This window comes from Pararge aegeria, chromosome 19 (assembly GCF_905163445.1).
Source record: "Pararge aegeria chromosome 19, ilParAegt1.1, whole genome shotgun sequence".
In the NCBI taxonomy this organism is placed as follows: Eukaryota; Metazoa; Arthropoda; class Insecta; order Lepidoptera; family Nymphalidae; genus Pararge; species Pararge aegeria.
In genome coordinates this window covers 456269-580383 of record NC_053198.1, presented here as the reverse complement: position 1 = coordinate 580383, position 124115 = coordinate 456269, and the positions used below count along the sequence as shown (strand labels likewise).

The window sequence follows — 124115 nt, the reverse complement described above, 5'->3', positions numbered from 1 at the left end:
CAGGTCTTGGTCTCCTCTCGAAATGAGATCGGATTAGACTGCAGTCCGCCACGTTGTTAAGAGCATATTGTCACGTTATCGAGAACTCTCAGGCAAGCAGGTTTCCTCACGATATTTTAAAATTGTATTTGTAGGAAATCGGCGGTTTCCTTTTCACACACATGTGATAAAAATGTTTGAAACCCATCAACACGATTTGGATCAGCGTAATGGATATTTACCCCACATCCTCTCTACCATACAGAGAAGACTTGTTCCCTTCCTAGGAATGTTAATAGCGAAATGAGAATTTAGGTTGGCTATGTTTTAAAAATTCTACTATGGGACGTCAAATCACCATGCATCTGGAAGAATAAAAAAGTTTAGTTTGTAACTTACCTAAGAATTTACTACCAACATGTCAATATAAAAAGCGTTGCTAGTAGACTTCACTTTTCAGAGTTTTGTGTGATTTATCGTGGTTGAAAGCAGTTAAATCTTATTAATCTTTTTCTAAAGGTAATGGAAAACGTCGTGAAGAAACTCACATGCCTGGGAGTTCTTCATTACGTTCTTAAAGGCTTAGTCTATCAACCGCACTCAGCTAAAACATTGATGTTGGAAAAGAGCAACTGCTGAATTTCTTGCCTCGGTAGAATGTGCCTTCCGAATCGGTGAAAGAGGCACTAACAACAGACAGACTTGAAGTTTCAAAAGTGCTTATAAAATGGATCCCCTTGAATTTAAGAGTAAACTTGTGAACTATCCAGACCGGTAATAGATTTTTAATGATGATGTCAGATATCCTAAACAACGTTAATTTGCTAATTCCAGCCCCACTCGGGTGTTAGTGAAGATTAATTCAAAACCCTTATTTTTATACCAGCATACCATCAGAGAGCGGAAGAGGGGCAAACCGCATCGTTTAACACTGTTGTCTTGTGCGGCCAGTGCGTCCGAAAGATTAATGTATGCCCATTAGTTCCGGGAACTTACCCCGCAATACTAGCATTAAACTGTCTGCGAATTTATATGTAACTAGCCGTTTCCTCCACTTTGCCCGGCTCAAATTCCGGTAAAAACTTATAATAGAATCTCAACTTGTTTTGAAGAAACTTAGCGAATTAAGATACCTTACGTTGTCGAATGCCAGGCACCTTAACAGAGATTTTGGAAAAGAGAAACTATGCAAAGTTTCGAGCTGCCTTCTTAACATCAAGCAGAATTTACTTTTCTAACCGGCGGTAGTGTCATTGACTTCTGTTTCATAAGGGCCTATAAAATATGCCTACTTTACCTATCTTTAGTTTGTTTTAGTTATTTATGTACATGTTTATGTAGAAAACGCAAACAATAAACTCGAGCTTTGGAGTTTTGATTAATTACAATTTTATTTATTTATTATTTATGTACCAAAAATTTTGATTACTTTTTTACCGTCACTCTCGGTAATTTGATCTAATAATATTCTTTATTACTGCTACTTAGACCCAATTTCTTTTCTTTCTTTTCATATACTACTTATTTTGGAAGGATGGAGTTTATTATAAGCTAGGCTAATCCAAAATTAGGAAATTTTGGATTTTAGAGCTTTTGAATTTAAGAGTTTGCTTTAACAAGGAATTATTTTATTTAAAGACCAGAAGTAAAGGCTGTAAATGTTGTTTCTTGTATTTTCACAGGTTCGTAAATATAATGTTTAACCGTATAATTATTGTAATTAGTAGAAAACTTTGTAAATAAATCATTTATTTACAGAATCGCAACCTCGTCTTTAGTTTTTACCCATTGAAAGGAATATTATAATCATTATTATAAAACAAAAACATACAAAATACGAAAAACCAAATATTGAAATATTGGTTTAATATAACTGCCATACCCTCTTACAAGTTGTCTTAAAATATTTTTAAACTTGATACTTTGCGAAAAACATAGTCAAAGTCAAAAATATCTTACACTTACTAGGACAGATGGCACTTTATGATGCGCACTTTACAAAAGAAATATGTACACGAAATTGAAATAACAAAATTAGTCAACTTAAAACTAAAGTTACTAGGGTTCCAAACGCGTCCTGGTCTAACAATAAGCTCACAACAACAACGGGTGGATCACATACCAAGGAAGTCAGTTGTAAAGTACAACTTAAATAATTTAACTCAACATTATTCATCAGCATGCTCAGCTTCCCACTGTATATCCCACTGATGGGCACAGAACTCCTCCATCATAGCAAGCTAAAGAAACAAGCAAGGACTAAAACAAGGCAAACGCTAAACATTCTGCGTGATGCAACATTTTCCCGTTAGGGAAATATTTTAGATTTCCGCGAAATTTATTCGATTTCATTTAAATAATTACCCGTTTGCAGTGAGTTACTGCCGTGGAGATTATTTGATACAGCCCTTTTCTTGGAGCTGGTCTTATAGGCGCCGTCACAAACATTTCGCATTTTAAACCAACTAAGAATATTTGTTTAAAATCTGTGTTGGAAAGCATGTGTCGTGTGGTTACGACAGATCAGAATATGGTTTCACTACCTCCTCCTCTTCCAGCGTGTGTGGTAAGAGGCTAAGGGAATATAATGGAGTGCGGGCAGCAGTTTCATCTGTCCTACTACTACCAATAAGAACCCTATTGTTAGGAGCTATAATAGTCTAGCAGTAGTTACGTTTTCGGGCATTCTGTATTTTTTACATTAATAAATATTTGGATTTTGGTACATTTATCAATTTGTTTATCAAATAAAAAGGCTATAATTTTTTTTGTTATAACTGGAATCTTATGAAACGACAAATGTAAGATTTCCACAGAGTTAAAAAATTGGACACAATCAGATAGATATTTAATATGAGGTATCGTCAGATTGTGCATGTTGTTAAAGTCTCGCTCAATTTAAAGCTTCACAACTTTTTATTTAGGATAGGAACTAAACTTCATAAGATTTGTAAATATGGTGTTGTTAGATTTGACCTTATTTATATAGCCCTGAGAGTGCCATGTTATTTGTTAGGTCTAGAATATTTTACAGTGTGAGGCATTTATGGGATAGGTAAATATAGATAAGAGTAGGTTCGGGATAGGTATATAATTTGTCCTCGAGCAACGTTCATTAGATACAGCTTCAGATGTTGGTGCGAATGGTGGTGAAGCCGTGAACCATTGTATTTTGAAATCAATGAAATATGTTCACCATGTTTATTTCCGCCGCTAATCAGCATTGTTGCAATACTGTAGTCCGGTCTGAATGGCGTGGGTGTCGGTGTAATTACAGGCATGTGATCCTTAACAACTACTTCCGAAGTTGATAGATACAGAAGGGGTACACTTTGTAGGTCGCATTCCTTGCATGCTCTGCGAAGTGCTACTCATCTCCGCTGTCTGTGGGCTAAATGCTCGGTCCGTCAATCATTATGACTATAAAAAATCAAATCACTGTCAATTTATAATAATCCTTTGGCAAGTAGGTACCACAAGTGTCGAGAAAAATAGTCCATTTGCACACTATTCTAAACTTTTTGGAAAGAGCGTTACCAAACTTAGTTTAACCGTAACCATGTTCGAAAGTTTGTATCCGCAGCTACGAGAACGATGTGCAGCGTAGCCGGTGTGGACTGACTCAGCAGAGCACGCGCTAGTTCAGCAGATAAGCGACATTTGTCAGCTGCCAACACCCAGCGAGCGATCGAACTTTGTGCGCGAGTTCGCACAGGTTTCGAAAGCCGGATTACAAAGCCCCACTTGTATTTACCTACTTACACTTTCTCGTATATCACTGCTTTTAATCTTATACTTATACTTGTACTTGCAATATATATAGCTGAAGAGTTTGTTTGTTTGTTTACTTGAACGCCGATTTCCGATTTTAAAAATTCTTTCAGTGTTGGATAGCGCATTTATTGGGAACGGCAATAGGCTGTGTACGATTAAGCTAATACGAAAAGAAGCATAGCGCTATTGAAGAATGTTTCAAAATCGGTTTTTTTTCTTTTGAGAACTTTTTGTTGCGTACGCTGTGTGTAAGGTTAAAGTTGGTAAATCATGTATGACAAAGTTATTCACCTTTAAAAGTTAAGCACACAGAGCAAAATCACGGGTGAAAAAACGTTTACGCTAAACAAAAAATCGCTAAACCAATTGGAACCTCATTGTTTGTTTTGCAGTTAAGGAATAAATTAAGCTGGACAGGAGTGAAAAGTCTTTTGTTATCGAAATTTATTACATCTTTTAAATAAATCGGTTTTTATATTTTATATTATTAAAACCTAGACGGGAAACCCGCCCTATATTATAATGCTTATGGAATTATACAATAGAAGAAACAGTAGCTTATTAATGACCCACTGGCCAAGTTGATTGATACAGAACTCCTCTTTTATAGAAGCGAGCATACCCACAGCGGTTGTAAGTTATTCAAAGTAAGGTCATTTAAATACAGAAAATAAAAATTCTGTACGCGTGTTTTATTCGCTTAATTTAACAGGTTTCAATAAAATTCACAATTGAAACTGGGGTTGAAAGACTATAATTATAGTATAATTTAGTTTATTTTGTGAATTGAAATTAAAATCTGCTTTTGAATTGATAGATTTTTTTCATTGTAAATTACAAACAAATTTTGTTATGTATGTACCATTAAAAAACCGTGGTTTTTTAATTTATTTATCTGTATATTATAAGTGTATTTACTCCTGTGTATGTTATTCATAAATTATTCAAAAAAAAAAGAACAAAATTCATTTATTTCAAGTAGGCCTAATATAAGCAGTTTTCGTTCGTTCGTTACGTCTGTTTCTAGAGACTTTACCACCGGTTTGGAAGGCAGATTCTACCGAAAAGAAGCCGGTAAGAAACTAAGCAGTTGCTCTTTTCCAACATAATTTTACAATTTATCAATTTCTCTATCTTGTGTGAGATGAAAGCGGAGCGGCTTGCTTCCAGGCAAACTTGTCATCTGTAATCTTAGCACCCATAACACAAGCTATGCTTACCTTGGGGCTAGATGGCGATGTGCGTACTATCGTAATAGAGACGAAGATGAAAGAATGAAAAAAATACGCGAACGAATTCGGGAGCAATTCTAGTACATAATTAAAACACGAACTTCAGTTCAGCGTCCAATATTCAAAATGTGGGTTTTAATAAAGATTATTTTTAGGTCAAAATCCTGGAATACACGCTTACAGACACCAGGGTAGTGTGAAATAGGTAAGCTACAAAATTTCCCGGCTGCAAAATGGAAAGCTGGTGTTTAAATATTCTTTAAAAATCACGATGCAAAATGTTTCCGCGCACGTATATTATATACGGAGCAATTTGTCGGCGCGAAGGCGCGTCCCCCGGCACAAAAGGAAGCGAATGTCACGAAAGTGGAAAACTGAGGAAAATGGGGTGAAACTTGAAAAAGCGACGGAAAAATTATCTCCGCATACAGTCGTAATGCATTGTGAGAGAAATAATTTACGGGTTACGCTTCGTATGCACGCCCATGCATGCTCGACGATTCATGCTTCACCTTTCTACCATTGGACCTAGAGACACCGAAAGAGGACAATCTAGTTGTTGTAAAACGTCACCGTAAACGAAGCGATTTGCTTCCCTTTTTTATTTTTCCGAATTCTCTTTGAGTTTCAGTTTCTTCTGAAAACAATAAATAAAAGTTTAAGGCAGTGTATGGAAACCGAATCTTATATAGGTACTACAAGTATATCTTTGCAAGTATGTAGAAAATGTAAAACGTTTTTGGTGAATAAGAGCAAGTTTCAAGCTCGCTTATGACCGTAGAGTTTGTAATCCCTACAAAAGTTCTGTTCACCATTGGATATAGATCCTTCGATATGAATATAAAGCCATAGTTTGTAAAGCATGTGTCGACGTTTATAGCAGGCTTTATAGAGTTTTGCTGGTTTTTCACGTGAGTAATATGACATCTGATTGATGGCGCAGAACGAGATTTGGTAGCGCCATTTATCTTCATCGCGTGAAACTGACAATTTTATTAGTTTTAATGTATCACTACACATATAAAGTCAACGCTATGATGCCCTATGTGTGAAAGCGCCAATCTCTAAAGTATAATATAAAGTATAGTCTCTAAAGTTTGTTTTTTGGCTGATTTCTAAAAGAAACAAGCTCGTCAATCTGACATGAATTTTTGATATTTCATATACGTATTTAGTGTCAAATGGGATCTTCACAAAACTTTGTTCAGTTCTAATTAAAACGAATAATATCTATAGGACACGTGCATTTTTCCGAGATAATTTTCCGGGTCCCTAAGCTCTCTGTCTATTCAACGAGTCAAGCTATTTCACCTGATACCCACGTTGAGGGAGTTGTGACAAAATATCTAATCTGCCATTAAATGCGGTGTTCATCTTGGGTCGATTTTTATCAAACTTAGCTAAGGAAACTCTCGACGAATTCACTTTTCAAACAAAAAAAAACCAAACTAAAACAGGTTTATCCTGTACCACAGACAGACACACAAGACATATGGAGATAGATATTCCAAAATTCTAATCCCTTTTATTTTATTGTCAGTTAAAGAACAACAAAAATCCCAAGACTGAGTCGCGTTCGGAAATTCTGATAAAGAAATAAATGTTACTCAACTTAAACGTAGAACATGAAAAATAGATTAACTAGGAAAGCTTAAATAAATACAGCAATAAAACATCGTATTAGCTGCAGGGGCAGCGTGTGGCGCGAATCAATTGTGAGTATTACGGACTGAAATGGCGAAGTTTTATTTCCCCGGGCAGCAGAGTGCAGGTGGACTCTCGAAGGCAACGCTTGCACGCTCCTAATAGAATTCCTAAGTGGCGCTGAATGATCCGACGCTTAGACGTTATGGTGAGCTCTTTATTTGCGACAATTTTTTTTAACGTTCTTTATAACGCGGAGTTACATAAAGTTGTGAATACCTAGGTAGGTTTTATTCAACCAGATCCTGGCCTGAAAATTAAGTGCAGAACCTCAGAATCCGTGATCAACCATGCTTAAATGCTACCTCGACAAAAGACAAAAGACACTTAGACAACTAGACAAAAGAGCCTCTTAGAGGTTTAAATTCAAACTAGCACCTGTTTGGTAGCTCTACCAAGTATTAGCTGTTAGCTTTAGACTCAGTGGATTCTCGCGCCACGAAAATGACTGGCTTCACAAAAACTTCAAGCAAAACTACAAAGTTTGCAGCTATGATGCAAAATTTTTTTTCATGCTATAACAGGTACCGAACAATCAAGTTTCCTCGACGTCATTCTACCACATAACAGCCAGACACCATGAACGGTGATTTTAAGATTAGGAATGTGGTTGATATTCAGCCAAAACGCACGCAAGATTTGGAACTCTCCCGGCATATTATATTTGTTTTCTGCCATGTAGGTACATAACTACATTAAACCAAAAAAAAAACTGCAAGTAAATGTATCTAACTCGATAGTTACAATTTTTGTGTTTTAAAATTTAATAAGATCACCGGTAAAAAAAAATGTTGAATATATTCGTATCGTTGTATTATTTCTTATCATCATCATATCAACCCATTACCGGACCACTACAGGGCTCGGTTCTCCTCCCACAATGAGAAGGGTTTAGGCCGCAGTCCACCACGCTGGCCCAGTGCGGATTGGTGGACTATTCTTATTACTAAAAGACTTATTGCGATGAAACTCGATCACCCACATTACCGATACACGATATTCCCAAGGAATCCAAACTTATGGGTGAAACCGCGGGACGCAGCTAATAGGCTAGGCTATAAGTATATCGAAGTATATCTGGTGACGAAGCCGTAAATATATTACCTACAAAGCTTTTACAAATAACCTAAAAAGCACATACAAATTAATATAGATATTTCCTCATGAAAGTAATCTGTACAACATGAGTCGGCAAATGTGAGTCCTAACATATACTGCTACTGCATATTTAATCCCGAACGCATCCAATAAAAATATGTTAACAAGCAATTTATCGGCGCAGTCTAATCAATCTAACCGTAACATATCCTATATACGCACGGGCAGTCAGAGAATCAGCCCGGGCTTATATCGGACACAGAACAACACCCACTATTAGCAGTACGTATTGCGATGCGAGTGGCCAGGCTAGGCCAGGGGGGTACGAGGTACAGCCCCCCCCCCCCCCCCCTTCATCAAAGCTAAAGCCCACCCTCAATAGATATTTAAGAATTTAAATTTGTAAAGTACATTTTTACTGTTTAATAGACGGGTGAACTCACGTCAATTTTCTTCGAAGATTGCCCGACAAGTTTCGAACCCATCCAGGGCTCTTAGACTTGAGCTTGTTCGCGCGACGCTGCACTACATACATTGGGCACTACATACACAGGTACTAATCGCGCAAACTTCAACGAAAGTTCACGTGAGTTCAGCCGTCTATTAAACCTCAATAGGTAATCAATCTTACAACTAGCAATATACGACGTAGATGCTGAATAGTCTAAATAGTCTAGTTTGTTTTTGTTATCGTTTGCTTTATCCACTAAAAGTTAATTCTTGACAGCAATCTTACCTAGTTGTAGGTGATAATGCACATGCCCAAGTCTGCTACTGTGCGGTATCGTACCCGAACCGTAAATCGCTTGGCGACATAGCTTGGTAGGAAGGGAAATCACGGCTCGAGAGAATGATTTTGTCTTGTGAAAGACACCAGACAAAATTTTTCTGGAATATTTGTAGTTTCTAGTCAAGGAAGGTAAACAACAAAAGAAAAACTACGACATAATTCGATTTGAAACAAAATTAAGTCCTCTCACCCACGCGCCTTCGAGACAAGCCAACAACAAACCCACCTCTGCTGTTAATCTTTAACGCCCTCATAATACCAAGACCCACTCTACAATGAATTACTGGCTGCGACCCTGTGTACCGCAATCGCGATTCAAATATAAATTGCGGCCGATTCATCTGCTAGGGATTTAATAAAAAATTGAATACTGGTTTATTGTCGGTATTGCGACTGTTTAGCTGGACATGCTATATTTTTTGTAGTAATTAGCCTTAGATCAACCACGACAATTTTTTTATTCATCATAATTGAGAAGGTAAAAATATTTATTCACTTAAGGAAATGCCTACTAAGTATGCTTAAACCGCTTTGTTGGAAAAAAAATATAATCTTTATTACCCGGCTAAATTAAATATGGTCCATCTTCATACATATAACTTGCAGTGAGGTGCAAACTAAACTTAATCGGGTCATCATAAATAAAGCACACGTGTCTAATTTCTGGGATTATGAGTCTTATATAAATTCAATAAGGTTCTCGTTACAAGCAAGTGTAATGAAAATGAAATTTATCAAACTAGATGCATAATCTACTATTTTCGAAGGTTAACAAACTTTGTTAACATAACGCTTTTCATCAACAAAAAATTCAGACTTATCATCAGCATATAAGTTGCAGGAAAGAGGGAATTTTAAGGCATAAATCCAATGAGCTGCTCCAACGCAAGTTGGTTGGCTTTAAAAGATAGCACATGTTAGTGATGAGAACGGGGAGCGACGATTTAAAATGCTTTCTAAAATTTCCAAATTCCGGGCTGCTACTGAAAATTAATTGAAGTAGATATAAATCAGTGTTCGTAAGTTTAGCGCCCTTGGCGTACCTACCTTATATTTTTCATGAAGATATTAAAATATAGTGATAGATACGTGCTTACGTAACGTTATTTCATTTTTTTTCTTGCCCGACGCGCTTTGTGTTTATATCCTCTTTGCCGACGCGGACGATGCGTTTTAGGTAAGTAGAAGTTTACCTAATATGAGTTTGTTGCAGAGGTTTGTTGTGTCGCTACAAATAACTTGTACTACTACTGTAACTTGTACCAACTTCTTCGTATTACGCTTGTTTTACACGAAATTACTGACCTGTACTAAAGCGGTAGTGCACTCCCAATTTCTAAAACTACGATCAAATCAATGGTCGACTAACAGTTGTCAAGTTGACAAGCGATCAACACGATCAAGCATAGAATGAATAAGTTGTAGTGGCGACAACTGTCCGTGTGTACCCTGGTCGTCGCCTTTTTATGATACTGACCTTTGTTGCATACCTAAGAAGCTCCTCGGCAAGGATCACAAAATAACCTTTTATGATTTATTGGCTGCCCATGTGTTTTTATCTACGATACAGCTCTCCATCGGTCGGTTAGTGACTCTGTGATCTTTTACGCAACGAACTATTCGTTGGGTTAGAAATGGCACCCTGGCGACTGGCAACATACGCTGTTTGAAGACTTTTCAGTTTTCTTAGTCTGGGATTTTGAATGAAAAGATAACACATGACAGTATCAACGATTCACAGGCTAATTTGTTTTGGAAACTGGGCGAGGGTTCACGCAATACCTAATGAAACAAGCACACACCGAAAGTTCGTAGTTACTTTGTCTAACATAGATATACTTAGGATACGACGAGTATTGAAGCTCGGAACTTTGAATGGGACACGAAGTTCGGCCGACCATTGGCGAAGCGGATCAAAGCGCTGTTCACAGCACCTGACACCCGTATCCTATCAGCTTACACCGACTAACTTTCTGTCTGTCTATCTAACCCACTACCTACGTAATTAGGGAGGTAATAAGTTTTCGGGATACATCTAATTAACTTTATAATAACGATCGGTACATTTCAGTTAGATTCACGTGAAAACTACTGAACGGATTCAAATAAAAGTGGGTATAGTTGTAGTTGATATTCCGGGTCAACATATAGGCTACTTTTTATCCCGATAAACAATAAGTTTTGTGATGTTAGCATCATAATCATCGTGGCGTTAGCTTCTCGATTGACTTATACGCAGAAGAAGTCACGGGGATCCGCTAGTCTAAAATATGACAATTGGTTATTTATATGTAAACGCAAAAATGTTTTAAAGTCAGAACTTTAAACTTTGGTCAATTTTGGTCCCTAATCTTTATCGTAATAAAAATAATTTAATTTAATTCAGTATTTCACAATCCTAATTACTTATTTAAAGTTTTTAAGATACAATTCATTGTTTAATAGTAGAAAACCTTAAAGTTCTTGCGTATCCATAACTCTATAATAATTATAAAGGGGAAAGGTTTTTATGTTTGCTCCTTTTTTTTTGTAGGTACCATAGGCTCCGATGATACTGTACCTATTTTAGCCATTTCTTCGCCAAAAGAAAGCTAAACTATTACGAAGTAATATATCTATAATTATTTTTTTTTAATATTGGAGATCCTTAAGAAAATTGCAATAATGTAACCCAACGCTGAGAAAACTATTGATACCTATAACCATTAGACAATAGAGTCCGCGTTGTAATATATATCTAACTATCGTAGTCGCAGCTTTTGTGTTATAAAATTTTATTAGATCGCTGGTAGAAATAAAGGTGAACTACATTAGTATCGCTTATTCAAGCTCGTTCAAAGAAATGTTTTTATCATCAAGGGTATTTGTAAAGCAAAAAAATATTTTTTTAATTTATTCCAATCGTACGTATTTCATTTAGAAGTTATCGCGAGTTTAAAAATTTACTTAATAAGAGAATTGAAAAATTTGCTTTCAAAAACTTTTGAAAGTTACTAACTACTTATATTTTGTTTACAAAAATACACAATTTAAAAATATAAATTGAACTCAACCTAAATTGAATACCACGATTCTCTCAAATAAACGGTTTCTACGGGATGCTTCAAAAACAAATACAAACGCAGACGAAGACTAGTTAAGTATATAATTATAGTTTCTGCATGCTACGTTTTTCAAAGATCATCAAAAAGAGATGAAGTAGAAAATAAAAAAGTTCCTCTAAAATTACCAATTCAAGATGAAATCCATGATGCAATCAAATCAATCAAGTTACAATAAATACATACTGTATTATATAATCAAGTCAATCTGCCTGTAACGACTCTACCGAAAGTAACAAAAAAATTACTACCTATATGTTTTATACTTATTTTACTACAAGTTAGCCCCTGATTACAATCTCTAAAGTCGCTATAAAAATAAACATAACCCTCGAATTAATACCCTCCTTTCGAAGTGTGTCGAGAGATAAAAGCAATTTCAACTACTCGGTAAAACAAACACGAGACAGTAGGTAGCAAATTTTCTAAACAAGTTTACCTAGTCTACTTAAAACTACTTAGGAGTGGAATATAGAGATGCACGGCCGAAGTTGCCGTGTGGACGGAATAATACTTACAGTACTACAAATGTTGTAGTTTTATGTTCAATTTTATGTACTGGCGTGGATATACGTATCCAGTAAAATGATGCAAACACGGATTCTATAAAAAGTAAAACTATAATTTCGTGCTAAAAACCACGAAAATATAGTATTGGTATAAAAACGGAGTTTTTAATTGGTTCTCCATCAAGTAGTTACGTGTTAATATAAAATCTCGTAAATATAATAATAACAGTTTCTTTACTAGCTTACCGATATTGTATACATAGATTGGCGCAGGTATGGTTGTCAAATTCAAATTGCAATAAACTTCTAAAAGGACGAGGTTATCATACAGACTTATTTATTTTTGGCGTAACTAATACCACTATTAACCGTTTGACTTTTTAAATGTTGTCGCGCCTGAAAGTGGCAATTAGTTAGAGCAATTAATGTGTTGACTCTAAGCCTCCTACCCGACCAGCGAAAATTCAGAATTTATAAATTCCTAAATAGCCCCTTCCGGGAATCGAACCCGGAACTTCCATCTTATAACAGCACTCACTGCTGCGCCAGAGAGTTCTTTAAAAACTCTTACGATTGTGTGTCTGCAATAAAGCTAAAACTATATAACATAAAACCTGCAACTTTCAATCATTGCGCTATGAAACAGGCATCCTGGAAAACTACAATACTGATAAAAAATTCATTATCAGTATCAAAATCACGTCACGCGTGGCTCTTTCCATAATGGCTGCCCAAGATATTATGATTCGCTTAATAATTACCGCCCACTATAGATTATTCTCCTATACGATTAGACTTAAATAGCTAAAGTCTCATCACACTAAGGATTCAAGGTAGGTCCCGTCCCAGTTTTGTACCGGCAGTGTTCGAAATAGGCTAACCTAATAGATTTAACAAAGAATAAGTATTGCATATTATTCGCCATATTTTCAATATCTAGTGCTAGTGGGTGCGACGCGTTACCTATATTAATGTTTTAAAGTTATACTTCTTTGGCGCGTTAGAGAAAAATTATGAGTATTTTTTTACGATGCGCATGTTAGGAAATAGGGAATTACAGCACTTTATGTATGATAAACGCGAATCACGATGAATACATAATATATATTAGGGAGGGTAGAGGTAAGGAGAGTCATCTTATATGGGAGAAAAGTTGAAAAAGTGTCCAGTTGTTGCGCTAAATAACAGTTCAAAAATCCTCCACAATGGCGCTGGTGGATGCACAGGGTATGGTATGAATGTAGCAATCGTAGATGAATTGAAGTATGCCGAGTTAAAAAATTTAATGTCATTATCGACTAAAGTAGTTAATTATTAAGAATTTCAACAACTTACGTTGTACAAAATATTGTGGTAAATATAACCTTACTTCCTTGTATCTCCATACTTCCTTGTTTATTTTTCAAGCCTACTCTAACAATATTTATATTTGGCGCTTCTTTTAAGAGTTACCCTGATGCAAATGTGGCGCCATCCTAATTTAATACATTTTGACGACACTTTTTCATATACACAGATGACTCTCCTTACCTCTACCCTCCATAATATATATCAACAAACCATAGGTTGTGTACACATTGAGAGAATATTCATAGTGTCTTGGAAATAGAATAATGGCCTTTACTAGACTATCAAAGAAAATTACATAATCTATGGCAGAGATACAAGTTTTGACAAGTTCGATTGGCGGGAAAAAAAGTTAGCACGTATTTGAATTAATTCATTAAAAAAAGGAGATTAAGTAAAGTTTGGTAATAGAACGTTATAAATTAGGAATAGATGATTTATAATAATTTATAAAAGAGCAAAAATAGAGTTTCTTGCCAGTGGTCTTCTCTGCAGAAGACAGCATTCCGAACTGGTAGTAAAGTCTTTTCAAGTCAACAAGTAATATGAATTATAGAGAAGCTTTATATACTTTATTAGAGTTGGTCCAGTTGTTTAATATTACTCCTTGGGGAGACAAAGTTATAGAGAATAGACCCACAACACTGCTCAAATGCAAGTTGGTGGGCTTTAATGATATCTTTTATATAATTATTTTTTATTAATTAATGACATAAATGCTTACTGCTAAGATATTATAGTATACTTGTTATTTCGCTTCAATAACACTATTAATTAATGAAAGATCTAAATGCCATCTTGAACTTTGCTAGTGAAGTTAGCTATAAGGTTTGACAGTGTACACTTTGAATTGTCCAAGTTTGCGGGCTCATTCTGGTGAATTAATCTATTTAATTGTACAAAAATCTCAAATTTTAATGTTGAGTGAAACTTGGTTGGCCAAATTTAATTATGTTAATTATTTGCATTTCTTTATATTATAGTTTTTTTTTTTTAGGTATTTAAATAAACTTAATTGCATAAGGCGAAAGAAAAAAAAATTAATAGATTTTATCTTTTTACACCAAAGTACAACTTTTAACGCATAATAACACACGTTTTTTTATGAGTATCATTTAATTAAACGATTTTTAACAAATAGTTTAATTAAATGATATATATGTTTAAGCTTGTTTGTCCAAACAACTGGCTTTTGCCGGCGTTCTTCGTCCGACATTATTACAGTCATTAGTCAACTAACTGTATGCATAAAACTAAGTTGATTGGTTAACATTAGTAAGGATTTCTAGTCAAATTTCAAAAAAATCTAAAGGTTATATAGCGTAAACAATATTTGTAATTTTTATTTGTGAATATTTTATACTTTACCTGATCTCCTCATATCTAGTTATTACATTTAAAATCTCGGTAATGCATGCCATGGTAAACGATAGATTACATGGACATATGAAAAGATTAGGTTTCCTATACAGTAACAAAATTATATGCATATAATAATGATATTGCCTGTAACGTTAAATTACTAAGATATCCAAAAAAAAATGAGGCAAGTGTGAAAATATTTATTTAAAGAAACATTTTGGAACAGCTTAACAGTAATAATTATAATGATTGTAAAATATGTGTTCTGTTCATCTCGTCGGGTTGACTGTCCGCTGTACCGAAGACATGCCGTCCACGAACCGCGTGCGGAACAGTACGTTGGCGTTGTTGAACATGCCGTCCTTGAGAGACACTATGATGAACTGGGACAAAAGTTTGTTATTAAGATTTGGGAACAAACAGTCATTTATATCGTTTTAGGAGTGAGAAAATTTGGTAGTTTTAAGCTATTTTCTAATTGACTCGCATGTTAGCTCCCACTGTACAGACCAGACAAAATGATCTGCACGTAGTTGATTTTCCATGGTCTGGTACAAGGAGTTTTTATGTCTCTTTTTGAATGTGTAATGTTATACTGATTGCGCGAGTACTGAAGTAGAGCCATAAGCCTGTCAGGTTTTTTTATTCCACTACAATTCCAATACACCTAATGTAGCGGGGCTAGCCTGCTGGGGCGTGGCGGTGACGGGGTACCTGCGAGTGGCGGAAGTGCTCCTTCAGCATCTGGCCGATGTTCTGCGTGTGCGCCAGGTCCAGCGCCGCGTCCACCTCGTCCAGGATGTACAGCGGCGCGGGCTTGAACAGCAGCATGGCCAGCACCAGCGACAGCGCCACCAGCGAGCGCTGCCCGCCCGACAGCTCGCCCAGCGACTCCTTCCACGTGTGGTTGAAGCCGATCTTCACCTGCGGACAGGTGCAGCACGCCACAAGTTAGCCCGCATTTGTACAACGTCATAAAAGTTGTTCACGCACGCACACAATAATCCACTCTCACACTCATTTACGCACTCACACACATACGGTCACACACAAACACACAACCAGACACATTTCTTTTTAGCCTGCAAAAGAGTGAGCGTGCGATATGGGCAGTGGGCAGGTATTTTCTGCGTAAAAGCGATGGTCGATGGGGCGGGCACGCACGCACGCACGCACGCACGTGTTAGGAAATAGGGAATTACAGCACTTTATCTATGATAAACACGATGATTATATTAAATATATCAACAAATCATAGTTTGTATACTCATTGATAATGTATTGAAAATAGAATAATGGACTTTAGTAGACTAACAAATAAAAGTATAGGATCTATGGCGGGAGACGCGAGTTTGACAAGTTAGATTGGCGGCAAAGAAAAAGTTAGGACGGATTTAAAGTAATGAATTGAAAAAAGGAGATTAAGTAAAGTATTGTGGATAGAACGTTACAAATTGGGTTGAGATGATTTATAATGGAAACGATACACTTAACGAAATCTTGTTGTGGCGAAACAAGTCGTATGTACTGGTGATGGAGTCGTTAAAAGTGGTTGGTACTATGGTTGTACCTGATGTTGCATCAGATAAGTATATCTCATCCCTTGGTTTATTTAGGTATCATATATGGAGCCCTAGCATAACTTTATACCGACAGTTTATGTAGCAGAGGTTGCTCTATACAAACAACTTGTTCCAAAAGTCTTGATGTTATAAGTGATAATAGTAGTTATGTTTGACCTGTCTTAAAATATGTCTTGTATCAAAGGGCCTAGCGTTATTACATATGACGTTGTAATGATGATGTTGTAATTGTGTTTATAAGTTGTTTTAATTGATTGAATAAAAGAGCAACGGTAGAGTTTCTTGCCAGTGGTCTTCTCTGCCGAAGACAGCATTCCGAACTGGTAGTAGAGTCATTTGAAGGTAACAAGTAATATGAATTATAGAGAAGCTTAATATACAGTATTAGAGTCAGTCCAGTTGTTTTATTTCACTCCTTGGGAAGTCAGGTTTATAGAGTACAGACCCACAACACTGCTCTAAAGCAGGTTGGTGGGCTTTAATGATGTCTTTTATAAAATGAATACTTTAATATAAGAAACTAGGTATTTAGCTTCAATAATACTGTTAATTAATGAAAGATCTAAGTGCCATCCTGAACATTGTGGGTATTGAAGTGAATATCTGAATACCTTGGCCTTCCATTTTTTATATTTTTTTAGCATCAGAAGTGGGATCCTATTCATGTCCAATTTATGCCTTTCTCTAATGCAGATTTACTTTTTTTAGAACCATCCCGTCAAATGTGGACATAGTAAAGAGTTTGATGTTTTTAATGATGCCTCAACTTTTTGCTGCTATGTGCTGAAACAGAAACACTCTGGAGACAAAGCACCATGCTTGTTGAAATTCTATATAAGGATATGTGGTCCGGAGAACCAATTGATGTGATATTTTAATTTTTTATTTTTGTTGTTTCTACTTTGCAAAGATAGTACTTATTATTTGAAACTGGCCTAGTGGCTCTTTTTTACTTGGAGTCAAAAATAGATTTGATTTATATTTGTTTTGTTTGTTATAAACCAACTAGTCAAGTTAGCCAAACAGAATGTGTGATAAGTTTGATTAATTTGAATTATCAAGTTTTATTTAATTAATCAGGTTAGCCAAATGGAATTTGTGCTAAGTTTTATTTTATTAGACTGTCCAGGTTAAAATAATTTAACTGGTCAGGTTAGCCGAACGGAATGTGTAATAGATTTTTCTTTTGATTCTTATTTATTACATACAAGATTTCAAGTTTATATTGAGCAACTAGTCAGGTTAGCCGAGCTGTTAACTTTTATTTAGAAACTTTTCTATGTACTTCGAGATCGAAGTACTTGTCAGGAAAGCCGAGATAGGAGAGATTATGTTAATTATTCAGAACATATAAAAGATTACACATAAAACAAAACAAAAAAAAAAACAAAAAAAAAAAAAATTTTGTTGGTAGAATAGAATAGAATATGATTATGTATCAGAACAATACATATAGGGAAAATTACTACTGAATAGCTAAATGAAATAGTTTAGTGTCTATGTTGGATTGTGCGAAGAAAATAATTGGGAGTCAGCTTAAATGTTATGGGTTAGGTTAATAATCTTTCAGTATGATGGTTAGAGAAGTTCTTAAAATTATCTAAGAATAAATACAAATATAAACTAAATTAATGTTGCTGCTGCAAAGGAAAATATATTAGTTGCATTATAAATAATTATATTATACTTAGGTCTACAGTTGTTTAAATTTTCAATTTCTATTTGAAATTTTAATAGTCCTTGTATAATAAATGATTCTGTTAAACGGGTGATTTTATTGATGTTTAGATTGAAATAATTTTTGAATAATAGAAATAACAATTAAACATAAACCTTGGCTTTTTTGATGATATGATAAAAAAAAGAGGTAAACCCTCCATAATAGAAATAATTCCATCTTAGCGTTTTTATATTAATTTATTTATATTTATCTTATATATTACTTGACTTGACAGTGGAAAAAATATGAATATCACCAGTGGGTGATGATGTTATTGATATCACTTGAGAGTGATGATGTTGTTGATATCACCAGTGGGTGATGATGTTATTGATATCACTTGAGAGTGATGATGTTGTTGATATCACCAGTGGGTGTTGGTGTTTTGGTATATATTGGTTTGACTATTAGACTGTACCGATTGCATCTGTGACTAAATGAGACTAACAATGTTAATGACAGAATTGATGGGAAATACAATTACCTGTGTGGATATTTTGATAAAGTTGGACTAGAGGCAAAAGGATAAATTGTTTGAGATTTATATTGAGATGGAAATATTTGGATTGTGATTGTACATGTTAAAATGTACAAGATAAATGAAAATGAGTATTTTTGATTTACATTGTTGAAAATTAATCATTTTACTTTATTAGAAGTATTATATTGTTGTAATATGTTAAATAGTGTGGAATTTTAATGAAATTTTTTTTTGGTCTCTTTCACTTTAATTATAAAATGTTTTGATTATGCCTATCTTTTGATAGAATATTGTTTACAGTTTATTGATAAAAGTGTATACAGAATGTAACTGATTTGATGATATTTGTGCTTATATACCATTTGAACTAACGTTATAGAGGTGTACATAAGATTATGTACTTGTTAGGATATTGTATGTACCTAAGGACTATATACAAATGATATGATACAAAACATATACCTAAAAAAGAATAACCCTATGTACTTCGAGAACGAAGTACTTGTCAGAATGGCCGTGTTAGGAAATAGGGAATTACAGCACTTTATCTATGATAAACACGATGATTATATTAAATATATCAACAAATCATAGTTTGTATACTCATTGATAATGTATTGAAAATAGAATAATGGACTTTAGTAGACTGTCAAATAAAAGTATAGGATCTATGGCGGGAGACGCGAGTTTGACAAGTTAGATTGGCGGCAAAGAAAAAGTTAGGACGGATTTAAAGTAATGAATTGAAAAAAGGAGATTAAGTAAAGTATTGTGGATAGAACGTTACAAATTGGGTTGAGATGATTTATAATGGAAACGATACACTTAACGAAATCTTGTTGTGGCGAAACAAGTCGTATGTACTGGTGATGGAGTCGTTAAAAGTGGTTGGTACTATGGTTGTACCTGATGTTGCATCAGATAAGTATATCTCATCCCTTGGTTTATTTAGGTATCATATATGGAGCCCTAGCATAACTTTATACCGACAGTTTATGTAGCAGAGGTTGCTCTATACAAACAACTTGTTCCAAAAGTCTTGATGTTATAAGTGATAATAGTAGTTATGTTTGACCTGTCTTAAAATATGTCTTGTATCAAAGGGCCTAGCGTTATTACATATGACGTTGTAATGATGATGTTGTAATTGTGTTTATAAGTTGTTTTAATTGATTGAATAAAAGAGCAACGGTAGAGTTTCTTGCCAGTGGTCTTCTCTGCCGAAGACAGCATTCCGAACTGGTAGTAGAGTCATTTGAAGGTAACAAGTAATATGAATTATAGAGAAGCTTAATATACAGTATTAGAGTCAGTCCAGTTGTTTTATTTCACTCCTTGGGAAGTCAGGTTTATAGAGTACAGACCCACAACACTGCTCTAAAGCAGGTTGGTGGGCTTTAATGATGTCTTTTATAAAATGAATACTTTAATATAAGAAACTAGGTATTTAGCTTCAATAATACTGTTAATTAATGAAAGATCTAAGTGCCATCCTGAACATTGTGGGTATTGAAGTGAATATCTGAATACCTTGGCCTTCCATTCTTTATATTTTTTTAGCACACGCACACGAAGTCCCACAGCGAGCGCCGTCTCACCTCCAAGCCGTCCAGCACGCTCTGGCCCGGCGGCGGGCGCAGCTCGGCCTGCGCGCCCGGCAGCAGGGAGCTGAAGATGGAGCCGAAGTCGCGCGTGACCTGGTCGCAGGCCGCGGCCAGCGTGCGCCGCTTCTTCTCGTCCAGCTCGGCCATGACCTGCACCAGCTTGGCGCGGTCCTGCTCCACGATCCGCTTCTTGCGCATGACGTCCTGGAACTGCTCCTCCTCCTTGCCCAGCAGCGTGTGCGCGCGCGCGTTGAGGCCGCGCGCCAGCTTGTCGCGCCGCTCGCGCAGCTGCGCCACGCGCGGGCCCGCCAGGTGCGCCTGCTTGCCGCTGAAGTCGTAGGCGCCGCCCAGCAGCCCGAAGTACTGCCGCTCCGCCGCGATCCACGCGTGCTCGCTCTCCAGGCTCCGGATCTGCATCGCAGTTGTTGACCCGTTACTTCGCCGAATTCAATGACATACGAGGAACATTAAGGGATACACATAAAATTGTGAGGGTAATGGTATTCATTTAAAGAGGTGTTCTGAGTGGAAATTGAAAACTATAGAAAAGTAAGATTCTGATTTAAAAAATATGTGTCCTATTACAGGCACTTATGAAGCCTGTACATATGTGTGAAATATGTACATATAAGTTTACATTATTGTGAGTTGATGGTGATATCAACATTCGTTAACATATGACAGCCCACAACAAACTTTTTTTTCTTTAATCATTGTTGCCTGCATGTGTTGTGTGAGCATTAATGGACAAAAATAGAACACGTTACCCGCTTCTCACAGTCGCCGGCCTCTATCTGAAGCTCCTTGATGGTGTAGTCCAGCTCCTTGATCTTCAGCTCCAACTCGGCGCTGCCCTTGGCCAGCTGCTCCTTCTGCTGCACGAGCCGCGCGATGTCGCAGTTGCGGCTGGCGATTTCCGCCTTTTGCTGCCGGATCTTTGCTTGAAGCTCCTTCACTGCAGCCTGCAATTTTTATTGCCATTTTAATCCCCGACGCAGAAACGACCTTGGTGTGTAACTTTGACGTGTGCGTGCGTATGGGTGCGTGTACGTACGTGCGATCGTCTGTTTGTGTGAGTTTCTGAACCGAACTCTTTTGATTTCAATTTGGTTTGGGAAAAGTAGCCGGGAAAGTTCTTAGCTATGTTTAGCTATGTTTTACAACTCTTTCATGAAACAATTTATTTGGGTTAAGCTTTTTGCATACTATTTTTATAATTTAGTGTCGGCTCTTTCTAATTTAAAATTTAATTTTTTGTATTTAAATTCAAATCCTTGTTTTGCCCGAATAAAAGATCAAATACTTATTTTTTTACTTTCTACGTAAAATACACATCAATAATTGTGGGATTCTATAGGCTCTGTATGCTTGTCATTTGCATCAGTACAAGGTACAATACGCGTACGCAAACCGCCAATTTAGGTAAGCTGGCGTTGCGTTAGAAATTCGCTAGTTGTTTGATTTATAAAAGGCGACCGGTGTCGTGAAACCTCATTTGTATAATATTCAATTGTTGGTACTTTTGATACCTTTTTTTTGGTTTGTCTCTTAAGCAGATTCAACGCTTGTTTTGTAATTCTCGGTTTTTTGGAGACTAGGGTTGTATCGTATCGAACATTTTAAGGATCTCACGGTAGCATTATTGTGCTCCTCCTTAGCTGCTTGCAGGGCTGTCTGCAACTCCACTAAACTGTCCTTGGTCTCCTGCAGTTGTCTCGCGCTGGACTCGACCGCTTTCTCCAACTCCTCCACCTCCAAGCGCAGTGTTTCAAACTCTTGTTCCCTCTGCTTCCAGGAATTGCTGTGGTGTTCCGCGTCTTTTTTCGCTTTCTTCAATGCCTCTTCCGCCTTTTTGAACTCTCTGTGGTTATAAATTACAGATTCGGTTCGATGATTATAGACTCAAAACAACAACTTTAAACATGGGACTGCTAAAACCAATCGTCTCGATATAGGTATGCTACTTGATAATTCAGAAAGTATAATGCAATGTAAAAATAGTATTTGATATGATTTTTAAAATATAACAACGATCTGTTATGTCACATAAATAAGCTATTCTTGACTCGCTCAGATCACTTGAGCCTATTCTTTCGACAGATTCGACAGGTGTGGTCTTTAAGCTTTTAAATCAACTGAATTTAATGATTCAAGATCAAAAAGGATGTTTGTATAGGAGCAGGAGCCACCGGGATGGCATGAACGGGTAAGAAGCGGCGGTTCGTACGCACCGCTCGCGATGCCCCTTGATGTCCTTGACCTTGGCCTCCAGGTCGCGCGCGCGCGCCGCCGTGTCGGCCTGCGTGCGGCGGTCGGCCGCCTCGGCCGCCGCCAGCTGCGCCACGCGCCGGTTGAGCGCCTCCACCTCCTGCAGCAGCTGCGCGTGCGGCGTGCTGGCCGCGCGCTCGCGCACCACGCGCAGCGCGTGCTCGCTCATCTCCAGCCTGCGCACGCGCCGGTCATGTAGCACTGAGCAACCATACGCAGGGCATGCTTGCACTGTCCTACACTGTATCCTATTTGTTAAGCCTCGAGTGTCTGTGATTACATCGGTGGTAGAAATGAGCGTTGCCGTATTTCTCTGGCCCAGCTCTGTTACAAAAAGCTCTACTAAATATAAGCAGCATGGAATATTTCATAAGCCTTTTTATACTATACCATTATCAATTATTCTCAAAGGAAATACGGTTACTTATAAATTTCAAGCAAATCTCTATCATTTATCATACAAACAGTTTAGAACGCTTATAATACATAATAGTTATCGATATGGACGCAGACAGTGATTAGAGACGACTTTGACACCTGATCTAATGCTCAGGTTCAAGAAACACGTACTCGAACAACTCGTCATGATGGGAAACGTTATGAACAACGTTGCCGGAAGGAGAAAATTGATCGCAGAAAGAGTTTTGACTAAGTAACACCCCAGAATAACGCTGGAACCGCGACTGTAGCTAAGTCTTACTTCGCCTCTGAATAGGCAGAAGCATACAAAGCTGTAATCGCTAACCTGCACTACTCGAAGAGGCAATTCAAATATAATCACGGGCCGGTGAGCACAGAGGACGCCGCACATTGCCTCAGTCGCGGGAAGAGTCGCGGGAAGGGACGTACTTCTGCTGCAGCGCGGAGTAGGCGTCGGCGGCGTGCTGCGTGGCGGCCAGCTCGGCGGAGCAGTGCGCCAGCCGCGCCTCCGCCGCGCGCACCTCGCCCTCCAGCGCGCGCAGCTCCGCCAGCTGCACCAGCACCGAGCCGCCCTGCGGACCCGCGCCCGGTGATTTTATTACATCTTTCAATTTGAGTTTTGTTCATTTATCCGATTTTCATCTACAGTTGATAAGGCAGGAATGATGTCGATGTTCATTTTAATTTCCAACCATTATATATATTATATGTAGACGTCCTACATCCCGACCAAATAAAATAAATTAAAAAATTGGTTGTCTGTAAAGTCGGCTTACGGACGATAGTTGAACGTGACAACGTCGTAAGAAAATACTGATGAAAATGGTTGCATTTTACAAAAGAAAATTTTAATTTTATTTGTTTGATAGATATTATCGTTCCTATAAACAATTCACACATTCACTTTTCACTGCACTTCATCCTTGCCGAAAACATGTTAATGTATTATTGTATAGAAGCCGTCCACGCGGACGCATCGCTCACTCCAGTAGGAGAGAGACAGATGTCGAACGCGGAGGCCGACTGTGTCTCTCTGTCGCTCGTTCCGCGCTCTCGCTTGCACTTCAAGCCTTGAATGGAACGCCTCAGAGTGAGGTAACGCCGCATTCGTCATGTTCGTGCGTGCAGCCGGCTCCATCGAATTATAAGACGTTGTCACGTCAAAAAAAACATGCTATAGCTCGATTATACAATTCACAAGTTACTTAATTTTCATATGTAAAGAAATATTATCTTATATAATGAATACTAATAATGCACGGAGCTATATGTATATATACTGAGTCCTAGGCATGTTAGAAATCCCAAACGTTAAACGATTGAGATTTCTAACATGCCTAGAAAAGTCCTATTATAGTATAAAGGGCTACGTAATCGATAAAAAAGATTAAATGTAAATTATTGCTCTAACCAGGTTGCTCTTCTAATAATTTTAAATAACATTGTGAGATGGTGATAACAAATAAAAAACACCCGGCTAAGTTTGTTGTGGGCTTCTTCTTAGACCGGGACGCGTTTGGAACCCTCGTAGCTTTTAAGTTTACGAATGTGGTTTTCGCCATCATCTCACTACCGTGTAATTCTAATGTACGCATCAAAAGTGCCACCTATGGGCCTACTTGAATAAAGATATTTTTGACTTTGACTAACATGTAATAATGCCATGCCATTGTGTGGCTGATTGCAGTGAAATTGCACAATTCAAATTGACTACACTACACCTACTCACAACCTGGCAAGAAAGACATTATTATAATCCATAGGTCATGGGAGCGCACCTTGTGGCGGGCGCCGCCGGACAGCACGCCCGAGGGGTCGAACACGTCGCCGTCCAGCGTGACGCAGCGGCAGCGCACGGCCGGGTGGTAGGTGACGCGCTTGGCCACGTCCAGGTCGCTGCACACCAGCGCGCCGCCGAAGATGTACTGCATGGCGGGCCGCAGCGCCTCCGGGAACGTCACCAGCTCCAGCGCCGGCCGCACCTTGTCCGCGCCGCCCGCCTGCGGGTCGGACGCACGCATACGTACCGAGCTATCGTCACTTCAAGCTGTTGACGTCCACTGCTGAACACAGATGCTTTTCGCGCTCTAAACCCCACGATTCTGGGCCACTCGTAACCAGCGGCTCCCCGCGATTCGTTCGATGTCATCCGTCCACCTGGTTGGGGTCGACCAACGCTGCGTTTACCGGTGCGGGGTTGCACTTCCCGCACCTTAAGACCCCACGTTCATCGGTTCTCCGAGCTATATGCCCCGGATCTCATTTCTGATTTGATCACGTAGAGATAGTTCTGAGCTTGGGTGTGAATTTCTCTTACTTAATAGTTTAATATTGAATGAATGAATGAATATTCGTAAAATATAAATAAAAAATTAACTAAAAGTATACAATTTGGCGGCCTTATCGCTACATAGCGCTCTCTTCCAGGCAACCAATGGCGTTAAACACAGTTCAAGAAGAGAGGTAGGTGGTGCATTTAAATAAATAATATATATACCTATATAATATATACATATAATAAATTTACAATAAAATATATAGATACTGATATAATAAATATCAATAATACACAAGTATATACAGATTCAGACAAAAAAATGATCTTTAATAAGTTTTTTTAAAAATGGTAATAGACTGTGCCTCTGGGATTTCAAGAGGCAAGGTATTCCAAAGCTTAACAGCCTGAATAGTGAAAGATCGGTGGAAGAAAGAGGAAATCGGTGAAAAAATGATGTATATTTACTGTGATAACAAAAAAAAAATACCTGGCTAAGTTTGTTGTGGGCTAAATAATGGAGATAAGAGTTCTGGGACTTGGCGGTTTTTTATTGGAAATTTCCTCCTCTCTGAGAATCTTATTTTTTAAATTTCTTCAATATGATAAGTTTACGAAATATTGGCAAAAAACGAAATGCCATTTTTTACACCTTTCATTTTTTATAACTTTTGCAATTTTATATGTTCGAATACACACTTTTAGCACATTTTTCAAGGCGCCAGTCCGGGTCCAATGCGCTATCGCACATAATTTTAAGAGCGGTATCTCATTTTAAGCTCGTCGACTAGACTATTAGGTTTAAGTTGGCGAACGGAGTTATCACCATCCTCTTACAATACTACGACAACTACGACAATACACACATCGCCATCTAGCCCCAAAGTAAACATACTCGTAGCTCGTGTTATGGGTACTAAGATAGCCGATGGATAACTTTATGAATATAATACACGTAAATACCTATAACATACTGATAAACACCCCGACACTGACAACAACGATGTGAACATATGTATGAGCGGGAACTCACGATGTCCTGCGCCGCGCGCAGCTTGGCGGGCGGCACGACGTGCGCGCGGATCTTGTTGAGCGGGATGATGGTGGTGCGCGCCTGCAGGCGCCCGCGCTGCAGCAGCAGCTTGCTGGTGGCGTCCGAGTCCACCACCACGTTGTACAGCTGCGGGGCGGGCGCACGCATCATTTTAAACTAGCTCTATTCGCTTACATTTAGGGCTTTGGCCGAAATACAAATTTACTTTTGATGTGGAACATCTAAAGGCGGAGGGTAAACCTGATTGTTGGCGTGGCGACGGATCGCCACGCTCTATGATTGAATTTTTCTACTTCTTACGTAATAATACAATAAAAAATAACAATCATTACTAACCGACTTCCAAAAAGGAGTGGTTATCTATTCGGTGGTATTTTTTTTATTTGTGGAACAAATTTGCAATGCTTTATTATGAATAACTTACAGAAAACAATTTCGATGTTTCACATCTGCCAAGAGTCCCGTGACGGTTCACACGTTTTTTTTGTTACTCCCTGTATAATCAGTGGCGTGCACAGGATTTTGGACCAGGGTAAGCATAAAGAAGTAAAACGGCATAAAATGACAAAATCCTCCTCCGTTGCCAGTTATATGAAAATAGGTATGCAGTGCTTTTGTGCGTGTATGAAGTGCACGCCCCTGCCTGTATTCTACCTGCCGGTGAATATTCTATCAAGATCAATCACAATCGTTTAAAAAATTAGCCATTAAAAAAAAAACTTAATATAATTACTTTATATTCTTTTTTTTTGAGTAATAATTGACGTCGCGCCACTTACCCTGCCACCGGCGACTTCTTCCAGCGCCGTGCAGTAAAGCTGATCCTCCACGTCGATCAGCCGACACACTGTGCCTGTTAGAATAGGAAACACATGATGAGCATTCATTAGCATTATCAACTTCATCAGCATGTCATGTACCTCTCTAGTCACACATTTTTGTCTCATAACGAAACAGGTGGCTAAGTGAGCCAGAAGAATCTTGGCAACCAGTGCAATCAACACCTATTTTCTATTCGTATTTTTTGATATCATCAGCCCACCATTTGCTTGGTCAGCCAACATCCCTTTCACCATCTGGTCCCTTCCACCATGTGGTTTGTACTGTCCACCTATTATCTGTGTAGCGTGATATATTCGATTCGTTAGCGTGATATATCGTTCGATTGCTACTTAAGCTTTTGAGCTTTTTTTTTATCGCATCAGTTTCTTTAGTTCTTCGTCTTATTCTGCATCTTCGTACTTTGTGTATTGAGTAGATCTGATTTTAAGTTTCACTTTATTTGTGATAAGCCAGGTTTGACAATCATAGAGAAACTAGAGAGGAGAAAAGTGTCAACTCAATTTTGTTTGTTAGTTATATTTAAACAATAATTCCCCTTTAGGATTTCTTTAAGTGCCCAAAATTTCTTCCAGATTAAAATTTATTCCTCTTGCAATAAATTAATTTGAATTCACATTCATCTTCAATGCTTGACTTGGTGAAGGATATTTACTTACCTATATATGTAACTGTTCACACAGGCATGAAAGGAATAAGTTTTGCAACGTGCCGACCTGTGTCCATCGACTAGAGGCGTATATATTTTTTCCATTAAAAGTAATGCGGATAATGACCACCAATCTTAATGTTTTCTGAGTCCAGTTCAACTTGCGGAATATACTTTCAAGCACAGCGTTAAAGAACTTTGGTGAAAGATTGTCACCTTGTCTTACTCCTCTGTTTAATTTGGATTGGTTCTCCACTGGCTTCAAGTTTACCGTGCTTGTACCGTTTGCATATACAGATTTTATGATGTTTATATATTTTTGTTCAATTTAAACAATTTCAATGCCACACAGATTGAGTTGTGACTAATGGTATCAAAAGCTTTGCTGTAATCAATGTAACCTAAATTTTCAATTTCATCTATTTTTATAACTGGATTAAAATTAATGCCTTAATTTTGTAGTTCTTTTGTATGTTCTATTTTACTCTTTTGAAGAAATCTTTATAAAATTAAGTTGCATGATGTACCGCATCATTTGGATTAATATGCTTGTCGTTCGAGTTTTTGTATCCATATTTTTTGAAGTTCTAGTTATCTGAAAGATATTGTTTAAAATTTAGAATATTATTGCTTTTAAATTTTAGATTTTTTTTTGTTCTTATATCTTGTCAATGTTTTCTAGACTTTTCTGGTCGATCTATCAGTTTCTTTATATAATTTTCAAACCTCTTCTATATCTTTTTTTTGTTAAAATCAATTATATAAAGGCGATTTTATCTTAGTTGTTTTGTGAATTGGCTGAATCTTAAATGCATCCTTTAATAGTTTTTGACAGACCGTACATGACGATATGAGCTTGCCTGCGTTTTTCGACCGCGTTTATTACGGCTTTTTACAAATCCGTCCGTTTGTTTTTCAGAGATACCCTATGTCACTCCCTATCCTTTCATCTAACAAATAGATAACACATTACCGTATTCATAATATGGGAATAAAAAAAATCGAAATGAATCGAATAGTCTGTTTGTAGTGCCTCTACCGCCGGGCGGGAGACAATAAGGAAGCGGGCTCGTCCGCTCACCGAACACGCGTCGGGTGTCGAAGTTGTGCTCGGGCGGCGAGTAGTGGAAGTTGCAGCGCTGCAGGCGCGCCGCCAGCGCGTCGGCGCGGTCGCGCTTGCCGCGCAGCGCGCCCTGCAGCGAGCGCACCTCGTCCGCCAGCTCGCGGCTGCGCGCCTCGCTGTGGCTCGTGCCCGCCAGCTGCGCCTGCGGGACACGGACTGTACTCATCCACGGACCCACCAATATTGACTGGCGCCTACTCAGCTTCTGGAGTGGGCTCGGCTGGCCGCAGTGATCGAGGACGGACACTTGCCCGGTAAGATGAAGAAGCAGTATGGCCAGACTTTTAGTCGGGTGCGTGTGGCCCGCAAACTACAAACGCGTGTCCGCGACCCTAAAACGCCGTCCACATCCGATCTCTCCTCTCATCGTATCGGATAGAACCTGGATATTTGATTAAAATGATGTAGGAGTAAATTCGAGTAAATTCACCACTGGCGTGCCTTCACGAACACATAGCGCAGCCACCACGCTACTGTGAGCCGACGTGCCCTCACCGTGACCGAGACCGCCTTTCGGAGAAAGTGCCATAGCCGGATTGCACCCCTCATTTTTCAATGTTAAATTCGTTTTAAGCAATTAAATATCAAATTTTCTAACTGAAGGCAAACGACCAGATGAAACTTAAATGCCTCAGAGTTCTCTGATGATGAATAAGTCAACCTCATTTTCTCTCTCGCTTACCTGCAGTTCGTCCACCTCTGCCTGGTGCTTGTCGATGCTGCGCCGGTCTTTCTCGTACTGCGCGCTGCTGGTCTTGAACTCCTTCTGCAACGTCTTGAGCCTCTCCTCCGCGTGCTTCTTCTCCATCGAACTCTGCGATATCCGGGTGGAGGCCTCCGACGCTTCCTGCTTGGCCGCTGGCGGATAGGAAGTACACAAATGTTAACTTTATCTAGACCGTTGGACACAGACCCTTTCGTTATACGGAGCTTTGGCCATGCTGCTCCGATACCGTCGGTAATGAATTTGTCAGACTTAGCTACTTAAGGTAACAATTTATTTTGGCTCAATATATTTTATATGTGAAGGGAAGTTATAATGTTATAAATTTTTTCGTGCTGCAGAAGAGGGCTGTTGGTTCTATCTACAAAATGGGTCCGAGAGAGTCATTGAGAGATAAATTTAAAGATTTTAAAATAATGACAGTGCATAGTCAGTACATATTTGAAAATTTAATGTATGTTCATAAAAACTATTCTAAATTTAAGAAAAAATGTGACTGCAATAATTTAAACATTAGAAGTAAGAATAAACTTACAGTGCAATATACTAGGTTACATAAAATTCATAATTCGTTTAAAGGAAATTGCTAGAATTCTACAATAAACTACCAATTGTCATCTCGGAGATGTCTCTTAAAAACTTCAAAGTTGTATTAAACGTAAGTTTATAGAAAAGTCCTATTATAGTATAAAGGAATACGTAAACGATAAAAAAGCTTGGGTGTAAATTATTGCTCTAACCAGGTTGCTCTTCTAACGACACTAAACACCCGGCTAAGTTTGTTGTGGGCTTCTTCTTAGACCGGGACGCGTTTGGAACCCTCGTAGCTTTAGTTTTAAGTTTACGAATGTGGTTATCGCCATCATCTCACTACCGTGTGGTTCTTATGTACGCATCAAAAGTGCCACCTGTGGGCCTGCTTGAATAAAGATATTTTTGACTTTGACTTTAATGTGTGGCATCATACGGGGCTAGGAGTGCAAGCAAGGTAAGAAGCAGATAGCTTTCCCATCCAATGTGGGCACTGGGCGCACCCATGAGCTGGTCCTGCAGCGACTCGGAGGCGCCCTCCAGGCCCGAGCTCACGGCCAGGAAGCGCTGCTGCGCCTGCGCCAGCGCCGCCTCGCCCTCCGCGCTGGCCGCGCGCAGCCGCTCGAAGGTCGCCGACACCTGCCAGCCACGCGACCCACGGACATTTATACATCTATGTATGTTATGGCTAATATTAAATACATCCAAACTATGGAGGGTATAACCTTACTTCCTTGTATCTCCATACTTCCTCGTTTATTTTTCAAGCCTACTCTAACAATATTTATATTTGGCGCTTCTTTTAAGAGTTACCCTGATGCAAATGTGGCGCCATCCTAATTTAATACATTTTGACGACACTTTTTCATATACACAGATGACTCTCCTTACCTCTACCCTCCATAATCCAAACGCACAAGTCTGCACACACGCGCACGCGTACTCGTAATGCACACGCATGCACGCACAAATTTATTCATTGAACTGCTCGTGTTTGTATAAACTTGCACGCACAAATTTATTCATTGAACTGCTCGTGTTTGTATAAACTGTCACCTAAGACTATATTTGTAACAATACTTTTTATAATGCCTCACTTATGGTTACGAATGAATAAATAAAATAAAAATATAAAATAAACTGCTGAACGTAGGCCTTTCCAAGAGCGCGCCACCACACACGGCTCCCCTTTGTTATCCAGCCTTTTTAAGATCGCCCACACTACGTTTACCGATACGCGGTCCCAACTCCAGAACGCATACAATCGGCACCGAAGGTTTAATATAATAAAAATAAGTTATGGCCGCAGCGACTGGAAGGGTCTCGGATGAAATAATTGATATATTTCGTTTCGTTTAATCAAATCGATTCTTTAAATGTGCACTTCGGGTCGAAGGAATGAAACACTGATTCTGGCTTCAGTATCAGGGTCCGGTCAGGTGTACCTGGTCCAACACTTGCTTCTTGTCGGCCAGCGCGGCGTTGTCGTCGGCCAGCGCGCGTTCCAGCAGGCGCGCTCTCTTCTCCTGCGACGCCAGCGCGTCGCGCGCGGCCTTGTGCGCCGCGCCCGCGCCCGCCTCGCCCCGCTCCCCGCCCTGCACTTCCCGCTCCAGCTGTCTGAGCACGCTGCCTGATTCCTGCGGACACACGACACTATCGTTACATCACCATAATATTAACTGATTGGCGCTCCTCTGATACCAACTAACCATCGCCCGCTCTACACAATATACCCACCGCGCACACCACCTGGCTCTTAACAGGCGTGATGTTAAGATCAGCCCATTACTTTCCCCAAAAGAATAAACTCAAACACTCTTATTGTTGTACACCAAACAAGAGTAGCTACAATTAGAGCATTCAAACAAACAACCAAAAATTTTATTTAATGTCGATAGACATCCACATTGTAGCAGCCCCGATTGCGGAAATAATTACGATATACATACCTCATCAATTTTCTTATTAATCTCAATAACTTGTTTATCCAGCTCTACGGCCTCAATCTCATTGGATTTGATGGTCTCTTTCTTACTTTTGATGTCATTCTGTACTTCTATGACTTTATTAGCGGCTTCCTTGGCATTCTCCTCTGCTGTTACATACCTGGGAAGAAAGGTACTTTAATATAAAGTAACACAGATTTGCAATAAAATCAGAAGACTTGTGAAATTGCAGTCAAAGTCTTAACTTTAATGGGAATAAAAAAGGCAGTTCAGTCATTTCTCCACCAAGAATGAGAGTCAAAGTAAATTAAAGATAAAATATTTTTTTACTTAAAAGCCACATAGAGTCTGCTTAGATTTTCTAACTCTCGAACTACTTTCTGATACTCTTGAAACTGTGCACGTTCATCCTGCAACTTCTGCAGTTTGGGAGCAATGTCTTCTTTGATAATCTGTATGTATAATAATAAAGGAACATTATTAAATTATATCTAAAAGTAACCTGATTATGAAAAATGTTGAAAGTTGTAAGTTATTAAATATTTTATTGGAAATAGAAGAATGTAAATGTGTTGCTATTACAATTAGTTAAGGTGGTCAAACCTTCTTTTTGGTTACTTTTAAAGAAATCATGATCATTTTTCTCAATCAAGTGGGTGGTACTTATTTACGAGTGTATTTATGAGTGGCACACCGTTTCCAACCACAGGGCTTACATCATTGAGTTGTAGAAGTTTAGCGTCTTTCTTCTCAATAGTTTTCTGTGCAGCTTGTTTCTTAGTTTCGTACATTCTTGTACCAGCTGCTTCCTCTACCATTGATAATATCTGAAATACGAGAGGTTATTATTTTACTATCAGATAAAAAAAACCCATGGAAATTAGTTTATCTGTTTGAGCTATAGAGTCCGACAGATACAAAGCAGTAAAACAAAGCAGTTTGCGTTGAGGTTAAATCTATGACTTAAAATAAAAAGTTTTATTTCTTGCATTTACTCTTATTTTAGTACACTAGCTCTCAGTGTAACAGTAATATCAGAGTTGGTTATATACCTCTGGTGGCTTCATGTTCAGCACTTTCGTGATCCTTCCCTGCATGATGAGAAAATGTGGGTTGTTTACATTGAGCTGTACCGAGCAGAACAGGTCACTGACCCTCTTGTTCTGAACGTTGATGCCATTTATCAGGTACTTGTTCTTACCACCCATTACCACCTGGAACAATTTTTACTATTTTTAAACAGAACTAGCTTTTTGATAACAAAAAAACACCTGGCTAAGTTTTTACCCCGTGCCCTCCGAGTTTAGAATCCTTGGCTTGGTACCAGGCTAAAGTTTTAAATATAGAATGTAGTTATAACCATGTATATATTTTTTAAGTAATGTAAGCATGAAGAGGTCCATCTAGTTATTATTATTATAGTGTTATATATCGAAAATAAATTTAATATTTTCCTAGACTTATAACTCATCCCAGGCAATATGCAGCGGTACATATGACAACCAGTCATTTTTATCATGATCATTTGAATCAATGGACAACCACTGACTGATTTCCACACTCCCCTCTGCTAGTCATGTCATTCACCTAGTTAGTGTTTGTAGAAACAAATACTGTGCTGTCCAGTGTAGGGCCTCCACTGTAGCACCTTAGAGCTCTAAAATCCATTGACCAAATTCATCTTCTCCTGGGCTTGTCTCTGTGCTTGTTCAACCAGAACCTTCAGTTGTAATATTTGAATATTAAGAACTAATAAGACATTATCTTTACCTCGATGCAGTAGAGCCCAAAAAAATTGTTCTTTTGGAGTTCAATCACACAGGTACTTTTTATGCCAACATACAATTTAATTCATAATTCTAATTTTGTTATCTCCTTGATACAATTCATAATTTATCTCTTACCTGTCTTGTAACAGTTATTTCATCATGGTTTTCATAACCTATAGGGCAGTGTGCTTTGTCCCTGTTATCAAATGTGATACTGACTGTTGCCTTGGTAATACCAGCCTGACCATGTTTGTATATCAACTCCTGAAGACTCCCAGCTCTTACCTTGAACAGTAATGATTTGTTACTTACATGGTACCTAAATAATAGGACTTGAACTAGTTAACTGTACACTTAATTGTCAAACACTATTTCAATACTCTATCTATTTTAACATTGGAAACTCCTATTCATACTGCTGTAAAATGATTAAGATTTGCACATTCTGAATTGTGGAGGTGTTTTCAAGTATTGAAATTGTGGATAGAAGCAGGCATTACTTTGCGGAAATCCATGATATATTAAGCTTTATTTTGATAATATATTGAAATACTGTAATGTCAAAGCAAAATGGGCTCAATGCTAGTAAAATAAAGTCACTTATTGTGCAATCCTGTTTTTTATTTTGCCAAGCGCACTTACTATGCAAAGTCTAGATAAATAGAGTCTGAAAACAGGATGCATGAGTCTGATTTTACCCTAACTTTACAGAGCATTGAGTCTGAACCAACCTTCCATTAGATAGTCAGGCCAATAATTGTGAGGTGTTGGAATTTCTATATTAAGAGACAATCAGTACCACCTCCAAGTTCATTAGATGGCGCTAACCCATAATTCTCAGGTTATTAAACATAAACTTTGATAACAAAAGCCTATCTTATCCCATTGGGGCTGCATAGTGGGTTTACCTTACAATGTACCTAAATATTAGGATAGGGATTAAAATTATTTGACTGTTAAAAATTATTGTACAATAATTTATTTACATTTAACATTATAAATGAAGTCAGTAAGGACTCCACAAGACCAAAGATTTTAAGCTCATGGTGATATAGCTGGGACTTCCTAGCATCTTCTTTGAATACTCTCTAATTCCAGTAAATGACAAAATAGAACAAAGCAAAATATTCTTAGGTACATGTTTTTCTGCCGAGCCCTTTAGTAGGCCGCTAATGGGTTGATCATGTTGATAATCAGGGTAGTGTGTTTCATAAATCAATAGAATTTACAATAGATTTGGCGGTAAATCTTAAGTACTATACAATCTCCTCCAATACCCAATAATAATGTAAATTACTACGTACATTAGATAAATTAGTGATCCCGAGCACAAAACATATAGAATCCAAAATATTTGATTTTCCAGTGCCATTTAATCCTGTGATGGCATTGAATTCCGGGTCGAAGCCAGTCACTTCCACACGGGTACCGTATGATTTAAACCCGTCCAGTACAATAGATTTAATGTACATCTTGTTGGCGTCGAATACATTAAATTTTACTTAAAATTACAGTAATTATTGAACAAAACATTAAATTAAAACATAGTAAACAAGATCGCGGAACAGCGGGAACCGTTGTCCGTTGCACAGATTTTTAATTCTTTGTTGTTTTTTTAAATGATAACTGGCTTACGTTACAGCTCTGGGTTCTCATTTTTTTAACTTGTCTGTATATTTATTTGGCTATGCATCCAAATATAGCCAAGAATGTTTTTATTTCATAATTGATATATATTTGTGTATATTTCTTAGGCTAGTGTAGCTTCTGCTTTAGCCAAGCAAATGAAAATAGAAAGTGAAAAAATATGCAAAAAACCTACTTTGGTAAAATAAATGTAATTTTACACACTGGTAACTTTTGAGTTTTTATTCCAATAAATAAATCACATTATTACATACAAGCTATATACAAGCTTAAGATGAGAGTATATTTTTACGCTGCGCGTACACATCGTCACGAAAAATCAACACCCTGAAGCTAGCTACAGTCAACATTGTTTTTCATATACAGAGATTTGACAGTGTACACTTTTTATTGTCAAGTCTGCGGGATCATTCCGTTGTTTTTTTGACGTTACACTTCTTTTGGCGCGTGGGGGAAAAATGATGAGAGTAAATTTTTACGATGCGCGCGCACATCGTTGTAAAAAACCGACACCCTGAAGTTAGCTATAAGGTTTGACAGAGTACACTTTCAATTGTCAAAGTCTGCGGGCTCATTCCGGTGATTCAATTGATTCGATTGTAATTTGTTGGTTGTCCGATGATGAGTCTATTATAGTCGTAAAAATGTAATAGGCCTGTTTAGGCATTCGTGCAAGACCATAGAATGTAACTTGGAACGAAATTGAAAGAAACAATAAAATAAAAATCAATTCCATAGTTTTTTAAAAAATACGTTTTTTGGGACGTTAAACAATATGAAGGAATATATCGCGAGTATTCTTTTCGCGCTTACTTTATAGTAGCATGCAATTCATAATTGTTGCTAAACGTTTCGAGAACAGTTACGTTCTGTCTTTTTTTTAATACTAGTGTTTACATTACATTTTTTTACTGAATATCACAAGCTTCATACGATTTTAAACGAAATTAAATATTGTGTAGTAATCTTTACTGAAAAGAATGAGCTTGGTTCTCAAAGCCGCAAATTAAATTTTGAATTGACGACACTGGGTTCTGACATGCGGCATATGACTGAAGCATCCCCGTGCGCATTGCGCAGTTTTTCTTTCCCCATCTTGTAAAGTTGACTGTGCGTTCGTTTAAGTTTGATATATATTTTTTACTATTACACTAAATTTGGCTCTTCTATTTTGCCCATTGATTTAAACATAGTGATTTTACTCGATTTTTGTGTTTGTCGTTATATAGTACAAATTCTGTTTCAACATGTTGAAAAGTGGACGAACAATCAACAGCCAGTCACGCGAATTGGTTGTGAAGTTAAAGGAATATTTTAACAAACGAACACTTTACGTGAGTATCGAGTACCGAGTCGTATGGTTCCATGACTAGTTACGTCGCGATGACAAATGTTAAACCGGGCCTATTACTTTTACGACTATAGTATTCCAAATCTATTTATGTTTATTATGTCCATAATTATATAGGAATATATTTTTTGCTTAAATTTAAATAAACTTTATTTAACTAACTAAATAACTACCTGATAATGCGATATAATGAAACTTTCAATGTACTAAATACCCTTTTCTACAAACGTAGAACAAGGCGAAAGATGAAATTGTTGAAAAGATTTTATTTTTAATCTTGTTACTCCAAAGGAGTGTAACTTCTAACGCGTGTTCATAACTACACACATATTTTTTCTTTATAATTCTATTATGAAGACGATTTTTAAAATAATTTACATCTGTGTTTTTGTCGATGGTCAATTCATATGTCACATTTTGTCAAATGACAATACACTGTCAGGTTTTTGATTTTGGATAAAATATCGCGGCAACGGACTAATCGTTAATTTCATTTAATACATTAAATAAATATATTCTAAAAAATGGAATATAACAGCAGCGGTGGTTTGCGGAGCCCATTTTCACCTCGAGTAAGACAGTCTATTGGAGGCCGCAGACCTTTAGGGCATGGTTCTGCTAAAAAAAATCAGAGGTACTTTGGCTTTAACCTATTATATTTATGCAAGACCTAATTTATAGTGTCTGCTGATTTGAAAATTCTTTAAAAACGCTTTTATTCTCTCAAAATAAAACTTCGTAAAACGATTCTTTAATTATAAGATAGGTAGGTAGGATTTTTGGGAATTTATGAGTTTCTAAAATTATGTTTTACAGCAAATTTATGCAGTCCATAGAGCAACAGGCTGGTGATGTGATTTACAAGACTCCTCTGAGCACCATTGAGACATTTGGGATGCCTCTACCCGTTTTGGTGACTGAAACACTTACCTTTGGTAAGTACTTATCGGAGCCCATTATATTGTCGATTCTAGATTTAGATTATTGCAGCAGCAGAAAATAGCAGTAAGGTTGAATATTTTATGCCTGCTCCACAAGCTCACATACACTTGTTTATGATTCTGAGTTGCCTAATGTAGAAAGTTTACATCTTTGCTAAACTTCACAAGCACAACTGTTTGAAAACTTATATTAAAATCCTTCTGAATGGTCTCAGAGTCTTAACAGACAACCTAGCCTTTATGTTTGTATTCACTTGCTGAGACTTGGTTGTACTTAGCATCAGACATTGCCTTTTGCATGTGGTAAGCTAGTTTGAGAGTGTTTGGCAGGTTGCAGTGGCGTGCACTTCATACATGCATAAAAGCACTGCCTACCCTGAAAGTTTTGTGTAACTCATAAAGGCAAAGGATTTTTCTAGTTTATGTCATCTTCCTTCATTATGCATACACTGGTCAAAAACCCTATGTAAGCCCAGTGGCTTACATAGGGTTTTTGACCAGCATATTAAAATGATAACCCGCCAGTGCGGGTTATCATTTTAATATGCTTAGATTGGAATGTAATGAATGGATGGAAAGTATAAATGCCATTTAAATGTACTCAATTTTATAGGTCATGAAAATGTACAGACAAGTATAGCTAAGTTTGTAAATTAGAATTTAAATAGGGTTATAAATTATCTCAGGCCTCAGGTTGATTGACACAGGGTGGCAAGTTGCAGTACATTTTAATTGCCATGTGCCCTATTTATAGGTTCTCAACTCACCGTCTCATGGTCAACAAGAAATTATATAGACATAAGAGAAAATTAATCATCAAAAGAATTAGCTATCTTATTGTTTGCAGCTAGTGGTGATGTGAGTGTGCGCATGTCGCCTTGTGGTTGGTGCTGGATAGTGGCTGGGCGCAGAGTGCTGGCCTGGCCTAGAGAGATGGCAGTGTCTCCTGCCGCACCCACCGCAGCAAGGGAGCTGACTCTGCCGCAGACTGACTTGGCACACAAGGCTGACCTTGTTGTGCTGTTTTATGAGGAGGGTGCACAGGTATTGAATTATTTAATGATGATGATGAATATTTGAATCTTGATCCTGTGTCTTACTTATACATGACCTAAAGAAACATAAAAACTAACTAAGCATAGACCCTGTGCTTCAATTACAACAAATCATGTGCTAGAGTAGTTATAAGTAAAGACACAGGTGTTGCAGTTAAAACAATAGTCCAATGATGGCATTTAGAGTTTTCACATATTTAGCCATTGTAAAACTTTGACTTCTAACTAAATAATTTTTCTTTCTTTGTCCAATAACTTGAATTTATTGTAACCCTAAGATTGTCTCAAATGTACTAATTCCACACCTACAGTGGCATAGCCTGATGTTAGATCTTGCAATGTTTATTACTGCCACAACAGCACATCTTAATGTGTCAGTGTTTTGAGAAATATTGTTTCATTATGTTTGGCCAGAAATCAATTTAACTTTGTTTTTTAAGTAGTAAATATTCTTTCCACATTGTCACTTAGCTTAGTGTCTAAGAGCAGTATGCTATAGTCTTTACCTTGAATATGACTTGTACTATCACCACCTATACCATTTTTCGAATCTGTCTAATAATGTATGCAATCTTTTAAATACTTTTTATTGTAAAGTATAAAAAGAGACAAAGAGGTTTAAAAGAAATAAAATGGATGGTGATTTCTATGTAAATTTTATACCATTGTTAATACTAAAATGTATTGAAGGGATATTTACATTTTAGGATAACAAGTTGAAGTATAGTGTAAAATTTCATGCAAGCTGCATGCTATTTCACACCATGAGAGTGGCCATCACAGTAACAGTGTAAAGTGGAGTAGTATTACCTATTTATGCCATGTAAGAGGGGATGCTGTAATGAAGTTTGTGCCAGATGCCCTCCTGCATCGGCGTGTCGCCGGAGGGCGTGGTGCGCTACTGGGCGAGCGTGGGCTCGGAGGGCGCGTACGCGGACGTGTCGTGCGAGCTGGCGGGGCAGGAGTGCGACCGCCTCACCGAGGCGAGCGACGGCCTGCTGCTGGCCACCACCACCTGCACGCTCGTTAGGATTACCACCTCCAAAGGTCATTTGCTACTTCCTAATTACCATCATCCTGGGAACATTATGAAGAACTGTTGGGTGGGTTTCCTCATGTTTTCCTTCACCGTTGAAGCAAGTGATATCATCATGGCTTATAAAATCAAAAGTGAGTGCTGGGATTCGAACTGGGTCCCGCGAAAGTGCAGCCGAAGTCTGAGCCACTCCAACCACACTATCACTGCTTCCCTATATGTTTGAAATCTGTGCATAAATTTCAACCCACTAACTTGAGTTGGGAAATACATTGCCCAGTTTGTTATTCTTCAATTCTTGTTTTCCATTTTTTTTTATTAATATTTACTTAATGTTGGTCTTTCCTATTTTATATTATTATCATTTTTTATATGATCTCTTAATTAACATTTCTATGAGCATTTCCCTCCTTTCTATTTTATTTGTATTTGTGAGAACTTGTAACATTGGCTATACTCTGCTACTTTAATTGTATGTATGTTCTAAGTATTTATGTATATTATTTATAAAAATATACATCAGTCATCTTAGTACCCATAACACAAGCTACGCTTACTTTGGGGCTAGATGGAGGTGTGTCTATTGTCGTACTATATTTATTTATTATTTAATAGCGTTCAGGCTGCTTCTGAATAAGGTGCAGCGGGGATACTTTATGATTCTTGTTTGTTGTCAGAGGGGCGCCCCTCAGTGGTGTGTCAAACAATGCGGCCGCCCAGCGGTTGGCTGGGAGGCATCGGTCGACGGGTCTCCTTGCTATTCTTCGGATCTATGCCCGCTCATGCCGATACGGTAAGTCTCGCATCTCTTGTGGTTTTGCAGTACTACCGATTGTCGTCCCCTGCTAAACTTTTGTAGGAAGTTCCAAAATTAAGTAAACGTAATTTTAGGGATTATAAATTATATAGTTAAAAATACATTTATTTTTAAGTGTTTGTTTTTGTTTCAACTTAATTTAATTACAAGTCGTGTTGTTGTTCTAAGCTAAAACCCAAAGTATGTGTACATTCACAAAATTTGTTATTATTTATAGGTATTTAGATCTGCCTTTAGTTATTACCTGATTTGTGATACCTAATAACAATAAATAAATCTGTGGTCCTCGTTGTTCATCGCACTCGTTGGATGCATTCGCTCGTAATCCACTACTGCACGAAAGGCCCAACGGGAGGGGCAGCCACAAGAGCCTGTGTTGTGCAGCGGCTGGTGGGCGTGGTGGCGCTGCCCGCGAGCGCGCCGGGCAGCGCGGAGGCGGAGGGCGAGTGCGTGGCGCTGCTGGCGGGCGGGCCGCTGCTGCAGCTGTGGTGCGGCGCCGAGCTGCACGAGCACCACCTGCGCCGCCCGCTGTGCGACGCCTTCGCGCGCGCGCACCTGGCGCCGCAAGGTACGCGCCGGCCCACCTCGCTTCGGGGGCCTCCGTAAACTATGCGAGGGGTTTTTGAGATTGTTGACCTTTTTCAAAATGTGGGTTTCTTACGTCAGAGCGTTGGATTGTTATTGTAAAAAGACCAAAATGGTACAATTGCACGACTCATGATGCGAAGCATCGGAGAATGCTTTACGATCGAAAAATTTTTTTCGCCTCATTTCGGCGGCTATTTTTATTATTATAGCCTTGCTAGTTCACGGAATCGAGATATTTTGCATATTATTGTCGAGATAATTTAATGGAGATTAATTCCATACTTCTAAAAAATTGATTTACTGCAATAGAATTGGAAAAAAACACCAAAATAGGTCAAAAATTTTTCCTGTCCGTCATGTGTGAAACCCGAACACTCTAACTTGTGAAAAAATCCATTATTTGAGTTAAATTAAAAAAAAAAAATTCTAATCGACGATTGTAGGTCACTGAATGCGAATGATTAATTAATTCAGTGTAGTTTAATTGCAATTAATAAAAAACGAAAACTGCAAGACTGTATATCTATATATATCCATGTAAAATTAACATGGATGGTGATATATCTATATCTATAGATATTATGTACATTTTATTCCACCAGGGGCGCCTGTGCATCACTTTCCTAGTACGGCTGTTTTAAATATTTTTTTTTTCTTTTTATTTTGCACGACTCATGTGTTTCTTTTTCGTTATTTATTGACAAATAATTGGATAGCTATTTTACTGTGAGTCGTGCACTTTTGGATTTTCCAAATTGTTTTTTTCTAATGTCGGCAGGCGACGCGAGCGGGCTGGAGGTGGCGGCGCTGGACGTGCACGCGCACGGCGCGCGCGGCCTGCTGCTGCTGCTGGCGGCCGGCTACGTGGCGCGCTCGCCCGACACGCGCTACGCGCTGGGTGAGTGCGCCGGACACTCCGACACTCCCATTTCTAGTTATTTATGCAACTGCATGACGTAAGTTACGACGCCCATTTTAAGTCTAGCGCTATTATCGAGTATAATAGCTTAGGATTTCATACGTAGAACGCAGGTTTTTTTTTTTTGTCATTTTCTTCCTGGGGAAAGGATAAAATGTTATCTTCTCTCTCTATTTTGTAATTTTATCGCAGAGCCATTACGAGTACCTATATGTATCTGTATACCTACCTGTATCTCGCGAACTTATTATTTTAATTTTGACGGCACTGGACGATGTAGTTGCCGTTTGTTTTTAACCTCCAACGCGAAAGCGACGGGTATTATAAATTCGACATACGTGTGTCTGTGACATCGTAGCTCCCAAAGTCAAAGTAAAAAAAATATTTTATCAAATAGGCCCAAAGATGGTTCTTATGATGCGTATATTACATGAAATTATATTCGTCAATTTAATTTGAAACTACGAGGAAGGCGTTCTGGTCTAACAAGAAGCCCACGGCACTCTTAGCCGGATGTTCTTTTCTGTTAACACCATGTCACATTGTCATTTAAAATAATTAAAAGAGTAAGGCTATCAAAATAATATTTCACACCTAAATTTTTTATCAGATACCGGCCGGATGAACCGATTTTGATTTTGTTTGTTTTTCTGTCTGATGAAAATCCAACTAAGATGGTCGCCGCCACGTAACGGCGGATTACGTATTTTTTCACACCTTCAATAAAGGTTTGTGTCGAATGAAAAAGCTTGACTAGTTGACCAATTTTTAAATTAAATTGTTTAATTTTTGGGAGCGGTCTCATAGAAAATTCCGAGAGCGAGAGTTGACAGTGCGCTAATTGGCAAACTCCGGCAGCGCACGTGAGCGTGGAGCAGCGCTCGCGCGTGCGCGTGGTGTCGCTGTGCGCGCTGCCCGCGCCGCGCGACCTGGAGCCGCCGCGCTGCCTGCCGCTGGGCGCGCGCCCGCTGCTCTACGCCTCCGGCTACGTGGCCTGCGTGTCGCGTGAGTGCCGACGCACACCCGACGGGAAATCGGATGGCCGCCATCTTAACAATAATAATAATAATAATCATCATTTATTCAGGCTAAAAATGATGGATATAATAATGACATGAATGCCCTAACCTCTGCGGAAGGAAAACCTGTGTTACAGAGGCTAGGTCCTTCCTGATGTTACAAAGGGCGCTTGATTATTTGAAACCTATGTTTAACCTATGTATAAAAATTAAACTATAAGTAAAGAATTAATTTTGTAGGTCTGTGTGGGGTATTCTGGGTGTGTGTGTGTGAAAGTGTGTGTGAGAAATCTTAAAAACGCCATTTTCTTTTATTTTTGAACTCTTGTATAAATATTATATATAGTGAAAAATCCATACCAAATTTTTTCAGGAGTAATCAATCAGTGAATCAGTACAAGCGGCTTAATACATATAATAATGTTTATAATATTCCCTTCACTTTATCACACAAGAAACAATATTTAAACTATACTTCAGGCCTATACTTCAGGTCTTTAAATAAAATAATTTCTTGTTGAAACAAACTCTTACATATATTCTTAAATGTCACTTGTGACTGTAAATAACACTGGTGATTTAAAAAAGGTTCGATTACGAAGTACATATTAATTAATAAAAACTGGTTGTCTGACTGACTACTTATGCCAAACGGTACATGAACATTGGACAATGTTATTAAGACCAGTCAAACCTTGTTTAAGGTTTTATTTTTTATACCCTACTTTAAAAAATTTGGTAGTTACACAGAAAAACTTTGAAAAGTATTCATACAAAACAAATGATTTCTGAGTCTAAACGGGCCCAACTTCCAATCGACAGCAGCGGCACCGGAGAAAACGGAGTACGTGGACGTGTCCGCGGAGTCGGACCGCATCTTGGGCGCGGCGCTCTGCGACGGCCTGCCGCTGCTGTTCAGCCGCAAGCACGGCGTGCTGCTGCTGCGCGCCGCCGAGCCGGGCCCGCGACCCTCCCCGTAACTATGCCCCGCCACTCCGCACCCTATGTAGCACTCGCATAAGGTCGAGAATACACTACCCCAACCATAACTTCTCGATGTCTTCATGCCTACTTCAAGAAACACCGCATTGCTTTGCCAGGTTTTCTTTTCTTCTGTGGGTTACTTATTCGAAGATTTATCGTCACGATAATTCGCTTCGAATGGGAGAGAATAGAATATAATAGTTTTCATTTGCTGGAATATGGATACGAAATAGGTCTTAATAAAACATGGATATGTAACCAGTTCTTATAGGTTCTACACTAGCGCCATCAAGAATAAGTAGAAGTGCATTTTGTATTACAAAACTTGGCATTTTCGAAAAAGATATAATAATTACAACTGCATCCGATTAATGAACGGTACTACCTGGTCACCTTGTTTATCATCTAGAAATGGAAAAATGTTAGTTTATATACAGGATTATGAACTAACATTTTTCCTATTTGCGACCCGCACCTAAGTAGATTTATACCAATGTTGCAATGAAATGTTGAATGTTGAAATAATGCCTATAAAAATACCTAGACAACCTATCGTGATTCTGTAAAAGTCATTGGCTTTCTGAATAATTTATCTTTAGGAAATAATAAGATAGAAAGTACTTAGCTAGGTAGCTAAGGTTGTACAATGAATAGCTAAAAGGTTTTTTTAAAGAACTGTTCACTAAAAAACTGTTCCTAATTTCATTGCAACTGATCAGAAAGCCACAAAAGAAGTCGTATTTCAGGAATAATCAGGAATAATAAATAGTCTAATACAAAAATAAAAATATATTTTGCGGAATTCCTTAATATATTATGAAAAGTGAGAAGTTAGAGCTAATATTGACTATTATATTATAATTGTTTTTATATATCAGGTCGATCTGCGAAAGTGCGATGGGTTCTCCGTGCCCCTCCGACATGTACGACAGCAATCTCTCGCTCTACGAAATTGATCCGCACGAGGTAAGTCTTTTTTCAATTCATTTGCTATATTAAACAAATAAAACAGTTAAAATAACATTCAAGATATTACTAACACTTCTCCTGCCTAATGAAAAGTATTCTGTCTAGTAACCATAGTGTAATCGGTGTAAAGTTAATCATTACCAGCCGTAATATCCTGGACTAATAATAATGCAATCTCTATCTCTATTCACTGGGATACAAAGTAGCCTTTTATCGGCCTCGAAGCTTTTGGCCCGGATGAGACGGAAGCCTCGAGGCCGATCGCGGAGCTAGGACTCACGAGCTCGCCGCGCCAGGTGGGCGCCGCGAGCACGGACGCGGTGGGCAAGCTGAAGAGCGCGTTCCTGTTCCACGTGCGCGGCGACGCGGGCGCGGCGGCGCGCGTGCTGGGCGAGCTGTTCCCGCGCACGGAGCCGCACAGCGACGCGCCGCTCGACCGCTCCGTGCTGGCGCTGGCGCACGACATGCTGGACGACGCGCCCGCCGGCGACCCGCGCTGGCGCCTGCGCACCGGCGCGGCGCTGGGCAGCTCGGCCGCGCTGCAGGCGGCGGCGCAGCTGCGCGACAAGCAGCGCGCCTTCGCGCTGCTGCTCGACTTCCTGCGCGCGCTCGGCCTGTGGCGCCGGCTGGGCAGCGTCAGCCGGGGTGAGGCCTTCTTTTCTATATATAGTTCTATTATACTAATTAATAAATATAAGTGCGGTCTCAAAGAATGTCGGGCCGATCCGTGCAGCTAAAATAGTTATTTATGCAACTGTTTTATAATAACGGGTATTGTGTTGTATGAATGTACACTTATGGGACACTAACCTACACCACACTATGTTTCAATACTTAATTATCTAATAATAGTGTTTTAATGTTAGCACATTTATTTATTTATTTATCAACAGGTTACAATTACTCTTATAAAACTAAACGAAAATTGAAAAAACATGAAATATTGTAAACCCACTTAGACTGCCACAACTTGCGAATAAAAAAGGATTAAGAGATTATTTGGAGAAAAAACGAGTAAGAAAAGAAACATGAGAGTATAAGCTGTAAGATCCATCAAGCTGTGACATAAACTAGCCGGATCTAGCGCCCCGAACAAAATTATAAATTTCAGAATAAAATTAAAAAACTTAAATTATGTATAAAATAATAAAAATCCTGACAATATATACCAAAGAACAACTTGCTAGATTAATACAAAAAAGAGCAAAAACGGGAATAAAACGACTGTATTACTGTAACTCAATTAGAATTGTTGTCGCTCAGAGCACGAGGAGGGCACGGTCAGCACGCAGTACGAGCTGTGCGCGCTGGCCGAGCGCCTGGCGGCCGCGCGCGCGCTGCAACGCCTGCACCAGGAGGGCGCGCCGCTCGTGGACGCCGCGCTGCACCGGGTGCGTGCGTCGGCTTCAGTACATGCTTGTTTCAACTTAAATCACTAGTGCTACTGTCATTATAATGTGAAACGTCAAATGCACTGGGCCGCCAGAATGAATAAGATTCCTTTCATCTGCGATGATTGCGAGTGTCTGACGCAGTGCCGCGCAGGTGGCCGCGAGCGCCGAGAGCGACGGCGAGGAGGCGGAGGTGGTGGCGGCGCTGCGCGCGGGCGCGCTGTCGGCGGCCGACGTGGTGTTCCGGCGCGTGACGCGTGTGCGCCGCGTGCTGCGCGCGCTGGCGCTGCTGCCGCCGCCCGCGCACGACGCGCGCGCCGCCGCGCTGCACGCGCTGCACGCCGTGCGCGCGCTCACGGTGCGCCTCATGTTTCATAATAATAATAATAATCATTTGTTTGCAAGAACGTTTGTACAATATAAAGATGTTGGGAAACGATATAGTTATTTTAGAGAGCATAACATTCTACTAAATTAGTGTGCAAATTTGGTTCATTGGATAGTAAAAAAAAGATCAACCTTAATTAAATGTCAAATTAAATTAAAATAAACACTACAAACACATGATAAAATTAAAAATGACAGTAAGTAAATAAATAACCAAATCGAAATAATGATCCATAATTTATATTAAAAATGGTTTAGTTTATAACAAATATTCTTTTACATCATAATAACATTTTTCGAGAAGCATTTTACTTAATTTATTCTTAAACATATTAAGATTCATGTTGTCGAAATCGGTTGGTAGTTTATTGTATATTTTTACAGCCATACCGCAAGCACGTATATAAATGTTATAATAGTGTAAACATAGTTTACACTAAAAAGTTAAGAAAACATAATACACTTTCAAAAAGTAGAATACCTTTGAAAACAAATTCAACCTTAATATCAACAAACAGCTAATAACTCATTCATCTATATGAGCAACGATAACACCCTGCTAACCCGTCCGCCCGCGTGAGACGCTGCTGACACCATTTAACTAGTTAGCGAAGTCAATGCACCGGCGTGGGTTTTTTACGGTTCAAGTGCGACGTAAAACTGGTCCGTCACTGTGTGGGTTTCAATTACACCCAATTAAAGTAAGATTCTCAAATTATGAAACTTATTGGTAGCCTTTAGCGGCGCGACTGTTAGTTTGAAACCCGCCCTGAACCTTACCATTTGCTGTAATGCCGCTTGTGGCGCCGCCGGTCCGCAGACGGTGCTGAGCGAGGTGCACAAGTGCCGCGCGCAGGGCCCGCCGGACGGCCCGCCGCGCCCCGCGCCCGCGCTGGGCCCGCGCGCGCTGCTGTCCGCGCTGGCGCAGCTGCACACGCGCGCCGTCACGTGAGTGCCCGCGCACGCGCCGCCCGTGGCCCGGCGCCAGTGCTCATAAATATACTATGTCCTATACCTGTCTATTGTCTAGAACCTGGGGTTCATTCACTCTAGTAAAAATCCCCAGAAACTTATAGCGGCACTTATACTGGCTCTGGTAGTGATCAAATAATAAATAAGTTCCATGAAAGCATCAGATTTACATACATAGTTTAACGAGTCGCTATGGCGAGGTGCGGGATATGATTCTAGTGTTGGTGTTAGTTTTAGTGGAAGGTTATGGAATGGCTATCCCGTATCGGTAAACGCAGACTCGGTAGTTCCCTAACTAGATCGTCAGAGAACGCCAAACGAAGAACGGAGACGCCGGACGCATGCGGCAAGGCCGTGGAATTTGGAAATCATTACAAATCGCTCTTGTGACCAAAAGGGCAGGTCTGTCGGTTGGTTTAGTAAAGATGGGTGCGAAATCTATTCCACTTCAACCATCTACTTTTATAGCGTGCTCAGTGTCATATAGCTCCAAAAATATCGAATGTCTCTCGTGCGAACTGAATGAAATGGAATGGCATTGCCTGGTCCCGCGCAGCGAGTGCGCGCGCGCGTGCCCGGACGCGGCGCTGCGCGCGCAGCTGCTGGAGGCGGCGGCGGCGCTGGCCGACCTGCTGCTGAGCGAGGCGGAGCCGCTGCGCCAGCCGCCGCGCACCGCGCACTTGTACGAGCGCCTGCGCGCCGACGCGCTGCTGCCCTACCGTGAGTGCCCCGGCGCCTGCTCCGGCAGAGAAGTTTATTTGTTTTAAATGTGTTTTCGATAATTATTATTTGAATTGATCAATTGTAAAATCATTTTTTTGAAAAACTATCAAGTCAAATTGACATAATTATTGTTTAAATTAAATTTTTGTCACGGTCGACTTTAAGGCACGTCGAGGAATAATTATCAGTTGATCAGTGAAAAATGTGTAAATAATTGTTTGACCCCGCAGTGCAGGAAGGCCAGGCCGAACGCGCCGCGGTGCTGGCGGAGAAGTTCAAGGACTTCGATCTGTTGATCGACATGTGCGTGCGGCGCGACGACATGCCGCGCCTCTACGCGTACATCGACAAGTACGCCGACGAGGTACGCGACTACTGTTTTACGACTGTTTAATGTGTTCGATTTACGCTAACGCAGATTTGAAGTTTGATTAAACTAAGTAAGAAAGCAAGTTAACATCACTTCATTTCATGGTGAAGGAAAATATCATCAAGAAACCTGCATCTTCTCTAGTTAGACAACTATTTAGAAATATTCTTGTGCCGCGGAACTATAATTCGAGTACAGGTACTTAGCCGATAGATTTTATATAAAACAATTTAATGGAATTCGAAATATCTGTAACCAAGTACTAAGTAACATTTCCATTAAAAACGTAAATCAAAGTTCATATGGTCAAAATTCAAAATTCAAAATTCATTTATTTCAAGTAGGCCTAATATAAGCACTTTTGAAACGTCAAGTCTGTCTGTTTGTAGTGATTCTACCACCGGTTCGGAAGGCAAATTCTACCGAGAAAAGGCCGGCAATAAACTCAGCAGTTGCTCTTTTCCAACATCAACAATTTACATTTTAACATTCATTTTTCTATCTTGTGAGAGCTGAAAGCGGAGCCGGAAGCTTCCAAGCAACCTTGTCATTAAAAAATTCATCAATTGTATAATAACCTCGCTGTAATAAGTGTGTTTTAACAAATTCTTTAAACTTGTGCATTGGCAGGTCCAAAATCACCTTAGGAATCATATTATAAAAGCGTATACTCAATCCCACAAATGATCCCTGTACCTTACGCAGACGATATGCAGATGACACTAATTTATGACCATTTCTTGTAAGTCGACTGTTTATGTCCACTTTTTGTTTATAAATACTAATATGTTGTCTTACAAATACTATATTGTTATAAATATATTGTGAAGCTACAGTAAGTATGCCTATTTCTTTAAACTTCTCACGGAGGGATTCGCGTGATTTAAGTTTATATATTGACCGTACCGCTCTTTTCTGCAATATAAATATAGTTTCGATATCAGCTGCTTTACCCCATAACAAGATTCCATAGGACATAACACTATGAAAGTACGCAAAATAAACTAGCCTAGCTATTTCAACGTCAGTAATCTGTCTAATTTTTCTGACTGCGTAGGCAGCCGAGCTTAGTTTACCCGCTAGTGAATCTATATGGGCACCCCACTGTAGCTTATTATCCAAGGTCACGCCCAGAAAAACTGTGGAAGTCTCTATTCTTAGTGCTTCACCATTTATCATTATATTTTTATCAATTTTCTTTACATTTGGTAAGATAAATTCGACACACTTTGTTTTTTTTGCATTTAAACTGTCTCACTGAGAGTGCTACTGTGTGCCGATAGGATTATTGACAATTCTGCTTAGTCAAAATTGTTCCACGGGGACTCAGTCTTACGGAATGGTGTAGTTTCGACAATATGATATTAAACCATGAAATTATAATAATTAAATAAAAAGTACATCAATTTCTATTTATTTATATAAATAACGAAGAGAACATTACAAATCTGTATTCAATTACAGATTAAGGGATGATCGTCGATCATAAAAACTAAGCTTTATTTCACTTTCACTTTTCGTTCCACTGTTATTATTATTGCCAGCAATGGCAGCCTATTAGTGGGTTGAACAGTATGTTCAATTGGCTATCATAAAGCCTGGTCGATATGGCGCCGTGTGCACCGCAGGGCATGGCGGAGCAGACGTTCGCGTGGCTGGCGTCGCGCGGCGGCGCCCAGCACGCCCTGCTGCTGCGCGCGCTGGGCGGGGGCGCGGGCGCGGGCGCGGGCGCGGGTGCTGGCGCGGGTGCGGGCGCGGGCGCGGGCGGGCGCGTGGAGGCGCGGCTGCGCGCGTGGCTGGGCGCGGCGCCGGCGCGCCTGCCGCTGCGCGCGCTGCAGCGGCTGTGCGGCGGCGACGCGCGCGCGGCCGGCGACCTGTACGCCGCGCTGGCGCAGCAGGAGACGCGCTGCGTGGCGCGCATGGCGGTGAGCTCCCATCCGGCCGCTTTCGACTACCTCGTTGAGGTCATCTGTCCAGCGGCCCGAGGACGTCGCACTCGCGATCTAGGTCTACGTCGGTGACTTTGGTTATTCTCCAGATTTCATCATTACTAATTTTGTTCCACAGCGCGACTTTGAATTTGTGAACCAGGTCAACTGTCCCCGTCTCCGCTCCATATTATGCCATTAATCACATAGTTAGATCGGACAAAATCTGATATGAATGTGCTTCGGCAGACGATGGCTTCGATAGCCAAGCTGTGCCTGCTGGCCGGCGCCGAGCCGGGCCGGGCCGAGGCGTGGCGCGCGGCCGAGGCGCGCCTGGCGCTGGCGGAGCAGCAGCACGCGTTGCCGCGCGAGCTGCGCCTGCACCACGGCCTGGACGAGGCGCACGACGGCGGCCGGGTGCTCGAGCCGGAGGAGCTGGTGCAGGTAGCTGATGTTTCCAAATACCTTGCGAGTCTTGAATATGCTGGGCTTTTAAAAAAAATGTAAAGGCTGAATCGCACCATAAACTAATAATACTATAGATATGACTAGTGCAAATTCGTTTCCAACTTATATACCAAAGTTGCGGATGTTTCAATCGTGCCTACCGAGATTTCAAGGTCAAGTACTATTGTAAACTGCCTTACAATGTCAGAGCCTCTCCTTATGCAACTTTAATATATTTTTTTCAAGCGCTATTTCAACGCTCGCCCGCGCCCGCCGTCGCCTCTGTTCTTGAGTTTATTTATAATCTTTAGTGTCTCATTTTAATGCACCGTCTCTAGATGTACATCGACTCGGCTAGCCGCTCGCTCACTGAATACGACTACAAGAAGGCTTTGGACCTCACCGACTTCGTGCAGGACATGGAACGGCGGGACGAGTTGCGGCTGAGGGTGAGTGATACGCGTCAGGTGCTATAAATCCCCGAACCCAAATTGTACGAGTAAAACCTTGTGGAGTAAAATAAATATATATTTTGTCCATTTTAATACATTTTCTCATATTAAATTAATGATTCTAGCAAAAGTATATTGCGATATCTGTTAAGTTCTTTATATTAACCGAGTGTAACAGCCTTGTCATGGTAGTCATCAGTATGGGCGGTCACAGTTCAACGAGTATGCAAAATTTCGTGACTGTGCTCTTAGCCGCTGAGGATTTCGTCGTCGGGAGTCAACTTCATATGAAGCACCCGTTATATAATGGCACTTGGAACGCGTTTGTAGGATTGCTTGTCTATGTTCTTAGCCACTGAGAAGTCGAGAAAAAGGGGCAAACAAACAAATATACATTCGCATTTATAAGACTAGTTGCGATTAGGTATAAAATAGATACCTTCTGTTTGTAATGAGTATCGTGTGGCAGGTGTGGTGCGCGTGCATCCGGCGCGACGACTGGTCCACGTGCCGCGTGGACGCGCCGGCCGACGAGATGCAGGACAAGATGTTCTTCCGCCTGCTCGACCTGGTGCACCTCATGGGTAAGGGCGAACATGGCGTGTGCCGGACACGAGCTCCGAGCCATTACATTGACTCACTTCAGAACATTGAGGCATGCAGGTCTCCTCGTTATGTTTTTCTTCTTAATTAAAGCAGAGTGATTGATATTTGTTCCAATTAAAAACGCGTTCTCTCTCTCTGTCTCTCTCTTCTTTAGAGAATCCTCGAGTAAGTACTTGAGAATCGGTGGTTGATAGCCTCTGATGCATTTGCCCGTGGTCGTGGCGACCATGAGGCACTTTTGGCTTGATTGAGATGTTGAAATCTTTCCGAGTCCTATGTAGCTGTGACATAGCGCTTTTGGCTATGGGAGATCGATATTGGGAGATCGCAGCGTTGTCTAACTCTTTACCTAACGAACCTAACCCTTTACTGAATTTTAAAAGGTACGGAGGTAGTCTCATTAATCCTTACAACTTCTCAGCCATAGTACAGTAGGCATTTTTAAGTAGAGCTATTAGATCTCCTAATTCAATAAGCATTAAAAAACGCACATAACACCGAAAAGTTAAGGTGACAGGGAGCCGAAGTTCTGCTCACTAACTAAGCTACCAACGCTTCTTAACTTTAATCTTTCTTAAATTATAATCAATGCAAAACCATATCGGTCCATCTGTTTTACCGCTAAACAAAGACAGTCAGACAAAGGATAGTTACAGTATATCATTAATCATACCCATTTTTTTGCATTGGGAAGTAAATATATCAGCTTAATTTAACATTCATGACTCGACAACGGCAGTACTCGACCCAAATTTAGCGCTTACGAATAGCTACTGTATGAAAAATACGTTGCAGGTCTTCACTCACTTATAATTATCTTGCAGGCGGCGACCTTGAATTGCTGCTACCCCCAGTGGAGGACATCCTAACGGCACCGGAGCTAGCAGAACTGGTCTCCGACCCTCGGTTCCACTTCATCATCAAGTACGGCTACGAGTGTGTTGACGCCACCAGAAACGACATCATTGAGACCTCGTAACTTGAGAGATTGTATCTTAGTAAATCTTGAAGGCTGAGATTTGCACGTTCGTAATGGAAGAGTCGATTTCGAGTAAACTGTAACGTCAGAGTTAAATTTATTTTAATCAACTTGTTATTTCTTCTGAAATTCAGGCGGAAGATATTTTGATAACAAGATTCGTTTTTTGAAATAAAGTTTAATAAGGTCATTTTACTTTTACGTTACAGTGTTTTGATCCCCAGAAACGTCTCCATTATTGCGAGCCATTGTCATGCAAGTCACAAACAGATACAAAAGATTATTTTTAAGCTAAAAATGTATTTTGCGAAGTTAATTTTGAATTGTGACTCAACATTGACGTCATAAATTACAATATCATGGGTGTTTAGATTTTGACTACATAGATGTTCGGTAAATTCGGTGTTATTTGGAGAATTTTTATAGGTTTAGGGTATGTATGACTGAACTTGGAACGTCAACTTTTTTTTTATACATTCCGGTTTTTTATGAAGCAAAAGGATTTCGATGTATTTTTTTTGTTAGTACTTTTTTAACATTTTCTTTAGTTTAATCTGGCACCGATGGATTAATCTTTGTTACAAATATTAAAGTAATTTAAACAAGTTTAAAGTCCATAATACTTTTAAACACCACTAGCGGAAATAAATATCGTATCTCCATAAAATCATTATCGTTCTTTTTTTTTCTTCTTAAATAATGATCTTTTCAGCCATTACTGCAGTGACGAAAAATCTGTTTTTTCAAACTGAATATACAATGCTAATATAGTTGTTTAAGAATACAGTACAGAATACAGTTTGAATGAGAAGGTAAGTAGTTTTACTGCTTACCTTCTCATCCAAAGTTCTCTTAAATAACCCTAATGCCCATTTTCACTAAACCTACGCGTTGCCTAGATTGAATGTATAATGATTAAAACGATGTCTAAAAACGATTCACCGGTTGATAAAATGTCTAGGAATCTCCTTAGATTAGGCTTAACTTATTTAGGCATTGCCTTGTATGTCGTTAGTGAAAACTGGCGTAAGAATCCTTGCTGTCTCCATAAACGTATGTTAACCGAACTTGACAACCCATGATATTTTATTTCGCAGCATTGAGTAATTACTACGTAATAGAGCAGGCGGGTCCAATAAATATACACAGTGTGCACGCATAACTACGGTCACGCGGCCGACTAAAACAGAATAATGCGTTATTTGGTTTTGTTTGACCGATTCTTACATTGAGTAACCAATTCAATAACATAATTAGATGTTAGATATAACAGGAATGTGCAGAATTAATTCTACTAAAGTAGTTTGTGTAATAACGTAAATAAATAAATAAAAAATAATATAATATATAATAGCATAGATCAGAGACTCATTCAAGAAAATCAAATTTTGGATTTATTTGATTTTATTTAATGAGTTAAGAGTAAATATACAATTCATTTTGAATTTGATTTAATTAAGCAAGTGTCACATAAGCTGTTATGTTTTGGCATACACACGTTTATTGCGGCCCACAACACAAGTATCTTAACTTTGCGACGTATCCTCTAATACGTAGTAAATTATTTCTCTGAGTTTGTAAGTTATGGTATTGCTTTAAGTTTAAAATGTACAAGTTCTCACCATTCGAAGATGTTCAGTCAGACTGATGTAGGTGTATACCATAGTTTGGCGGACATACAGTTGGGCAATAAGTGTGTATGGGAATAACAGCATTTATTCAACGTTTTATCAGCTTGTGGGTCACAGACTGTGATGGATTAAGCCTTCTCATACTAGACCTTGGCTATTTTTCAAGTGTATGAAGTTTAAACGGGTTAATTAATTAAATTTAATAAGGTGTTTGTTAAATCAAATACTGCACCATTAGCGCTAGGATTTGCGCCACGAGACCATTATTTCTACCAATTACTCATATTTTTAGACGAGATAATGGGTTTGTGGATTAAGATAATTTCTCAAAGGAATTACAAAAAAATCGCTTAATTGAGAAAACATTAAACTTAAAAATAAAACATGTTGTGAGCGTACACGATAGAAGGTACATATAAATCTATAAAGCATAACTTAATGCAGCTAAAAAAAAATGTTCGTACAATCGGGTAGTTTCACAAATATTACCGAGCAAAAACATACGACTTAAACAAAGATCATCGTTTACTGGAAACGACTTATACTGACATATTATTTATCAAGTAGAATTGTAATTTTTTCTTAAATATAAACGTAGATTTAGATTCTGTTATATAAGATGGCAGTTTATTATAAATCTGCGCTCCTTCAAAAATAATATTTTTGTTGCCATAAGTATTAGTTCGAGGTTTGTGATGTAATAAGAGCTGATTTGCCCGATTTAATTTTCTCGTGATGCGCATGCTAGCCCTACAGAAAGAAGGTAATGCTCTACAGGTGGGTTGTTGGCAGTTTCGACTGCGTAGCCCGTTATAAATTCGCAAAGTTACTCGTTCCCCAACGGCATGATCGCTAAACCGGATACTAATAAGATAGCTGTAATAATGTGTGATTATTGTTATTTTTTAATGGAATTGTTCTTCATATGTTGCATTAAAGATAATTGATTATATCATGTTGTTTTTTTTATATTTAGCTTTGTAAATCATGGAACAACCTTAATAAAATAGAACAATCATAATAAAACGAAAAAGGCATGAGTGGCCAGAATACCAGCGTTTCCGTTAGTATTCGGAACATTAAGCTGAGTCAGAACCTTTTTATTGACACGACACATCCTAGACTTTAACTATTAATAATTGAGTATAAAATTTTAAGTCACTCCGTATGTAAGTCTGTGTTGTTCTGCTAAATAAACAAATTCTATTCTATTCTATTATTTGGGTTCTTCAACAATGCTAATGTAAAATAGGTTAAAATATTAATTGATAACTCCTAGAACGTCGATTGTAACAAGCTTGAGGATCATATTACAATAATTCTACTAAGAGGTAGAACTATTGTAATCTGCTTTTCAAACAGGTAGTAGAATCACTACAAACAGGCGTAACATTAGAATAGAGTTTGGAAGAAATACCGGTTACTATACACCATACTTAACTTAATATCCTTTTCTCAATTAATTAATTAAGAAAAGTTGCACAGATTGTGCTAACTTTTCTTATCCCGCAAATCGATCTTTTCAAACTCGAGTCACCCTCATAGATACCTACTTTTCTTTGATAGTCTAGTAAAGGCCATTATTCTATTTTCAAAACACTATGAATATACGAACGTGGTAAGTATACAAAATATGGTTTGTCTTTATATTTAATATAAATCATCGGGTTTATCATAGATAACGTGCCGTAATTCTCTATTTCTATTCTATGATATCTAAGTCGGGCTTGTTACCAAGATAATGACTCTCTTGCACAATTTCTGGATGACCTTTTAATTGAAAATAGAGTGGAAATTAAAAATAAATAAATAATTTTAAACTACCTACTTAATAATCATCCCTATTACATTACATATCTACAAACATATTTTGTTAATCCTAACTGATATGTTTGACAACAAAGTGCTTAGCCCTGTGTTTATTACAAGTAGTAAGGTCTGCTCATTATTAAAATAAACTAAAAAATATCTGCCGGGAATATAATATAATCTAACTATCATATATAAAGATAGCGGTAATAGTCCTGTGGGTAGGACTTCAGTCAATTATAACTGTAAGAAAAAAAAATATAGTTCTACGCGTAAGTACGTATTTGCTATGAAACTTTAACAGGCGCAAGGTGTTAATTAAACTCAATTGTTAGGAAAATATTTTGACCAAATCATAATATTCGTTTTCGTGTATATATACACAATTAACAAACTGTACAATGTTTGAGATTGTGGAATATGTCAGTCAATCAAAAAAATGCTGATTTTTCTACGTTAATATTACAATAACCGTTTGCGCTGTGCATGTGAAATTTGGGGTTCTAGTTTATTTATGAGGTTTCAATACATAAACCCAATGTCTTTACGTTAAATAGATTTTGTGTTATTAATTGAGAAAAAGTGGCTCCGAACTGTTCATGTAATATTACACACGGTAGCTGCGTTGCCAGTTCTATTCATTTCCTTATTCTGTGTCTTGATAATATACCTAGAAAAGTTAAGTGTAGAACTGAAAAACATAAGTGCCGAGTAAATTTTCTTTGGCGCCACTTTTCCTCTTAGCGACCACCACTGCGCAACGCGTCAGTTGTCAGTTAAAGGGTGCCGCAAACGAACGGCGCACGCGTGAACCGTGCTTGTTATTTAATCGACGAGTGTTTATTTACGTTCAGTTTAAAGTAGGATCTCGTAGGTGTTCTACGAGGTTTAAAAAATAATTCGAGAAGTGGATGATTTAAAAAAGTGGTGATTCTTGTCTCTGTGTCGGTAGGATATCAGTGGCGCCGGCCGAAAATTTTCGTGAAAAGCCATGTAAGTATATTCGTTTTTGTTCTTTAATTTTATGAAGTTAATTATTTATTTTTAGAGAATAAGGTGGTTTATTATTTTGAAGAAAATTATTGTACATAAATTATTGGCACCAAAGGCGACTTACATATATAATCGAATTCTATTGGAATGATAAAACATGATGTCTGCTTACTTATATAGTTACAGACATCAGGTGCCTTAGTATAGTAATAGCCTGCTGTCGAAGTTAGGTACAAACGTAAATAGGTTTATTTAGTAGGTCTTACTATCTATTTTGTGCTTAGCTCTAGGCTAAAAGATAGGCTGGTATGTAATCGCTTAGTTTGAAGTAAACAAACATTAAGTAGGTAAGCACATTATTCTCATAAATCGGAAATTTAGCTAAACATCAATCATTTTTTGAGTCCCTACTTTTAGATGAAAAAAAAAATGTATCAAACATTATTTTTTTCATCTACATAATGTCAAGTAGACCTTCTTTATATGTTGTTGAAATGTGAAGCCTGGTTTGCATTTTTTCTACCTCAGCAAAAAGTAGCAACTTTTGATCAATTTGAACTTTACATGGAAAGTTTAAAATATAGCACCGCTAACGTAAATATATTTTGTTCAAAAGTTTACTCAGGTGGTATCTCCTTACCCCGCGGAATCTTATTAAAGTAGGTATTATTACTCGAGTAACTACTTAGACAAAATAAAATACATTTCCAAGGAACATACTTAGGTAGCAAATAAATTACCTAGATCTAAAAGTCATGGTTGGATAAATTTGAAACATAGTTTTTACATTAAATAAAAGTTTTGGCTTTAATTAACTTACCTAGTGTCCATTTTCTTAAATATTTAATAATTGGAATTTAATATTGTAGGTTCCAGTAGTGGACGAGATGGTTGACATGATTATGATTTCTCGTAATAATATTGTTTAAAACATCATAATAATAGATAATAAAATCGTTTTTCGTTTACGGGTCTCGTGATCCGTAAAGTCAAAGGATCTTCATCAATTGCGAACCGGTGGTAGAGTCACTACACACAGACTGACTTGACGTTTCAAAAGTGCTTATAATCTAGGCCTACTTTAAATAAATGAATTTTGAATTTGAATTTGAAGTTTGGCAACCTTTAGTTACGAAATTGACACTGGCCACGGGCCACCCGCCCTCGTGCCTCGGAGAGAACCTTAAACAGCCGTCGATCACTAAAGTAGAAAATATTGTGCAGAAAGGCTATAAGGAATATTGTTTAGATATATTTTTTTTTAAGATTTCTTCTTTCTTGGAAATATATTTATTCCCCGATCGCGTGTAACCAAGACGGAGTTATGCTGAATAGATAAATCACAAATCGAAAGTAAACTATTCCGAATCAATTATTGCTCCACAAACGCTCTACTTCGTAATTATTTATTGAGCAAAGATGTCGTAGAATTATAATTGAGAAAAAAGAGATGACTCGATTTTACGAAAGAAATTAAATCTCATTGCTCGATCCTCATTGCTAAGGATCGTGACTCCTCCTACTAACAACCTTTCAGACGATGTCGCGCAACATGTTAATCTATATGCACTTTGGTATCGAGAGCAGTGTGGATTTGATCCAACCACCGCATCGGGCTACGACCTCGAGGTCTCTTTCCTTCCACTTTGCCAGAGACCACTATCTTTTTAAGATTGTACATCGGCAACTTGACCGAAGTACTCGAGAATCCCCTGAAGACAGGTGGTTGATAGCCTTATTATAATTCACGGACACAGCATTCTCCTCCAGCACCACATCTCGAAAGCGTCTATACGTTGTCGATCAGCTGCTTTTATGGTCAATGTATCAGGTACGTAAATATAGGAAAAATACCTGCGCGGACGAGACGCTTTTTTGTCTTGATTGAGGTATTCCATCTTTCCAATTCCTATAAAGCTGAGACATCGCACTTTTGGCCATTCCGATTCGCCTTCGAATTTCAGTTCAGGATACGATATAATCGGTCTACCGTAGGTATATAAGAGAACGATTAGTCTGAGGTCTCGCTTATTATCAATAAAATGTCAAAATCCGTATCTTCTATGGGAGCGGAGGCCAGTCAAACTTGACGTTATATAATTCATTTCGCGAGTGTATACTGTCATAAAATACCGTTGAGCCATAATAATGCCAGGTCCTACAGACCACATTAAAACATCTTATTATTATAGTTATATATATTATTAAAATATACATGCTGCATTGTCGTATTAGGATAAATTTTTTCCTGTAATGACAAAAATGTAATGTGAATAAATAAATAAATTAATAAATAAATAAATCTTAATTAATGTGCAGATATCACTGGTAAAAATTGCAGGATGCAGATATCCAAAGATAGAAATCTGTAGTCACGCATGAAGGACGCCTTCACCCTCGCTCTTGCTGATATACCTTCCTACATAATCTGTTTGAGGCGGGTTTACTTACATTTCGCGCAAAACAAAAGTAACGGTCAAGTACTACTCGGGCCATGAGCAATGCCCGTATGGCCCGTAGTTTCGTTTCATGTTCTGTAGTTGCGAAAAACCCTTCGATTTGGGCATAATCGAGGGTTTGTTTTAAACCCTGCTGGCGCGGTTGCTGGTGAGCGATACTGATCAGTGTGAACCGAGGAAATGCTGACCCAGGGACGTCTGTGGGCACCGGCATTGTTTAAACCGACCGCGGCAGCTTGCCAATTTGCATGCGAATTAAAAATCATCAAAGGAGGTACTTATTTAAATAATACTTACTATGTTGATTACTTGTTTTAATACATTTTGACCTTCAGAGAATATAATTTTATTTCACGAATTTAAAACACCTATTTCCATTTAAATTACCTACTTATATAATTAATATAGAAACTTTATAGTAGTTTTAATTTTGTTATCATATCAAGACATATAAAATAAATTCAAATTCATTTATTGCATATTACAGGCCAGATTGGATAGAATTATATGTACTAAGTCCCAATGTATATTGCCTCTTTGGGCGTGCAACAATTAAGTATTATATTTTACAGACTAAAGTTTATTATTTAGAACTAGTATAAAATTCATTAATATTATAAAATGTATTCTTAACTAAAAATTTAAAACACTCTTTTTTAAAGAACGCGGTTTTGTGACATAAACCTAAAATATAATACTCTGAGAGTCTCACTATTTATGTTGTGTTGCTCTTTTTGAAATCTTCTCATAAAGTGCCGTGTCATTTAGAGTACCAACCACCTACCGACATTCGACTCGTCAACATGACGTAAACATTTTTGGCGATGTTACTTCATTTTTTTTTAGTTATAATTGACGGGCCAAGCATGTGGCCCACTTGATGGTAATGGGAAATCAACCAAACGAATAGAGCAATTCTTCGCAGGGCATGCAAGGAGCACGTCACGCAACATGCCGCCCCGTGGCCATCAGCCTGAGGCGTAGGTGCGTAGCTTCATATGCCTGTTATTACACCGGCAACCATACGGGAATACAGCATTGTAACTATGCTGTTTAGCGACAGAAATAAGCATGGTGGTAGTACTTCCCCGGAAGAGCTCTATCACAAAGAGCTCTACTACTACCAAAAATCCAATGCTCTCCTTCAAATCAGGACAAATTGTATTATTTTTGAGTCTACCGATTTTAATTTATGAGGATCTGATGTACACCTTATGCACTGGCGTGCACAGGGTTTTTGACCAGGGTATGCACAAAGCAGGTACATGGCATAAAATGTGAAAATTCTCCCCTAATACTAGTTATATAAAATAATTTGGGTATGCAGTGCGTTTGTGCATTTATGAAGTGCACGCCACTGACATTATGAGACTAGTGATGGACTCCTCCGCATACAACGTCAGTCATTAAAAAACACAATATGCCTACAAACTTATCAACTTTATTATGAGTATGTAAGTATATACTTAGATATCCCTCACAATAATGGAAACATATTAGGTATATATATTTGTACGAACGCTTCATAAGTGCCTGTATTAGTCCTAGCTGAACAAATAATTCTTGAATTGGAAATTCCAATTTTGATACATAGATGGATTGGTTGATATTATACAGGTACATAGTAAACTATTTAACAACTACAAAGCAATTGTTCATAAAATATATTATGAATATTAACTTCTCTTATCTCTTAATCTCTGTAATAACACAATTAATTTTAACCGAAGCTACATTAACCTGTTTGTGAAACAAACAAAAAAATAAGTATCTTAACTTACCTTCTTACTAATTTGCTTTGCTTATTTACGTATTTATTTTGATACTCTTTTTGCATTACTCAGGTAGGTGCATAGGTATCTACTACGAGGTTACCTTTAAATAATCCTTCAGCTATAAATGAAATGAAATGAAATGAAATGAAACGATGAATTGACGGACCAAGCCGTTGGCCCGCCGCGCCGTACCCTTCACAGGGTATGCAGGGAACACATCCTACACTACCAAGAGCTGCCCGAGGTGTCGGTGTTAAGCCACAAGAATCTGTAATTACACCGGCAACCACGCCCTTGAGACCTGGAGACTGTAATACTGCTTACATATCCGACGAGCTCTATTACGAAAAGCTATTAAAATTAATCAATAATAACAATAGTTTATTTCGGATTATATTCTATAGCTTGAAACAATTATCTTATTAACTATTTTATTAATTAAAATTGGCCAAACTTATCTCCTAATGAAGTAAGTTCCCTCTTGAGCACTTCATGTAGGAGTGTGTACCAACCCAGTGCTCCATAAAGGGATTTTCCATTTATTGCTTAACATTTTCAAAATACTGTTGAAGCTTCCGCGTTTTCTGCTCATCCATGATAAAGACCTTTTTCTCATGATTGCGTAAAAGCAACCGATTAATTTATGCATTATTTATTATTATTCTGCATTTTCATTTTTATGCAGGTTTTGAAATGAAAATGTATCAGGATAGGGTAGGTAACGCTGTGTATGTGTTACATATCCTGGCAGGAGTACGGTGAATACGCAAATGCATCCCGTACTCTTGCCTTCAGGCCCATCGACTGAAACACAGAGTTTTTAGTGGGTCTAACATTACCGGAGTGGTATGCGACAAGCATTTTTTATGTCTAAAAAGTTACTTAATGTCACCTAGAAATCTAAATTGAACAAGTTAGGTTTTAGGGTTATACTTTAGGGATAAGTATCTTTGTATCATCAGTTAAAAAATTTAACAAGGTCCATCTTGTGGTAATAACCATAGACAAGTTAGGCAAGTTAGGTTATATGAGTTGCCTAGTGAAAATTGATTGGTGTCTAGGAATCTTCTATGATTAGGCGTTACTTACATTGCATGGTCCGTCGTTAATGAAAACGGGCATTCGTCTACCAGAACAGAAATTTATTGACTTAATGTCAGTGACACTTTCGGCCTTAAATTCAAATTAAAAATTAATTTATTTCAGGCTTAACCCATAGGACTTGCAACAAAATAAATAAAATGGCCGATGGTTAGTTAAAATGAAAAATTAAAATTAATACATTTAAATAATAAATTTAAACAAAAATAAAAACGTCAGTAAAGTCATAATAAATTTTTAAATTTAAATTACCTAATTAAAATCCACAGCGCCTCCATACCTTCCGCTTAGGCATAGGCACCGATACATGTCTACCGCAGCAGTGTCGTATATAAACACAATCAAGCCTAGTCGCAATAACCCTCAAAATAGAATTGAAATCTTGGTACCGAGGTGAACAGCCGCAAGTCGATGAGTAATCTCTAGGCGTGACAATTGTCCAGCTGTTTCGTACAGCAATTAAAACATTCGCACTTCACTGGGCACCGCCCGCATGCCTCACGAGATAGCCAATTTCCCTTTTAATGGATTTCATTAACTAGCTCCGAAAGACATCAAGGCCGAGACGCCGGCGGAGAGGAGAAATTTGCAAATAACCAATTGATACTATAACTATTGCTCTACCTTACGGATTCGCCTTGAAATTTCGAAAATTAAAAAAAGGTACTAAAACTGGGCTACTAAAAAGCTGAATAGTAAGTGTATGATATTCTATAATTATCTCTTATAATATTGGATTTGCTCTGCCACAAAAAAACTCTACTAATTCTAACTCTATAGTACTAACTATTAAGTAATAAATATTCATTCTGTAATTTTCATTCTGTGTCTCCACACAGAATGAAAATTTCCAAACCTACTGGTTCGCCGTGTCTTAGGAGAATGGCTTTATAGGTACATCTTCTTCTTCTTGCGGTGCCTCTCCCATTAGCGAAGTCAGCTTTGTAAATTCTTGTTTATTTTTCGCGAGTCGAAATAATTCTGCAGCAATCGTTATTCCAGTCCGCTCTCTGATGTTACGAAGCCAGAACATTTTTCTGCGACCAACGCCTCTTCTTCCTGCAACTTTTCCAATCGTAATAAGTTGAAGGAGCTCATATCTCTCGTGCCTTAGCACGGGCCCCAGATGTGCAACTTTTCTGATCTAGACGGTGTGCAAAAGTCCTCGTCTTTAGTTGCGTAGTTGAAGAAACATTTTTCTTTGACTTCGATATTATAATCAACGTTTATTTGTTACCTTCGTATTAGTATTGTTGAATGGGTGGCCACCGACTGCAGTTGGTAAACATTGTTGATGGTCTTCGCTAGGTTCTTTAACTGAATGAATGAATGAAACCACACTCACATCGATTGTATAATCGGTAGATAAGCCGGCACGTCGTAGCCACAAGAAATGGTACGCAAGCAGCTCATTAGCACACAATGGACCGGCACTCACCTGCTGGCGCTGCGAGCGATGCCTGCTGCCTATACTATAGGTTCCATTTTTAAGTGAAGAGTGGCAAATATTATAAAGTAATTTTAAAAATTGTTTTAGTAATAATAAACAATTGTTGACTTTTTTTTGTTAGATAATAGGGACTGCAGTTCATCCCATTACTTCTTTTTGAAGTAGATTCTTTATAATTGTTTTAAATACTGTATTAAAATCTGCTAATATATATATTATATATTCATATATTATGTATATTTTATATTTATATATTACGTATATTTATTTAAATTATCTAAGTATTTGTATCTATACATTTTGGTTTTTATTTATATATAACAACACTTTTGGCACTATCCCGTTCTCTTGCTGTGAGTCCTGTCTACAAAGGTTGCCTGTAAGAGATTGCTTGCAGCAATAAGGCCGCCTTTGCATGCCTATATTGTGTGTACCTTCTTCTTCTACTTCGGAGAGGATTTAAAGGTGTAAGCTTGAGACCTTTCTGAAATTACAATAAATCTTGGGTCTTATTTTCCATATGAATGGTACGGTCAGCTGCTAACAAAGCTCAAATCACTAAGTGGGCGATGAGAAAGCTAGGGTCGGAGTGTCTCTACGTGATCAACGAGTTGAATGACGTAGCCCAACTACTAGCCATGACCAATACACGTTGGGATCCTGAGCTCTTGGAGTAGGTGAGTACGATCCCGCAACGTTAAATAGAACGGCTAAAACCCCCCAATACTATTTCAAACGAGATCACCGTCATCATCATATCAACCTATTACCGGTCCACTACAAGGCACGGTCTCCTTAGACAATGAGAAGGGGTTAAAGCAGTAGTCTACCACGCTGGCCCAGTGCGGATTGGTCGACTCCACACACCTTTGAGAACATTATGGAGAACTTTCGGATGTTCGAACTCGGTGCCCCAAAAGTGAAGTCTAAGTCCTACCTACTGAGCTAATGAGATGCTGGATAAAAATTACAAAATACTGAGGAATTTTGTAAGTACCCCTGGACTTCCTTAGTCCAGCAGTGGTCATAAATCGGTTGTTACGTATTTGATAATTCACTCTCAACCTTTAGCATCATCTTCGGATTAGCAACCAAGTGGGTATGATAAGGTAATTTTTTAAGTACAGATAATCTTCTCATTCGCGTAAAAAAGGATTTCCTCATCAGCTGGTCGAAATCATGTACTAAAGTACGTCCTTATAGCCCTCATTATTCCACCTATTTACGGGTGTACCAGCGTTGTTGTGAGACCCTTGTTAGACGTGTTACCTGGTAATCAAAATACTTGGAAATGGGAAGTTGGTAATCTAAGGAATATTTTTGTACATTAGACACATCATTATTATCATCACTTTAACCGATTGACGTCCATTACTGGACATGGTCTGGTCTTACTTTGTAGGGACTTCCGAAAACCACGTCACAAGTTGTTCTGAGCCACTTAGTCCTCATCGTCAAACATTTGATTGGCTTGCATCTAATTCAAAATTCGTTTATTTCAAGTAGGTAGCTACTATAGAATTAGAAATAATAAGTCAGCCTGAAATCCAATAATTCTATTTATTTTCCACTACAAGAGGCCCTTGACGGCAATATCATCTGGTGATAAGTGCTTACCACTTCGCCACAAGGTTCTCTAAATATACATATTGAAATAGGCATCTTCTAGACAAGCACGCTCCACCTGAGGCTTCTCCAATTATCGTTATCACTTAACATTGCTTACTTAACATTGTTTACTTAAATATTATGAAAATTAAGCTTAATTTGCTATACTCCGCGAACAGCAGGAGAATCTGTATGGTGTAATTTATAATTTCTTCAATCCTTGTAATCCACACCAAACAGATCTTCGGCAATGTACCATCAAATCTCATCGATCTTAATTTTCATAATACTTGTATATTATGGAATTCTAAGTCAAAGTAACGCCTGCTTCTATCCAATATTGTTTACATAACATTTATATTGCGTTCCGCTCGTCTATGAATTAAAATAAAAACAAGGTTTCTTTTGGACATGGATTTTATTTATTTTATTTTATTTTGATGACAAAACTCCTCTACAGGAATTCACTGGCGAACTTAGCAAACTCAAATTACTAAATAATTACTTTCACTACTTTAATGTTAGTGAGAGTAGTCAATTTTTACCAAAGGCAATTCAACATTTGAAAGAATAATTTTAAGTTGGAACCTAACCAACTAGCACCTACTAATTACTGTACTAAATCAATCAATTGCTATAAGTGGCCAGTGGGTGCTTTCGACGAAGTAATAATTTGTTGCAACAAATCGGTCGAGTCGTTTCATGAGAAAACGGCCGCGTATTGTTGTATATTATGCTCTATATTTACAATGTTTGGTGACGTCGCGCGTCTAAGGAGTGAGTATACCCACCGTTGTACCGTTGTGTTTAGTAAAGTCTCTACTTCACAGTATGACGGTCCCTTTCGAAGCAGAAGTTTTTTCTATCCACTCGAGAGACAACCAGTTCAGAGTATGACTTCACAGCAAACAAGTAAATAAAATAAAAGCCTACAGAACGAGCCAACTTCTTTCATTCTCAAATCGTATCCAAGAACCTCTGAGGTTTGAAAAAAAACTGCACAAAAATCAGCCCCATTGTTATTCAGGAGTTCCTGGGTGAGAAAATGCGTCTGGGTGTTGTCTTCCTAAATACATGTAGACTTCCGTGTATCTGATTGCCGACGATGCAATGGGGCCATTTTCAAAACATACTTAGCTACTAACGTCGAAAAGGCTGAAACGTTCGAACAAACAATCAGTGGTGTCTTTCAGAATAATGAACATATTTTTCGCATCACAAGACAAACTTGAATTTATTTTCTTTAAAATATCGATATTTTGTATCATATTCAGTAAGCATATAGCCTGTAAATTATTCAGTTGGAAGTAATAAACATGCAAACATACAAGTTAAGCTAAAATAAAGCGTGTAAAATAAGAGGCCGCGTGCGTTCCATTAATGTACCCGAAAAGTGTATCGCAACATCTTTGCATAATAATATGCCAAATGCTGACCCACTTCGAGCCACCTGCCCCCGTGCCCCCACGTTACTCGCAGGCACCAAAGGGTGCTCGTTCGGGGTCGACGACATGCTGTCTGAAGGTCAACGTACGATTACTGTATCATACATTTATTACAATTTATTTGAACACATTGTTCGGAAGTCATTTTTGAAATAACAATGCTTAGCCAAAGAGAGTTTTTTAGTATAGGGCCTGGCGTACGTATTTTCGGTCAAAAATTATACGTGCATTTAAGTGCGTGCGTAACTAGTTAGTGTATTTTCTAGGATGTATGTGGTGTGATGTATGAAAGTTAAACTCTATGTTATTTTGTAATTTATCTTATTGTCGTGCAAGAGTATGATTCCAATATGAGGATCAAACGTAATATTATACCATGTTAATATACCATGATTAAATCCATCACGTTCATCACAATAAAAAATGATATGTTATGTTCGACCACATTTCCATTCCATTTTCCATTGACAAAATATTGTTATCCGCAAAACAGGATTCAAAAAAAAAACAGAGTTGCTTCTACCTGCGGCTACAGTACCTAAAGTATTTAAAATTATAGGATAAAATTAAAAAATAATTTAACTTGTATGGATTCATAATTAGGCATTATTTAAATTATGTGCACTTTCATTTAAGGAACTAAAATTGGTTAAATAATAGAAATGGAAAAGTGAAAAAGTTTAAGTCACGTTTTATTTTGCAACGATCTAATATCAATTCCTCTTATGTCAGGCTGTTAATTTTCATTGTACGTACATCACGTGATTTCTGCTCACTAATGCCTGCTTCTCCCCGAAAATTCAAAGCGTTACCACATCCGCAAGTAGCAACGGTTATGGAAAAAATACGAATGAAAAACAACAAGAAAGTTTGTTGAATAATACCCAAGTACGTACTACTGTTTAGCAGACTGGCACACCTTCGGGCTCGTCCAGCCGTGACCATTACAAGTATTGTGATAGTTGTGAGCGAGCTGATCAATATGTGTCCAGTTACGTCGAGTTCCGCTTGTATAATTAAATGTATCAAATGTTTAATGATCAATTTGAAGTGGCCATTACGCGACATTTTTTTTAAAGTTTTTGTCTTTTTATTTCGCAATTTAGCCCTTCACTGTGGTCTATCACCAATGATATCTAATGCATTCTAAGAAGATAACGGCCTAACCTGATACGAGCATTTGTATACAACCCTTACACCTAATGGGTTTTTTCCGCGGCAGATGTTTGAACGTGGGAAGCCGGATATATATTTACACAAAAGCTACTCTTTTATTACACATATACATAGTGCATTAGGATTTTACCTATTTATTATATGAAAAAGCGTCACCTGTTAAAAATAAACTGGCTGTCCAATTTGGCGAAATATTTAGACTTAAATATCCACCCTTGCTTGCGGCTCGGGGTTGCATGGGCTTTAGAATGAAGCCGACAGCCGAGTTAAACCCTTTCACTTTGATTGCGAGGAAACAAATTTCTAAATAAATAGGTTATGCCTTGGGATCATAAGGACCCAGACCCGGAAACTTAGTAGTCTACTAGTACATCTTTAGTCAGCTTACCTAAATAAAGCATAAACGAAAATTGTGAGAACATGAGTACTGAAAAGGTGGTTTTTATAGTAAAAAATGTCATAACTTAAAATTCCATTACTAGGCCACACCTTCTTAACAAAGTTCGCCGGTAGAGAATGGGCACTAACATGGAGTAGATAGGTATAAAGTTGCATCACGTAAGGGGACTTTGTTATCAAGGGTGAAGTAAGCAAATATTAAACAACTCCTAACTCGGCTCTTATCTACGCCAAGTTTGTTTGATGAAGCGGTTACTGCGGTTCTACAGTGTACAGTGAATGTCTACATCACTTCGAGGATGTTTATTTCACAGGAGTTGTGGCGCACTCCAGTATATTGTGTGTTTTAATTTAAGATGAACTTTATAGCTATCACAACTGGGAAATGTAGGCTTAAGATTGGACGCGCTTGCCATAAAATGACAATTGACTCTTGTTAGAAAAATTCCCATAGGTACATTTAGGAAAGCAGATTTTAGAGAGGCTTTACAAAAAAATACCTTGTATATGAGAAATAAGAACCTATATAAGTGAAAAAAAAATTGGGATGAAAACCTACCTACCCTGTATCGACACCTGACACCTGATCGTTTCCCAATAAACCTGGTACAGCTAATAAAATTAAATAAAGTATAAATTTTAACAAAATTTCTTTTTATTTAAGCTTAAAGGTGTTTTAGAGAGCTCATTAAATAAATAAGAAAGGTAAATGTCGATAATTCCATCTACACCTTACTTTATTTACCAGCACTGAAAGGGTTTTTAATATACTTATATAGTGTCTTAGATATTTTCAAATACCATTATACTTTTTCATTCCCTTCAATAAACGTGCCCTAAATTCTTTTATCACGTTTCCATTGAAAAGAACCATTCACTCATGAGTGAACGATATACAGTATAGTGATGTGAAACGTACGTTGCTTCTATTATTTCTATTATACGATGTAGAGCACGTATTCTAGTGTTGAATCATACCTACTGTTGTAAGTACTAGTTATAGAGAATATATATGAACGGGTAGACGGAAGCTCGCCTCGAGTTTCAAAGGAAACGTCAAACAGATACGATTGTGTACGTTGTAACGTTGAATGCTTTGCACTAGGGTTTAGTTATTTCAGACTTTTAGACGATTTCAGTCACAGAATTCTCTATTTAATGACCTCTCTGGCATCAACACGCTGTGTATGCACTTTTATTAAAGGATTATTACTATTTTAATGAAAGGTGAATTTCGTTCCATGAGACGAAAATCTTGAATATAGAATATTCAATGGTTAAGAAAATGATCTAAACGGATTTTATTTCAAAGCGTTGCATACTAAAATATTACTAAAAATTCTAGGTGGATGCTCAGTGCACTTTTCCATTTTCACTTTTTTTATTATTTTAGTTGCTTACTAATTGGATTAACTTAATATTGTAAAAATATGGCCGAGGCTGTGGATGTTGTGGGAAAATATTGTATTAAGAAATTTATAGTAAGAGATTATTAGGTCTTAAAGATTAAGATATTTGCCAAGGGAGGTAGAGGTAACACAAAAATTATTAATAACATAAGTTCCAGTTGGACCATTTAGAATATTTAAATGAGGTCTTTAGGAAGCAAGGGGTTCAAGTGCTTGTCAGTAACAACATTTATGTTGGTATACTCATTATGATTAAGACTTGTGAAGTGCGTAGTGCGGACTTGTAGCTTTCATCATCTTTACTTTAAAGTTAATATAAAAACTATTAGGGGTTTAACTATTATTATACCACAGTCCACAATGACAGTGCTCTCTCGTAGAGTCACGCTAGTATACATTGTATTTACTGAATAATGTACTTAGGTACGTTATAGCTTCCGTTATTTACAAAATCGCATTATTTATATCCAATGGAGTTTTCATCGAGGAAACTGAACAATGCATCTCGTGTATGATTAGATTTCGCATTGAAAGTACGAACTTAAACTCTACACACGGAATTGTAGTCGGAAGCTATGGCTTGGTAACAGTCATACTTATCATGAGAAAAGTTATAAGAGCCCTCATAAATGTATTAAGCGGTTAACTTATAAGAAAATAAAAAATATTCATTGCATATTCATTGTAACGATGTCCCACAGTTGGGCACATTCCAGGGACATTGAGCTTATTGCACCACCCTAATTCGGCTTGAAATAGTTCCTAGATAGACTACACCAAATTCCGAGCTTAAACTGAGAATACAATACCTATATTTACAATTAACCTGATTGAACCCAAATTTTCATTATGTGTAAACGAACAAGCGTCAAAGAGGTCATCTAGATCAAGTTTATACACTTTTCACACCGCTTCCGCTCGCTCGCTTCACTTTTAGTGATTTTGGTCCCAATTACTGTACGTGTCAGTACTGTCAGGTGCGAAGGCATTAAAATTCAGTTTTAACTTTTTTATACGAATTGTAAAAATGTATTCGTATTTTAAGTGGAGAGGTCCTTGAAACTGTATTATAGTTAAAGTATTTCATGACAGACAAGCCGTTAACACCTCGTCAAAAGAACTATATTGATCGCTCTCTTGAATAGCTTCCAGTGAAATAAAATCTATAAAGCTTATTTATGACTGATCGCTGCTCGAAACTGTTTATAAGCTGTGTATTTTTTTATTTGGGCAACAATGATGCATAGTTTGATCACTACTTGTTCTTACACGAACGGGTGTTAAAAAAATCTGTGGTCTTGGTCTCGATACTCTGCAATAGCGGTGTAGTTCAAGCACATAAGGCAATACCGACGCGTCAGAATAATATTAATATTTTTATTTGTACACTAGCAGCAATCGCCTGCATTTATTAGGATTTTTACATGCGTGGGAATGGATTATTTTCCTGGGATGACGTAGCCTATATCACTCCCCGTCCTTTTAACTATCTCCATCTCAAACATCAATTTGATCGGTTGGTTTGTTAGGGTGTGAAGGAAGATTAAATAAATAAACAAACACACTTTTGCGTTAATAATATTCATCATCATCATCATCTCAACCAATTGACGTCCACTGCTGGACATAGGTCTTTTGTAGGGAGTTCCACAATGCACGGTCCTGGGCCGCTTGCCTCCAACGGCTCCCAGCTACTCTCCTGATGTCATCTGTCCACCTCGTTTGGGGCCGACCTACGCTGCGTTTACCGGTGCGGGGTCGCCATTCCAGCACCTTAAGACCCCAACGTCCATCGGTTCTCCGAGCTATGTGCCCCGCCCATTGCCACTTCAGCTTCGCAACTCGCTGAGCTATGTCGGTAACTCTAGTTCTTCTACGGATCTCCTCATTTCTGATTTGATCACGTAGAGACACTCCTAACATAGCTCTCTCCATCGCTCGCTGAGTGACTCTGAGCCTTCTTATGAGGCCCATAGTTAGCGAGCATAGTTAATAATATTAGTAAGGATGAATTCCTTCATGTGTGTGTAACGGTGCCGACCCTTTGTCACGCTCGGCCCTTTCGGTCTTGTCACCCACCGACACATCGGCCGAGCGTGTACTGTGGGCCCGTGACTCTCATAACAATGATGACGGTAGCTACTGCACGTGATTGAATATTTTTTTGTTGAATTTTAGAATTCTGTTTAGTAGCTGTAGGCGCAGTTCAGATAGCACCCTTATTCGCGAAGTACCTAGTGGGTATAATAAATTGAATTGAAAGAAAGAAACAAAGATATTTTGTTCCTTCTTTTAACATCGAACTATTTACCTGATATCTTGAACCTAGTCTTTTTCATTTCCAAACTGCCCCAAGACCCATTTTTTCAACACTAATAATGCAAATGATGAGCTAGTTAACCGCATCAGACGCGGGAAAATCACTCGTACTTTTTTTAATACCTAACCCTACTAACTTATATATTAATATTTTGATATATAAATATGAGGCCGACTACACGAACTGCACTTTTCCTGCAGTCAGAATAATTGACGTTGTATTCTTTGTAACAGCGATTACAAAATTGAGTACAAACGGGACTTTTCCCACTAACGCAGGTATTATTCTAGTACCTAGGTATCATGTGTTGCCAATGCTTGGTGTTTGCTTGGTTTACCTATTGCCACGTTCAAGTTAAGGTTAAATAATAAATTTCAACAAAAGTGCACCGCCATGCCAGTTGGGTTTTTTTTTCAGGAAGACGGTTCTAATCGTAATCATAACTAATATGACTGCAGAAGGCAGCACTGGAATTTAAAAACTCAGAAAAATCACTTATCGACTTTGCTAAAATATCTTTTTGGTTATGTTATATATACACTAGCAGTTCCAAACGTTAATTCTGTTACATTTTGTAACGGAATTAGGACATAATATTGAAGGATGTATAAGGAATTACGCTGTAAAAAGATTAAATCAAAAGAAGCAAATTTTTCCATACAAACGAATTCAAAACATTCTAAGTGTATATTTTTACAACCTTATTGAAGATAAAAGCCCTACGCTACGCGACGTGTAACTCTTAATGTGACAGGAGTCACAAGATTTTTAATATTGTATGCGATGTTAGGGCTTTATCTGATTTCTTTCAGTAAAAATTATGGCAATGTTATACTCAAAACCCCATACTTATCCCATAAAGAAAGTTAATACGCATATTTATTAACTATCTCTATAAATTCACTGTTTTTGGATTAATGTTTTTAATCCACAAGCTATCTGTAACCGTGAGTCATATCCATTAGGTCCGTGCTACCTGTCTGTGCGTGCTACCGGATAGATACTTTTCTTTTTCAAGCCCTGCTCTATTGTTTAGCCGTTTTAAGTGTTCACTTAGCCCGTGCATGCACTAAATGATGGCACTTGTAGAATCCGCAAAACCTACTTAGGAATGTGGCCATCATTCTTGATACGATGATCGCGATTAAGTGCTGTTTGTATTCACCACCACGCCGCGGCAACTGTGGCGGTGAAAATAATGGCACTCAACTCAATTATGATTTCCACTTAGCTGCAAAGGCTCTTTATAAAGACATGAATAGTATAGCATGAGGTAAGAATAGGGAGTGGGATACTAAGTTTTAAATTAGACCAACTCATCATTAATACTGGAAATAAAATGTATATACTTATACTACGAGTATATCCCTGATTAAAAGTGATTTGTTATGAATACTAGCGTGGTTGACTACGGCCTAAACCCTTCCTTTCCCTAACCCTTGTAGTGGGTCGGTAATTGGTTGTTGATGACGAATCTTCAATAATAAAAAAACAAACATATTCATGTATCGAGATATTTTTCCTTTCGTACAATCTTCTATTTCTCCTATAGACTGTGCTGCAAGCGATTTTGATTTGCAGTGGTCGATCACCGAAGTTAGCACCCATTTGATATACAAACAATATTTTGAGTTGTTCTGGCAAGGCATTTGAGTTTCTGGTACCATTGCGCTAGCCCCTTTAATTGTTTCGGTGACGTTCCTCGTGAGTTAATCACGGCGCGTTTCTGATTGAACGGAGGATTATGTTTCGTAATCTAGTATTGCTATTAAGGCTAGATTCGCAAGCGCTACCCTGCAGTTGTGGGCCTACGGCCGTAGTTGTTACGTACCCTATAAAAATGGCAAAAAAAATCTGGTCTTTTCTATGGGAGTCCTTAAATATTTGATTTTTTTTAATTTCATCATGCATTTCTAATGTGAACCTACAACTGAATGTTCTGTGAATATTTTAAGCGTTACGGCAAAAACGAGCAAAAAATCAAGTTTTATGAGATACAGCCTGATTACAGACGGATGGACGCCGGAGTCTTAGTAATAGGGTCCTCTTTTACCCTTTGAGATAACAGAACATAATAAAGAAGCATAGTAGGTCTATATTAATTAACTAAGTTGTTTAATCATTGATTAAGTTGACGGTACTGAGAATGAATTGATCGAGTAGTATAAGTTTCAGGATTGGATTTCAAGATATGTTTGGAAATCAGATATGTGCCAATGATTGTAAAGTTAGATGATCTTTATACCAACTATGTCATTGAGTATTACACAATAATAAGACTTTGTGGTTGTAAATTATAATTCGAATCGGTTTTGTAATCATTCTGTTTATTCGCAATTGTAGAGAACAGTTCAAGACGAGTAGGATTTCAGTATCTAGTTGGCAACTAGGTCGTACTCCGTACCTTGATAACCGAAGTCCAAATCCGTCTGCAAAATCTGCAGCACAATCGAGTAGTTGTTGTGGGTATTATTATTATTACAATAACGCACTTATGAGTGCCTTCATCAATAGATTATCCAGCCATTTTCCAATAATGGTTTGTTTTAGACCTCTTACTATAACATGGTGTCACATTAGTGATCGTGATTGCTAGAGCATATGTGTGTGCGTGACGATTCAGTCTAAGATAGAAGTGAGTCAACCTATCCTCCCACCAGAGTGATATGAGATGTGAGTTTAATTAGTCTTCTAATTCTCTCCTAACAGATCATATTTAAGATCATTTTCAATTTGTTTAATTGCGTTTGATTGTCTCGTCTCATGGCTGAAGGGCTGGCTTATTACCGTGGTTTATTGCCTCGACATTATTTAATATAATTAAATCTGAGATGCATAAATAAGTCAGAGTGAGAGTCTTACATTTAGTTCTCTTCTTAATTACAATACACATTAAATACTTACAAAAAAGGAGGATGTTCTCAATTAGGTTGTATTTTTATTTCTATGTTTGTTACCCCAGAACTTTGTCATTTCTGTCATTGTTTGAAACGATATAGGTATACTTCCCATGTGGTCCAATTGGATCCGAAAGTCAGGGGAACTCTTCAAATATTATAGAGGCACCTATAGAGCGATTTGAGTATTTTTAAAGTAGTTTGAACATTTGTTATCGAAACGCATAATTTGTTTAAGTCAAACTGAAGACCACGGATGGCAACTGGAACTACACAATAATAAGTATAGCACGGGTTGCGACAGGGTCCGTTAGCAACTTATGCTCTTCACAATAAAGCTGCTGATGGTTTATTACCACTAACGCCCCAGGTTTGGAAAAATAATATTTTTTCGCTATAATAGTGTCGGTCCTTTATCTTTAGTAGGGTTGTCACAAATAAACACTTAAAATGTTTTGAATTAGTTTGTTTTGAAAAATAAATATGCTTCATTTGATTGAACAGGGTTTTTACAGGTGATTCCTTATGAAATATACTTATGCACTATAACCGAATAGAGTATATATACTTATATACTCTATTCGGTTACACGTTGTATAGTTATGGAGAATGTATTATGATGAGGATGTTCATCATCGTCATCATCATAGTCATATCAATCACCGGCCCACTACAGGGCACGGGTCTCCTCCTACAATGAGAGGGGGTTAAAGCCATAGTCCACCACGCTGGTTCAGTGTGGACTTCACAGACCTTTGAGAACATTTATTTATTTATTTTACATCTTTTTAGTACTGCAGGGCCACTTACACTAACTAGATAGAACTACGTAATTTATGGATACTAGACAAATGAATGAAAGATGACATAAAACATTATACAAGACATGATATTAATATAGTACCCAGCCCGCTTCGCCGGGCTAGATTTAGCTTTATTTTATTTAAACAATGAACTTACATCACTAAATTTTTAATTTAAGTCTCATAATATATTAAATCATTTATTTATCTCCGTTTTCATTATCTTCTATTCTCTTCTTGAGCGGGTGAAGAACGTTATCTACACCCATGTACACCCAACAATAAATTATCATCATAGTAAATAAAAGTTGTATTTGACAGTTTGACAGTTCAAAAGTAGGAGTGCTCCGATCGTCACCAAACTTTACAGGATTACTCGCCAGGTCAATCCGGAGATTTCCTGAAAGTTTCATTGAAATCGGTCCAGCCGTTTCGGAGCTTATACGGAACATACCCACACACTTTCTCTTTTATATATATAGACTAACATTATGGAGAACTCTCAGGTATGCAGGTTTCCTCACGATGTTTTCCTTCACCGCTGATGCAAGTGATAATTTCATTGCTTTTAGAAAAGTTAGAGGTACGTGCTCGAATTCGCCCCCAGAAAGTGAAGTCGTAGTCCTACCCACTGGGCTATCACCGAGGAGATGTTATAAGTCTCTAATTGCGTGTTTCTTGCCCGCAGCGTGTGTGCGATGGTATGCGGCGCGCGCTGCTCGCGTGGCTCGTGCGGGCGCTGGCGCTCGCGCTGCTGCCGCCGGCGAGCGCCGACGTCGTGTTCCGAGTACCGGAAGTGATGGTAGGCCCTCCTACCACATTATTAGTAGACGTGGGCGACGCCTAACAGAGTGCGATGGTATGGCACTCTTCAACTGACTGCTCGTTACAAATGTCTGCAATACTATTCTAAAGTTTATCAACATCAACCCAGGGTTTTTGCGGCAGGCCACCACGCTGGTTGGTGGTAGACTTGCCTTTATGAACATTATGGGAACTCTCAGGCATACAGGTTTCCTCACGATGTTTTCCCTCATCGTTAAATCAAGTGATATTTTAAATGCTTAAATTAAAAACGAACATAACTCCGAAAAGTAAGAGGTGTATGTCGGGGATCGAACTCGGTCCCCGTGAAATGGAGGCAGGGCTATTTTGACGTTATCCCTTCAAGTTGTCCAATATCTCCTGGTTCTCCGTTATCGGATCGAATATTTTGTAGAACTCAAAGAAAAAATAACTATCAATTGACCTTACAGATTTATCCGGTTGTCATTTAATAATGTAAGTACATTGTATGCCATAGATTTCAGCAAAGTATCGTGTGCTGCTCTTAAGTAGATCACGAGTGTTATTCTTCAAAAGTAATGTAAAATTCAAATATATCCTCTCTCTTACTCTTTATAGTATTATTATTAAATCCCATTAGGGTGCTATATATATTTATCAAGATTTGAGTAAAGTGTTTCAGTTTGAAAACCATAACACCTGTTTATTCTGTTTTGGTAAGAAAGGTAGTTACTTTTTAACCAACGAAATTCTATAAAAGGCAATCAACACAACAAAAGTATTAACATTGTCAAAATTCAAAATTCTAGTTTCATTTATTTCAAGTAGGCTTACTCTATAAACACCTTTGAAATTTCAAATATATCTGGTCGTAGTGACTCTACCACCATTTCGGAAAGCAGACTCTACTGAGACTCTACGTAAAGAATTATAGTTGTCGATCGTCTTAATCTATGTACGCCTTTTTTCCCTGAAGTCTGAATTTTACAGGTAGAGGCTAAGGTGCATAGATACCCACGAAGCTCAAGTCTTTCACGATTTCAATCGTTTCCAGGTGCGTCCCATCTCCGGTGCCAAGTCCGTAGGTATCGGGCCATCCAACGTTAGCCGCGCCAACGCGTCGGAGCGCTGGGGCGAGCCGGATGTTGTGGTGCAGTATGAGGAGTACTTCGTGGAGCACGACGTCTCTACGGCCGACGCTCGAAAAGCCGCCGCTTTACTCAAGCTGGATAACAGTGAGTCTCTTCGACCTCCCTGGTTCAATAGTTAGCCTGTGGTTTTCAGTTGGAGGTCCCGTTTTCGATTCTCGGGATCAATATGGGATTTTCTCTGGTCTAGTAGGAGGCTTCAGTCATGGCTTTTTACCACCTTACCGACTAAGACGTACCGCTAGTCAAGGAGTATGAGTTTATTATAACTGCCATATTCCCTAACAGGTAAGCCCGCTACCATCTTAAATTGCATCGTTTCTAAAGTCCTTATAAACTAGGCCCACTTGAAAACTACAAGCAAGGTCCATACGCAGTATCTATTATATTAAAAAGCTACCTCACAGAGCAATGCTTTTATTCTGTTTTACAAATTCATAAAAATATTTAATTAAAATTAAAAAAAATGACTGGGCCAAATCTGGGTGTACATACGTTACATTATATAATTAGATTTATTTTAAATATTGTATTATAAATGTAACTTTATGTATTGTGCTGAATAAATTGAAATTAAAATTAATCAATTTTGCATTATCGGCAGCTGAAAGTACAAGCCAACTTGTAATAGGATAAAAAATCTCCTTAAAATCAAATCAAACCTCAGTTTATTCTAATAAGTCTATAGTTGTAATTACAAGTATATGTAGCCATATATAAAACGCTATAACAAGGCTTCGTCACAGTTAAGTGTTGAAATTCGACGTAAACTAGTGGATCTAATTGGTGTAGTCAGGGAATGAGGACAACGGGATTAAAGATACAAATTACATGCAATTGTCTTCAAGGTCAGACTCGAATAAGTATGTACTCTGCTCTGACACTAACATATGTGATTTTAAGCAGATTTTTTTAACTTAGGTGAAGTAATGTACATATTCTTCTTTCTGAACACACGATTTCGTTTTAAAATCGAATAGTAATTTAAGTTTCTTGCCAACAATTCTAAATCATGGTCTTTCGCACCATTTTAAAAACAAGGCTACCATAACATGAATCTTATACGACAAAATATCTGAACAGCAAAACATCTCGATATTTTAATCTCATAATTTTTGCTGCTATCTTTAGATAGCAAATCTCAAAGTAGCGGAATTATTTCTTATAAGAATGCCTGCTTTATAAGCATTTTTTAACCTTATTAGATTCTATTGAAAAGCCGGCACGAAACTCTGCAGTTACTTTCTTTCACCCCACAATTTAACAATCATTATTATCTTTTGAAAATCACATTATTAATTTGTAATCAGCTGTAGCTCAGCAATGCATGACATTAGAGGCAGACATCAGAAGTAGTGGTAAACATAGGTAGCAGTACACGTGGTCGTTTACTATAGGCCTCATAAGAAGGCTCAAAGTAACTCAGCGAGCGATGAAAAGAGATATGTGAGGTGTATCTCTACGTGATCAAATCAGAATAAGGTGATCCGTAGAAAAACTAGAGGTACCGATATAGCCCAACGAGTCGCAAAGCTGAAGTGTCAATGGTCGGGGCACATAGCTCGGAGTACCGATGGATGATTGGGCTCCCAAGGTTTTGGAATGATAACTTCGCAACGGTAAGCGCAGCGTTGGTCGACCCCGAATCAGGTGGACAGACGACATCAAACGAGTCGCGGGGAGCCGCTGGAAACAAACGGCACAGAATCGTGGAGTTTGGTACGCCCTACAATAGACCTATCTCCAGCTGCGGACTTCTATTGGTTGAAATGATGATGATGAAGATTATGAGAGTTTTTCAATCAATTTATCGTTATTCTTCACAAGAGAAGAAAAATTGCAAATTGAAGAGCCACAATTCTCGAGTTTCTGTACATTCATCCATTTAATGACTGCAGTAGTTAACAAATGAGTCAGCGCCATCATCGCTATTTGTTTAATTATAGCCAACAGTTAATTGATTGCTCCTGATTGGTGTTACACTCAATTCATGAGCTGTTTACTCTTGTTGTACCTACGAACTATGTGAGCCCCGATTTCTGATGTTACGGGGGTGTTTGATTTAACCCTAGTTCAAAAACGAACTCAGCCCAAAACGTCGAGCCATGCCGAGCTCCAATACCTAACAAGAGGCACCCTCGGGTCAACGTCCCCCCTTCACCAGAATGTCGCCGAGCTTTGGGGTTCCTCTCATAACGAGATTTCGCGCTCGCCCCCAACCCACGATGATAGTTTTACAACCCTTAAGGTGGTTATCAGCTTTGTGACTTTTTTCTATTAAACAGTCATAAAATAATTATTTTTGGTAGGTGTTTATCCAAAACAAATGATAATTTTGATATATCTAATCGTCCATACAGAAAGCTGACTTCAATTCAAAAACAGGTGGTAAATTTAACTTTAGCTTAAAAATTAAATTTTGCGTTCAGAACTAGCGAGCAAACTGTTTTAAGCATCCATATTAAACCAATGAATGATGCATTATAATAAAGTACTAATGTATATTATAATAGATCATTCTCTTTCATATAATATCAGTTTCGTAATAAAGTGGGTAGATCAAGATTATTAGCTTTTATCATTTGCTATGTAGATACTTTTTTTGCGGTGTGCAAAAAGTTTGAGAATTGCGCGAACGCAGACATAATGAAATAATTCCCACAGCCCTCGCGTTAGTTATTATTGTATTGTCTACGACACTCGGCGCTACGTTGTTTACGTTTTTGTGAGCAAAGTGATAGTAACGTAAGTTAAAGCGTTGAGGTAAAATTGCATGGAAGAATTTGTCTTATCATCTTACTGCAAAATGATACGTAATATCTCTTTAGGAGCTACATTGCCAAATTGAGAATCTAGGAAATTTAGCAATTGCGTTACATTCTAATCGTAACACAGACAAGGGGTGTATAAATTATTTGACATGAAAATTTACAATTCTTGAACAGGGGTTAGTATTTCGTCACAAAACGAAATGCAGCCATGATTTCTTTGTCATGTTGGTCACAACCTTTCCTTATAAAAATATTATCCGCCCTGAAAATAACTATAGCTCTTTTTTCGCCCCATCCAAGACTAAGATTTGATATAGGATTAGCTTTCGTCACAGTCAGTGCCAAACCGCTGCAAGCTGCGATTTAATATATAGACACAAACTATCATGTTAAAAAAGAAGTCGTAAAATAAAATTGTTAGTTTGAATGACAAAAATAGAGCTTTTTGAGACAGAGCTCGTCCGGGAAGTACTACTACTGTGACAGCTTAAATACACAAATTTATACGTAGAGTCCTTTAAACAAAATAAAATGAGGAGCGTTGTATTGAGTCATAATCCAAAGAATAAGCAGGCTGAAATAGAAGTTATACCTACAGACTCGAGAAACAAATTTTATGACTCGACATTTTGTGTTAAACACCCAGCCATATAGACTTTTATTATCGTGTCGTGTACTGAAAAAACAATTACAGTGGTATATTTCCTTGTTTCATGCTGTGCTCATGTAGTTGACATTACACTTATGCAATTACGCGAAGGTGGTGATTAAGGCATCATGGCGGATAATGAGGATGCGAGCGTTCATTTCGCGCGGGAATTAAATTAAATGACTCATATGATTTTCTCTCCAGCACCGTTGCGGCTAAAGAGACCGACAATAAGATAAAGGAAGGTGTCATTTTAACGACTACTGCGTTCAAGATTTATAAACTTATAGACTTAAAGTATAAAGACTCAAGTATAAAATCTAATTAAATTCAAAAATTCAAAATTAATTTATTTCAAGTAGGCCTACTGTAAGTACTTTTGAAACGTAAGGTCTGTCTGTGTGTAGTGACTCTACCACCGGTTCGAAAGGCAGATTCTACCGAGAAGAAGCCGGCAAGAATCTCAGCAGTTGCTTTTTTCCAATTTCAACAATTTACATTTTACATTTTAAAATTCATTTTTCTATCTTGTGAGAGATGAAAGCGGAGCCGGATGCTTCAAAGCAACCTTGTTATTATGAAATTCATCAATTGTACAGTAATTTTCTAAGCATGCAGTGAAGGGTAAAAATATAAATAAAAAAAAAAATTACGATAATACACACATCGCCATTCAGCCCCAAAGTAAGTGTAGCTTGTGTTATGGGTACTAAGATAACTGATTATTCATCAGTTTTTATGAAAAATATACATAAATACCTATTATATGGATATACACCCAGACACAGAAAAAAATGTATGTTCATCACACAAATATTTTTCCAGTTGTGGCCATCCATCAAACCCATGGCCTTGGTCGCAGAAAGCACAGAAGTCACTGCCCACTGCGCCAAACGGGTGTCGATCGGCTTTATCAGTAGAATGATAACTAACAACAGTCAAAGCGTCTCACCAGACCAGAGATAATTAATAAATTATAAGCTTCCAAAATGACATAAAACAATGCCAGAAGTCCACCAAACCAAACTCGCCAGCGTGGTGGACTACGGCCATACCCCTTCTCATCGTGGGAGAAGAACCGTGCCCAGTTGTGGGCCGGACGCCGGTAATGGGTTGATATGAGTATGATGTAACTGCCACTGCCGGGTATCGAACCCGGTATCTCCTACTTATATGATCACAACGCTCACCACTGCGCCATGAGAAAGTTCGGTTACTGTGTAGTTCAAAGCTACAAATACAATAAAATAAAAAAACCATTTCAATATTGTTTTAATTTATGCATTTGTATGAAATTAAAGACGGTTGCATTACACACCATTGGATAATTTCCTTTATTGCCAGTTGTTTGGCCTCGGTCGGCCGCTGCGGTTACTGATTACCGGGACACCCAGCATTATGATTACAGGGTGTGGACTAGAGAACACTCATGCACAATGGTGACGATGACTTCATACAGTATAGCTAGGATTACCCATACTCGTAGATATGAATATACGAAGCTAGATTATTTTTATAACTTTTATTCTTTAATTTCATCATATCGACCCATTACCGCCCAACTACAGGGCACGGGTCTCCTTCCACAGTGAGAAGGGGTTAAGGCCGTAGTCCACCACGTTGGCCCATTGATGGTCTCCATCAATCCGCACCTTTGAGAACATGTTGTAGCTTGTGTTATGGGTACTAAGATGACTGATGAATTTTTTTATGTATACATACATAAATACTTAGAATATACTACAATAATATAAACACCCAGACACTGAAAAACATTCATGCTCATCACAAATGGCACGACGGCCGACTGGCGCAGTGGGCAGCGACCCTGCTTTCTGAGTCCAAGGCCGTGGGTTCGATTCCCACAACTGGAAAATGTTTGTGTGATGAGCATTAAGTGTTTTTCAGTGTCTGGGTGTTTATATGTATTTTCTAAGTATTTATGTATATATAATTCATAAAAATATTCATCAGTCATCTTAGTACCCATAACACAAGCTACGCTTACTTTGGGGCTAGGTGGCGATGTGTGTATTGTCGTAGTATATTTATTTATTTATTTATTTAAATACATTTTCCAGTAGTGGGAATCGAACCCACGGCCTTTGGCTCAGAAAGCAGGGTCGCTGCAAACTGCGCCAATCGGCCGCCTAAAGTAATAAGTATTTATGTGTATTATATTCATAAAAACATAGTTTAGCTATCTTAGCACCCATAACACAAGCTACGCTTACTTTGGGGCTAGATGGCGATGTGTGTATTGTCGTAGTATATTTATTATTATTATTATAAAGACATGGCGCTAAGCGATTAAACGTTCCGGTATAAAGTATTGACGAAACCGATCTATAGGGGTTTATCTAACATACCCCTTCAAGGTTGGCCTGCTTCTATCTTAGACTTCATCATCACTTACAACCAGGTGAGATTGAAGTTGCAGAGAAGTAAAAAAAAAGATTTTTCGATTATTCAAATACAAGGAAGTAACAGTGTTTAGTTGATGTAACCTTACACGTTATTCCCTCGTTGAATGCACGGGAAGGGTGATTTTATCGATTCTGAAGCGACACGGAATTCGCAAGTACGGTAGTTAGGGGTCGCCTCTCTTGAGCAACTGATGACATCATCGTTACGGCTTCGCAATTACTTAAAAATATGCGCCGACCGACCGAACCGAATAATTCAACCGACTTTTTGAAAAATACGGAGTTTGTTAGTTTAGATTTACAACCCGACTAGGCCTTATAAATAATATATTATAATAGTAATAAAGTACTTTACTTTAGCTTTAAACAACAAGTCTTATAATGAGGTATTGCCCAGCTAGTTTACTTCGATTGTATTAAAATGCCATTCTCTACTTTCAGCTGAATCGATTTATCGTAATCACGTAATATTCGTTCAGCACAATCGTCGCATGACTAGGAGGGACCGCCTTGAGCCAATTAATAAAGCAATTAACATTAATAACTAAATACAATTCATCTTATCAACAAGACCACAGAGGTTTAAGTGGCATGTAGGTATTACTACCTCGATTTTCTCAGTATACTCTGCATCTCCTCTCTCGTCAGGTCTACGACTATAGTAATACTTGACGGAGCAAATGACCCAAGTGATATTAAGTGGAAAAACATTGCCTGTAACGTCCTATAAAGTGCGGTCCTGTGCCCTTCAACCTGAGAAGTAGTGTGCATGTAATGACAACGGCAACCACGCGCTTTAGGCTGCCAGTCCACCGGAGCGGAGCGAGGCAGCGGAGCCGAGAAACGGACTAATGCGAAGCGCAGTTGCGTACTGTGTCTAGTTCACTTAAGAGTAGCGGAGATTTTGTGCAATCCTATTGGTTAATATGTATTTCTCTGTTTCTCGGCTCCGCTGCCTCGCTCCGCTCCGGTGGACTGGCAGCCTTAGATCGGAACACAGCAATGCTACAATGCTGCTACGCGGCAGAAATAAGCATGGCGATACCTACCTACCTTCCCCGGCTCTCTGTCACAGAAAAAGCTCTACTACGGTTTGGCCTGGAAGGCTTTAAGAGTAATGCCATGAAAGAAACAGGCGCAGCGAGATATTGCCCAACTTCATCACAGGTTTCCCCTTGAACTTGTGCTGTCGAATGCAAGCAAAGATTTTTCAACTCCGATTGGTTTTTATACTCGTAGATATGAACGCGTTTAAACAAACAAATAAATTGGTCAAGTTTAATCCTAACTTATATTATAAACGTGAAAGTGTTTGCTTGTTTGTTTATCCTTCACGACCTAGCTCGGTAACCAATCGAATAGATTTTTGGCAAAGGTTTATTTGAAAGAACGGAGATTTACATAGCCCACCTTTGATCCCAGGAAAACAAACAATCGTTGCGAACGAACATATATATCCCATAGAAACAAAACTATCATTATATACGGAATACCGTACACTTTGGCTGCTATATGTTTAATCGGACAATATATCCATACATAACAACATAGTACAATATATGAAGATACTTTAGTTAATCGAAAAACGCAATCGCTTGATTTGTGCTGTCCAGACCACATGTCTATGAGCTAAAACGAGAGTTAAAGCAACAATAACGTTTAATAAAAATACAAGGCTGTGCTCATTAGAGTACGTGATTACAATCAAACTAAAAACTAAAAGAAAACGGTACCTTTTAAATTGAATTTTTGAAAATATCAAGTAGTACTTTGGCCTATTTCAAAACATTGGAGACATTTTTTGTTTACATTGCTAATTGTATAACCGAAAGGCCTTGATAACAGTCATTTTCGAGACACACACAGTGGTTGCAAATTATATAAGGTTTCCAATCGGGTGCCCAAGGTTGCAGTGACACTGCGGCGACTGCCCAACCATTGTTGCATTGCCAATGTCAACTCGATTAGCAGCTACTTTGCTCTAATCTGCTTTAAATTAATTAATTTGATTTTTTTTTTTTGCTACCGTGTCTTCCTGAACGCCAATGCGATGTTTTTTTTATATAAATTGATTCGTAGTTGGAACGCCTTGTTTTAATACGCATATAATATTATGTTGTCTCTATCTGCGAATTACGTCTGCGTCTTACCGTCAAGCTGTCTGTCAGCCAGGCCCTATCTCATGAACGGTAATAGGTAGACAGTTAAAATTTATTCAATGTGGATGTCTATTGACGCTGTAATAGCAAATGAAAAATAAAAAAAGTTGAAAATTAAAAGGGAAAAACGTGATTTTTTTGTTTTGTTTACTCGACATTAATAATGTATTATAATGTAGTGTTTCATATTGCACTTTGCTTCAGTACCCATCGTGTGCAAGTTCATTTAAAGTATTTTTGGTCGCCAACTTTTTAATATGGAAATCGGCAGAAAGCGTAATGAAGCGAATCTATTTTGTAAGGGGCACGTTGAAATCTACAAAAATACCAATAAACAAGTCACCCGGAAGACTTTCCGAGTAAACCGACTTGTTCGATACCTTAACACGCTCCCAGTCTATAAATAAGTCAGCAACAACCTGAGCCAGGATTTCATTTGTAACTCATCTCACCATTTAAGAAACCAGTGATTTAAGTCAAATAAAAATGTACTCTTTTCTGGTACATTTAACGCACGAGTGGTTGTAATTTTTTCGCAAGAAATTGCACAGCCTTCGATTAGCCGTCGTCACGTCTCGTCGCAGTGAGTTGAGTTTTCGTTTTTGCTAATAAGCTACAAGGCGCTGTCACAAGGCATACTATTGCCATTCTATACTATTATTGTGATCTATTAAAAAAAGCGAACCTACCTATGCCTTGACAGCATTCAGTTGATATCCAGCGTTGCCTGAAGCATTTTGGGTTAATTTTAAATATTTACTATTACATTAATGTGTATGGCTATATGCTTCACGCACATACAAAGAATAACCTGTTTTTAAGTGAACTTCAAGTAAAGTTCTTTTATCTGAGGTTTACTTGAACGAACTTCGTCTTGAGACTGTTTAAGTGCAGGAATACCCTATCTATTTATCATATCAACCCATTACAGGGCAAGGGTCTCCTCCCACAATGAGAAGGGTTTGGGCAGTAGTCCACCACTTTGGCCCAATACGGATTTGTGGACTTCATTTCACTTTTGAGAACATTATGAAGAACTCTCAGGCATGCAGGTTTCCTCACGATGTTTTACTTGCACATAACTTAGGAAAGTTAGAGGCTTAGATTCGAACTTGGCCCCTCGAAAGTAAAGTCGAAGTCCTATCCACTGGTACATCTATACTTATAATCAAACTGTAACTGGAAGATTTCTGTACATTTAAAAGTGTTTAAAATATTTAAACTTTGACCGGGGGATGCTTTATAATCGATACGAAGTCTAAAACAGATTTTTATTTAATTTTTGTCAGTCTGTCAATTTGTCTGTCTGTCTGTCTGTCTATCTGTCTATCTGTCTGTCCGGGCATCATGTGAACAGATTGACTGAACAGATTTAAATTTAGTATAGTGGTAGCTGATAATTCAGGTCAACGTATAGGATACTTTTTATAACTTTTTACCCCATAAACAATAAGTTTCCTTCGGGAAACGGGATGAAGTTTTTTATCAATTTTACTACATAACTCCGTTAAATTTGAACCGATTTTCGTAATTCTTTTTTTATTTGAAAGTACTACTAAGTATACTATCAAACATCTATTGTCTAATTTTAATGAAGATATAATCACAGTCACATACGCGGACGAAGTCGCGAGGGTCCGCTAGTATATTGCATTCATATATTATTTAATATAATAATATCATCAATATTTTTACGCATACGCATTGCAAGTGTTATTACTGTTGTATGTTCACATCTAGTAATAAGTATCTAATGTATTGCATACGTGCAGTACCTACCTGCCCAGTGAAGTTGGCAAGATTTTCTGTGTTCCCGTTAACCCAAGAAAATAGATCAAAATGTGCGTTAAAATATACATTGTTGCGGACAACGAGACTACGTGAATTTGTACTTCATGTAATATCTTATATTCATATGCATAGAAAATTAAACTTTAACAAAACAGCTTTTGCTCTATTGTCACCAATTAACATTTGATCGACGAAATAGTTAACTTTGCGATATTCACTCGTTTTAGCATAGCTACCCTAATTGTCATGCTCAGCTGCCAGGCTCTCCGAATGTTGATCTTTAATTCTGAATGCCTTCGATGACACCTGTGCCAAATCACGCACAATTATGCGTGTAGTCAATCAGACACTGGCATTGTTCTCGGGTCGCTAGTCTGTTGTTACACAACCGATATGCCATCCTTGTGTCATTAGAATGCGCCGCGGACCGCTCTGACCGTCCGGGGCTGTCCGGAATTCAAAATGAGATAGCTTTAGACTTGTGAAGATACAGTAATACTGAGTAAATGTTTCGCTCTTTTACTTTCCTAACATGCGAATGATTTAAAGTGAAATGTAACCTTAGAGAAAGTTTAGTTGCTTTTCTTTTTCTCCATATTTATTAATTCCCGTCAATATATTTTATTATCCTTAAACCAAACATATATCCTTTTTCAGTGCTCTATTTATATATCTATTCATATTTCATATCTCTCTCAAATCGATGGACAAATCGATATGTCCGTGAGATCCATAATGTAGAGGGTCCAATGGCTTACTTCCACTTATCTGATCAGATAATTTCACCTTGTGTGTGTAGTGTCAAGCGTCACCGTGCTTCTCTCTCAACACCTCAGAAGGCCAAAGTTATTCGTTTGTCCGACTTTTCATTTTGCTACATGAGCTACGTAAATATGAATATTGGCTTGAGCCACTCGCACTAACTCCTTGTCATTCTTTGCTTTGCAGTTCCAGCTACAATAGTTGGCTGTGGTGTTTGCTCGCAGCGCGACATGGAGTACTGCGAGACTCGCGTGCTGGCCGACCACTGCTGCTGCGAGCGGCAGTTCATCCCGGAGCCGTTCCCGTGGCTGCCGCACACGTGCTACGTGGGCCCGCACCGCTGCCGCCCGCTGGCGCACGACTGCGTGCGCTACGTGCGCCTCAGGGACTGCTGCTGCTATAAGAAGCTCGCTGAGCGATGTCAGTGGGCATTCATTATTTTTCATCAATACTTATTTCTTGCCATCATCAATGTTTATTTCTGCCGCAAAGCAGTATTGTCGCAATGCTGTGTTCCATGCCAAAGAGAGCTAAATTTCGGCGAGTATACAAAGAAGAAGTTCTACGAAGAGCCGCCCTGTGTCCATCAATCTGAGGACACAGGGCGGCTACTATCAGAAAGAAAGAAAGAAGAAGAAAAAAATATAATATATATTTTTTACATTGCGCCACATATACAGAAAAAAAAAATACAGAAAAAAGGTGCCAGCTCAACATTGTGCTGCATGCGCCAGTGGGAGCATACAGCGCTGATTTTCAGTTGGCACCTTTTACCAGCTTACACCACTGAAAATAAATTTTACCAAACTAACTAAATAAACCCACAACTTTAATAATAATAACATAAAACAAACATATATTTATATAATTATATTATATATACATTTATTGTGTGGGTGTGTTTGTCATTGAAGTCCTCCTAAACGGCTAGACCGATTTGAATGAATTTTTGGTATGCGTTTGGGTGGCACCCTGGATGGTTTAGATTCACAAATCAGCCCGACGGATGGCGCTGGGTTCCGCTAGTATATTTATATAAACTTAAAAATAAAAACGTACATAGATTGATAACTAATCAAGATACACAGTGTAAAAGGTAGATAATAATAATTTAAACAAAATACTATGCTATATGCTATGGATATAAGCTATATGTTTATAAAATTAAATGTAAAGTTTACAGACTCACTAGAGAAAAGATGGCTCCGCCACATGTACTTGGAATTCCACCTGTTTTGCCAATAAATATTGTTTAATTTGGTTTTCAAACCCAAACTTGCTTTTCACTGCACTTAACCACAACACAGCTATGCTGATTGGCGGCCGACATAAACATCGTTGTGGTACCTACTTCAATTCAATTAGCTCTTCAATGTTACACCATTTTATCATCGTGACATGTCCTTTCAGGGAAGAGCATTCTGTCGAAGTCGTCTCGCCTCCGCGCGGGCGGGGCGGCTCTGCTGCTGTGGGTGCTGCTGCTGCTGTGACCGCCGCCCGCATGTATTATATCATCAAGAACATCATATTTAAGTTATTAAATATGATTTAAACGGTGAAGAAAAACATCGTCCAACTGGAATCCCTGAGTTCTTCGTGTTCCCAATGACGTGTAAAGTCTACTAATGCGGCATGGCGGACTGCGGCCTAAATCCCTCGAAGAGGAAACCTGTATCCTGTAGTGGACCGGCATTGGGTTTATAATGAGATGGAGATGGACATAATACCAACAGATAGAAATAGAAATCCCTTAGGGAGTTCCACCTTTCACAATCCTGTGCCACTTGTATAATCGAGTCCCTGCGATTCCTTACATGGCATCTGTCCACCTAGTGGGGGGTCTATCAACATTGCGTTTTCCGCTCCAGCACATTGAATAACCATCGTCCTGCTCCTCCAAATCATGTGTATTTCAGCCCCGTAACTAGATGGTCTATGTTATAATTCTTCTAGAGATGTCCTCATTTCTGCTTTGATCACGTAGAAATACTTTACCCGCGACCCTCTCCATTGATGCCGGGTGGCTATCGAAGGGATATAAACTATGAAACGGTGCAGACACTTTTGATGCTTCGAATAGAATCACGGCCTAGAGTACTGTAACATGCCAAACGCATTATGACTGTACCGAAATTGCAATTAGCAAATTGCTTGCAGTTCAAATCCGCCACTTCTGTACATCCCAATAAGTTGTTTCTTTTTTGTTTTTTACTGGAAACTGTTTGAATGGAACCAATGATTTAATTTTTAAGTTAACAACAAGTTTTGTATTTAAATTGTTAATTTTATTTATTGTTAGTTCGACGCCAAAGGTGCATAGTGTTAAGTTACCAATTCCCGACTATCCATTAAATGGGGGTCATGTGAGTTCAAAAAATATTTTAGAACTGTACCTAATCAGTATTCAATGTAAATAACTATGTATTATAAAAAGTATTGATGAAATAAGTATACAAAATATGTAAAATATATCTAGTTATTGCTGTAACATTATATTTTTACAATGCAGTTTACATCTAACGATTCAATGAAATTCCTATTTTATATACTCTATTTAATTCGGAACAGAGTTGCAATCACAATTTTTATATAGCTTTTTAATGCGATAGAAAAAAGCCAAATCAAAAAGCCAAACCAAAAGTTTTACTGTTCCTCAAGGTCCAGCTAGATTATTTAATGGAGGTAAGGTCACGGCAGAAGCATAAGCACATTTTATTTCTCATTCTTCAATTAGTAGGAGAACCTAAATGGAGCCTTCGAAAGCACCTAGATATTTATATCTGATCCTAAACGCCTCATGCTTCTTTTGAAGTATTTTTTTCATCAATTAACATATAAAGAAGGCCGATTGGAGCTGACTTAAGCCGTGGGTTCGATACCCACAACTGGAAAATTTTTGTGTGTTCCAGTGTCTGGTTGTTTATATCTATATTATAGGTATTTATGTATAATGTTCATAAAAATATTCATAAGTTATCTTAGTCCCATAACACAAGCTAAGCTTACTTTGGGACTAGACGGCGATGTGTGTATTGTCGTAGTATTTTTTTTAAATGCATTCACTCAATTACCAAAGGAATTATTCATTAAACTCACCTACTAGATAAATTATAATTGTATAACTGCCCCTAGCTTGGCCTAAATGCACTTTCAACGCATTACAGATTGCAATTCGGTTGCGTTATATTATGCGTATCTATTAAATACATATTTTCTCAAGAATCTACTAAAATAAACGTTTTCCTATATATATAAATAAAGAACAAAGAATTGATGTAATTTCTATGTTATTATAAATTGTCCTAGTGATAAAATCTCAGATATATTAAGATATTATTGTGAATGATAAAGATGAAAAATATAAACAATTTCAAAGATGTATGTTCGTCTATTATTATTTATTTATTCACCCCCAAAGTCCCTGTATGGCACGACTAATAAAATATTTATGAGATTTTTTAATTGGCCTGTAATTATAATTTATTAATTATTGTTTGTAGATACTGCGATTACTGACTTTGGTCACGAAATTATCAAGCTGCACGTCCATTTGATAGTGAAGTTTATTTGCAATTGTTAATTTTTATCGAAGTGAAAGTGATATCTAGTTTGTTGACAATCGGCCCAGTTGTTGGGCGCACATAAATAAAAACAGATGTCTTTCAAACGACTTTTTTATTCCCCTACAAGTTAAGTCCCGGACCGCAATCAAGTAATGACTAAGCATGCAGTAAAAGATGGTAACGATCTAACCTGTTACGGTTAAAATTAGATGAATGAAATGAAGTGAAATATAACGTTAACTTTACGAGATTTGGCTTTATTGGCAAACTAATACTTCTACTATAATGTTGGTAACATGAGGTACATCAAGCACCCAGTTCGGCAGTACACTGATGGCTTGATCCTGAGTAGTTAGCGTCTATACAACTTGTAAAAAGATTTGGCAATAAGAATTAAGTTGTTATTTGAGCTTTATGACTACTCTAGCGCTCCTGTAAAGTGTATACCACAAGATATCGCCATGATAAAGTTCTCATTGCGTTTGACTCTTGGTATTAGTACTCTAAACTTATAACGAAATTAATAAGATTCCAGTAATGGTATATATATATTTACCCATTTATAAATGCATATATACATAAATACATAAATTATCATATAATAGGGATAGAAAATAATTAACTTGTCTGCTATCTTTGGACTCCGCCATATTGATTGGGTTTAGAATAATATCATATAGCTAAAATGCATTGTTCAAACCAAACGCGTATGCATAGTTTGAGTTTAATCAGTTGTAGAACTGGTTTAATATTCTGGTGCAAGATTTGAGCTAAATAAACAAACATACACCATTGCGAGTTAAATGAAAGCTAATAAATATACGAGTAAGTTTAAATACCGGTGAATGTTCAGCTTTAAAGCTGTATCTAATGTAAAATGCGAAAGCGTGCCTGTTTGTCTCTTTACGGCTGACCCACAATCGTGGAAATTCAGAACAGAGGTAGACTTACAGCGTTTACCAATCAACCAGGCAAACTGAACAGTTAAAATAAAAGCTTGTAAAAGTAAATTGATTTCCCCTGCATTTTCATATACCAATACCAGTAATTTCCACCATGCGTACGGTTGACCCCGTCAAATGGTCAAAGAAGGTGGTTAAACCACCATTGAAAGTCGCGCGACCATGGCAGTACCGAGTGAATGTGATGACGACCTTCGAGCGGCGAATGAGGAAGAGCTTCTGTGATGCTATGATGGAGTTTCTGAGAAACTGCTCCATGAAAAACGTTAGGTGTATCGTTAGGAAAAATAACTCAAACTCGGTCAGGTTTGTTCATGAAGTATGATAATATTTATTTAGGTATATTCAAAACCTATTTTAAGGGCTTTAATAAATAGAAGCCGGTCTTATTTACTATTTATGTACCGTAAATTGTGAATGAGAACGTATGATACCTACATGAAGTGTACAAAGGAAAGCTTATCTCTATAAAATATCTCTTCCAGCTACCCCAGGATGTGAGTAAGATGATTTTATTGTGGTATAGGTCAAATAGAGGTACATTTAGTAAATACTTAATGATAATTACTAAAAATATGAAGTGAAATTCATTTAATTTACGCTTAGGTTCAAGAAATTTCTACATTTACCATACGGGACGGTGAAAACAGGATGTGTATTACGGTTTCTTCGTGTTACGGTTCTTTTCATTATGCACAAGAATTGGGTGAGAACAAAGAAAACCTTGTAAACAGCAATAACGGTATATTTACAAGGATTTTTTTTTGTGTGTTTGCTCAAAATGGCCTACACTTAGGTTTTACTACACCTGTGGATAAACCAAAGGCTCTCAGGCGCAGGATTCTCCTTGATGTATACATATATACTTCACAGTCAAAGTCAGTGATATTTAATTGGTAGAGACGCACGTAACTTCGAAAAGATGATGGAGGTGCGTGTCGGAGATCGAACTGAGGCCGAAATTCTAAATATATATTAAGAAGCCTATACTTGGGCTATCATCGTTATCAAGCTGTTTTTTTATTCTATAACAAATAAGCCCATAACCGCAATCCCACTTGACTATATTAAATCAAAATCAAAGTGTCCCCGTGATTTCCAGTCCTCAGTATTTCTGCGCCGTAGGTGGTGCTACGTGGTTCTGCTTCCGAGCACGCTGGCCTGCTGAAAAGCGACAAACTTAGTCGTTGCTGGGGCTTCCCGACAGTGATGGCGAAGTCCTAATTTCTATATGCCATCATCGCCATCAAAATGGATATTTATCCATTCATATCTATATTCTAGTCCACATGTGCCTATAGGTGGTGCTACGTGGTACTGCTGTTGGGCACACTGGCCTGCTGCACGGCGGTCGCGGCGCACACGATCGCGCGGCTGCGCGTCGGGCCTCCACTGGCCGTGCTGCGGCCGGCCGCACTGCTGTCCTTGCAAGAGCTGGACTTCCCCGCCGTGGCGCTGTGCAGCCACAACATCATCAGCAGGGCGGCTCTCGAAAGCTACGCCAGCTATTTGTGAGTAGGTCTTCACAGCACGGCTAGCGTGAGATATTGTACTCCCCGGGGAGAGGACACACTCCTCCCGCACAGTATTATAAATTCTCCCAGCAATGGCGCTCACTCTCTCCATGGTCGATTCTTCATTACTGAAGATCGTTGTTCTGGTGAGATCTCAGCTTCGAATAGGTTGAATAATCTCCATCGGCTTCCGTTTGAGGCGATTTTATGGAATCTTCCTGAGTAGGACTCTTTCATCTGGTCAATCCATCTCGTTGGTGACCGGCCTCTAGGTTACCAACGAGATCGATCACAGAAAAGGCGCACGAATGGAAATAACATCCAAGTAATATACGTCTAATAATAAACGGAGGTAAACTTCTCCTTTTTCTTTTTGTCTCTTGTTTATGCTAGCCGCGCTGATGTTGAAATATGGAAAAATCTCTTCAAAGTAATGTAGACACGGACAGTTTATTGGTGTGTTTTCCATTATCACAATTCTCTAAAGCATAATAACGGAGATTTAAATTGGTCTTATATACTTACCTACTAACAATGTAGGAATTTGGTATACATTGCCAACACGTATGTATGTATTAATGTAAAATCACGTATCAAATATAGACGCTTAAACTTCATAAAGTACAACATCACAATAGCTACACTTAGTTGGACAGGAGAGAAATAAAGAGAATAACTTCAGAGAATAACTCTGAAAATGTAAAGGTGCCTAGTATTTTGAAATAGCAAATATTTTGCAAAAATATTTTGCTCTCAATATATTCTTTTTTTTTGCGTAGATATTCTCTAGAGAGGAACAACACCTATTCGATGGAGAGCCTCAAAAACAACCTGATGGCGTTCAGCGGTGTCATGACGTCAGCCGGCCAAATGGCCTTTGATGCGAACTTCACGAAGTACCTCGCCGCAGTCGCCCGAGAGACCAACATCACCAACATCATCTACAAGGTACAGGTGCAACATGAAGATAAAATTTTGCGCTTCAAAAATCATTTTCTTAATATCAATCCCTACTAATATACATATTTTTTGTATGTTTCGTAGTTGATTTTTCTATAGAGTTAATTGAAAGGATCTCTCCGAGGTTAAACGGTTCCCACCGTAATAAACGCGGACGACGAACACGGGAACAGTTAGTATAGGAATATATGAAATTCGTGAAGTTCAATTATTTAAGTCCAGGTCTAATTCTCCAGTGAAACTTATTCAGAATATTCACGTAAATACTATAGTGTTTACATGTTTAGGAGATAAGGTTGGATTGGTTAATTTTGATTGTTTCTTTATTACAAAAAAATATCATATCTAACGAGCTCTTTCGATTCGAAACGGCTCATGATTCATATTTTTCATTATTATTTTCTTCCTTAATCAGATTTGTTTGTTAAAGTAATACCTACGTCTTTGATGGGGGGACCTAAATTAATACCACAATTCTAGCTAGCTTTCTGGTAGCTTTATACAAAGAATGTTCGATATTCTATATATAATAGTATACACAAAATTGAGAACCCTTTTTCGGAAATATTTGAAAGAAGTAAGTAAGGCAACGAATACATTGCACAGTTAGCATGATTGCAGGTTGCGTGATTTCAGTTTGTATGGTTGCAGTTTGCATGATTGCAGTTTGCATGGTTGCAGTTTGCATTATTACAGTTTGCATGATCGCAGTTTGCATGATTGCAGTTTGCATGATTGCAGTTTGCATGATTGCAGTTGTCTCCGAAATGCGAGTCCATGCTGGTGCGGTGCAGCTGGGGCATGCACCGCACGGCGTGCCGGCACCTTTTCGCGAAGCGCGTCACGGACTTGGGCTACTGCTGCGTCTTCAACGCCAGATACAGGTGCCTGCATAAATAAATAAATAAATGCTGCTGCTGCAATTTTGAATGCATCAGGCTCCTACCTGGCCGTACTAGGAAGTGAAACCCAACGCTTCGTAGTCAATGTTGTAACTACCTTTATGAGATTTGCCATAAAACCTGCAAGACATCTTTAATTTTTCTGTGTTGTTGTGTTTCGAAACACGGATACGTCTCTAAGATCGCGTGCGTGAATATGATATACCTACCTGCAAAGAAACTGTAATAGACTTACATCCATTGCTTAATAATTCTATAATGATAACATTGCAATCGTAGCTCCTAAAACGAGGTGTAGCAAAATAAGCTCATGGTAAGACGAGGTGCTAAAGTTTACTACATGACTAGACGAGACGGATCTATATACTCTGACACGATGGGCATAGAATTCAGAGTCTGTCAAAGGCTGAGACCAAATTCGAAAATCTGGCGGGGCATGTTTTTTCTCATCTCCACGTTGAGCCCCAACTCGCGGGATGTTCCTAATAATATTTGTCTCAAAGTTTTCCAATTGTGGTTGATTGCATCTTCTTTCCGCAAGGCCCCCATTGTAGATTCTGGAATTATGTCAGCGCCAAGTCTCTCTTCACTCCGAGACATTTCTTAGGATCCAAAATTTAAGGGGGTTACTCTAATAGATCCGGGGCTATTCGTACATTTTCAGTTTGGAGGACCGTAACAATACTCCGTTCAGAGCTACCATGGTGGGCCAGGACTCTGGCCTCTCGGTCGTCATCCAGGAAAATACTGACGACTTCACTGCCGTTCGGCGCACAGGAGAAGAACTCCAGGTGACGATTTTTTTCATGTTGTTATCACGCTTTGTGTTCTTACTTGTACCTAAAATACATCCGAAAACGTTTAAACCTCATGTGTTTCTAATTACACCGGCAACAACGACCTTCAGACCGGAAAACAGCAATGCTGATGGCGGCAGAAATAAGCAGAGCGATAGTACTTCCTCGGAAAAGCTCTGTAACGAGAAGCTTACTACCACTACGAAGAAAATCGGAAAACAGTTGTTACCAACCCTTCTCTTGTAGAGAGTGTCGTGCGAGACACTTAAACGAATATAGCGGTGAACGGACAGAGCGTCCTCTGTGCTACTACTGCCATCTACTACGATCAAAAATCCGTCCGCTCCAGCGTGGTGATAATGGGTAAAACCTGACGTTTAGTCTAGTAGTAGACTGTTATAGGCTATCGATGGTTTGACCATAATATTTCCCCAGAGCTGATACTGAAAAAAGTAGTATGAGAATGCGCTCTGGCGTCCGCTTTCTGCTTACAGCTGCTGCTGTTCGACGGCAGCCAGTACCCATTAACGCGCGCGGGCGTGATACGCTCGTACCCCGTGCGCCGCAGCGCTTCCGTGTTCGTCACGCTGCGGGCGACCGTGCAGCGAGCTTCGGACTCTTTGCGTCACTATAGCGAAGCCTGGGTGGGTTTATGCTACCATAGCGAAGCGTGGGTTTCAACGTCCTTAGGAATAAAATAAAAAAATGCTTTCTAAAAGACGTGTACTGACTAATACGTCTTTAGGAAATGCAATAGACTAAAACCCTCGAAGAATTTTTTTTTTTTTTTTGTTTTTTTACATTAATTTGCAGTTGGGTGATGTGGAAAATAAACATAGCTAGTAAGGTTGACGATGCATGAAGGGGTATGACAAGAGACCGCAAAGGTGGTCTATAACTATTTTTGAGCCGATTTTGATTTTGTTTATTACATCACTATGGTTTTGTACCTTTGAGTAGGTAATTACTTATTTTGAGCTTAGACCACCAGGGGACGCTGTGAAAGTATGTATTTCCAATCTAAGGCTGCAAATTTTTAAAGCAGAAACTTTTTAGTAGGGGATAAACTTATAGATTCGCGTCACCGATTACCTTGACATGTTCGAGACGTATTATAGCGGCCTGTGTACATGTCACTGCAATAATTTAAACATTAGAAGTGAGAATAAACTTACAGTGCAATATTTTATATATAAAATTCATAATTCGTTTAAAGGAAATTGCATACAATTCTACAATAAACTACCAATTGACATCTTAGATGATGTCTCTTAAGAAGTTCAAAGTTTGTAGTTTGTAAAAAAGTCCTATTATAGTATAAAGGACTACGTAATCGATAAAAAAAGCTTGGGTGTAAATTATTGCTCTAACCAGGTGGCTCTTCTAATAATGACATTGTGAGATGGTGATAACAAAAATAAATCACCCGGCTAAGTTTGTTGTGGGCTTCTTCTTAGACCGGGACGCGTTTGGAACCCTTAGTTTTAAGTTTACGAATGTGGTTTCGCCATCATCTCACTACCTTGTAATTCTTATGTACGCATCAAAAGTGCCACCTATGGGCCTACTTGAATAAAGATATTTTTGACTTTGACTTTGACTTTGTCTATGTTTACGCATATTTACACTAACAATTTTATATACTCGACTGTATGATATGCGTGTTTGACTACTTCCGACTGACTGATTCCGTTTTTATTATTCCACTGTTTTGAGTTTTCACTTCCGCCGGCAGTTCATATGACTGCCTCCTTAATTGTTTACTAAGCGACTTGTCCGTACGCGCCAGCGTGGCTGCATCATGCCGTCTGCGGGCGCAGGGCGCGAGCGCTACTGGGCGCAGTGCGTGGCGGAGTGCCGTCGCCGCGCCGTGCAAGCGCTGTGCCGCTGCAGCCCGTACACCAAGCCCGCCGACAACCCCCGCGCCGTCTGCTCGCTGGAGCACATGGCGTGCCTGGACAAACACAAAGGTCTGTGCCGACAGTGTTTCTGCAGGCACGGGAGCACTTAGAAGACGAAATCCTTTAACCATCGCTGGAGTTTTAACACCGCCAACCGCACAAACTGTGTGCCGTGTTATGACGGCAGGTCAGGATACAGTTTTGACCACGCCACCTCTTTCCGTTTGCAGCCGTACTACGGGAATATAACTCTACGGGAATATTATCTACTGCGATATGCCCAGCGCAGTGATAATTGGTAATCCCGCCCGTTCGGAGAGGCCTTCCGTCCAGCTGTCATATGAGTTCTGAAGTTAATATGCCCAACGGCTTGTTAATTTACAGAGTGACCTCCCAGTCAACGTTCGTTTAAATAAATAGTAGCAAGTATAAACGGCTGGCTTCGCAGAGAAGCTGTCCTTTTTCTACCCGGGGGAGCATGCGGATGAGAGCCTGAGCCAGGAGCAGTCGGACTCCGTTGAGTGCTTGCACTGCCGCCCCGACTGCGCGCGCCTGCTCTACGCCGCCACGCTCTCGACCGTGCCGTACGGGCCTTTCGTCAAGAAGGCGTTCTACAATCATTTCGCGTAAGGCTCACTACGATTAGTTTCGGGTAGGCTAATCCGAATACGCAAATTTAGAACATCATATCTCGGGAGCCATTCTTTTTCCTGTACCATTCCGTACTTAGTTAGCCGGAAGCATTCGTTGCAAGATTTGCTAGTACGGTTCCCCGCTGGGTCACCTCAGCCAGCCCAGTAAACTCCAGAAACTTAGCAGGCCACGATCGCCCAGTGCTTCAGGTAGTGATGCTGAGGAGCCAAGATATGTCGGGCGTTGTCCTGCTACTCCGCTGTATTGAAGCATTACGAATATCGGTGTTTGTTGAATGGGCAGTGCCTCGGGGGCATTATAACCAAAACTTAATCTATGTTCTAGCAAAGGCAAGACAAATAGTTTAACAGAAACCCGCCACGAAACGTCATATTTTAATTTTTAAAAAGTAATGTGTTTGTTTTGTTATTCCTAGGTACAGAATCTATTACGGTATGAGAAAGAGATATATCTTATTAAATAGATGTATAAATCCATTTGGGATATTTGCTATTTCCGCACATATCTTAAACAGCATACTTAATTTCTGTTAAAGTTACGGACTAAAGCTGGAGAACGGAACAGTCATCAGAATCTATTTCAATACGAAGTCCCAGCAACTATACCTGGTGGAGAGCAATTTGCGTGTTTATGAAGTTATTGGTAAGCTGTCGTTTTTGTTACTTAGCATATTATCAAGTTGCTTTCCTTGCTTGAAATCATTGTAATACACTTTCCAGCACTAAAAAGTAGTACGCCCAGTTACAGAAGCTATCATTCAATTTTTTATTGAGATTGGCTCAGCAATCTCGGCTTATCTGGAAATGGACTTCTTAAACAAATGTTTTGATAAAATATGCCAAAGTCATTTTGTCTCGTTTCCACTGTTTCTTAAGTTGAGGTGAGGCTAACAACGGTTTATAGATCTCAGCGTCTTTAAGCTAGTGTTCAACACTGTACTTAACTTACAGTACTCTTACGCTCACAATAAAACCACTTTTTGCACTTACGTCTCTGTTTTCTCTGAACTGAACTGAATTAACAGATAAATTACCATGAATCAAACTTTTAAGCCAGATGTTAAAAGGCGCAGCCCCATCTATCGGTAATTGTCAATGCTAAATTGACCGCAATTATGAATTAGACAGCTAGCGTTTAATATAAGTGTATTTATAGTTATTATGCTACTGTGATCTTAAGAAAAAACTGTACTTAGGGGCTGGAGCCCTATCCATCTGTGATAAATCATTGTTCCCAATGTTCAAGCAATAAAATGAAGCTTTCTAATCTAAATTTTTGTCGAAATTTAGAAATATGACACATGTTTCCGAATTTCGACGAAAACTCAAGTGGCGTCGTCGCCGGGTGCATGTACTTTCACTTCTGTACTGTGTGTTATTTCATATAAAAACTCCCAAAGTATTTGAAAGAAACTTTTCTTGGTGAGAAATCAGATTTAAGTTCCTGCCGTGCGCTGATGCTGAGAATGCCATATCATAAAACAAAATTTTACAAACGTTCGTTGCGCGTACGAGCTGTGGAATTGTGGAATGCGCTTCCAATAAGCATACGACGATGCAAATCACTGGCGATATGCAAAAAAAACAATTAATAACAACAAAAACAATTAAGACGACTATTAATGGCATGTATATTTACATATTTATTGTATGTTAAAGTATTTAAATATGTATGAGTTGTTATTTTATATATTACTTTATTTTTATATTTATATATCATATTATATACTTTTGATCTATTTGTGTACACTAGTTTATTTATTAGTATGTAGTTTTCCGCATGTATGTATTTTAAAACTTGTACCACCAGCAGTCCATTCTTTTTTCCTAATTCAAAGGTTGGCAGAGATTAGATAAGGCCGCCTCTTGTATTCTACTTCTTTGTTTATGTTTCTGTTTTTATTATATTTTTGTTAATTTTAATGTTGTGGTATACAATAAAGAGTTCAATAACGATAATAAATAAAGTTTACCTTTGAGTTTTTCTTGTAGGTATTCTTGGTTTGTAGTAACCGAATGAATTTTTCTACATTACAGCTTTTATGAGCAGTCAATGGGTGTTTGTGTTGGGCATGACTTTGATCAGTGTGATGGAGTTCGTCTACCACTGCACCATCAGATGGCACCACCATTACAAGCGGCGATGGCGACGCGACAGAAACCTGCCTAAGTGTATGGACTTTTGGGGGGAAAATGATTTTTATGGGCAGTAAATTATCGACATAATCAAAATCTTAAAGTTTTTTTTTATTCACAAAGGACTATTACAGTTTATTTTAAACCGTGTATATTTATTTTAAAGCCTCGCGTTGTTATTATTCCATAAAATGTTGGAAAATCCTTCGAAAACTTAAAATAAAAGTTTCATGGATGTAACTTGAAAAATAAATTAATAAATAAAGGATTTCATACAAACTTTCATCCCATTTAAAATTCAAAGCGGATGCCTACGTTGTAATAACTATCTGTGTGCAAAATTGTAGCCCGATCCGTTAAGTGGTTAGAGCTATGCGTTAGATCAGTCAGTCAGTCACTTTTGCCTTTTATATATGTATATGAGATAGATAAATTCTGTTTTGACATTGCATACCATAATAATTATTGATTGCATCCCGTTTATGTACCTATTACGTCTTAGTGATCAATGAACGAGTACGGAATTATATAATTAATGCTATTATAGATCTCCATTAGTTAGTGATCAATGCCCGTGGTTTCGGCGCAGATCTGTGCCAAGGGGAAATGTGTAAATGTTAGGCAGCATACGTATTCCTTGACATTTGCTGGTACGGTCACCGACACGGCGCGCTTGTGTTTTGTTGGTGATATTGAAGGTTAAGGATTCACAAACATTCAAATGTTATGTAAAATTTGATTAAGGCCTCTGGCAGTAGAAGGCTATTTTTACATCGTAGTTTATATTTGACAAGCTGAAATCGTGACTTTGTAAGGTGGTTTTTATAGATTTAAATTTTCAAACTGTTGCGTGAGTTTTATGGCAATCTTTGAAAGCTTTCTTCAATAAACATTCGAAATTAAAAATTAATTTATTTCAAGTGGGTGTACTTTATAAGCAGTACTTTTTACACGTCATGTACTTACGTCTGTTTGTAGCAACTCTACCACAGGTTCGGAAAGCAGAATCCGGGAAGAGCCGGCAAGAAGTTCAGTAGTTGCTCCTTTTCAACATCAAAATTTACAATCATTTTTCTATCTTGCGGGAGATCACAGCAAAGATGGAGAGTTTCTCGAGAGAGGTGGGAAGATCGTTCTTATGTTAAATGCTTAATAGTGTTGGGGCCTAGGCTTGAGGATTTGGTATTCAGCTTTCTATTCCTATCACAGATTAATCGTAGTCTACTATGGTAGCCTGGTCACTTTTGATCACCAGTATTATTTGGAAATTGTTTTGCTTCGCTCACAGAGATTATATAATCCTTACCAATGCGAATGTGTGTATGTTTGTTCTTTTTTCACGTCCTAAATCAGCAACCAATCAAGCATGTTTTCTAGCATAGACTTAGTTGAAAGGATTGCAGGAAAACCAGCGGTTAGCACGGGATCTGTCAAAAATCATAATAAGCGGACGAAGAACAGCTACTCATGTTTATACATGCCAGTAAATAAAAATATCATTATTCAGAATTGCATTTATTTGAATAATATGTACGAAAGTCGCTTTTCTAATCTGTTCTTGTTACTTAAGCCCTTTTAATACATAATCGGGATTGTGGTAGTTATTACGATGCTATCCATTAATTGCTACTGACAGCGTCGTTGGGCACGTCTATGGACGAAGAAGTGGACCCCATGCCACCCATGGGCATTTCTCCGATGATTGAGGGGATTACCTGAAATTCATAAAATTTATTTGAAAACTTTCTTTAGTATATTAGAAAAGCCGTTAAATAATTAATACCGTTAATCACATTCTATGCAGCATCGTATCGGAACCATAAATCTAGGTTACTAGCCTTGGCGGAAGTCTTCCATAAGGCGAGAGAAGATAATTTCAGAGAAGATTAATTATTGCGCTTACTTATGTCGTCATAATTTTTTTTTTTATTCAATGAAAAGATGCGCTCTCATCTAAAGGAACTTATCTGACATAGCAGCCTAAACATCGCATTTGGAAACTTTGGAGGGTGCTAAAATCTATTCATATCTGGTTTAAATTGCAGCCGTTGACTGCAACCGCTACATAAAACTCAAAGTCATAAAATATGTAAATGCCAAATGCGAACCTCGAACGACACATATCCAGCCACTACCAGACAACGCAGCGTTGCAAGACCTGCCACGTGGACAAAGGATATCTAAGCGAATAGAAGGAATCCGCTGAACATAAGCGGCACAGGACCATGGAGAATGGAGATTCTATCCAGCCCTATCCAGCACTGAACTTCTTCGATTCAAATGATACCTACCCTAATGACTTCACGTTTTGCTGTAGAACTTCCCTTACCCTATCCCAGTACCTCTTGTCCCAGCATGATGAGTGTCTCCGCGACCTTCTTGATGGCAGCGAGCTCCTGAAGACTGGGGAACGGGAGCCGTGGGTCGCCAGTGTCCTGCATCAAGCGCGACGCGCGCGCTACCACCCGCGAGCCTAGCTCAGCAGCGAGTGGCGGGTGATCAGGTTGTATCACAGACAGCTACGCAGGTGAAAAAAACTTAAGATAACTTCAGTCGGTTTGTAGTACGGCTGTACTTTTTGTGCGTGGAACGAATACTCAAACGACAATGATTTATTCTGAATAATACGAATGTTGCGGGTAGGAAGAAAAGTGAGAGTTATGTTAAGTTTCTATTTCAGGTCCTCCGTTGTTTACTTTTAAGTGGTGACAGCCTATCACCACTTTGCTTCGAGGGCTTCGGCTTCTTATTTCGATACCGTTTGATCCTCTAAATAAAATGTCACTTGCTTTAACGGTGAAGTAGAACATGGCAAGGCATGCATGAGAAGTCTCCATAACGTTTTCAAAGTCATGTCTACTATGCAATTGACCAACGTGGCGGACAACGGTGAACGCCTATTTCATTCTGGAGAGGACCGGTAGTTGGTTGAAATGATGATGTTGTTTGAATCAGCTCAAATTTGAACGCGTAAAAATGCAAACTTCTTTAGCGTTAATGCTAATAAAAGTATTGAATAGAAGCAGGCGTTACTTTGCGGTAATAACCCGTGATATATTATGAAAATTAAGCTTAATTTGCTATATCCTGCGAAAAGCAGTAGAATACTTATACTCCACACCAAACAGATCTTCGGCAATGTACCCACTACGCACGTTTCGCTCCGAAACCGAAGCATCCTCAGGAGATGTTGACTTTACAATGAATAATTGTTAAGTAAGCTTAATTTTCATAAAATGACAATTAAAGGATAACGTTAGAATTACAGACATTTTGACCTGTCTCCACAATGCAAAACAAAGTTTTCGTAAGATCAGATCTGTTATTTGTTATTTAACAGGTCACAAAGACACATAGAAAGGCACGCTTTGTTATTCATAATATTCACGAAGATTTTCAGGAGAATTATATTCATGAGAATTTTCATTTCAGGAGGATAAAAGCAAAATTTCAAAGAATCCGTTGTGCAAAACTCCACGTGGAAAATATTTAATAATATAAACATTTTATGTTGTATAACGAAATAACGAAAGTATGTGAGTCATATTATGAAGAGCATTTATTCCAGGACTCTAACTTAAATTTAATCAGAATTTCCTACAGATGCTGCCTGGGTTCGATTCCCGGGTCGGAATAAGCATTGTATGGTATTAGATTTTTCCCGTAAAAAAATTCAGTAAATTCAGTACAGTTATTGTCGCTAACATGTGACAATAATCATTAAAGGTCACCAATCCGCATTGGAGTAGTAAAGTGAGTCTGTGCTCTAAACTCAAAAGCCTATCCTCCTCATCTTTAAGATCTTTTTTGACGGCCGATTGGCGCAGTTTCCAGCGACCCTGCTTTCTGAGCCCAAGGCCGTGGGTTCGATTCCCACTACTGGAAAATGTTTGTGTGATGAGCATGAATGTTTTTCAGTGTGGATGTTTATATGTATTTTCTAAGTATTTATGTATATTATTCATAAAATATTCATCAGGCATCTTAGTACCCATAACACAAGCTACGCTTACTTGGGGGCTGGATGGCGATGTGTGTATTGTCTTAGTATATTTATTTATTTATTTATTATTTATTTATTTAAGACATAGTCTGATGCTGATACCCCAACCCCCATACGTAAAGCTGTAAAATTTACTCACAGGTGTAGTCCAAGCCGTAGGTAGAGCCAGTATGATCACAAATGCGATGTATTTGTTTAACATTATGATGTGTACAGCTTGGCTTGCGACGAATATCTACGCATATTATATAGCCAGTGATACGCCAATTTACCTGTAATTCTTAACTTCTACACTTAAATTTGAAACTAGCATTCGTCTGCGACTTCATACGCGTTTGTTTTCATACATTGACTACCTTAAGGACAACACTTAGTTTTAGGGGCAGCCCTTTTCAAACTTTTTTATAGTCCACTCTTATAGTACAGGCAGGTGACAAAAATTATATTCCTCGATTATCTCCCTTGGCAGTGATAAAATTAACATTTCTACCTGCAAAACACATATTATTTGGATATGATTTCCCAGAAAATCCATTGTGTCCTATTTCTTAGACATTTATTACTTATCTAAGGGTCGTTTTTTTCACTCGCACATTTATTTGATTTAAAAGTTTTATTTTATTTATTTATTAAATATGATATAAAAATAAAAAATTCAGTATATAAATATATAAGCGGTGATAGAGCACTAGGTAGCTCGACTTCACTTTCGGGTGGCCAAGCTCGAATCCCACGACGCAACTCTTATGTTAACTTTTCTAAGTTATGTGCTATAAAAATTTCACTTGCTCCGACGATGAAGCAAAACATCGTGAGGAGACCTGCATGCCTGAGAGTTCTACATATTGTTCGTTATGTGGAGTCCACCAATCCGCACTGGGCCAGCGTGGTGGACACGGTCCTCCTCCAACAATGAGAAGGGGTTACCGTCTCAGTGTCCGAGGTTCACCTATGCCCCAGGATGATGGGAACCGGCAAAAATTTAACAAGTGGTCAAAGCAGTTTGTATGCAGAATGATTCCGAATCACAGTAAGCGTTTTCTTTCTTAAATGTTTTTATAGCAACCGGAAGAGACATTGACATATCGTCTACATAAAACAGAGAAGTCTCAGGTCTGTGATATAATATTACTATAACACATTCTCACGGATAGCTAAACAATAATTTCAAGTTGACAAAGCCCGGTCCCAGGGTTTATCTCGGTTATTCAGGATTCAATTTATATTATTGGTGGAATGTTTATTTAGGACGATGATATTTCAACGATATAGATATCAAAATTGGTTTCTATAAAAAAGGGTGTGCAGATGTAATACCTATACATGCAATTATATTTTTCAATAGCACTGTAATATGTGTTTAAGCCTATCAATATTTAAATACATACGAGTATATTATAGTGACTCTGTAAGGATGTATTTTTTTTATTTTATTAGCATTTATTCAATGATGGCAAGTGGAAAATTATGAGCCTGTAATTCCATCGGTAATCAAGACCTTTCGACCGGAAAACAGCATTGCATCAATGCTGCTTTGAATTTTTTTTTTATTTGAAATAAACATGGTTGCAGTACTTACCCGGACGTGCTCTGTCTCCAAACGCTCTACTAAGTGCAACTAAATGTGCAGATGCTGTAGTAGAAGCTCAATCACTGTCAACAGTCGCATAGATTTTAATGCTATTTAACAGACGGATATATCATAGTTTTAATTACTGAGAATACTTTTATCTCTGCGAACTGTTTTAACAATTTATTAAAAACGCAGAAGCAGAAACGCAAGTTATTAGAAAGATTACTAATAATTATTCTTTACACATACCATTACAGAAAAACATTTCTTCTTGTACTAGAACATAAGTAAGACATGAATATTTTTCTACATTCATGAGTTCTAAATTGCAGGTTTTCTTGATTCTTTAATTCAATAACAGTCTTGGACATTATAGTTTCAAATGACTGTGACCTTCCTTGATACGCAAATTATTCTATATTTTATTTATTCTTTATTATAACTACTGTTATAAAGTTGTAGTTTAGCTGTTTATTTGTAAGAACGAGTATGTGCGAGGTTCACGCAAAAAAAAAACCTAAACCTAGTTTTTACCACTATACGGTCTCTAGCTGTGCGGGTATTATATTAACTTTAATCACGCGAATCCCTCTGTGAAATATTTAAAGAAATAGGTATACTTACGGTAGCATACAATACTCAAAATATATATATAAACGAAAAGTATATAAGCAACCGCCTTACGCGAAATGGGCATAAATAAGTGAAGATATACAGATATATAACGTTTGCGGAAGTTACAGAAGTCATTTGTGGGATTTACTCAATAAATCAAACTAAATCATATTATACGCTTTTATAATATGATCCCCTGGCAAATTTTTGCTACATAGAGTGCATAAGTTTAAACAATGTGTTAAAGCACATTTAATACTAGTGGTTACTATACGGTTGATGAATTTCTTAACGTCAAGGCTGCTTAGAAGCAGGCTCTGCTCTCATCTCTCTCAAGATAGAAAATTCTAAAGATTGTAAAATGTAAAATTTCTATTTTAGTAGAAAAAGCAATCTGCTGATTTTCTTACTGGCTCTTCTTGTTACAATCTGCCTTCCAAACCGATGGTAGAGTCACTACAAATAGACTGACTTTACGTTCCAACCGGTCTTGAAATACATGAATTTAAACATCGGAGTCTGGCACGCCATTAAATATCATTTGCTTTAACAGAAGGAACTTTCATGCCTGAGAGTTCTTCGTAATGTTCTTAAAGGCGTATAAAGTCAAGCTGTTCCCATTTGGCCAGCAAAGTGAGCGGCTTAAACGCTTCTGAATGGAAACCCGTGATATTTAGTGGGCAGGTAAAAGGTGGTTGCTAATGGTGCTAATTTCAATGTTATTCTATAGACTTAAACTCCGCTAGTTTAACTAAGACCAGTTTACTGGAACCCCGAGATAAATTCAAATTCGAATTCAATAGGGACGAGGACGAGGGTAAAGGATTTTTTACTGTCTTATTGTAGACGCGTACATTATGTCAGGAAAAATAAAACTAGAAAAGTTTTTAATACTCAGTAGGTACGAAATTTCAGTAGGTATCTAGCCGGCGTCGTCTCGGTAGATTCTGCTTCCCAAACCGGCGCGGCGCGGTGGTAGAGTCATTCAAACAGATAGACATGAAGTTTCTGAATTTTTTTTTTGTCTGGTGGGAGGCTTTGGCCGTGGCTGGTTACCACCCTACCGACAAAGACGTGCCGCTAAGCGATTTAGTGTTCCGGTGTTATGTCGCGTAGAAACCGATTAGGGCTATGACTACCATACTCCCTAACAGGTCCGCTACCATCTTCGACTGCATCATCACTTATCACCAGGTGAGAACTGGGCTAACTTGTTGTGGAATAAAAAATATATGTATATTAATCTTTACCTCCTTACTAATATTACAAATACGAAAATGTGTTTGTTTGCTTGTTTGTTTGTCCTCCCTTCACGCCCTAACTAAGCTACCAATTAGCTTGATTTTGGGAACCGAGTTACTTAAAAGGACGGATTGTTGCATAGGAACCTTTATTTCCCATGAAAATAAAAGGTTCCAACGAGATTCCAAAAAAACCGTAACAAACGTAGACAAAGAACGCGGGCAACGGGACGCGAGACTAGGAATAAATGAATTTATAAACTGAGTAATGTATGGTGCGATGTTCTTAAAGCTCTTAGAATAATTATTTAAATAAATATAAATATGTATACGTAGTGCCAGTTTTTTTAATTAATTAAAGCAATCACATGAAAACAAGTTTCAAAATTTTACGCATTAAACCTGCCAGCAGTTCAAGTCGTTGCGAACACACATTTTTAAGAACCATTGTTCAAAGATCATAATAATAATTAATTAAGCGCAAAAAAAACAAACCGATCTTAAATATGATCTAGGAAACGGGGTTGACCTCTGTACAGAGGCACTAAATCTCGCGCTTTGCTGTGAAGTCAAAATAATGTTAAACAATAAGAAGCGGAATGACCTCCGACGCGGTATCGAGGACATCTGCTGCATCAGATAATACCTACTATGTTTATGCTTTATGTGTGATGCAGTTTGATAACATCCTAAATTCGAGCTGCGTGCCGGTTTTTTATTACTTTTTTTACATATTCCGCTTTGCGCGACAATCGTGCCTGATTAAAATCCACGATGAAGTCTAGATTGACTTTTTTTGTTGTCGCTGGGATTCATTTATGCATCGGGAGGGTATATGGGACCTACTATACCAGAAAAACTCATAGCAGAACTGGTTTTCCGACGCTTAACCTGTGCTTCTACGCACTTTATTCAAATTAAGGATGAAGAAGATATAACAGGCAGGCATAGGTATAGGTGCCTACTAACCTCCGTCTTCATCTAAACATCAGGTCAGTAGCGCCCTTCAGATTGCTGTGTGACTCGCAGAAAGATAAATAAATATACTACGACACATCGCCATCTAGCCCCAAAGTAAGCGTAGCGTGTGTTATGGGTACTAAGATAACTGATGAATAATTTTATGAATAATATGCATAAATACTTAAGTATAATATTTAGAGAAACACCACGACACTGAAAAACATTTAAGTTCATCACAAAAACATTGTCCAGATGTGGGAAACGAACCCACGGCCTTGGACTCATAAAGCAGGTTCGCTACCCACTGCGCCAATCGGCCGTCAAAGATACCACTATCGTCCGGAGCTTTTTATCAAATAAACATTTCATCAATAGTCTAAAGTTTTTAAATAAAGAAACAAATAATGCAGTTTAAAAAAAAGATTCTAGATAGGTACTTATACGAAAATGTTCTTGCTACACTGCTGGCTTTGCATTCGTTCACACCGCGCGACAATTCGGTGTAAACGTCCCGTGACCAGCACATTAGATTTAGAGTATATAACCGGTTTGAGAAACAATCAGAATTGATAACAACGCCTCACTCCTCGCACTCGCATAATATGACATCAAATTATGACTTTAGTAAGAGTGAGCTGTGTGTCATGTGACATAATGTATTTTATACTTCATATGATAAGTGGAATGCATTCTGTTTTCGCAATACTATTTGAGTATTTATTTTTACAGAGGGGATATATCACAGCAGATAGCTTACAGTTCAATGATTTCATTTGAGTTGAGTCAGTGTTTGAGTGCTGAGTAGTCAGATGAAGGTTTAAAAAAACAATATTTACCTACTTAACATAGTACATATTGTTTTTAGTTAATGCATTACAAACTACAAGTTAGCCTGTTACTGAAATCTCACCTAAGCGATGATGCAGTCTCAGGCGGTAAAGGGCTAAGGACATAGATTTAATATTTTACTATCGTAACGCTAAGGAGATAGAGGTATGAACTATATACTATCCGGTTTTATTGGAGGCATAGTATCGGAACGCTTAGCTGCAAGTCTTAGTCAGTAGAGTGGTAACTAGTTAAGCTCCCACCAAACGAATATGCCATTGTCTAGGGCCATCAATGTTATTGTTACTGTTTTATTGTGTATTATACAATTATTATGAGCGTCACTGGCAGCACTGGCACATTGGCCTCCGCTTCGAGGAGAGCATTCCATCGTGCCTGTAGCTGTTCGGCATCTGTGACCGCAAGTCACGCCGTCTAACCGCGACGAGGAGGGAGCGGTTGTTCAAGCTGCGATGAAAACTTGTGAATCGACGTCGAACATTTTTTTTGGTGATGTTTCTCTTTAATTATTTTTTTGTTGAGCTGATGGTACTGGCTACGTATTCTTGTAAGGAAATAAGATGAACTTTTTAGCATTCCACGTGATAGAAAGAAAAGCTATGAGCAGCTCCGGAGAGCTGGGGCCTAAAGACGCACGACAACGATAATGCTGCCTGCCTCTTCAAACGAAATATATACTACAGTAAATGCCGGTTTTTGAATCAACAAAAAACTTAGTACAGATACATCTAATAAATGACACTTAAAACATTAATTAGAATTTCAGTGTGAGAAAAAACAAAAAAAAAACCAGTTACAAATACTAGATTTTGTATCCGTTCTATATTCTCTAAACTAGATTTCTTATAAACGTTACGAGGATACCTTGTGTAGACAGATGAATACCATCGATTCATTCGAGAGTTTTTGGATTACTTTTTTATTCCATTAAAAGTTAGGCCTTGTCTTAAAAAGAGAGGCATCATGCTGTGACTTTTCTTTTTATTCGATGACAAGACGCGATCTCCGCACAATGTGCTTAAATATGAGATATTTATATGATAAAAAATTCATTGTATCTTATGACAGTCCATTTCTAAAGGCTGCAATAAAAGCCTCTCCCAAAGGGTATGCCCATTATCTTGATATCTGAACATCGTCTTAGAAAAGTGCAGAAAAACATCGTGGGGCCATGGTATATCCTTTTATAACATGATACGAAGGTAATATTAGATTTGCCTTTACATAAGTTTAAAGAATGTATAAAAACACATTGTACACATTAAGTTTACTATACTATTGATGAATTTCTTAATGACAAGGTTGCTTAGAAGCAATCCGCTATGCTTTAATTTCACCCAAGATAGAACAATGATTGTTAAATTGTAAAATGATAAAGCTCCTGCTGAGTTACTTGTCGGCTTCGTCTCGGTAGAATCAGCCTTCTGCAGTCACTACAAACAGACAAGCTTGAAGTTTCAGAAATGCTCTTATTAGACCTACTTTAAATATATATTTTTAAATAACCTCGCCGAGCAGACGATTCGGATCGGGCGGCAGTAGATGGAAGCATTAGCACAGAGACCGTTGTTGCCCGTTATTTTCCCTTAGTCACCTCGTACGTCAGCCGCGGATGACGACGGTTGGTGACACTATGATGTTCCGGCACCACGCGGTCAATAAACATTAAGTTTACGTTTATATTACTTTGTTAAAGCGTAGTTTAGTGGCCTTAATTTTTTATTAATACACTGTTTACAAACCGCATGATTACGATAAGGTTACGAATCTAGTCAATAATTGCCCAATCGTGCGATAACGCGAACCATCCTCACGATTATACCGCGGCTGCACGCACCGTCGATGCACTGCACTCGAGATACTTCTGCTGCCAAGCAAAATTGCTGTGTGCCGGTCTGAAGGGCGTGGTTGCCGGTGTATTTTTTTACATGAGGCTCAGGCATCACTTACCTACTATCAGTTAGGGGGATTTGCTTGGTTCATCTATTAAAACTAGAAAAAAAATATTATATTACCTTTATGATTAAAAAAAACCGGGTTTCCAAGAATAAATACGTAGAATTTCTGCCTTTTGAAATAAAGCAAATTAAATTATTCGTTCTCTCTAGGATGCTCGACAATTTCTGTACCAAACCGGGTATTCCATAGATTACACCATAGATGATATAAAAAAAATAGACACACTTTATATCATCACTAAAGACTGGGCAGAAATAAGCCTTAATTATTTAATAGAAATCCTTGATTTGTGGCCCATCTCCAACTTCGGGCTAGTCATTTCTTCAGGAAACCCCACAATACAGTAGGTACTTCCTGTGCAACTAATAATGGTCGATTGTTGTTATATTTAAGGAGGTTTTTAAATTTAGTAAATAGGATATCCGCTACAATATCAAAATAAACACCTGCACGTCAAACTTGACGTGCTTGAACTTGAGGTTTGACATGCACACTTTACAGTTACAAGCTGTGGCCTAATGAATGTGTATCTTTGCTATTTTATATCAACGGTCTGTACGTGTAAATCGTTTATTATGAAGAACGTGAGCATAAAGGAATCCTTAATCTGAAATGTTTCAGATAATGAAATATTACTCTCGTTGTTTTAATATAGATACGATGGTAAAGTAGGTAGTTTGAATCTTTTAATACGGATTAACTGTTGTTTCTCTAGGTATATCTAAATTATATACACTTCATTGTAACCACACGTAACAAATTAGAGAAAGAAGTCAACATATATTGGTAGACCCCCGATGAGATGGACAGATGACATTGAAGACTGTGGTATTTGGAACTCGCTACAAAAGACTCATGTCCAGCAGTGGACGGCAATCGGTTGATAATATGATGCTGATGATTTAATTGCTTGGATGATGATGAAAAGTTAGAGGAACGTGCTGAGGCTCGAACTCGGTTAGTACCAGGCTATCACCGCTGCAAGGAGTGTTCTAACCTAATTATTATTACCCCGGAAAACGGGAAAATAGAAATTCTGCGCCGACTTAGTTGCTGGTAACTGTAAGTAAATCGATATAAACTAACGGTGAGCACAGTATTAAGGTCAATGGATCAGCATTATTGGTGCGTCAAGATCGAGGCGGTATCATCGCAAGTTATAAAGTTAGGTGTGAACAAAGCCGGAACTACAGTCGTTAAGCGCTCGCCGGTGTCGATGCCGCACTACTGACGTTAGATCTGCTACTGTGTGTAGCACTGTAGTAGAAAGTGCCCGTTGGGACAATGAACTTGATAGTTTAGTGCTTTTGTGTGTAGTAGAAGTTTTAATGCTGAGCATGGCGGTCTGAAATAGCGTGTGAACTTGACATTCAAATTTGCAAATAAATTGTTAAAAAAAAATATGATAAAAAAGCTTTAAAATAACAATAAAAAGATTTCGTCTTCCCATGTTTTTTAAGAAAGGAGAGCAATCAAATTCTTCTATAATTTAAAAACGTTTATGTGCTTGAAATTAATGTTGAATCATTTTTCATCTCGGTTTCATAGCTTTTTAGAAAAAAAAATTGGTTTTAATTGATGTCTGTGACGAGAAGAAAAAATCACGTAAACCAGCAAAGAATAAAGAATAAGTAAATGTAAAACGTAAAATAAAACAAAATGGTATATATTATCTGTTTATAAGGTCACACTTAAATTCATTTGGATGCTCTTTGATTTTTGAAAGCTTAGCGTATTTTAATATAACTTTTTTTTCTATATTTGCATGTCATAATAGCAGTGATATCCTGACTTACAACTTGTTACACCGTTTAATTCAAATGTAGAATAGATATGAAGATGAGTTAAAAGTGACTGAAGTTTTAGTGGTTCATAAATATAATTTTATGTGCTCATAGTCAAACAAATAATTTAACTTAAATATTGTTTGTGAAAGCAAGTGTTTTGAATTTTAACTTTTAATCCTTTTAATCGCTTGAAATTTAAAAAGAACTTTCCCGAAATGGACATAATTGGAAACACAACATACACCATACAAAACAATAAAGGAGAGTGTCTTGCACAAAAAATGACATAAAAACGAAAAAAAATAGAACAAATACAATTGCGAGAAACGTGAACTTGCTGTTTAAGTGAATGAGAGTATCGCAAAACGATGTTATTTCCCTGGACATGAATGCGGCAATGCTTCTGGTGCTGATAGTTCTTCTAAGAGCGATGGTATCCGGGATTGTCACCCCGGTCAGCAATGGCTTGGACCAGCTGGTCAGAGCGGCCTCTTCCACGTGTATGTGATCATTCTCTTTAAGCTATTTTTAGGCTTGTATTGAAACTTACCTACAAACTCCGACTGCTGTAGTAGCGGGTCCAAGCTTAGAGAGTCTCAAGAGGAGTCTCAAGTCTCGGAGAAAAGGCCGGTGCCCAGGGATCTGAGAATAATTAGGATCACGATGATGTTTGAAATCTTTAAAAAAAGTTACAAAACATTGCACTCGAAACCTGGCTGTTCTATTTTCTAACTTAGCATACAAGGAAAAGTGGTAGCAGCATAAGAATTTCATGGATAATTTTTAGAGCGGCAATCTCATAAGGGAAATTGTTTTACTACATTTGTAGGACAGCACACTTTTTTAATGTATTTTTGTGTAGTAGATATTTTAAGATTGTTAGTACCCATACACTAGTAGTTTTCTAGTTATCATTTGGTTTCGTATATTGTTTTAAAAAGAAAAAGAAAAGTAATTTTTTAAAATTAGAATACTCAGCTATTCTATATATACTCAGATTTTTCTTATTCGTATTTTAAATTTACCTACTTGCAATAATAGGTATTCTATCTAAGTTTACGGAAAGATCGTAAACATGCCATTAATTTGGACAAGCAAAAGTACTTATAATCTGTTGTCCATGTTGTCGGATGAAGCAAATAAAATTATGCTTCGTTTGTCAACTTCCAACTTCCGTATTGCGTTCGTTCCCACTTCCTCTAATTAGCAATTATTGCTGACGCAACTGCGAAGATGTCGGTTTATTTTCCTTTATCTTTTAATTAATGCTTAAGTTTTAACTTTAGGTATTACCATTATCGAACATGGGGTTCATGACCATCATCAAATCAACTCATTACCGGCCGTTTCATTGTGGGAGCTCATCCGTGCCCTGTCACTACAGGGCACGGATCAGCTCCCACCATGAGATGGGTTTAGGCCGTAGTCCACCACTTTGGCCCAGTGCGGGACCTCACTTCACTTTTGAGAACATTATGGAGAACTCTCAGGCATGCAGGTTTCCTCACGATGTTTTTACGATGTTTTTCTGTCATGTTTGAAGCAAGTGATGTTTAAATTGCTTAGAACGCACATAACTTAAAAAAGAGTAAGAGGTGCGTGCTGAGACTCGAACTCGGCCAACCGAAAGTGAAGGTGAAGTCCTAACTACTAGGCTATCACCGCTTTAACATTAGGTTAATTTATCGTAATCTGCAACAACCACTGAAATCTTTATAGGTAGTGTAATGTAAAACTACGTACATTTTTTTTTATTTAACTGTGTAGTTGTTTGACTAGGTGTTTGAGCTGATCTCAAAGCCCTAGTTGAAGCAGGTACTACTGAGGCTTCACTGTTTGAAAAACATTTATTATAGTTGCATATTTATTGCCATTTTAAAATCTTCCGTCAATACTCGCCAGATAAAAAGTTGTTTCAAAAGTATATTAAAAAAAATCGACCTTAACAAGGTTTTAAATTTAAATAAAAATATAATCAAATCATGTTCGGAATGTTGTTTATAAATTCATTATGATAAATTCAACTGCAATATAATATATTATACACGTTTCTTGCGAATGAGGGCGTGATGAGCCGTAAATACAAATACTTAGGGGTCGTTGCCCGGATTTCGTGCCCGTGATTCCTTACGGGCTTAATTTTGAAGCAAAACGTGAGAAGCATAGCTTGACTCACTTTAATGTATCAAATATGAAATAACAATGAACCAAACGAAGCATTCAAGTTATATCGTTAAACCAATTAATTTTGGACGATGCTGTATGAGAAATCACTATAAAAAATATTAGTATCTTATTTACTAATTTAAAAATCAGGCTTTAGTTTTAATAACAGTTTTCATGATTGAATTTCCAGCCTGACATATTATTGAGGGTAGTTATAAACTGTGGTACTTTTAGAGCCGTCTGTTGTTGCCAGTTTATTTTTGCACAAATTACTGAACTTAATAAACAGATTTCTATCTTTTTTTACATTGCAAAAACTATAGCTCTAATTTCAGACTTGACGTGTACAAATGGATTATTACCATTTATTTTAAATGTATCTTCAAGTTTGCCCTTGAATTAAATCTCATCTGGTGGTAAGATATATTGAAGTCAAAGATGGCAGCTGACCAGCCTGTTAGGGGTAAAGCAGTCACATTAAACCTGTACAATCGTACCGGAAAGCTTATGAGTTAACTATCTTATGAGTAACTTATCGTATCTTATGAGCTAACTAAGCCACATAAAACCGCTAAGGAGAAACCGCCCTTAAGTTCGTCAGCACTTTGACCATCAGTACCTAGAAGTAAATAAAATCAAAACTATAATAGGTAATTTAAGAGCGACGTTTAGTTTAGACAGAAATATTAACAATGATTACACTCCAGTAGTTTACCAACGGTGTTGTAAGGTTCACTACATTAGTAAGTAAATATAGAAGCTGTAGAGCCTATGACGTTCTATAAATAGATGGATCATGTAAAATTGACATGCCGAATCACAACGGTGCCGGTTAAACATACTGTAGTTTCTATTAAAATTTCGTGTATCACTCTTTAAAAAACCACAATATCTCAGTCATATAGTCTTTGATTGAATCACATCATAATATTGTATAATTATTGAGACATGATAGAGTAAGTGCTGTAAATATAATTATAATTATAAAAATACTGCTGTTTAAGTACAAAGTGAATAATGTTTCCACTGAACTAACAGTAAACTATCTATTGAATTAAAACAAATAGAATCCTCATTCAGTCAATATTGTATGCAGTGTATTGTGTCCAAAAACAGTGAAAACGCCCCGCGCACGTGTTGCACACTCTCGGAATGTGGTAGCTCACAAACTTTTCCCCATTTTCCCATTACATAGTGAATGTTTAGAACAACTGCTAAATGGTAAGTGACTAGCCGTTTGTTCGACCAACCATTCTAAAGTGGAGTGGTTTTTGATCCAATATTATTCGCGTATACGGTTTCTGTATGTTCTTAATTCTTTGATTAATAACTACCAATAATACATTAACACGGTAACTAGTAAATTGTAACAATATACTTTAATATAGTAAGTATATAATTAGCTTTAAAAACTTAAGATAATATACACACACAGGAATAAACAGAAGGGGAAACTAACCAGAATAACTGATAAATACAAACTGATGTAAAGGTTCTGTATCACTAGGTTTTAGTTCGGTGAATAGTCTTTTAGCGATTATATTTTGAAGGCATAAGCTATATTTTTATGTTTCGTTTCCAGCGAATGAGTAAATAGTAGTATAGATTGCTGGTAAAGAAAATAAATAGAGCTCGGGCAGCGCATCTAGACTTGTGTTGCATCTTAGAGTACAGTAGTTTAGTGCGGTTTAGCAACTCCTGCGCACGCGATGGCGGCACGAATGTCTCGGAGCATGATATTTTAACAGATGGCACCAGCTAAACGGCACGCCAGCTGACTAGAGTTTACAGAGTTTACGTGGTTTTTATTCTGTCACTGCCATATTTTCGCTAAGCTAAAATTTAACAACAAAGAACTGCCTAATGGCAGTCATTTGAGTTTTGAACATAATATGTTAAAATGCGGAAACAACTGTGCATTTGGCATTGACTCGAGTTAAAGATGACCGTGCAAAATATTTGTCGATTCGCGAATAATGCGTCAGTTCTTAATGAGCTATAGATATTGGTTATTATCGAAGGCCACTGTGATGTCACTCACGCTATGAGAATATTTATTTTAGGCTGCTTTAAACAGTAGGTAGATATTAAGCATATTTGACGACCTCTCTACCGCAGCCTTGCGTGCCATCTGATTAAAAGATATATGTTTCTTCATCGGTTTCATTTCCCACTGATGGGCCGGGCACTTGCTTATTATCTTATAAAAGAGATGGTATAGAGCTCAGATTCACCAAGCTGCTCGAATACGGGTTGGCGCCGAAATTCTAAATTAGAACTGCAAATCCTTAGTACCCTTCAACTTCCTAAAACACTTTTTCAGTAACATATATCTTCCCACCGTTGCTCGCGATTTTTCGGTTTCTTTTGAATGCCGCAAGAACCTTCAGTTGTTACGTAATAAAAAGTCTGTGTCAACGAACAAGCAGCAAAGCAAACTATCTCTATGCTCTATTTAGTAAAGATAGGTGTAGCTGTTATAGTAGCATAACATAATTTTTTAAATCCCCGGGAATGATACCCTGGTGCTTGTCTTAGCGCCGCATCTTAACATAAGCACATATTATGAGAAATATATTTTCTCTATTTCCAGGCGATGTTCTACCACTGGAGGTGCTGTTTAGCTGGGCATCAACCCCGGAGCTTGACTTGGTCGAGTACACCCGCGAAGGGAAGAAAAGCTACAAACTAAGCAAAGCGCACACCCAGCTCCGCAACCGCGTGCCGCCCATTCTAGTCCTCTACATCCCAGGCTGGTGGAACACACCAACCGACGAGTCCTCGGAGACTTTAGTAAAAGCTCTGCTGTACAAGAGCCCTTTGATCCTAGTCCTGGACACCCGAGCCACGTTCTGCCGAGGCTACGTAGGATCTGCTTCACGCGTCAGCAGCATTTCCCAAAAAGTCTACAAATTCATCAAGAATATCCATTCAGAAGGGTATCCTACTTCGTCCATCCATTTGATAGGCTTCAGTTTAGGTGCCCACGTCGCTGGAATGACAGGGAAGTTGGTAAAAAGCCGGCTAAATCAAAAAATAGGAAAGATCACCGCGTTGGACCCAGCCAGACCGTGCTTTACTCAGCTACCTCAATATAGATTAAATAAGAAAGACGCGAACTTCGTTCATGTAATTCATACCAGCGCTGGCATCCTCGGTATCGAGCACCCGATAGGGCATGCGGATGTTTACGTCAATGGAGTATCATCACCGCAGCCTGAATGCAAGGAGAGGGCAGTAAGCCTCGAATGTGATCACGCACAGTCTTGGAAAATCTTCTCAGCGTCAATAAACAATGACCGCACTCTATTAGGAAGGAAGTGCAAAAGTTGGAATGAACTCAGCAATGGACGATGTAGTGGCAATGAAACCTCTGTGGGTTATGGGTGTAACACAAAAACTCGGGGCATGTTTCTCCACAAGACTCAAGAGGTGGCCCGAAAAATTTGGACGTTTAATCCATTTGATATACGAACTTGGTGGGTCAGTTGATAGTGTTGATCATAAAGTAACATTCTAAGGCATTCTGTACTACTATGGTCACATTATAAACGATGGGTTGTGAAGAATTCGTCTGGTTTCGTTTCAAAATTGAATTTCCTCAAATTACCTCGCATTTACCTTTTTGTAAGTATTCTTTACATAGTATAAAACAAAGTTGCTCCGACTGTCTGAACGCGCACGTTTTGATGAAATTGTGTGTGTGTATTTCAGTGGGGACCTGGATGGTTGGAAAATAAATAACTCCCGGTAGGTGGCGCTGTTTAATTAGACATGACGTCTTATGCCGGGCCCGGTAGTTAAAAATGTTATTGACCTAAATTAGTCCACTTCCAGTCGAAGCACGATTTCTTTAAACTGTATATAAATAACCGTTGTCAATTCGTCATCAAAAAAAATAAATAGTTTACAATTTTATCACGTAAGAATTTCTTCTTGCGTGACATTTAAAGGATGACATATAGGTATGCTATTTTTTTAGTATCGTAATTATACAATATTAAATACCTCATCATTATAATCTCAACCGATTTGCGTCCACACATAATAGTCTTTTGAATTTTTTCCTAAAATCACGGTCTTGGGCCGCTTGTTTCCAGCGGCTCCCAGCGACTCGTTTGTTGTCGTCTGTCCACCTCGTCTAAATACCACAGAGTTAAGACCACACAGAACCCTCATTCCGCCATTATTGCAAGCAGTGCGTTGTGTCCTCAAACAGAGTAAACGCCCTGCGCACGTCTCACTTCAATCCAGCGGAAAGTTGCAAGCTCAGAAACTTTCCCATTTTTCCCCAATTTATATGAAACGTTTTGACATTGGAGGCAAAATAACAACTGTCAGCTGCTTAACGGAATTAAATGGGTTACCGCCTATTCGAAAAACACTACAATATAGTTGAGTGGTTTATGATGCTTCAATATTAGTATAAACGGTCTCTGTACGTAATTAATTCTGTGTAATACCTATTTGGCGTCAATTAATTATTTTAGATTCAATCTGTGATAAATCTTTCTTAGTTGAGCCAATTTATATTGTTTTTTGTGTTACATTAAATTATTGAAATACTTAAATAATTTTTTTATTTTTCCACAATGCCACTAGTATTTGTTTAAGTTGAGTTATGATTGATCTATAAGTTTACAGATGACTTACTTTACTTCCTTACTTGATTTACTTCTTTACTTGAACTTGCCTAAAAAGGTACTGGTCATCAACTGAAATGCACATAGCCTCGTATATTTGTTACCCAGCCCTTCATTCATTTAATTTGTAAGCCCTTCCAGAATTTTTATGTTTGTGTAACTTGCAATTTTTGATAAATCGCAGTGGATTGGCGGATTAGCCCTTCAAGTCCGAATCAAAAAATTGTGGCATTCAGAAGCAATACGAAAGAGTTTTCAACGAGTTCCGGAGTTTATTGAAACAAAAACTTGGATCTTTCAAGTCGAATTACATAGAATTTTAAAAATTTCACCTTCGAAGGGATTAAATATTATACCTATAACTGTATTCGACTCTGCCTGTAGCTTGCTGTCTAAAGGTCCACATAGTCATTGCAGAAAAAATTATTAGTCTGACGAAACGAAGAACTTTTCCAAATTTTCCGCGTTCTACAATACATCGGTATTTAAAAACTTAATTTCTGGAATCTACGGCGCTTTGGGAACATTATGGAGAACTCTCAGGCATGCAAGTTTCCTCACGATGTTTTCCATCACCGATGAAGCAAAAGATTTCGAATTGCTTTAAACGCACATAACTCCGAAAAGTTACAGGTGTCGGGGATCGAACTCAGTTCCCCTGAAAGGGAAGTCGAAACCTTATCCACTAGGCTACCACCGCTATATAAAACATTACCATAATAATTGAATAATCCTGTTCCTGCACGTCTCCCTTCCGCTCGTCATTGCTTCATTGGCATCAAAGAGCATACACACTTAGGCTGGGCGTTGTCTGTCAGTCTGGCAGTGACGTAACAGTTGGATAGATTGTAGTAGATGGTGTAGCTGTACATCGTGTGGCGCGTCGGACGTGCAAAGGACAGGACAGATTAATGGTACGGGATCAGAGGCGGGGCCGCCACTCCCGGCGGACCGGCATCTACGGGTGCTCACAGTGCCAGCGGGCTCTACAGCGATTTCAAGAACAATAGAGGGTGATTCGAGTCCATTCACAGCTTGGACAGAGCGGTAGCTCGCTTTTAAAATTAATTCAAATACATGTAACCTAATAAAGTTTAAATAGTCACATGTTATTACTTTTCTAGCTTTGCGTAATGATGTATTTGTAATAGCAGTTGAATAGTTTTACTTTTAAAACGATAAGTCTATGAGTTGTAATGAGCTTTACGAGTATCGTGTTATGTAACTAACTATTAGATAATTTAAACCACTAAGTACTTAGCACTTGTAATCCATTTTACTTTTTGTACTTATTTCATTATACTTAGTTGAACTTGAATGCAGCAGTCTTTTATCAAAACATAAAAGATTTCTGTTGAGGAACTTTAAATTGAGAATTTGCCATAAAGTTCACAATAAACCTTGGCTTAATGCTAGCATTGAAAACAACTCTACTCGTTCCTGTTGCCTATTATTTCGTGGTATTTCGTTATATAACAACAATACAACCAGTATATAACAAGTAATAACCCCAACCTACATTCGCCCCGTTCAAGAGCGATTCTTCGGCACCGTACTTTACATAATATGTATTGATGATGATAAATGGCCCCCGTTCGTTTGCCATACACGAGAAACCTCTTTTATTGTTGATAGGCAGAGAGCTGACGACAACATTTCCTATAGGAACCAAATGGATCTACCAAGAAATACAATTT

At 38.2% G+C, this 124115-nt stretch overlaps 7 protein-coding genes across 13 annotated transcripts; 5 read left to right on the top strand and 2 right to left on the bottom strand.

Annotated features, from left to right (window-relative positions):
* Positions 1–15091: 15091 nt before the first annotated feature.
* Positions 15092–35475, bottom strand: LOC120632052 (structural maintenance of chromosomes protein 2). The gene is made up of 20 exons (XM_039901817.1): positions 35188–35475; positions 34019–34168; positions 33167–33328; positions 32831–32941; positions 32445–32566; positions 32118–32274; positions 31614–31805; positions 30672–30807; positions 29596–29771; positions 28872–29055; positions 27081–27154; positions 26281–26427; positions 24751–24972; positions 23402–23544; positions 22516–22728; positions 21917–22145; positions 21052–21246; positions 20279–20695; positions 15611–15820; positions 15092–15279 (listed from the first exon to the last, which is right to left on the bottom strand). The coding sequence occupies exons 1-20, from the start codon at positions 35353–35355 to the stop codon at positions 15166–15168; spliced, it is 3522 nt and encodes a 1173-aa protein (XP_039757751.1). The 5' UTR covers positions 35356–35475; the 3' UTR covers positions 15092–15165.
* Positions 35476–37279: 1804 nt separating this feature from the next.
* On the top strand, positions 37280–56047 carry LOC120632145 (nuclear pore complex protein Nup133). Its single transcript, XM_039901950.1, has 21 exons — positions 37280–37515; positions 37698–37816; positions 38670–38866; positions 39735–39924; positions 40591–40706; positions 41115–41298; positions 42097–42216; positions 43096–43242; positions 44079–44232; positions 45119–45206; positions 45506–45854; positions 46473–46600; positions 46755–46958; positions 47808–47935; positions 48357–48679; positions 48913–49046; positions 50681–50977; positions 51230–51424; positions 51766–51876; positions 52349–52463; positions 53310–56047. Exons 1-21 carry the CDS (start codon positions 37406–37408, stop codon positions 53462–53464), a joined length of 3564 nt encoding a protein of 1187 aa, XP_039757884.1. The 5' UTR covers positions 37280–37405; the 3' UTR covers positions 53465–56047.
* Positions 56048–57687: 1640 nt separating this feature from the next.
* Positions 57688–90725, top strand: LOC120632069. Of its 2 annotated transcripts, XM_039901842.1 has the most exons (5): positions 57688–57897; positions 77428–77541; positions 78580–78760; positions 89418–89651; positions 90642–90725. In XM_039901842.1, the coding sequence occupies exons 2-5, from the start codon at positions 77443–77445 to the stop codon at positions 90719–90721; spliced, it is 594 nt and encodes a 197-aa protein (XP_039757776.1). In that variant the 5' UTR covers positions 57688–57897; positions 77428–77442; the 3' UTR covers positions 90722–90725. The 2 variants fall into 2 exon arrangements, with proteins under 2 accessions (XP_039757776.1, XP_039757777.1); XM_039901843.1 differs by lacking the exons at positions 57688–57897; positions 77428–77541 and adding an exon at positions 77549–77598.
* A 5355-nt stretch (positions 90726–96080) lies between these two features.
* Positions 96081–99673, top strand: LOC120632144. Its single transcript, XM_039901949.1, has 5 exons — positions 96081–96218; positions 96987–97114; positions 97797–97923; positions 98424–98573; positions 99665–99673. Exons 1-5 carry the CDS (start codon positions 96081–96083, stop codon positions 99671–99673), a joined length of 552 nt encoding a protein of 183 aa, XP_039757883.1.
* Positions 99674–99730: 57 nt separating this feature from the next.
* On the top strand, positions 99731–102696 carry LOC120632143. The gene is made up of 4 exons (XM_039901948.1): positions 99731–99899; positions 100279–100456; positions 101020–101126; positions 102521–102696. Exons 1-4 carry the CDS (start codon positions 99731–99733, stop codon positions 102694–102696), a joined length of 630 nt encoding a protein of 209 aa, XP_039757882.1.
* A 1421-nt stretch (positions 102697–104117) lies between these two features.
* Positions 104118–106843, bottom strand: LOC120632246. The gene is made up of 3 exons (XM_039902059.1): positions 106762–106843; positions 104962–105138; positions 104118–104334 (listed from the first exon to the last, which is right to left on the bottom strand). Exons 1-3 carry the CDS (start codon positions 106822–106824, stop codon positions 104239–104241), a joined length of 336 nt encoding a protein of 111 aa, XP_039757993.1. The 5' UTR covers positions 106825–106843; the 3' UTR covers positions 104118–104238.
* Positions 106844–115031: 8188 nt separating this feature from the next.
* LOC120631907 (lipase member H-like) lies at positions 115032–122329 on the top strand. 6 transcript variants are annotated; one of them, XM_039901589.1, is made up of 3 exons: positions 115032–115165; positions 115600–116109; positions 120369–122329. In XM_039901589.1, the coding sequence occupies exons 2-3, from the start codon at positions 115959–115961 to the stop codon at positions 121265–121267; spliced, it is 1050 nt and encodes a 349-aa protein (XP_039757523.1). In that variant the 5' UTR covers positions 115032–115165; positions 115600–115958; the 3' UTR covers positions 121268–122329. The 6 variants fall into 6 exon arrangements, with proteins under 6 accessions (XP_039757523.1, XP_039757522.1, XP_039757520.1 ...); XM_039901588.1 differs by having other exon boundaries at positions 115032–115211; XM_039901586.1 differs by having other exon boundaries at positions 115032–115453.
* Positions 122330–124115: the final 1786 nt, after the last annotated feature.

What these genes read in the sequence shown, in the direction of transcription:
- LOC120632052 (XM_039901817.1), bottom strand. Translation starts at nt 35,355, where the DNA reads ATGTACATTAAATCTATTGTACTGGACGGGTTTAAATCATACGGTACC. An exon ending in GGATCACTAATTTATCTAAT is followed by an intron (nt 34,169 to 35,187) that starts GTACGTAGTAAT and finishes TTACTGTTCAAG; the next exon opens with GTAAGAGCTGGGAGTCTTCA. An exon ending in GCTGCAGGACCAGCTCATGG is followed by an intron (nt 29,772 to 30,671) that starts GTGCGCCCAGTG and finishes CCTATCCGCCAG; the next exon opens with CGGCCAAGCAGGAAGCGTCG.
- LOC120632145 (XM_039901950.1), top strand. Translation starts at nt 37,406, where the DNA reads ATGGAATATAACAGCAGCGGTGGTTTGCGGAGCCCATTTTCACCTCGA. An exon ending in CTACGTGGCCTGCGTGTCGC is followed by an intron (nt 43,243 to 44,078) that starts GTGAGTGCCGAC and finishes TCCAATCGACAG; the next exon opens with CAGCGGCACCGGAGAAAACG. An exon ending in CGACCTGGTGCACCTCATGG is followed by an intron (nt 52,464 to 53,309) that starts GTAAGGGCGAAC and finishes ATTATCTTGCAG; the next exon opens with GCGGCGACCTTGAATTGCTG.
- LOC120632069 (XM_039901842.1), top strand. Translation starts at nt 77,443, where the DNA reads ATGCGGCGCGCGCTGCTCGCGTGGCTCGTGCGGGCGCTGGCGCTCGCG. An exon ending in TCCGAGTACCGGAAGTGATG is followed by an intron (nt 77,542 to 78,579) that starts GTAGGCCCTCCT and finishes AATCGTTTCCAG; the next exon opens with GTGCGTCCCATCTCCGGTGC. An exon ending in TAAGAAGCTCGCTGAGCGAT is followed by an intron (nt 89,652 to 90,641) that starts GTCAGTGGGCAT and finishes ATGTCCTTTCAG; the next exon opens with GGAAGAGCATTCTGTCGAAG.
- LOC120632144 (XM_039901949.1), top strand. Translation starts at nt 96,081, where the DNA reads ATGGAGAGCCTCAAAAACAACCTGATGGCGTTCAGCGGTGTCATGACG. An exon ending in TCACCAACATCATCTACAAG is followed by an intron (nt 96,219 to 96,986) that starts GTACAGGTGCAA and finishes GCATGATTGCAG; the next exon opens with TTGTCTCCGAAATGCGAGTC. An exon ending in GTCTTCAACGCCAGATACAG is followed by an intron (nt 97,115 to 97,796) that starts GTGCCTGCATAA and finishes GTACATTTTCAG; the next exon opens with TTTGGAGGACCGTAACAATA.
- LOC120632143 (XM_039901948.1), top strand. Translation starts at nt 99,731, where the DNA reads ATGCCGTCTGCGGGCGCAGGGCGCGAGCGCTACTGGGCGCAGTGCGTG. An exon ending in GCGTTCTACAATCATTTCGC is followed by an intron (nt 100,457 to 101,019) that starts GTAAGGCTCACT and finishes TTTCTGTTAAAG; the next exon opens with TTACGGACTAAAGCTGGAGA. An exon ending in GCGTGTTTATGAAGTTATTG is followed by an intron (nt 101,127 to 102,520) that starts GTAAGCTGTCGT and finishes TCTACATTACAG; the next exon opens with CTTTTATGAGCAGTCAATGG.
- LOC120632246 (XM_039902059.1), bottom strand. Translation starts at nt 106,824, where the DNA reads ATGTTAAACAAATACATCGCATTTGTGATCATACTGGCTCTACCTACG. An exon ending in CTACGGCTTGGACTACACCT is followed by an intron (nt 105,139 to 106,761) that starts GTGAGTAAATTT and finishes TCACCTGCGTAG; the next exon opens with CTGTCTGTGATACAACCTGA. An exon ending in TCATCATGCTGGGACAAGAG is followed by an intron (nt 104,335 to 104,961) that starts GTACTGGGATAG and finishes TATGAATTTCAG; the next exon opens with GTAATCCCCTCAATCATCGG.
- LOC120631907 (XM_039901589.1), top strand. Translation starts at nt 115,959, where the DNA reads ATGAGAGTATCGCAAAACGATGTTATTTCCCTGGACATGAATGCGGCA. An exon ending in CAGAGCGGCCTCTTCCACGT is followed by an intron (nt 116,110 to 120,368) that starts GTATGTGATCAT and finishes CTCTATTTCCAG; the next exon opens with GCGATGTTCTACCACTGGAG.